This window comes from Gorilla gorilla, chromosome 9 (genome assembly GCF_029281585.2).
Source record: "Gorilla gorilla gorilla isolate KB3781 chromosome 9, NHGRI_mGorGor1-v2.1_pri, whole genome shotgun sequence".
Lineage (NCBI taxonomy): Eukaryota > Metazoa > Chordata > Mammalia > Primates > Hominidae > Gorilla > Gorilla gorilla.
Genome location: NC_073233.2, coordinates 44,956,244 through 45,100,422, shown reverse-complemented (window position 1 = coordinate 45,100,422; position 144,179 = coordinate 44,956,244). Strand labels below are relative to the sequence as shown.

At 35.2% G+C, this 144,179-nt stretch overlaps 2 long non-coding RNA genes across 3 annotated transcripts; one reads left to right on the top strand and one right to left on the bottom strand.

Annotated features, from left to right (window-relative positions):
• Positions 1-36,575: 36,575 nt before the first annotated feature.
• LOC134759286 (uncharacterized) lies at positions 36,576-77,972 on the bottom strand. 2 transcript variants are annotated; one of them, XR_010135381.1, is made up of 7 exons: positions 77,854-77,972; positions 75,514-75,679; positions 48,119-48,342; positions 45,754-45,984; positions 42,726-42,871; positions 39,627-39,706; positions 36,576-38,265 (listed from the first exon to the last, which is right to left on the bottom strand). It is a non-coding gene; the product is annotated as an uncharacterized lncRNA (long non-coding RNA). The 2 variants fall into 2 exon arrangements; XR_010135380.1 differs by having other exon boundaries at positions 42,687-42,871; positions 75,608-75,679.
• Positions 77,973-78,091: 119 nt separating this feature from the next.
• On the top strand, positions 78,092-105,963 carry LOC109028844 (uncharacterized). The gene is made up of 5 exons (XR_002007816.4): positions 78,092-78,125; positions 89,253-89,377; positions 90,542-90,603; positions 104,422-104,588; positions 105,875-105,963. It is a non-coding gene; the product is annotated as an uncharacterized lncRNA (long non-coding RNA).
• Positions 105,964-144,179: the final 38,216 nt, after the last annotated feature.

Genomic DNA, 144,179 nt, shown 5'->3' with positions numbered 1-144,179 from the left:
TTCTTCGTAGATGTATTTATAGAATGAATTATATTAACGGATGTTCTTCTTGATTCATACTTGCATTCTTGAAAGGAACCCCACTGGTTGACAATGTATTTATTTATTCTCTGTTATATATTCTATTTGCAAACTCACATTAAACATTTTTATTGATATTTATAACTGAGATTGAGTTACATCTTTATTTCTTAATGTTTATTAGGTTTCATAATGATGTAGTCATTTTATAAAAGGAATTTTGAAAATTTCTCCTTTTCATGCTGTGTAAGTTTTAGAATCACTGTGACTAGTTGATTTTGGAACACCTGAAAGAATCCTTCTGTGAAAAAAGTCTTGGCCAGGATATTATTATCATCATTATTATTTGTAGAGACAGGGTTTTGATACATTAGTAGTCCAGGCTGGTCTTGAACTCCTGGCCTCAAGTAATCCTCTCATCTTGATCCCGCAGAGAGCTTGGATTACAGGCATGAGCCACCATGTCTGGTGAGGACATAATTTTTCAGTTTGTTTGTTTTTTTATGTGGATAGAAAGTTCATTCACATATTTCTTTAATTGTCCCTTTAAATTGCTCTACTTAGATTTTTCCCTCTTATTTGAGGTTTTGAATTTTCTTGTTAACAAGAATTTTGCGCTCTGTTCTCCCACACAGCTATCTGAATCTTCTGTTTCTCTTGACCCCACTCTTCTTGCTATGCTCAATTTGGTTTCTAATTTCAGTATATTTCATCATGAGTAGTCTCTGTCATTTCAAAATAGCATCTGATGAATACTTCTGAGAGTCATAAGAACTTAAACCAACACAATTTTGTGTATTATTCTATATATTCTTCTATATCCATGCATGTAGTTCTTTTGTACTCACCAGAAACTTAAAATCTGTAGATTTTCTTAGTCTTACTGATTGATTTTTAAGTCCCTCACCCAGGTTTGTATGCATGATGGAGTCCTTTATTTAGGGATGTATCGGTTGGCATTATTTTAGTTTATAGAATTCGTCTAGAACTTTCTTCCACTTTTCCCTCATTCCCCAATACACGGCCCTTGATCTCAGGATGACCATGTGGCCCATGTTCAGAAGTTCATCAGGATTTCTTCCTTACAAGTTTTATTGAGGATACCGTCTTCATGTTGTGTGTTTCTTTTTTTCCCTTTCCCGATTGGTTTATTTCATTTTCTGGGAAATTTTGTGAAAATTCAAAAACTATGCTTTGTCTTTCATTATTCTTCTGGAAGACTCATGTATTTTTTAAAGGTAAGAAAAATAAGAAGAGTGCCATTGTGATTATTTTGGGGGAAAGTAAGAAACCTGAGAAGACAGTGGAAGCATATCAGTCATCTCAATGCACCTAAGAGTGAGAGGGCAAAGATGGGCACAAGGATACACTGGTCACAGAGAATAAAGAAGAAAAAAATGCCTAAGTAACTGAGAGCTACAGAAATAATAAAAAAAAAAATGGTAAGACTAGAGTGATCCTCTTGAGATTATGAAGTTTCCCCATGGATGCACCTCTTAGCAGTGTCCATTCCCCAACAATCACGGACATTAAAATGAACATTGGTAGAGTTATTTTTGAAACATGATCTGAGTCACATGATCCGACTTAGCACCATACTCATCAATTATCATTGAAATCATACATTGACTTTATCACAGATTTATTCTTTTTTGTCTAATTTCATTAAGGTCTCTGGGCCCACATTATTGCATTCGTTTGAAAACACTGCCTTGATCTCACTAGGATTTTTTGCATTTAATGATTTTGTTTGGAGATGCCTTGGAACTTCTGTCAAATAACCAGTTTACTGATTGAGAGGGAGAGCTAATTTTTTCGTAGGGTTGGCTTAGATGTTGGTTTTGTTTAGCAGCCTTTGCTACCTTGTCTATTTTTTATCTTTATTTTCTACTACTCACTTAGTGAAACTTTTTTCTATAAGCATAATAGATTATGTATATATATGTTTTGCTACGCTTTGTAAGACTACACAGAGAAAATTTCTGTGTAATAGATTCTCTCTCTTCCTTTTTGTTTGTAATAGATTATTTTCTATTTCTCTTTTGTGAGGGAAAACTGGCAAAGCTTTTCCTTTGCCAGGAAATTGTGGAGAAGAGAGAAAAAAATGGCAGAATTAGTAACTTCTCTCACTATAACATATGCCTTCAGGACATCCTCTTGCCAAAGAGCTTGGAACCAAGTTAGCTATTATTACTGTACTCCAGGGACCTCAAAATTTCTAATCATGATGCTAGTAGCTAATGTTACATTATCTGATATCCCACACAGAAAAGCTCTGATCAAAGGCAGAGCAACACAAACGACAAAAGAAAAAAATCAGAAATAAAATTCAAATGTTATTTCTGGCAGGTAAAATAAATTCTCACACAAAACCACAAAATGAGCCCAGTGCACAAATTGGATGGCTAAACTTTCTTTGAGCTTGGTGGCTATGATCCAAATGATTTCCAAAATTTAAAGGAAATCACTGCCAGATCCCTTGAATTTTCTCAAGCATTCCAATTTCAATCATGAGCTAGTTTAGCTAGAAGTCAGATTCTTCCCAAGTTCACTTGAAGACTTCTTGGCTACAAGTTCAGACGTTCTGGCCAAAACTAAAACTGAATAGGAAAGTTTACATTTTTTCTATGTTTCAATTATAGTCTTTGCCACTTACTTCTACTTGAAATGGATGATGAAAATGGTATGACTGTTAATAAATTTGAGGTAATTTTCTATTCATTTTATTATGTACTTTTAAAAATAATTTGTTTCAAGTGACTTCTATCATAACTAAATAGAGTTCATGAGACAATCTTAATTCTGATTAATCTCAGTTTAGGTACTTACTGATTTTATTTCAATAAAATTGTCAAGAGATTCTTTATCAAAGGGGAGTATGCCATTTATGGTGAATGAAAATGCCATGCCCATAGACACAAATTCTCTCAAGCCTTCCAATTTCATCATTAACTAGTTTAGCTGGAAGTCAGTTTCTTCTCAAGTAAGAATGTATTCCCACATATGTATCATAACTTTTTCTTCTCATATATTCCCCCAAATTGCATGTATTCTTAAGAAAAAAAGTATATATATATTTGAGGAGAAATTTTAAAATTATCATTTAAATTTTAATTATTACAAGTGGAAAAATATTATTTAAAATGATTGCATATTTTTTGTATTTTTCATATTTTTATATTCATCATATTTTTTTATATTCATCAATCTAGAAAATCAGTCTAAATTGTACATTTTTTGGAATTCCAAAGTTAGTGCCATACACATCAATTATCATTGAAATCATACATTAAGAATTTTAAGTATTAAGTTTGAAATGCTTACCCATTTCTTATGCAACAGCATTGAATATTCCAAACTGCTAAACTAAATAAGTAGCTCAGTGTTTTGTTTTGTTTTTTATAAACTGGGGTTCAGACCCTTGCTATTCAGCTGCTGAGGTTATCATTGTGCTGAATCCAGTGATTCCAAAACCTGAGTAGATTTCAGGAGATTTAATATAGATTTTGTGCTGCTGTACCTTAGCCACTAAAAGGGCCAAGCCAGATATTTAATACTAATGCTTAAAATATTAAGGAATATAAAAAGTTCTAAATGATAATAATGAGTATCATTTCATTTCTCTTAACAAAAGTGGAAAAGCAGTTGTTTTTGTTTTTACTTTTCTTGGTAGACTAAATTACATTTTAACTCTCTTCTAAGGGCAACAGTATTGCTGAAAAGCATTACTGAACTTGCAGCCAGTTAGAACATTTCAATTTAATTCCAGGTTGCATGGCATTGAATAGTTGAGTTAAGCTCTTTGAGTCTTTGGTTTATTTCACATATGAAATCCTACAAAGCACAGCCCCTATTATTAACAAAAATATTTTAATGCATGCCTGACAGCATTAATATTTTATAAGCCACATCTAAGTGCTAATTGCCCATGTGTCCTATTAGCAAAACTTTTATTATTATTGATACCAAAACCATTAGTGAAACATTAATTCCTTTTTTCGAATGTCTGGAGTTTTATATCAGAATTTTTTCTGGAGATAATATTTCTTATGCCTATGATAAAATTTATGTACTGAACATTTCCCAATGTTTAGTAAACTGGAAGAAGGGTCCACTTTTAGAGTTATTGCGGAAATAGGTTAGACAAACAGAAATAAAAACATTTCTATATCATGGCTGTTGAGCTAGGAGGTAGGCAAATATTAGTTTAAAATTGCTTTTACAAAAAGGAACAAGTTTAAAAAAATCCTTTACACTCCCCTATCTTATAGTCTAATTTAAATTATACCTAGTGTGGAATCAGAAGAAGAAATTTCAAAACTGGTTTTTACTGTATTTTCAGAAATCATACTTAAATTTTGTAAGCCCCTTATTTTCTGTCTACTTATGTGTAAGTTATTACGTTGTGGACATGTTAGAAACTGTAGATGAAACAAAATTTTTATATTGGCTTTGAAAAAGATAAATGACCACAAAGGTAGGATTTTATTATTACATATTCATAATAAACTTTAAAACACTTAACAACTTGTATTTTTACAAAAAAATCAGGAAAATACTTTTTCATAGAAAAAGACAATATGTTTTAATGCATAGAATGTGGCTTGCATACCCTTATTCCTCTTATCAAAAATGTATTGGGGAAAAATTAACACAAATGGGAAGAAAGCAAGCAAGTAAGCAAGCAAAACTCAGTGGGGCAGCATTGTTAGCTAAACTTGTGATTTTTTTTATTGCTGACAATGGTGATGACAGCTCACCTGAAAAAAGTGTCAAGAGAAATAAAACCTTAATGAGAAATTACTTAGTAATTTCATTGTGATTCCACAAGCATTGCATGTTGTAAAGAAAACTGTAAGAAACACAATAGCAAATTTAAGAGAGTTGTACCAATCAGAGGTTTTAAACTAAAGGAAAATCATTTAAATGAGATTTAAAGATGGACAAGAAATCAGTTAAGGGAACAATGAACAGATCTTAAAACGTTTTCTTTCAGAAAGAGAATGTTCTGATTACTGCCTTTGTGAGGTTAAGAAATGCAAAATTACGATAAGATGGCCTTTCACAACCTGTCAATAAAAGTACATAGATATATCTTGGTAGCATCACCGATAGGTACAGTATTTTGTAGTCTCAGAGATATGAAGTATGCTGTATTTTTCATTTCAATGCCAAGGTTTAGTACAAAGGCTGGCACAAACAACCACCTCCCTAAATGACTAATGAATAAATAAATTGGGCATTATTTAATCATATTGAAGCTAGTATTGCCACAGATCCTTGGCTAGTGGAACGTGGCTCCACTCTGCCCTAAAAATCATGAGTGTTCTCCTAGCAGACTTGCTTCTAAGTGGTAAGACTTCCAAGGCAAGGTAGACATTCCATGACTCAGCAGGTCAGCAGAGGGGAGCAGGGCTTCCTACATAAGGCTGTACAGAACCATGCCTCAGCCGGTCTGCTACTGTTCACTACCCTGAACACTTGTGCTCCCTGAGGAGACAATCAGCATTTACTTTGCACATGGGGGAAAAAGTGATTTATCTAGTGGTCCTAAAATTCTCCTTGAGAAAACTCTAGGTTTGGTAAGTTTCTTATATGAAAGATCACCCAGCAGGGACTCCTAAAGAAAGTAAAGTGGGACTACCTGAAAAGCGAAGAAGGTGGGGCCTTACTAGATAGTAATTTTAGGTGGTTTTCATGCAAATATGATGTATTTGTACCCATATGGTGTTAGAAAGTTACATTTTATTCCACAGATGACCAACTTCTTGGTAAATTAAATTTGGCCTGAGGCAGGCTGCATACTTTGAGTCCCTGTGTAGTGAATTGCAACCTAACTTACTATGTAAACAAACTGAAAGCCTAAGAGTATGTCCTTGAAACAAACAATGGGGTTTTAGCCAATCACAAGCAGCTGGGTTTCAGTCTTTCACAGGCAGTCAATTCATCACACCATGTCCAAAAAAGGCAGATGCCTAGCTATAGCCAATCAAGTAATTTTTCTACTTTGCCTCTGTGTCTGGCCTATATAAGCTTGCTGCTTGCACTGCTGGGTAGAACTCTTTGAACCTCTACTGGTTCAGGACGCTGGCTGACTTATGAATCATTCTTTGCTCAGTTAAGCTCTTTTAAAGCTAATCTGTCTAAAGTGTTCGTTTGTTTGCTTTGGTTGGTTTTGTTTCTTGCCATTCCCTTTTGTAAAGTAAATAAACAACTGATTAGTAAAGCTAAAAACAAACAAACAAACAAACAGGACTTTGGGTTTTTATTTGGTAAAAAAAAATAATTGTTTACATTAATAAGTCAGTGATAGAGGAAATCAATGGCTATTTATTTCTCAATATGGTAGGGTCACAAAACGAAATGGAAATGTAATGCTATGCCCAAACAAAACGACAATTTTTCGTGGTTTCATATATTGGTGTTCACTATGTTATAGATAATTAAAGAAGATTCACAATATTGGCCATTGTAAGTAGCTACTTGTCTATGTTTCATCTCAGATGCCCTGTCATTTAATCATGAAAATACTCTGGGAAAATATTAAACCTATTTCATTTTATAAATTAGGAAACTGAGTCCCAAGCAGTATATGTAGCTTTAACTATAATGTTTGTAAATATAAATCATGTTTCCTCTTGCATCAATTATCCCCAGCACATGTTATTTTCTTTAGTTCCTGGAAGGTACTTAGAAGATAATTGTTAAATGGGTGGATAAGAGAACAAACTTTCTGGATGACTAGCTTGTTATGTTAGATTCAAATAAATCTCTAACTTCACAGTCCACATTTCTAACAGAAGGAAAGCAACAGATTCTTTTGGTTTTATAGGCAATTCTATTTAAATTAAAACTCAATTAAAAAATAATAACAGTTTCTCAAGAAAGAATATTTCCTTATCATGAAGGATTGGAGGCAGACAACTAAGGTTGAGAGACCTGTCTACATACTTACTTCTATTCATATAATCCTTTTCTTGGCTATTTTTATTCAGTTATTCAATTATTCATCAGGCATTTATTGAGGGCTTCCTATGTGCCAGATCTCTTACAGGGACTCAGGATGCAGTGGTGAAAAAAAAAGAGTCCCTGTCCTCAAATTACTCATATTCTTCAATTCATGTACTCTGACCTAAACATTTAATTCAATATAAATTCATGAATGTTGCTTATCTCTTGTGAATCTCATTTTCCCCATTTGTAAAATGGAGAGAATAAAACTTCCTCACAAAGCTTCTGTGCATATAGTATATAAAAGATGTAGGAAACTATAAAACTTGAAGAAACAATGGCCATTGAATTGTAAGCTGTACAGCAGGCTGCCACAGATATTATCTTGTTAAATTCTAATTTAATGTACTAATAGGATTATGATAATATTCGGATTATAAAGCAATATGGTCAGGAAGACCACAATTAAAGTCCCTGAACTGATATTATTGGCTATTTGACCTTGAAAAATATATTACCCTTTTTGACATAAATTTCTTCTCCTGCAGAGTGAAAGTTTCATTCTACTTTGTAAGATTGTTATGAGGATAATTGATAATCTATGCAAATTGCTTACTCACTGAACAGTAACTATTATAAGTTCTCAAAGTTGATAGATATGAGAAATTACAATTCTATGGAACAATCAGAAATCTCTTAGCCTACTAGTAAGAGCATAGTTTAGTACATCTATTCTGGAAATGTTTTGGGAACATCTTCTAAAACTGATTATATGCATGTCACATGGCATGTAAATTGCACTGCATGCAAGTTCACTAGAAGATATGTTCTAGGATGATTATATCAGCACTATTCATAGTGGATCAAACCCAGAAACTACCTTAGTGCCCATCATTGGTTGAATAACTGTTCACACAAGAAAATGCTGTGCAAAAATATGAATGAATGATTTACGACACAATAAAATAAATGAATCTCAGAAACAACATTTAGTGAAAGCAGGAGATATAACCCCCGCTATGTCAAAGATATTCTCCCTATACCAGGAAGAAAGTAATATTCTCATTGTCAGGAATAGGAAGTGAAAACCTAGAGAAGTTTCTGCAAACAAATCCTGTTAAACTAATTTTTATCTCCCTAGTAGCTCAATTAGCTATCCTAACCTTACTTAACTGACTACCCTGGCCTCTGCATCTTTGCCTTTTCAAGCTTTTACAATTCATTACACTTTATAGTGTAAAATTGTAAAATGTGGATATACTATAACAGCATTTGACTCTAATTGCTTCTTTTTGTCTTCATTTGCTTAGGAGGGCTCCTGTATCACATAAAATTTATATTAAATAAATTTGCGTGATTTTACGCTGTTACCATGTTTCATATCAGTTTAATTCTCAGGCCCAGTGGAAAGTCCTAAGAAGGTAAATGTAATATTTTTCTTCACCTACAATGTCATTACTGCAAACTACAAAGCCAGGGTAAATGAATTAATGTTTTTAGAAATTGAAGCAGTGGTTACCTTTAATGGGGCTGGGGCATGGTGATTGGAAGGAAATGAAGAGGGCTTTTGGGGTTTTGGATATTTTGTCTCCTTATTTGGGTGCTAGTTACAGAAGTATGTTCATGTTTATGAAAATTTGGAGTTACCCACGTGGGCATTTCTCTACAGGTACATTTTACTTTAATAAAAAGTCAGAAATTATGCACGTTTACCAATGTCAGTTTTCATTTTTAATTTTAAGAATATAGAACATTTATATAGAGTCTATAGTTCTTAGAAATATTTAAATTGATTGATTTATTTTTCACTATAGCTAAAATGCAGATCTGGGAGACACGTGTCTCATACCTGAAGTCTTCTTCGGTCTGGTTTTCAAGGCAAATTTCTAATAAGTTTCTTCCACATTCCAAAAGGCTATGTCAAAGATCTTTCAAAACAAGAATGCCATTACTTGACATGGACATGAATACCAAGTGGACTTATAACAACTGGGCTTTTAAAAAAGTACATGGGAGAATCTGTCATGAACAAAGCAGTAGCTGTTTTTTTTTAAGTTTCTTCTCTTGCCAATTTTGCAGAAGAGCAAACAAAAATCACTCATCACACACTGCAATTGCTACATTTGTAACATTTATTTATGGCCATTGGTATTTACAGTTCCTATTGGAGGATAATGTGCATAACAGCACTGTGTAATTTTCTGTACTGTATTTTAGGATGCTCAATTCTATCATTCCTAATTTGAGTCCAAACCACATAAATGAAAGTCTTTGCTGTTATGGGGAATAGAAGGAAGGAAGGAAAAAAAAAAATGATGGAAGAAGAGCCAATCACTGTGAGGTTTTGAAGTAGGTCATATTAAATGACATTCCAAATATTTTCAAATTTTTCAACTTTGAAAAACAGGATAATCCCTCACTATCAAATTCAGAGGGATATTATGATGAATACATTATATAGTATGTTGAAAATATTCTGCAATTTAACATATGTTATTCCTACTATATGTCTGACACTCTGGAATAAAAACATGAGTGAGGAATAGTTACTGACCTAACTCCCAGTCTAATGCAAGAGGTTGAGATATATAAATACAATTTCAATATATTTACATGTCTAAGGAAAATCTAGAGGTTCTAAAAGGGAAGTACTGTAGGTGAAATATTCTCACCCAAGCATGATGGTAGTTGTATAACAACAATTAACCAAAAGGAAGTAGAAATATGATAGCATTTGATACTTTATCTAGGCACCAGCCTCACCCACACAAAAATCTATGAGATGGGTATTACTTTCTACCTGTTTGTTAATAATAAAACTAAGGCTTAGAGAGATTAAATGCACACCCCCAATGTGTCACAATTTGTCAGTCAAACTCAGGCTGATGTGTTTCTAATTCTATGCAATGATTCCAGCCAAAAATAATTTACAACCTTAGAGGAAAATAAATAGAGATATAACAGGAGACTAATTTAAAGAGAGCAGATGAATGCACGAACACAGGTAATTTTGTATAAAACAAATGTGTTTAAAACTGTACAGATTATAGAAGAAACACCTAGGTCTGCTTGGGTGTCTCAATAATTTTCAATATAAAAGTAAAACATATTTATATATACTAGAAGTCAGAATTTGTGGAACTCACAATCAAGTGTGAAGAGCTTGTTCCGGCTGCCATATCAAAATACCATGGACTGGTGGCTTACGCAACAGACATGTATTTTCTCATCACTCTGGAGTCTATAGGTCTGAGAGCAAGGTGTTCAGAGAGTGGATTTCTTCAGCGATCTGTTTCTTTGTTTTGTAGATCGCTGGTATCTTCTTGTATCTTTACGTGATCTTCCCTCTGTAAAGATATGTGTTCTAATAGCATAGTCTTATAAGGACACCAGTCATTTTGTATTAGGGCTAATCTTAATGACTTCATTTTAACTTAATTGCTCTTTAAATACCCTATCTCCAAATACAGTCATATTCTGAGGTACTGTTGTTCAGGATTTCAACATATGAATTTTGGGAGTACACAATTCAACTTGTGTAATGTTAGGATAAAAGGGGTGTTCCAGAAGGAAGAAGTTTTATCACTAAAGTCAAAGCAACATGAGAAAGACAGATGCATTCTGAAAACTGTGAATTCATGGTGATTGTGTATTGTGAAAAGGGGCTGTAGAGGTGAGTAGAGACCTACAATTTTTTTTTTTTTTTCTTGAGACAGAGTCTCGCACTGTCACCCAGGCTGAAGTATAATGGCGTGATCTCGGCTCACTGCAACCTCCGCCTCCTAGGTTCAAGTGATTCTCCTGCTTCAGCCTCCAGAGTAGCTGGGATTACAGGTGCATGCCACCACGCCTGGCTAATTTTTTATATCTTTAGTAGAGATGGGGATTCACTATGTTGGACAGGCTGGTCTCGAACTCCTGACCTTATGATCTGCCCGCCTCGGCCTTCCAAAGTGCTGGGATTATAGGTGTGAGCCTAATATTAATGAGTTTTTTAGGATATTACAATGAGTTTGGATTTTTTTTCTTACCTTTTTTTTTTTGGAGGAAAGCTATGAAGACCATTGATGAGATAAGTGGTGGAATAATGCTTGCATGCAAGAGTTTATCCTGGTGGCAGTGCAGGTGATGTATTGGGAAAAAGGGAAAAATAAGAAAATAGTAGCTGAAAAGAGAACATTGCATTATGGTACAAGAGAAAAAAATGAGGCCCTCAATTAAATCAATAGCAATGGAAAGAGATGAAAAAAATAAAAGACTAAGATGTATCTATAGGACATGATAATTGATTGGACTCAAGCAGTGAGAATTAAGGAGTGAAGTACTTATGTTTCTATGATTTCATTTCTCTTGTCTATTCTTCCATAATAATTTCATCTTTTAACTATGTTCTTTTGAATGGTACACATTGAAAACTGTCAGCTACATAAGGCAGGGTTTAGGACATAAGAAAAGCATTTGCTAAATAACCTGCAGGGTCAACAAACTAGCTATGGCAGAATTAGGAATAAAATAGAAAAATTTATATTTTATCATGTTCCATTTCTTCAAAGAAAGTTGATTATCAAAGTTGATTTTTGATTCCTTCTTCTGTATGCTCATTATAGCTCTCCCAATTATGTCCCTCTAGGGTTGCCAGATCAGATGCAGGATAGCCAGTTAAATTTAATTGCACCTAAGCCACAAAATTATTTTAAATGTATCTCAAATATTGCATCAGACATACTTATACTAAAATATTATTCATTCTTTGTTTGAAAGTGAAATTTAACTGAGTGTTCTGTATTTTTATTTGCTAAATCTGGCAATATTACCTCCCTCTTCTGTCACCTCCATAGCCAAAGTTAATTGTAGAAGTATTTCTACAACTAATATTGGCAGAATAGCTAATTTGGACGTGACTCTTTTACTGGTAATGACTAGAAACCTTGGACAAAATATTAAATAAAATGTGCTTGACTGTATCAGAGTTCACAAGGTAATAAATATTAACTGAGCCAGTGTCTCTATATCAGAGGCCTAGGGAGGCTACTTTACTCTGGGAACACTTGCTAATTTTCAGAAGGATGTTCTGAGAGGCTGACCACCACTTTTAAAACCTCAAAGAGCTGAGAGAACTCCTGCTGTGGTCCAGTACCTGCAGGAGGGTGGGCTTTAATAAAGTTCCTTTGGGATTGGAAAGCTAAAAGACTTTGGCAGAAGCAAATATAAATCCACACTGGAGGATGATAGCTCCATCTTGAGCATCAAATACATTTTCTTTTTTTAAATTTTACTTTAACTTCTGGTATAATGTGCAGAATATGCATGTTAGTTACATAGGTATACATGTGCCATGGTGGTTTGCTGCACCTATCAACCTGTCATCTATGTTTTAAGCCTTATAAGTATTAAGTATTTGTTTCTATAAGCAGCTTTTAAAATAATTCTCAGTACACACAAAAAAGGAGAGAAATGAGAGAAAATGAGAAAGGAAAAATAAAAAGACACAGAGACCCACAGGTAATCTAGTTATTAGAAACATCAGCCACAGATGTTAAAATAATTATGTTTCTTGTGTTCAAGGTAAAAGAAAGAAATTTTTTTAAATATGGAAAAAATATGAGCCTATGAAACCTAAGAACATTCAACAAAGCCTACAATGAAACACTGCTGAGTGTGATTATATAAACAATATATTAATTTATTGTATCATTACATTATCATTTTATTATTGAATTTTATTACTTAAAACAAAATGCTATTTTATTATTCTGTATTTTCTGACTCATCTTAAAATCTTATATAATTTTACCACCTGGAGTTTTTTCATTTAAGAAGAATTTGGAGCAATATACCATAAATAAAAATAAAACACAAACCTAACATTTTTGGAAAATGTAGTAGTTCCTGTGGATATAAACATAAATTAGTGGACTTGATGAAAGAAGGAGAAAAAAGTCCACATGAGAATTTGTTGCATATGATAAAAAATATTGAACAATACACATAAAAATGTTTAATAAGTGATGATGAAATTTGTAGATGAGTATTTGAAGAAAAACATCCTTATAAACAAGAACTTAAATTTAAAAACAAGTAAACATAAGTGAATATTTCTATTAAGTTGGCTAAGGTAAAGGGTTTCTAAACATATTATAAAAATTCTTAAATATTAAAAAATAAATTAAATTTGACTGAATATAAGTTTAAAATATGTCTACAGGATAGAATAGTGTATTTTAAATAAGGAAGAAAAATACATGCAAAGCAGAATTAGTCATCTTACTGAAACCTTCTAATTTAATAAGAATAAAGACAGTAACTTAGTAGAAGATAAAGCAAAACTTACAAGTAACATTCACAATGAAATAGTCAAATTTTCCAATTAAACCACGAAAAAATATTCATTTTCATTAAGTCAAAGGCATAAAGATAACAGCAAAGTATTAAGCTTCTCATGTGGTATTGGCAAATACTAAAAATTGACAATATTTAGTACTAGTAAGAAAGCACATTTATAAAAGTTTACTAGACTCTCACTATTAGATTTTAAGTATGTACCACTTTTCTCAGAAATTCCACTTTACTGTAAAGATAGCATTACAAAAATGAAATGCATATTCATGGGCAAGGAAATTTATCAAAATATTATCATTTATAGAAAAAATGGGAACATGATAAACATCTATTGATATGGGATTTCAAATAAGTTATTGTACGTACATATGAGCTATGCAAGATTACAAGAGCTGATTTCAATAGTTATGACAATGTTAGAGGAGAAAGTAAGAAACCCGTCACAGTTAGGGTGGGTCCTTGGTAAAACTCCTTCAAAGAACATCCTGAAAATCAAACTGCTGGCCCCTGATAAGAAAGAGCCCACGTCCTTGAATGGAAATGCTTACTTTGTGAACCTAGAAGAAAAAATTCCACTCTCTTTTTGGAGACATTTATCTTTCCTTGACATGCTTAAGTATCTTACTTTTCATCTATTGGCCTCTTACTTTTCACCGTTTGACATACGCCTACCTTTCTGTAATTGTCCGTGGGCTAAGTCTTCATTTAAACAAGGCGAATCGTCACTGCAGCCCCTGATTGATCCTGGGCCAGGGTCCTGGGCTAAGCTTTTATTTCAGCCCCTAATTGGTCCCAGGTCAAGCCTTCACCGCTGCCTCCAATTGGTTCTTTACCAACTTTCGCTCCAACTTCACCCTTTCTGTCCACGCTCCTTAAGTTTCTTGGTCATGAGAAAAATAACTCCAGGTAATACCTCAAACAAGGAGAGTCTGCTACACTGTAGTGCATTGGCGAGACCTTAACAACAGTATTGCCTTAAGCACGGTTAAGGTTACTGTCTTTTTAAAACTGATGAAACTACATACAATCAAATATGCAGTTGAGGAATATGGTCCCCAGATAGCTGTCATGTTCCTCAAACACACATACTCCTTTATCAAAACTGAAATCCATTTCCATTCCTACTCAATCCCTGAGGGATGAAGATGATGAACTTCTTACTTTATTTACCTAGTGGGGGAAGTGTATTCTGCTTCTGGATAATAAATACATCATCTGTTGCCTGTGTACATTTTTAAAAATATACAATCTGCAGCACATTAAAAAACACTTTTTTAAACATGAGAACTTAGAGAAAGAAATAAGCAGATCAAAGATGATTCAAAGTCAGTAAAGAATCTAAAATAACTGGGAAAATAAACTTACCTTTGTTGAAGCAACAATAAAACTGACAACCTAAAGTCTCAAAAGTATAACAGAAGCAATAGAATGACATTTTTAAAGACTAAAAATAAAAGACTGTCAATGTACAATTCTACTTTCAGTAAAAATATGCTACAAGAATAAATGAGAAATTATTCTTGAGAATGGCTAGTTGCTTCTATTGAGCTGTTAACCTTTAGAAACATAACAATTATGAAAGCTTGGAAAAGTTAGAAATTTAAAAAATAATATTTGAGGCCCTAGAGAACAATGAAACTAGGCAGATGCTGGCAAATAGACTTGGTTGAAAGGAAAGAAACTAGGAGTCTCAATATTGAACGGTTTTTCTTTGAAGACACTTCCCAGTTTGCAAGGGGCACATGAGAGAGAAAGGCTTAATGAGAAAGTGAAAGTCTTATGGAACTTAAAATGTAGACGTTGTGATGCCAGAGAAGCTGGAAGTTAGGGAGAAATCCCAGACAGGAAACATAACACAGGAAAAAACACAGGAACTATGTACAGTTTACCCTCAAATCTTGACTGACTCTTACATTATACATGCATAGGATGTACAAAGGCCCCAAAAGAAAGCTCAGATGGAAGATGAAGATTTCTGCAGCTGCTTGATGCTAGATATATTTGTAGTTTAGCTGCTACTATGTTAAGTTAGAAGGGCTTGGAAAAACCGTTGGGCTCGTCATTGACTCAGCAGTGCCAGAATTTTCCAATAACTCCAGGACAAAGGAGTATAACTGAAATAAACCTATTACATTAAAGGCAACAACCATTACTTCAAAGAATGAGATAATTTACCAGTACTTTAACTTCCTTCTGGAATAAAAACCAGCATCTTATGTAAGAATTCAGAATAGTTCAACACTATCCCATAGGCAATTAAAATATGGAAAAATAATACATAGGAGCAGAAACATTCAATAGGAGTAGCTCCACTGTTGCTCCGTATGTTGTGAATACCATACAGGGATTTCAAAAGAGCTATTATCAATATTTTAGATGATTCATGAGGAAAAATAAAGGTGGAAAAATATATTCAACCATGAAGTGGTTGAATATATGGGGAATTGCAGCAGAGAAGTGGACACACTTCTATCAAAACTTCCTTTGTTTTGAGAGCCCATTATGTAAACTTAGCAAAAATCTATAATCATGAGTAAACAAATATCGTCTTATATTTACTTTTTAAAAATACCGTAATTAATTTGATCAAAAACAGTCAAGAGATTTATATAGTTGTTGTGACTGGTTTATGATAGAGTATGACCTTTTAACCTAGTAATTATCAAAGACAAAAAGCTAGTCTCTGTCAGAGTGATGTTGGTACAGACCTTGTATGGTGTGAGAAATATGAATACATAAATTTAGAAACATATCAGTTATTCCGGAGGACCCAAAACTGACACAGGGGCTTTCATAATATGGTAATAATTTCTATCTCCTCAATTAGCTAGGCTGAATTAACTAAAAATCCCATAGTTAGGTATTTTTTGCAATGTATTTTTGGAAGTAGGTCACAAGAAGAACTCGAATACCATAAATTCTATCAACTTATTAAGGACTAGACCTGCACCACAATTGGATAGATCATGAGCTCGTCAATAGCTGTTGAGTGGTTTCAGACAAATATAAAATACTTACAGTAGCCAGAATGTACTGGTTATCTTTTCAATAAAACACAAATCATATTTTAAGCTATTTTTCCAGGGTTTCTGAAACTTGTTTGGGATTGCAACTTTTATCGTTATTGAGCTATATTTTTTATTTTGTAAGTTGTAGAAAGCTGAAAATAATGCAAAGTATTCTTGTTTGTATAAATGCAAACAAAATGTGTTTGGTGGAATGCAATTGATCACTGTTCAATGGGTATTGGATAGTTTTACATTTCTTTGTAAATTCATTTCAGCACTCCCTATAGCCTGTATATATTTGGTTCTTTAATTTCTCCTTTGAATCCATTGTAGCATCTTACTGGATTTCACTTTAATTAAAGAATTAATTAAATATATTAAATCATTCATACACAGCCATTTTATATTTATATGAGAATCATAATTGTACCTTCTTTAAACAAATTATACTTTAATTGTCTGGATTCCTGTGTAGCCACTGTTTGTGTTAATCCATGGCCTAATTAATTAATATTCCCAAATTCCTTATCTACAAAGTAGATTTAAAATACATCCCTTACAGTGTTGATATGCAATTTAAATGAGGTAACTATGTAAAGAGATTTTCATAGTGTCTGGTAGCTGCATAGCCACTAAAAGTTAGTTTTCTTTTCTTCTTTGTATACCAAAAAAACCATATTTTCAGATATATTAAATATGTTCAGTATATATTTATTTTAGTTGCCAATGAAGAGAAATTGGGAAAGCTGAGGTTTTTAAACAAATTAATAAATGTAGGTAAAAGGTAGAGTGAGTGGTTTATATAGATTTTACACAACCTATTAAGTATTTTAGAAGACAAGGCCACTGATAATGATTAAGCCTTTTCTATTTCCCTCCCCAGCCTTGGCTGACTAACACAAGCACATAGTTTATTGCTTATTCAAAATAAAAATGAACTAGAAAGTATGATTCATAATTTCATTTATTTCATTGCAATGAGTGAATGCTACACATTTAGATATTATTACTTTCAATATCTCAACTTTTGATTTTTTTAGTTTTTAAAACTATAATTAAATTGAATAATGCAAAATAATACAAACAATGAGATACGAAGCGTAAGTCGGCATACAAATGGAAGGGCTGGAGAACAATGGAAACACTTTTGGAACACAAATGCAAAGAAAAATGTGCCCCAAAGGTTGATGACAAAGTGTCAACATTTCAAAAAGTTACAAATGCCAGAGGTAGAAAAAGTTTTCCTGAGGTGCTATTTGAGCCCTGGTTGTGAATTGTTGCTTCGAATTTTACCTAATTCTTTATTCGGACATTAATCTACTGTGTTAAAATTATCTAGTCATTTATCTGGAAAATATATGGTAATATATTTATGGTAAAAGAAAAATATATATATATATGTATATTTGAGAGTTTAGATTTCTGTTAGGAACACATTTGGTCTAGGTATATACAGATACATACACCCATGCTTTAGCTTGAGATGCTGTCAGTCTTCTCCACAAGGCAGAGATAGAAACACGTAATCGTAACATAATATGATGCCAATAACCATGAAATACCAGGTATAAAGAGTGCAGAGAGAATAAATAGTTGATTTTCTAAGGACAGGAAGTGCTTTGAGGAAGAGTTCATCTAGAATTAGAGCGTAGAATAATTTTAAAAACTTTTTTTCAGAAATCTTTTATATGTTTTCTAATCAAAAAGTAAATATAGTCCAACTCTGGTACATCGTTTCAGATTGAAAAAATTTAAATTCAGCAAATTTTCTTCTCTGATCTCTTGGGAATCATTTATTGTGAGATAAGCAAACAGTAAAGTAAGAATGTTATAAAAAATTTTCAAAGCCATTCCTATTCTGAAACAAAGTCATTAAAAATACAAAAAAAAGACAAAATAAAGCATCATTCTTTAATATTTGACAATTTTCTTTTTATTTAATAAACTTTATTTTTTAGAATAGTTTTAGGTTTGCAGCAAAATTGAATGGAAAGTGGAAAGTTTTCAGTTTTCCTCAGTGTGGATTTACACAACAGAATAATACATTTGTTAACAGTCTATGAATCTACAATGACACATCACTGTCACTCAAAGTCCGAAGTTTACATTAAGTTTACCACTTGTGTTCTACATTTTATGTTTTATGGGTTTTGGCAAAGGTATGTACCATGTATTTACCACCTACAGAATAGATTCACTGTCCTAAAAACTTTTATGTGTTGCCTGATTCATCCCTCCCTCACTTCTAACCCCTGTCAGTCACTGATCTTTTTGATGGTTCCATAGTTTTGCCTTATCCAGAAAGTTATATAGTTGGAATCATATAGTCAGTAGCCTTTTCAGATTTCCTTCTTTCACTTAGTAGTATGCATTTAAGTTTTCTCCATTTTTTTATTGTTTGATAGCTCATTTCTCATTAGTACTGAATAATATTCCATTGTTTAAATGTACCACCGTTTACCCACTTACCTATTGAAGCACGTCTTTGTTGCTTCCAAGTTATGGCAATTGCCCATGTGCAGGTTTGTGTGTGGAGAGAAGTTTTCACTGCATATGGGTAAATACCAAAAAGTGAGATTCCTGGATCTTGTGGTAAGAGTATGTTTAGTTTTGTAAGAAACTGTCAAACTGTCTTCCAAGTGGCTGTACCGTTTTGCCTTTCTACCAACAATAAATGATAATTTCTCTGCTTTACACCCTCATTGTTTGGTGTTGTCATTGTTTTGGATTTGGGCCATTCTAATAGGAATGTAGTTGTATCTAATAGTTGTTTTAATTTGCAGTTCCCTAATGACATATGATGTTGAACATCTTTTCATATGCTTTCTTGCCATCTGTATATCTTTGTTACAGGTGTCTGTTCAGATCTATTGTTCATTTTTAAATCAGGTTGTTCATTGTCTTTTCATTGAGTTTTAAGTGTTCTTTGTGTATTTTGGTTAATGGTCCTTTATAAGTCATGTCTTTTGCAACTGTTTTCTCCCAGTCTGTGGCTTGTATTCTCATTTTCTTGGCATTGTTTTTCTTTTGCAAAGCATAAATTTTAAATTTCAGTGAAGTCCAGCTCAATTGTTTCCTTCATGGATTGAACCATTTTTGATTTAACTAAAACATTATCACCATGCTGAAGATCACCTAGGTTTTATCCTATATTATTTTCTAGAATTTTTATAGTTTTGTGTTTTATAATTAGGTCTATTATTCATTTTGTGAAGGTTATAAGGCACGTGGCTGAATTTATTTTTTTGAATTTGGATGTTTAATTTTTACAGCATGGTCTTTCAAAATGACTACCTTTGTTTCATTGTTTTGCCTTCTTTTTTAATCAAAAGTCAGTTAAGTGTATTCATTTCAGTATTGTTCTGGGTAATAGTTATATGTGTGTGTGTGTATGTGTGTGTGTGTCTGCATAAGATCTTGAACTTTGATACTTTGCTTGTACTCTTATAATAATGTATGAAATAGTTGCCTAGTAGTAACTGAATTTTGATAAAACTAAAATTTCTTCAGTAGATACAATGTTAGTAAGCAAGTTATTTTATGATTTATGTAACATTTTATTGTCTTTACTATTTGATTTCAATACCATTAAAAACTAAGAGAATTTCCCAATTATTTCAACTTCAAAGATTTTAAAATTCAATAATCTATGTCATTTATGAACTGAAATCTTAATAATGCTGAAGATTTAGTAAATATAAATACAGTATACCTAGTTGAATTTTAATTTCTGATAAACTATAGTTTGTCAGAAATTAAACTATAAATTAAACTTAAACTATATAGTATAAGATATTCCAAAATTTCATGAAACATACTTACAAAAGAAAATCATTTTGTATCTGAATTCAAATTTAACTGGGCATTCTGCATTTTATCTGTCAATCCTTAGACACTTTACCAAACAAAAATATTTTATCTTACTATTCATATTTCAGTTCAATATTTTAAATTTTTCACATAAATGAAAACACCAAATGGTAATGTGAAATGACAGAATAGAAATAAATCAAGTTATAAAGATTTATCTTCAAAATTATTGCACTAGCTTTGCTTGTTTAAAATCTCCTGTTTAAATATAAAGGTATGTAGAAGCATGGGGTTCAAAACATAAAACTATGTGAAAAGTGAGCTTGAAAGACTTAACAGCTGTGATCATGTTCTCAAAAGAAATGGGTCTGGTTGAGCCTTTGTTTGTTAAAGGGCCAACTGTATAACTGAGAGTTATCTAAAGTAACTTGTTACGTAGAATTCAATTTTGCTAGTTAATTAATAAAAAGTGTCCTAGTGTGTACTTTACATTGGAACTGGTTTGTTGGTTTATTGCAGTAAAAATGGCCACTTGAAAACAATTTTGAGTATGTGACAATTTCCTGTTAAGAAATCCCATTTGAAATTTGCGATTCTCTGTTTTGTGTAACTGAAACAGTCTCTTCTTTACATATTCCACTAACATGTTAGTACTTTTTAATTTTACTGTCATAGCTTTTCCTCTAAGAGAATTTACATTTTAATCATCTGGAGTTGAAAATTTGCTTTTACGTTGATATAAATTCTTTCCCAGAGGTCACCATTTCTAAAATTTCATAGAAATGTAGTGCTGAGAACATTTTGAATATTACAGACTTGCTTGTGTGGAAATAAATGAAGATCACCCTAATTAAAACAAACAAATGCCATTTATTCATAGGTTTCTCTACCAGGGGAGTCAGCCACCATCCCTTACATTTGGCAGAGACTCAAAGGCAAACAGAGGAGTGTCTCAGTCTGTTTGGGCTGCTATAACAAAATACATCACACTGGGCAATTTATAAACAGCAGAAATTTATTGTTCACAATTCTGGAGGCTGGGAAGTCCAAGATCAAGGCTCCAGTAGATTTGATGTCTGATGAGGATTTGCTCTTTGCTTCAAAGATGGTGTCTTCTCACATGGTGAAATAAACAAATGGGACTAGATAACTCCTAAAGCCTTTTTTACAAAGACTCTAATTTCATTCATGAGGGTGTAGCCATCATTACCACATCAGTTCCCAAAGGCACCATATCTCAATATGATCACATTGGGAATTAAGTTTCAACACATGAATCTTTGGAACACTCAAACATTCAGACCATAGCAGGTAGTATAAAAGTTTTCAAGTGGAGAAAAAGGAAGATTTTAGATATTCTCATTGGAAGTCGTTGCCATGCAAAAGCCAGAGGTGAGCTGATTAGAAGCAAGGCATCCTGTGTAATTGGTTATGGGAATATATTTAGGTTTCTATTGTTTTTTAGTTGGGACGTCAGGCACACATTAGGAGAGCTGGCAGTTGATTATGTCCTGACAAGCTGACTAAATTCTGACCTGATCTGACTACTACATGGACTGTGGTTTGATCTTCTGTACTGCTTGCTACGCATTGTGGGTGGGAATCCTATTTTTAAATACGCTCTCGCCATTGTCCATTTGTATATTTAAACTCTCACTTTTCTTTGCCTTTCTTCACAGATGAAGAAACTGAGGCTCTCAAAAGAAATATTATTTAAGATTTACATAGATCCTTAATTCCATTTTGTGTTTGTTTTATTTATTCATGTAAGAATTGTTATCCAGTTACAAAGGCTAAACGCATATATAGGCTGAACAAGAGCAACAAGTTTCCTACTGTCATAAATCTAACATTCTTTTCACAGAAATAAATACATAATATAATATAATGTCAGGTTCAGTTATTCCAACCACATCACACTGTATCACATGCTTCAGATGCATTCATTGTTCTCTACACTTTTTTGCTATTTTTTTCTCAGAAAGAGACTGCACTAATCATATTTTGTTGACAGGATCTTAATTGTACAATATTAAAAGCAGCTGTGTGTCTACTCAATTAGGGCCTCATATTTGTCATCATTTTTCCCCAGAAGTGAATTAAACATTAACATTAGCTACTGAGGAAATGTGCTCACATAGGCACTTCTGCTCTTTACCTCTGTCGCTTTTTAAGTGTATCAAATGGATACACTCAGGGAAATGAATTTGTTTCATTGCCAGATCTTTTGGCATATAACACTCATGAGATGCTGAAATAAAAATGTCTTTAGATCTTTTTTTTAATCCTTGAGATTTTTATGTGCATATATATGATGCAGCCACCTTGTCTTTATAAAATGAAGGTGAAAGTGGTGTCAAAGATGTTTTTTGTAGAGAAGCCACTTCTTATTCCCTTAAATCTTGAGAGATCACAGTATGGGTTATGTGAGTGGCTACGAATGTTTTAAAGAAGTTGGACAAAATGAGGAAAAAGTCATGAAAGGCCAGAAGCTCATGATGGGTTAGGACATTGATTTGCTAAATGGAGTAGTGGTTATCAAACACTAATGCAAGTCAGAATCGTGTTCTGACTCAGTAGGACCAGAGAGAAGCTCTAAAATTTGCATTTCTGACAATTCAACATAGGTTCCTGCTGCTGCTGCTGCTCTGGGCACCACATTTTGAAAACCACAGGACTAGAAGACTCATTGTGCAATATAAATCCCTCTGCTTTGGAAATCCAAGCATTCACAATAGTTGCAGTAACTGAAAACAGTTTGGGATTGGACCAAGTAAGGTTCAGGTACTAAGGATGAGATCAATTTTAGTTTTGGCTTGACATTGTGAAAGAAACATAATTTTGCCTTTTAGGGATAATTACATTTTTCAAAGTTAATATTTGGAACAAACGGGCTTTTAAGGAGAGAACCAAGACTGCTTTCTTACTAGTAAGAGATCTAACATCATATTTATACAGGTGACATTAGTACATATAAAGCTATTGAAGTTTTAAATATTAATTTCCATAAGCCAAATGGGTTCATTTTACGGCTTGATTGAGTATAATCAAATTCTCATTACATTTAAACAAATAAAACTTTCTGGACTAAATATAAGGTAACAATTTCAATTTCTAAAATAAATGTTCTTTACATATTTTGTGGGTAAAAGAAGATTGAAACAAAAAAGCTTTTTAGAGTTTAAATGGTAATCTTAATAAACTGTTTCCTTCATCAGATAGGTTCATTTATTATTTAAGAAATATTGAAACAATTGTAAATATAATTACAAAGTGGGAGTATGAATTTAAACTCAAGTAAAAAACTTTGCCCAATCTAATTAATAATGTTTATTTCTTGAACCGCAGAGGTCACTGGAATATAAATATTACATAATTGTCTCACCTATATTTTAGTAGTATAAATTTCCAAGTTCTTTCTTCAGTAAGATAATTCATTGTAAACCTGAAGTCCCTTGTACTTATAATTTCTCTTTTCTTTTAAATTCACCTAAAGATAAATAGAATAACTTGCAGACTTTAACTTTTTACTTGCAAGTATATGACAAATGTAAACAGCAAGATTGAATTTAACGTCTCCCTTTAGACTGTTCTGCTTTTTTGGTTGCATTTATCAGACTATACTTATTAAGGAAGACTTCTGAAGCTCAAATTTTCAACAACCTCAGGATCATCTATGTGTAAAATCCCGTGGATTATACAGTCTTATGGAAAATTTAATTCTACTGAAAATAGAAATGTATTTCACAATTCACAATTCACAAATGTACCAGTCACATTCCTAAATACTTGGAATCCCATGAAAATTGACTCTGTATACTCACTATACAGAATTCTGAGAAATTCAACCTTACGTTATATGCAGCCATTACACTTAACTACAGTGCCACAAACATTTGGAGAGCTTTCATGCTGTCTGAGCAGAAACAAAATAAGAAGCTAGAGATATCTGAACATTATGTTTCCAGCTGGATACTCACTTGACCAAGTACCCCAAATCAGCCTTCTATATCCCTGTGGTCAAATGACAACCCAGGCTTCCTTTCTGTGGCTCCAAGGAACATGCCTCCTGTTTAGATTCTGTGTCAAAGTACCTCCACATCAGAAGTCTGTAGCCTCAGGTGCAGCTTTATGGACATAGGTTACAGTTTATTGTTAATTGCTGATAGTTCCCCCAACACAATGATTTCTTCTATAACTCTCAAGGAGAAACTCCCTGCATACTGGGGCAACTGTAGTTTGCCCACTTAGCAAACAACAAATGTACACTTTAAGTGGTTTCATTCTGACTCTAAGCATGTTAATATTCCTAAACAATGAACTCTGAGAATCTTTCTTGCCTTCTGGTTAGGTGTGTTGATGGCAAATGGAGGCAGACATTAAACAAGGGAAAGTAAAATCATTTTCCCCATTCATCAATACCAGATGAAAATAAATACATAATAATAAATCAGTAAATGATCCCTTGCCACTGTGGTGTGTGTATGTGTGTGTGTGTGTGTGTGTGTGTGTGTGTGTGTGTGTGTATGTATGTACTACAGCCTAATGGAAAAGGGGATGCAAGGAATAGAGGAAAGGAGAAAGAAGGGAAGAAAGAAAAACAAAAAGGAAGGAAGAAAGGAGAAAAAAAGAACTAGATATATAGATTAATAAAATTATTCTATTCAGGGTCTCCTATCTCCCTCTCCTAAAATAAAAGTAGTTTCCTCTGTCAAATAACTCTGGATGAAGGACTTTTCTGTTTGAAGTGATCTGAGTAAGATGTTCACTAATTGGACAGTATTTCCACAATAATTCATAGCTGGGGTCCTTTATTCTTACCTTGAATTTTTCTGTCCTTTTTTAACAAATACAAATAAGTCTTCAGAAGTGGGACACCTCAGGATTCTCTGTCAGAAGACAAGTGTTCCTTCATCTCGATACCATGTGTTCACATAGTTCGCAGTAACAACATGACTTTTTCCAACCTTATTTTGGTAATGGCTGAAGAGATGAAAGAAAAATATGCTTACCCTGTGATTTTGTGTTTTTAAATGACTCTTATGTTTCTTTTATTTTTCTTAAGGTAGAAAATGCTAGGATATATTCTTGGTCAGTGAAAATAAGGACATAAACCCAAATAGATTACACATTTAAATTCCCTACTATGTGTATATCTCAATATGGCTAATGTAAATTTAACAAACCAGTGTCTAAAACTTACATGATCTTTGTGTAGAAGCCTGAGAATCAGAAGCTTGGTGGTATTTAATTGTGTTTAAAATTTTTATCATCTAAGAATTTCTGCTTTTGTTGTTGTTGTTTATCTGTTTTTGTTTTTTATTGAGCACAGTATTTGGCACATTTTAAAAATGAACATAATATTTTATGAATAAAAAATTGAATAAATTATCTTGTGTTCAGCTGAACTGAGCAATCTTCTACATTTCAAACCTATCCCTTCATTTCTTCTTTGTAACTAGATAGCAAACTATTATTATTTTAAATAGTTTGTTCTATGTGTGTCTTCTCTGATTGACTATGATTTCACAAGGACATCGCCTGAATCCACCTTCTTCACTGTGTTGTCATCAGAGCCCAAGAGATAGCTTATGTTCAATAATGATTGAATGAATTTTTGTCCCTTTCAGTGGTGAGATGAAGAAGTGAATGAAGAATGAACAAAGACCAAAATCAGAGGGGAAGATTCTGATTTTGGGTTATCCTGAAATATCTTTTTAAAAATTTATCTCACTTTACTTCATTTTGCCATTGCAGATACTTTCTCTTCTTCTAGGCCCATCTCACTCTTTTATTCCCAGTGTGGTTAACCTAGTCAACTATGGGGTTTGCCTGATGGAGACTTTTCTAGCACTTACTATCATATATATATGCATGTATATATATGTATGTGTGTGTGTATATATATATATATGTGTGTGTATATATATATATATGGTACTTCTTTTTTGGGAGAAGTCTTGGGCGTATCCTTGTATCTTCTCCTTTGTCCACGCTTCATCTCTTCAACCATATTATCAGTTTCTTAGATTTAGTTTGTCTGTTAGAACTTCTAAAGATGTTGATATGGTTTCACTGTGTTCCCATCCAAATATCATCTTGAATTGTATTTCCCACAATTCCCACCTGTTATGGGAGGGACTTAAGGAGGTAATTGAATCAAGGGGGCCAGTCTTTCCTGTGCTATTCTCATGATAGTGAATAAGTCTCACAAGATTTGATGGGTTTATCAGGGGTTTCTGCTTCTGCTGCTTCCTCATTTTTCTCTTGCCACTGCAATGTAAGAAGTGCCTTGTACCTCCCACCATAATTTTGAGGCCTTCCCAGCCATGTGAAACTGTAAGTCCAATTAAAGCTCTTTTTGTTTCCAATTTGGGGTATGTGTTTATCAGCAGTGTGAAAACGAACTAATACAGTAAATTGGGACCAGTAGAGTGGGGCATTGCTGAAAAGATACCCAAAAATGTGGAAGCGACTTTGGAGCTGGGTAACAGACAGAGGTTGGAACAGTTTGGAGGGTTCAGAAGACAGGAAAATGTGGGAAAGTTTGGAACTTCCTAGAGACTTGTTGAATGGCTTTGACAAAATTGCTGATAGTGATATGACCAATAAAGTCCAAGATGAAGTGGTCTCAGATGGAGATGAGGGACTTGTCGGGAACTGGAGCAAAGATGACTCTTGTTATGTTTCAGCAAAGAGACTGGTGGCATTTTGTCCCTGCCCTAGAGATCTGTGGAACTTTGAACTTGAGAAAGATTATTTAGGGTATCTGGAGGAATAAATTTAAAAGCAGCAAAGCATTCAAAAGTTGACTTGAGTGCTGTTAAAAGCATTCCATTTTTAAAGGAAAGCAGAGGGTAAAGGCTCAGAAAATTAGCAGCATGATGATGAAGTAGAAAAGAAAAATCTGGCCCGGGTGCGGTGGATTATGCTTGTAATCCCAGCACTTTGAGAGGCCAAGGCTGGGGGGGTGGGGGGTGGATCACGAGGTCAGGAATTGGAGACCAGCCTGGCCAACACAGTGAAACCCCGTCTCTACTAAAAAATACAAAAATTAACTGGGCATGGTGGCAGGTGCCTATAATCCCAGCTACTTGGGAGGCTGAGACAGGAGAATCGCTTGAACCCAGGAGGCAGAGGTTGCGGTCAGCTGAGATTGCACCACTGCACTCCATCGTGGGCAACAGAGCTAGACTCCGAAAAAAAAAAAAGAAAAAAAAAAAAGAAGAACCCATTTTTTGAGGACAAATTTAAACCGGCTGCAGAAATTTGCATAAGTAGCAAGGATCCTAATGTTAATCCCCAAGACTATGGGGAAAATGTCTCCAGGCCATGCCAGAGGCCTTCATGGCAACCCCTCCCATCACAGGCCCTGGAGGCCCAGGAGGAAAAGTGATTTCATGGGCAGGCCCAGGGTCCCTGTGCTGTGTGCACCCTAGGGTTTTGGTGCCCTGTGTCCTAGCCCTCCAGCTGTGGCTGAAAGGGGCCAACATAGAGCTCAGGCTGTGGCTTCAGAAGGTGGAAGCCCCAAGCGTTGGCAGTTTCCATGTGGTGTTGAGCCTGTGGGTCCACAGAAGTCGAGAATTGAAGTTTGGGAACCTCTGCCTAAATTTTAGAAGATGTATGGAAATGCCTGGATGTCCCGGCAAAGGTTTCCTGCAAGGGTGGGACCCTCATGGAGAACCTCTGCTAGAGCAGGTCAGAAAGGAAATGTGGGGTCAGAGCCCCCACACAGAATCCCTACTGGGGCACTGCCTAGTGGAGCTGTGAGAAGACAGCCACTGTCTTTCAGACCCCAGAATTGTAGATCTACCGACAGCTTGCACTGTGAGCCTGGAAAAGCTGCAGACACTCAACGCCAGCCCATGAAAGCAGCCAGGAGGGAGTCTGTACCCTGCAAAGCCACAGATACGGAGATGCTGAAGACCATGGGAACCCACCTCTTGCATCAGTGTAACCTGGATATGAGACCTGGAGTCAAAGGAGATCATTTTGGAGCTTTAACATTTGACTGCCCTGCTCTATTTCAGACTTGCATGGGGCCTGTAATCCCTTTGTTTTGGCCAATTTATCCCATTTGGAATGGCTGTATTTACCCAATACCTGTACTCCCCACTATATCTAGGAAGTAAGTAGCTTGTTTTTGATTTTACAGGTTCATAGGTAGAAGGGACTTGCATTGTCTCAGATGAGACTTTGGACTGTGGACTTCCAAGTTAATATTGAAATGAGTTAAGACTTTGGGGTATTGTTGGGAAAGCAGATTGGTTTTGAAATGTGAGGACGTGAGATTTGAAGGGGCCAGGGGTGGAATAACATGGTTTGGCTGTGTCCCCATCCAAATCTCAACTTGAGTTGTATCTCCCAGAATTCCCACGTATTTTAGGAAGGACCCTGGGGGAGGTAACTGAATCTTGGGAGCCGATCTTTCCAGTGCTATTCTCGTGATAGTGAATAAATCTCACGAGATCTGATGGGTTTATTAGGGATTTCTGCTTTTGCTTCTTCCTCATTTTTCTCTTGCCACTGTCATGTAAGAAGTGGCTTTCACCTCCCACCACAATTCTGAGGCCTCCCCAGACATGTGGAACTATAAGTCCAATTCAACCTCTTTTTGTTCCTAGTTTCGGGTATGTCCTTATCAGCAGCGTGAAAACGGACTAATACAGATGTCCATCAATAAATAGGCCACCTCTTCTCCAAGTGGATCTGAACACGTAGTGAAATTGAAATACAATAGAAAGTAAACATAGAGGCCACTATATAATGTTGACTACCAATAGAGTCTAATTTGGCAAGCATAAATTTAGATTTGTTAAATGAATGGAGTTGTCAATATTTATCAACAGAATTTGACAAATTTGCCAGTGACGGGGAGTCTTCTCCAGAAAATGATTTTAAAATGAAGAAGCAGGAAAAAATCATTTTCTGTGTTGATAGCAAAACTCTCAAGAGAATATAGGTGCTGGAGTTGAATTGAATATGTCCAATCTTTCCAAATTCATAATTCTGATGTATCATTTCACATTTCTCTGAGAAGCAATGATCAAAGGATGGAGAGAATCCAGGAGCATACTTAGATAAATTCTTTATATATCAGAGGTAAACAGAAGTGTTTGTTTTAGCAGCTTCTAAGTCTGTGTCTCCACACAGGGCTTAGCTATACTTCTTTTAGTTCCTCTCAGCTGAAGAAATGCCATTTATTTGAATATAAACTCCATACTTACCGTTTAGTCTTGGTATGTCCCTTCAGTTTCAGTCTTATATAGCTTTACTCAAAATCTCAACTTGGATGTGTACTGGACATCTGAAATTCAAAGAATTCTCAATTTCTACTCACTGCTCAATTTCCTCTCATTGTCTTTCTCACCTCTTTAAAGAGTAAAGCTGCAGTATCTTCCCTTTCAAGCAAAGCCCATACATATACTGAGAGATACACATAAACGCTCTTATTCTTTCAACCCTCATATTTTATTAGTACTGAATTCTTATGGGTCTACTTCTAAATTATACTAAAATTGTATTATATATGCCTTTTATTCCCATTTCTGCTAGTCACTGGCCTCCAAAAATATATCTTTACAGTATCACTTTATTTATTTTATTCATATTGCAATCTAATCACAACCTGAATTCTGCTATGTGTTTATTGTTTCACTCTTTTTTGATTTCCCCTAAGAGAATTTTAGTTCCATATTGGAACTGTCTTCCCTGACATTTACAATGCTCTATCCCTAGTACCTAGATCGGTGCCTGAAGTCTAGAAAATGTTCTCTATATATTTGGCATATGAATTAATGCATAACTAAATAGTGCCCTGTGAATAAAGCTACATCTTTTAAAAAAAAAAAAAACCTTTGTTTTAAGTTCAGTTGTACATGTGCAGGTTTGTTGTACAAGTAAACTATGCCATGGGGTTTGTTGTACACATTATTTCATCACCCAGGCAGTAATCCAAGTACCCATTAGTTATTTTTTCTTCTCCTAACTATCCTCTCATCCTCCACCCTTTGATAGGCTCCAGTGTAAAATATTCCCCACTTTGTGTTCACGTATTCTCATGATTTAGCTCCCACTTATAAGTGATAACACGTGGTGTTTGGTTTTCTGTTCCTGTGTTAGTTTGCTAAGGGCAATGGCCTCCAGCTCCATCCTTGTTCCTGCAGAGGACATACTTTCATTCTTTTTTATGGCTGCATAGTATTCCATGGGGTATATTTTCTTTATCCAGTCTACCACAGTTGGGCATTTAATTTGAATCCATGTCTTTGCTATTTTGAATAGTGCTGCAATGAACATATGAGTGCCTGTGTCTTTATAATGGAACAATTTTCATCCCTTTGGGTATAGACCCAGTAATGGGATTACTGAGTCAAATGGTAGTTCTGTTTTTGCCTGCACAGGTGGTAGCTTAGGGCAGGGGAGGGTCCACCGTTTTATGCCCGCACAGGTGGTAGCTTAGGGCAGGGGAGGGTCCACCGTTTTCTGCCCTAGTTTTACTCCCATGGCAGTTTTGGTGCAGAGGCCAGCGCTGGTGGGGGTGGGGCTGGCTGGCTCTGTGTTTGCCAAGGTTCTGACTGCAATGGCAGTATGACAGGCCGAGAGAGGGCGGAGTGGCTCCCCCTTCAGCAGTGACTGGGCATGGTGAACACATACACATGCATTGGCTGTGCAAGGAAGGCAAAACCTGCCTGGCCCACAAATCAGCAAAGTGATATCTGGAGTGGCCATTGTCCCTGGGGAAGTTGCAGTAACAGGAGGGAGCTAGTGGGCTGGTGCATGGCCAGGGGGTTCACCCTACTGGAGCTCTCCACCAGTCACGCACAGTCCACCAGTACTGGAACTACGATGCGGGCCCCAAGGGCAGCTGAGGCTGCCCTGCAAGCAGGTGCAGCCAGGCTGGAACCCTGTGAGAAGCCAGCAGACCAAGCAGTACTCAGGTCAGAACAGCCCCATCTGGTCAAGGGCAAGATCACCTTGCAGAGTTCAGGTCCGACAGTTCCCCTAGGGCCAGTTTCCTATGGAAGAAGTCGAGCTTAGGAGGATAAATGTCACTGGCTGTGCCCCGCTATAGAAGTTCCTGTACCAAATCTTCTGAGCTCACGTCAGCTGGCTTGCTGCTCCTACCACTTCTCTAAACAGTGCTTCCTGCTAACTCTACTGTCTGTGGTGGTCAAGGGGTCACCTCCTGCCTGGATTCCAGAGGCTCATGGCAAGAGCGGGTTGCTCCTTGCTACTTCAACTCACCAGTTATCCTGGAGTCATAGGGGACCAGGAATGAGTCCCAGTGCAAGGTAGCCCTATACAGAGTTTACAGCTTTCTTCCCTTCAGCCCAGTTTCTGCGTCTTTCCTCTGAAGAGGAGTGCACCAGTCTTCTCGGTCCCCCGGTGGCAGCTGTTCCACCTGGCTGCTTCTAGTCAGCCATCTTGTCCAGCCCTGAAAAAATCTATTTCATATTAAATAAACAAATATAGATATATATTTTTTTGAGACAGAATCTCTCTCTGTCGCCCAGGCTGGAGGGTAGTGATGTGATCTTGGCTCACTGCAACCTCTGCCTCCCAGGTTCAAGTGATTCTCCTGCCTCAGCCTCCCAAGTAGCTGGGATCACAGGCGCCCACCACCACAACCAGCTAATTTTTTGTATTTTTAGTAGAGACAGTGTTTCACCATGTTGGCCAGTCTAGTCTCGAACTCCAGACCTCAGATGATCCCCCTTCCTCAGCCTCCCAAAATGCTGAGATTACAGGTGTAAGCCACTGCGCCTGGCCTTAAATTAATATATTGTTCCATAGGCCAGGGAACTAAAAATATTACATAACAAAAATATCTACTTAAATAATAATAAGTTAGTAAATATTTTAACCATACTTTAAAAAACATTATGTTTTCTGGTATTTATCCAATATATTTTACTGACCATTAAAAAGATTGCAAGTGCATCTTCCTGAAACAAATTAAAAATAAAACAAAAATTAAAATTCTTTACACTTTGGAAGATATTTTCCTCAATTTATGGTTAATTTCTTACTGTATAAATGGCTGTGTAGAATGTGTATACTAATTTAAACCAGAAAAAAAAAATAGATGTGAGAGTAACTGATTTGCTAGATCTATGCGAACACAAATTATCCTTTTTTTGCTTATATATATTTTTAAGTTTTGCTAATCCCTTTTTATTGTCTCACTAATCTAATATCCTTACACACCAAGGAGAATATCATTCCATGTGCCTAATGTCAAAAAATATTTCTAACTCACTTCCCTCCAGTATGGGGCACTTCTACACTTACCTCTCCTGCCAAAAAAACAAAACAAACAAACAAACAAAAAAACAATCCTAAGTTTAACATCCTCAAGGTTCAGGACTGGTATTACCACTTTTTGAAATCTCTCTCAATTCCACTAGGCTTTTTTTTTTCTTCTCCCACTACACAATAGCACTTTGCTATTCTATCTCTGAACTATATTAAACTAGTTTACATTTTTTCTTTACTATCATTATTATATTATAATAAAGCGACAACGCTTGGAACTGATAAAGAGTAGGAAAATTGTAGTTAAATGTACCTAGTTTGAAAGACATTGATTTTGAAATTCTCTAGCTGTATTACTTTGGTTAAATTATGTAAGGCTTTCAAGATTAAAAGCCCAATTAGAATAACCTGTATAACTATATATATATATATGTTAATATAATAAGAATATTTACCAATTAATAGTTGTAAATCTTAATTAAAAGAATATTTCAATTAATATATAATTTGCAACTTAAATCTTCACAGATTCTCAATAAATATTAAATATCATTATCATTGCTTTATTATTTATATGAGAGTAATTGGTATGTACGCCTGTTTTCTGTGGATTCCTTCATGACAGAGACAAATTATAATTTATTCTTTGACCACCTCTGTTTGGCTTACAACATTTCCAGAATATAGCAAATTAGGACATAATGTCTGGACACAAACAACATCTCTGTGTTAGTGTGGAATGCTTTCAAACTAGAAACAACTAGAAAAATGGATAAATATGTAGACATACAACTACAGTTGGAATCCTAAGTTTTGGTTGTAACAAATGTGTCAAGTTAAAATAAGAATGATTATTCATTAAACTATCTCAAAACTATGTTCCTAAAAGAAAAAAATAGAAATAAATTTTAGACATCTGAATGGCATTTCATGTATGTGCAAAGTGCCACATCATGATTAACTACATTTTAGGGAACTCTGTCTTTGATACAATATTTATTTTCACTTTGAACTACTTTCTAGTCAAAAAGAAATGCTCATGAAAAGGAACTTGCATGGTATTAAAGGTTTAAAGCTCTACATGGTTGTATTAGTCAGGGTTCTCTGAAGGGACAAAACTAATAGGATATATGCATGTATAAAGGGGAATTTATTAGGAGAACTGAATCACACAGTCACAAGGTGAAGTCCAACAATAGGCCGTCTGCAAACTGAGGAGCAAGGAAGCCAATCTGAGTCCCAAACCCTCAAAAGTAGGGAAGCTAACAGTTCAGCCTTCAGTCTGTGGCTGGAGGTCTGAGAGCCCCTGGCAAATCACTGATGTAAGTCCAAGAGTCCAAAAGCTGAAGAACTTGGAGTCTGATGTTCAAGGGCAAGAAGCATCCAGCACAGGAGAAAGATGAAGACCAGAAGACTCAGCAAGTCTCCTCATTCCACTTTCTTCTGCCTGCTTCTGCCACTCTAGCCACACTGGCAGCTGATTCGATGGTACCCACCCTAGATTGAAGGTGGGTCTGCCTCTGCCAGTCCACTGACTCAGATGTTAATCTCCTTTGGCAGCACTCTCACAGACACACCCAGGAACAATACTTTGCATCCTCCAATCCAATCAACTTGACACTCAGTATTAACCATTACAATGGTATTATGAGTTCATCAATAAATAGCTTTTACAGTAGACCAAAATGATGATTTCTATTTGTCATTTGCCCTTACCTGTATCTCATTTTCTTTAGTGGCATTCAAGCAAAACAAAACAAAACAAAACAAAAAACCCAAATATCCATTATTGGCTCTAGCTACATACTAGTTCTCTCATACACAACAACATTTATATAATGCTTAATTTGATCAACTAGGCTAGTAAGCAGCAGTAAAAGAAGAAAAATAGTGTTAATAATATTTATTGGATCTTTCAAGTATATTTACATGCATTATTTTATGTATTCTTTCCAATAATCCAGTGAGTTAGCACTAATATTATCCTATTTGTATAGATAAGAAATTTGATGAATAGAGAACATACATATTTAAATTACATAAATTCATATTTATAAAATTACCATCTAATCACTTCCATTTTTTACAAATTTTATTTAAAAATGTTTAATTAAGTTAACTTACCAGTTAAAGCATTGCTTAAATCTTCATCTATCTGTGAATACAAATATCTTTGTGCATAGTATATTTAACACAACAGTGCAAGTCTATTAATATTTTTTAGAATGCGTTTTGTTTTTCACCCTTACATAATCAATGAGGTGAAACACTAACATATTTATCTTCTAGTTTAGCCAATTATTTCAAATAATTTAATGTATTAAGGATCGAAAAATACAATCAGTTAATTCTTTTTGATATAAAATGTAACAGTATGGAGTCTCAATTTGAAATATAGCTTCTACCCTTTCTAACTCTGTTACTTAGCCAGTCAGTAAATTTCTCTGAGGCTAATTTTCCTTATCTCTGAAATATACCATGAAATTTCCTCCCTGTTTCACAAAGCTATTAGGTTGAAAAGTTAAAATAGTTGATATTTTATAAATCAGAAAAAATTATTATTAGGTGTTTAAAACATTCAATAAAGGTAAAAGTTTTTAATTTTAGAACAATCACACATTCATTTGTATTCTTTTTTTTATTGGTGAATATTCAACTCAGATAATTGATTGTGATGAATCATCATTAAGGAATTTTCTATCAAGCCTCTGTTTTTAGTTAGCTTCCAGCTCTGTGTCACAGAAACCTACATGTCAGTGAATGTAACTAAAATTAAAAGCAATATTATCTTGTGTCAAAAACCCATCACTCTGATGCACTTGTAGCTTTCTTTCAAAGGGGTATTTTTCATGAAGATTTAATGTTGGTTTAACACAAGTTTGTTTTTGTTTTTGTTTTTGTTTTTGTTTTTTTACCTTGAGTGCTTTAAAGTGGGAACTTGTTCTTATTCCCAAATCATCTATACATTCCATTTTGAAAGTCAAATTACTTTTAAAATTAATTGTAAGTTCTCTTCAGAGTTAAGAAAGAAGATTGAGGAGAGAGAATTGAAGGACTCTAGGAATTTTGTTCATGTTTTAGACAATAACACACCACTAGAATACAGAGTGAAAATTATTAACATGCAAAAAAAACTATGATTAAAAACTATCAGAGAAGTGTTAAGGTTTGTAAAGGCAAATAAATAGAATATTACTAAAAAGGGAAAAATAAAGTCAATAACAATTATGAAAAATATTTCAAAAATAATAAAAAATAAAAAGAGAGGGAGACAATGATAAGAAATTACCTACTCTCATGTCAATTACTGGAGAACAGCTGACATCCTAATAAAAGTTCTATAAATGCTATATATCATTAAATCTTTCTTAATATAATATCAGATATCTAAGAATAATATGCACTTGTGCTTTTGTCTCTAAACTATAAAGCCATATATAACCACGTTTTGAAATTACATTAACTATTTGTGGAAGAAAAATACATTTTTATTTTTAATTGCAAAATAAAATAGTTATTATATAATAATCAGGTAATAAAACACTTATGGAGTAAAACACAAAAATTTCATTTTGTGTTCTATCTCTGGACTATTTTGCTTTCTATATATACCCTTCCAAATGTAAGCAACGCTATTAGTTTGCTATATTTATACTTCACTCCTCTTTCTGTGCCTTCCTATTCATATGATTTTTTACATATTTAGAATCATATTTTGCATATATGAAAAACTGAAATTATATGCATTTATTTATATAAATTAAATGACTTGTTGTTTACTTAGTATATCTGCAAAAGTTTTCCATTTTAGTGCATATAGATCAATCCAATTATCTCAATGAATTTTCTAATTGTCTTTATTATTAATATACTAGCATTTATGCTTTTTATTCATAAGGCTCATTTAATTATTTACCAAATATGGCTTTATAAACTTTATGTGTATATGTATAGTATTGTTAATATACATGTTGTTTTATAGAAACTCCAAATTCTTTATTTTTAATTGCCAATGTTTCAGAATTAATTGGGTGCCCTAATACCTACCATTGGCATTACATCGTGTTGCTTATTTTTTTGAGGCTTTCTCTGTTTCTCAGTTATAGAGTAAAATTATTAACATACGTTTGTATGTTCTACATATATTGAATAATATATATTGTAAATTACTACTGTATGCTGCTGAAATCCCCATATAAGTCTTTCTCCCAGGCCTACCACTACTCTATATTATCCTAATGCTATCAGTCTTCAGATATTACCACCACTTTTAGCTTCAACAGGATATTTATGTTCCTGAAATAACATCTACCTATAGGATCTTTTGCGAATTATTGTAGTAAAAAGTTTAAAGTTGATACTAATTTTCCAAAGAAAGCCAATAACAAAAGGATATAGATGAAGCCTAGGTAAGACCAACATGTGGTTGAAACAGGAAAACAATATTTTATCATACCTCTTATGTACTCATCAAACTACAGATTTTGGTAGCATAAATTGTTAAAATCATCTTTGAACTGTTGGATACTTCCATACTCACTGTTCTCTGTGTTCATCTAAGAAAAAGGCACTGATTACGAAAAGAAAATGACACTTACTTCAATCATGGAAGTCTAGAGAGGTTAGAATACATTCAGCAATGGCATTTATTGTTAGCAGAATCCAGTGTAAATCAGAGATAAAGCTGACATATTTCACAGGTTGCTCACAGTGGGACTATCAGGTGTCACAGTATGTGATGGATTAAATGGGAGGGGGGATTAAAGTTGTGCAAATTATTTTTGTGCAGGGATTCTAATGTCAGACACAGAAAATGATTAGGGGTGTCTGGTGAAGAATAATAATAAAGCTGACACTGATCTACGGATTGGTTATCACTTAGTTTCAGGGGCTGACGGGCTTTAACCTTTAAACCAGTCAGTCTTTAGTGAGAGAGAATGAAGCTGAATTGATAAACGCAGGAAAGTCTATTCTCTAGTGGGATTTTGACCAGGATTTAATTTCTATTAATTGGCACTTATAAATCTACATTTGCAACACAAAGATAATTAGTCTTCATTATGGGAGGCAGAAGATGGTAAGAGGAATAAATTTAGCATTTGAAATCCAGCTTAGCCTCATACTAAATGGGTGACATTTGGTAAGACATCTTACTGCACATACCTTGATTGTTTGCATCAGTAAAATAAGAATAATAATAAAACCACTGTCTATTTAAAAAGGTTTTATTTAGTCAGGCTCAAAATCAAAATTATAGAGTAAGCTAAAAAACCATTACTTAGGAATTATTCAGACATGGGCTTTCTGAAACTAGTACAAGAGGTAAAAACATCCCTGAAAGCAGATGCTGTATATTGTTAGTGTGCTTAAGGGTATCAAGCATGCTAACATGGATCTGAATAAATCTCTGTAACTTCCATTAGTGAGTTCTAAGTTAAGCATGTTCCTTAGTATACTTACACATCTTCAGAAGTGCAAGATATTACTGGAACTCACTGCTGGTGTTCATAATACATTAAGGTAAACACTTTTTATGTTGTGGCGGTGTTGTAGTTGTTTTATTCTTATGAAATAATGGAGTATTTAAATCCAGTTTTTAATAAAGAGAGCAATTAACTCTTTAAAATATTTACTTGACGACATTAGTATCCATCATTTATGTGAGTCCATCTGAGTATGTTCTCAGGATTTTTGTTTTAAAGTGATGACCTCACTTTCGCCTGAATCTTACTAAAATGGAACTTTAATAAAGCTGTCAAAACCTGTGAATTGTTCCTAAACAAATTACATATAGCAAGCTATTCATGTAGGATTCTTTTTCTTTTCATGCCTCCGGCTGTTTTGTTCTCTCAGTTTTTACAGTAACTCTCCTGTTCACCTGTGTCAAAAATGTAGAGAAATTTATATTAATACATTTCTTAAGAGATGTAAGTTTCAGTCACTGATAATTTACAATCAGTTTTTTTTATTTTAAAGAATAAAATGTCTCCTTAATAACAATTTTGAATTTAAAAAATCCCTGTTTTACCAAAATCTAGCTCTCTAAAATAAAGCTAATTTTAGTTTCATGTTACCTTTTAAAATGTCAACTGTACACGGACTATTTTACTAACAATATCATCTCATCTTCATTTTCACTTAACAATATCATATATATATCACAATATATAAATAATTAAATATATAATACATTGCAAAGATAAATTTGGAAAATAATTAAATGAATTTGTCCTATATCTAACTGTTTTTCAATTGATGAAAGATAGAATTCCAGTTTTTAAATGTGGAAAGGATGATTACAATTAGAACATTCCTATTGTGCATTATAAAATGTACAGATTAGTCAACAATCATCAGTGGATGAAACCAACAACAGAAGGAATGAGGCTGTCACCATCTGATCTAAATCAATGCCCCTACGTATTGGGGGTCTCCTGATGGAAAGCATATGAAACGCATAGAAACAACTAAAGTAGTCTAGTCAAAATCAGAGTCTAGATCTAATCAGTCTTTAAATAACTTTCATTCACAGGGAATATTAAGCATAGAAGAACAAGTTAACTAAAAGCACAATGAAGCAAACATTGCCATATTCAAAAGGCAAAACACTGACAATGAGATTCTGACCTATTTCTGCCATTCTCAGTGGCATAAAGAATGTGTTTGAAATTTAGCAAGAGTTAGAAAACATAACTTTATATTAAATGGATTTTGTTATTGGATCAAAAATCCGGTAAATTTTGTAAAAGTAATTCTTGCAATTTGGAAAACACTTTTATGCATTTATGTGAATAATGTAGTATTATTTGATACCCAAGAATTTGTATTAAATTTTCTGTGGATAATTACAGTTTATTATTTTTATAAAAATCCATATTTTTAGAGATGACAAAACAACAGATTGTAGGAGTAAGGTGGCATGATCAAGTAGAAATCCTTCCATGCTTTTATATTGACTGCCTTAAAAATGCAGGAAATCATGCAGAAGTTTTAAACCTTCAGGTCCGAAGGTGGCTTAGGTTACTTCTACCTCCTATTCATTGGTGAGGACACAGTTACATTGTCCTCAAACACTTTGAGAAGGAAGATTGAAAATGCAGTCTTTCTGGATGCCAAAGAAAACTAGTAAAATGGTAAACACGTATCTACCACTGCCTTTTTCATTGTTTTTCTTAAGTAAAATATTTTTCTCAATTCAATAGAACATTACTATACATATTAAAATGTTAGCGAACTTACGTTAAGAGTTTATGACAGGTCCGGCACCCAGTTAAATCCCTTTACATGAATCAGCTCATTTAATTCCATTCCCAAAGCACCTATTTTAAGATGAGAATAATTAGCCTAAAAATGTCTTGCAGGTAGGAACTAAACTAGGTTGTGAAATCACACAGTCTGACTTCATGATGTCTCCCTAATAAGGTTGTTAGGATAATATATAAAAATATTGCAATATATTTCTTATTAAAAGAACTATATTTTTAAACCTAACCATCAAAACTGATGTTACATAATGTGATTAAAATTTTCAACAGAATTGCTGAATTTTGTTTTTTTACTTAATGAAAATCAAGTATAATTTCCTTATAATAGCTATTGTTTAGAGGTAGTTTCAAAGAAAATTGCTCAAACCTCAAAGGTAGACAAACCTAGGTCTGAAATTGTGCTCTAATACCTATTATCAAGTGGCTTAATTTCTTCAATCTTTTCTTTTTAATCAAGAAATAGATATAATTTTAAAAACCTTATAGGGTTGATTTAACAAGTATAACATGAGCCAAGAAATTAAAAGATGCCAGGATAAATGATAAACATATTAGTTATAATAAGGCCAACTTACATTTGATTTCAGCTATTCAATTTTAAATGTGCATGGTCTTATCTGTTCCTTATGAAAATCTCTATGAAATAAGTAGAGCAAATATTATGACCTCCATAAGCTAGATGAGAAAACTAAGACTAGGGGCATAAATTACTTCTTTATGATTACACAGCTACAAAAGTCAGGCATGGCGGCCAATTTGTTTTAAGTTGTATCGTTGCAACTTTTATTTTCCACAGTATATCAGTGTGCAGTTCTTTCTTGCACATCTCCTTAGGAGAAGTAAAATCTCTAGCTTTTCCTAGTACCTGAAATAGTATATGAAGAAGTTGAATGAACTGAAAAGTTCTGTAGAGTCTTTTATTAGCAACAAAAGCAGTACTTGAAAGAACATGGTCAATAGCTATTTAAGCTACATAATAAAAGGAGAAACTGAAAACATAATTGCGGATCCTCCACCAGAGCCTTTCAGAGTTAATACATGTCAAACCGCAAAGAACATTACAAACTGAAATCAATCAGTATTCAGATAAATCCAGGCCAGTATTTGAATTCAGATATCAAATGCATCTGACAATATCTGTAAGCTATTCCTGGGACAGATTTAGTTATTTGAATGAAACTAATGAAAATAAAAACTTTTATCAGAGTCTGTATATATAAATTATTGTTTTTCTGAAAACTACCAGGCTAATTACATTTGCTTCTAATAAATAATAATATTTATACCTTTTTTTTTTTTGAGATGGAGTCTCGCTCTGTCACCCAGGCTGGAGTGCAGTGGCGCGAACTCGGCTCACTGCAAGCTCCTCCTCCCAGGTTCACTCCATTCTCCTGCCTCAGCCTCCCAAGTAGCTGGGACGACAGGCGCCCGCCACCACGCCCAGCTAATTACTTTGAATTTTTATTAGAGACAGGGTTTCACCGTGTTAGCCAGGATGATCTCCTGACCTCGTGATCCACCCGCCTCAGCCTCCCAAAGTGCTGGGATTGCAGGTGTGAGCCACTGCACCCGGCCAATATTTATACTTTTATTGAGGGTGTCCTATGTGAAAAATACTTTTCAGTTGATAATTTAATTTTCAAAATACCCTATAGGGACTACTTTTTGCATTTCACAGATGAACTAATTTATAGAATAGTCAAGTGACTTCAAGGCACATGGCTAGTAAGTAATAAATGCAAGACTTAAGCCATTCCTGAAGTTAAAGACCTAAGTCTCCATCACCAAACTATATGTCCTTGTTTATAAAGGTGATCTCTGTGGGGAATAGGAGTAGGTTAAAGAATGATGTTATTAAAAATAGTAAGTAAAAAAATTATACATTTATGACTAGGTATAAAAATTACATAGTTATTTTGGGCAAGGCAACTTAAATGGATCTGAGTGTCTTACGAGTTTGGGATGGTACTAGACAGATGTATTCACAATTGCTAAATTCCAACAGTAGAAAGTTACAAGTTTTTTTGTTTTTTGTTTTCAGTATGGCAAAACAGTTTGGAACTTCTCCAAGGTAACATATTATGAGTTTAACAACATTATACTCAGAATTATGATAAATATTTAGAGTAATTAGGAAATATGTCCACATGTTTTAAGCCACTCTCTAAATTTCTACTCTTTTGAGAATTGCAAAATCTGATTTTGGGTGACCTTTTTGAACTGATGGCATTACAAACAGTGCTGCTGATATGAATTTGGAAATTTCATTCTTTATCTGGAGAATTCACCTTTAAGCCAGATACCTTGACTAGCTTCTATCATTTTATAATTTATAGTTGGTTTTGTTTTGCCTTTAATGCTCCACAGAAAAATTCACTACTTGTTGTAAATATCAACCCAGTTGCTCAGCCTGCCATTTCACAGGTCGTTATGAATCTGACTTTACAAAATAGAATAATACCTGTCAATCTCATTTTTTTTCCCTGTTGGTAAATAATTTATTTGTTCTTATCAATCCATCCACTTGGAATGCTCTTGTTTTGCCCCCCATTGTTTCCACAAATACCTTATGATTCAGTTCTACTGTACTTTATACTTCTCAGACTTAAAAACTGATTGTGAAACCTCTGAAGTTTTATGTATAAACTTTTTTTTTTGTATGAGTGAATTCTTCAGTTATTTCATATGGTCTTAACATGTCTTTAAAACTTAAGTGGGAGCAAGAACCATGTCTAAATACTCACTGGAATTACTAATTCCAGATCTTTTCATGTCGATTAACACAATTTAGACACTTATTGCAAGAAAGGTTTGCATGATTGTGTGAGAAAGCTAGGGAAATGAATCCATCTTTTATCTTTATTTTAAAAGTTCTAAGTAAAAATTAACTCGAATGTTTAAAAAGTACTAATGATAGCATATGATCTCGACATAACAACATAAAATCTAAACAAGCTACTTAAAAATAATTGGTAGGCTAAGATCCTAAAACATAGATTTCAATTCTAAGTAATAAAATAAAATATTTTAATACCTTCTCTATTGCAAATTCTAAAATGGAGTTGGAGTATACCTAATTCTAATTGTTCTGATCTTCATAATATTTTGCAAGAAAGACACTGCTGACTTTCAATTGTTTTATGTCTTTTTTCAGAGAAAGTGTTTCCATTCATGATGATGCTCACTCTACTTCGATATTCCCAATGTCCAGCACAGTGCCTGATACAAAAGAGACAATAAATCAGTAGTTCTCAGCTTTTTTGGATACCTAAAAGAATCATCTGGATTACTGGGTAAGAAAGAGATTCCCAGAAAGTCAGTGGTTTTTGTGAGGCACTTATATTTGCATTGTGAAACAGGTGGTACCGGTAACTCTGATGCTCGTGGTCCATGGACCATACTTTCAGAAACGGTTTAATAAATTAGCAAATGCCTGGTTGTAATAGAGTTTATCAAATGGCCAATGAAAGCTCAGGAAATAATTCCTATGTTTTGCGGAAGACATCAAAGTTTCAAGTAAGACAACCTGAGGACAAAATGCAATGATTATTTAAAGGAAAAAGGAGAAAGCACTGAGAGAAAATTGGAAGAATGCCGTTGAGCAGAAGTATATTGATGGTATTATATCATCATTATTTATTCTACTACAGTAATTGTCAGCATTTTCTTTTATAGTATTTTTTCCTGTTAGAAGGAAGTTCTCAGCATTAGTCACAGCCAAAGAGCAATGGGTGTTGTCCTGGGGAGTAAGGTGCCTGAGAGCATTAGTGTCAGTTAAGAATGATGCCCCCGCAGTTCCTGAAAAAGGTCAAAGAGAGAAAGGTGACACTGATTCAGGTTGAGAATAGGAGGATGTATTCTGTCATGCTCCAAACAGCCTTGTCCCTGAGGAGACAGGTAATGAGAAAGCATCATTCACAGTGTGTTACCAAGCCCCCAATGGGGATTAGTTTCATCTATGAGAAACACCTGAGAAGATTAAAGATATTGAAGCATTTCCTACTGAAGAGTATTTAAGACGTTTTCTTAAATATAAATTATGTCCAAATTTTTGTCTTTTCCTCTCAGAAAAAAACAATTCTGAGGTTGCTGTCTCTATTCTTTAACATATCTTCCTGTTATTTTTTCTGTATTCTCATGTTTTCCTGGCAAGCCATGATTTTTTAAGACTTGAGGTAGCCTCTTCCAACATGAAGTGGCAGAATTCTAGCAAGGCCTTTCTAATATTTTTAAACAGTCTAAAAACTGTGAGATGACTCCAGTTTTTGCTCGAATATCAAAATGGCCCCAAGCAATGTTGGAAAATTTGTGATGTTTGCTTTAAACATTCCTTTTTTGTGTGTGTGACCTTGGTAGAAAACCTCTGAATGCCTGCTGAGTCAACTAGAGCCCAATATCTCCTGATATTTCCAAAACATTTTCTATCCCCTATTTGGTTCAGTTAAATTAGATAAGCATTAATTTAACATTGACTGCAAGCCAGGAATTAGCTACAAAATCAGTACTCAAAGAAACAAAGCTATACAAAACAAATGAGACTGAGACTCTGGCTTCAAGAAATGCAGTTCAGAGAGTGATACACGTATCCAAATATATAATAAATGACATCTTAAATCCTGTAATAGCAGAAAAATGGTAGGAAAACTAAGCCTAAATTGACCTAAGAAAAGGGAAATTTATTAATTACAGAAAATTTGAAGAGTGAGTTTAGTTTTAGGCATGTTGTGTGAGAAGGTCATGTGATATACTAGGGCAAATAATTCTCTTTTTAATGTGGTTTGAGGTTACCTATGTTGCCTCTGATTTTAAAATGGATTGGCTTCTGGTATTTCTAGAGCTATTTCCTTTCAGCTTCAAATCATTCAATAAAATGAAAGTATGTTAATCTCAGAATAGTTAGAGTCTTCAGATTCATGTTGTTTAGAATTATTTAGTCAGGTACCCAGATTTGAATTAATCACTGGGGATATGTTACATTGATTAAGTTTGGTGTGGATAATTTGTTCCAATCATTGAGCTGGGATAGGTCCACAGATAGATCTTGTAGAATGAAAAGATGTTGCCGTATATCCCCAGGCCAAAAGTATAAATGTTAGCATTTAAAAGGAGGAATGCATTCTAAAAAGATCATAGGACAGGTTCCTAACTCTGCCTCTGACAGGGAAAGAGAGAGATAATTTTTGAAACCTTTTGAGGTGCATAAAACAAAGGAAAGGATTTACTATTCTGCAACAAAAAAACTACTCCTGCATCTTAATGGCATAAAAAGATGTTTATTTCTTGCTTACACAACATCTGCCATGGGTCTGGTAAATTCTCCAGAGCAGTGGTATATCATGTGGTTGTTCAGATTCCAGGCTGCATTGATCTTGTTGAACCTCCATTTTAACATACACATTCTCAAGAAAGCTGGATGTATGGGGTTGTCAATTAAAAATGCCATTTCATCGCTACTCAATTATGTCATTTCTGTTCATAATGCATTGAATAGAACTAAACATGTTATACAGAGATGTATAACCCCCTCTTGTCACTTAAATGTCCAGAACTGAACTATGACCCATTGACCAGAACTAGTTGCATGGCTCCATCCCACCATATGAGAATGTAGCAACATCAAATCTTCCTCTGTGTCCAGAAGAAAAGAAAACTAAACATGAGTGATTATTTTAAACCTCTACAAGTTCTAGAACTGTCCAGGTGAGGGAATAGGAAGAGCAGGGCCAAGAAGGTGTAAAATAGTATACTGAGTTCTTGGAGCAACATGGAGTCTAGCATTTTTGAAATGTCAAACACAGAGTGGAAATATGGAAGAGTCTAGAGAGTTGCATATGAGCCAGGTTACACAGCAATTTACAAAGCAGATGGTGATTTCATCATGAAGTCTATCTTGATTTACTCTAAATTTAATCAGAACATTAACTTTTAGAACTTTTTAAAACATATTCTACTTGTCTGTCTAAAATATTGCCCAATAAGATTAAAAGTTATCTAGGGGTATACGCATACCTTGCTCTTGGGAATTCCTCTACTGCCAGCAAGAAGAAATTTTAATTATGGCTAAACTGGATAACTACGATATGCTACCATATGATTTGTACCTTGTGGAAACACTCAGACATCATGTAGTAGTCACAGCTGAATGACTTTGGAGAGTATTGGCAGCCTGGATCTGGAGTCCTTATCAGTCTCTACCATAGGTTTTATCGTGGCATTGGGTTTATTACTTCATTGGCTGAGGAACTTAATTCCCAGTGCTGTCAGTCAGATACATAAAACAGGATCACAATTCATTGTAACATATTTAAAAAGTGAGACTTCAGAGATAAGTGCTGAAAATGAAAGGACATATTTGATTATATTTTGAACTTGCTTAAAGTTTTGTTGATAAATTGAAATGTAAACAGTACAAACTTTTCGAAGGTTCATTAATCCTAGAAAGAAGAACCAGGATGTTTAGCTTTCTAGAAAAATGAAAGAGGCTAACAGGAAAAATAGCTATAGGAGAGAAGTAGAGAAGTTTTATATAAAAATTTTGCTAAAAGTAAAAAGACTTCCATAAAGACTCTCTGATTTATGACTATGTCAAGACATTGACCATTAAATATGTACAAATAATTTACTTCTTTATATCTGAGTTTTTACATTTACACATTGAAGTATAGGAATAGACCATATCTAATGTAAGGATTTATAAAGGCATATATCTTGTTTTCTAACTTTAACAATTATTGAGCACTAACATTAATTTTATTTGATTTGGTTTGGAGATTACCTAGATAACATTTCTGGTAGTGGTTTTGTTTAGAAGAAATTTTTATCAAACCTCTGAATGGCCCTTCCTTGCTGACTGAGTAATGGTCAGTATTTGAATATCTTTAGAAGGGGTGTTTGTATAACTTGAAAACACTAGAACTGCACTGGACCTGGTCCTTCATGGAATCATTTTAAAAATACACATTACAGTAAACAAAAATAATAATAAGGCACTTATTATTTAGATCTTTAAGAGCCTTTAAAGAGGTTCAAGTAATGAGGTTCAAGACAAGTGCTGCCAAAATACGCCACCTTGGCATCTGAGAAAATAGCAGAAGCAGGAAGATCTCTCTGAGACCCCTTCTCCCTGAAGTGTGTCATAAGTCCTAGCTGACCTTCCCTTTGGAAGTTGCTCATAAAACTCATTCCAGAGCATTCCTCCCTATGCCCAGAGGAAAGGAGTGTCCTCATCTGTGAAGACACAGAGACATCAATAAGAATCTGACCAAAAGACCTTGCTAAATTCCCACCCATTTATTATCATTACATCCTACCCTTTTGTCTTCCAATCTGAATGTCCATAAAAATACCCATTTTTCTATGTTTCTTTGGGTCTTTCTTTCTGAAGGATCCCGTATTATGTAAAATATATATTAAAACAATTTGTGTGTTGTTTTCTTATTCATTTGTCGTTTGACATAGAGGTTGCAGCCATAAACTTCGTGATGGATGAGGAAAAAGATATTACCTTTCTCCTCTACAACAGTAAACCAGAGCAACAATTCTAACTTATTTATTTATTTATTTATTTATTTATTTATTTAGAGACAGAGTCGCGCTCTGTCACCATGGCTGGAGTGCAGTGGCACAATCTTGGCACACTGCAACCTCTACCTCCCAGGCTCAAGTGATTCTCCTGCCTCAGCCTCCGGAGTAGTTGGGATTATAGATGTCTGCCACTACACCTGTCTAATTTTTGTTAAAATCAAAGACACTGACCTCAAATGATCCTCCCTCCTTGGCCTCCCAAAGTGTTGGTATTACAGGCATAAGTCACTGCACCCAGACTCAATTCTTAAAATCTTATTTCTCAATCCCTGGTCTGCCATAGTCCATGGTTGCTCCAGAGATTCTCTCACAACAAAATGCATCTAGTGTAACCTGCCTGACTTTCCTCTTTCTTTGTCCCCCTATGACGTGCTGCAGCTGGCTGTGTCCCTAATAGGATTGTCTACAAGTATTCCCACCCCTGCCTAAGGATACTGCCTGGCTTCTCCAGGATGACCCTCTACTTCCTGGTCTTCCTGTGTTCCTCATGGACAGTTGTGCACACAACCTCGTGAGAAGGAACTTTTTCTACTTATCTGACTCATCGGTTTCTATACTGCATGGCAAATCCTCTCCTGTTTATTTCTTTGTACTACTGGAATAAGACTAATTTCCTTTAAGCAGTTCTTGGAGTATTGTCAAGCTCAGGTTTGCTGTATCTATCAGATAACGCTCTTGTAAACTTGGGAAAGGGAGAAAGGAGACATGTCAGTGAGAGTTTAATCCCTTCTCACTTGACAGCCAGTGAATAAAGCAACTGAAAAAACAAAAACAAGATGGTATCCTAGAACAGTCATTTTTTAATTAGTGATCACTTCCATGAGATTATCTTACATTCCCCAATTTCTGGGAAGTTCAGGTAGATTATCAAATTTGCCCTACATTTGCTATTTCTTTAATGTGTCAGAAAATGGTCAGCTGAGAATTCACAGTACTCTTACTACTTCCCCTGTGTACATACTTGAAGCAGATTATACATCTGAATATTGGATAAAATTCCATCTGCAAAATTGGAGAACCATTTATACTTCCAACTGGGACCTCACTTTGGAAATGTAACTTCAAAAGTATTTGAGATATACTCCTCTTCTATCTTCCTCTGAAACCTGGCCCAATGACGTAGATGTGAAATTAATCATTCATAATCTTCATTGCCTGATATTCTGTCTTTGTTCAGATAAGTTCACAAATAACTGTAATTCACATTTCCCTCCAATGTTATCCTTCTCTTTAAAAAAATACATGATTGTATAGCAAATCTTGCTACAGAAGTTCTGCATGGACTTAACCTCTTTCTCATTCATCAAGCTTTCCTCTTTCTCACCCTCTAAAAATATTGCCATAAAATTTTCTTGATCTGAACTGGACAGAAAAACAACTTTTCTTTTCTTTTCCTGAACAACTACAAAGTAAAAACATAAATGGGAGACAAGGAAAAAAGTCCTCATAAAAATGGAAATTATATTAATCCATTCTCACACTGATAGAAGGACATACCTGAGACTGGGTAGCTTATAAAGAAAAGAGGTTTAATTGACTCACAGCTCCACATGGGTGGAGGGGCCTCAGGAAACTTATAATCATGGCAGAAGGCATCTCTTCACAGGGTGGCAGGAGAGAGAGAATGAGTGTCGAGCAAAGGGGGAGAAGCCCCTTATAAAACCATCAGATCTCATGAGAACTCACTGTGACAAGAACAGCATGGGGGTAACCACTCCCGTGATTCAATTACCTCCCACTGGGTCCCTCCCATGATGTGTGGGAATTATAGGAACTACAATTCAAGAAGAGACTTGGGTGGGGACACAGCCAAACTATATCAGAAATCATTATATCATTATGATTTTGAGTCCATGGATGATTTTTGTAGGTGTCTCTTTAGATACCATGCTATAAATTTTTAATGATGAATGATGCTAGTAGCAAAATTTAACATAATTCAAAATCTTATTTTCCTCAACTTGGGCATGTTATTTTCTTCAAATTCCTCTAGGACCTACCCTAAGAAAACTTTCTGAACCATTATTGTGAAGGGATTAGTATATGCCAAAACATTGCTCCCTTCAGCCCTCAGAAAGAGCTGGGAAACTCTGAGGTAGCTCTTAGCTATAGGCAGCCTTGTTGCCTCAGGCCGAAGCCACTTTGCCCATATACTCTAATGGACTGTATAAAAATTATTATTTCCTATTTGACCCATGGTTTAAGAAAAAATGCGATGTACTGATTCACATTTCCAAAATTCTGTAATCACAATTTCTATTGTAATATCCAATTTTCTAGTGGAGTTAGTCTTTGCAAAAGGGTAGAGTGGACTTGAACTAATCTGAGTAAATTTGTTATTTTTTTCCTCATGCCATCCAAAAAGAACATGACTTGTTAAGAAACTGTGTGTTTGCATGAAAGAGTTCATCACTTTACAACTTCTCATGATCATTTAATTTTTTTCTTAAAAAATAAAAAAACTAAAAAATACCTTAATTAAATTAACTTGCTTAATTTTTACTTTTCACATTTACCATCTAGTTGCAAAATACACATTTTAAACAGTATTCCAATTTTTACCTAGAAATTGCCTCTTCGATAATTTTTGAGTTTGAGATTTTACTTCAAGAATGATGACTCATGTAAAATTGGTTATTTATATTCTAATTGCAGTAATATAGCAGCCTTGTTAGAATGAGTCGGCAAGGTACTAGAACTTACGCATTCAGTTTTTAACAGACAATAAAATATAAATTAAATAAATGACAAGCCAAATTCCTGCTCCTGTCTTGGCTCAGTCCTTTTGTGTAGTCCCAGAGCAAGAAACAGAGTCCAAAACCAAAAGTAATTTAAAAGTAGTTAGCGATTTCCAATGTAGGCTGAGGCTCAAACATCACTAAATTTAACCAATTTCCAACTCAGAGAAGTATTTCTCTTTTTTTCAGAATCTTCTTTGCTCCCTTCTGGGATTCCTAAAATTCATGATTACTCACAAGATTTCTTCCAATCTCACACATTAAAAAAACCCTAAAAATAAAAACAAATAAACAAATAAAATTAAAATTCTCTGTGTTCTCTACTTAAATGACTTTTCCTTTTTAACTTTTCCTTTTCTCAATGTTAATACTTCCTCCTGCCATACATGGCAATAGATTTTCTGCTGCTACAATTGGCCATGCCCTGTTGTTCTGGGTATTTGAAGGGTCTAGGAGGTCTATGCTTCTTCATATTCATTTATCTTAATTTATGAAAAAGAAAGAGAGGAAGGGAGGGATGGAGGAAGGAAGGAAAGAAAAGGAAGGGAGGAAGGAAAAGACAAGACAGGGAGAGAGGAAAGTTGAGAAGGAGAGAAGGTGGGATGGAGGGAGGGAGAGAGAGAAAGACAAGAGAGAAGGAGAGAAAGAAAAAACATTCACATAGTCCATTCGGAAGTCCTGCACTTTTGCTCAGTATGCTTTTTTGAAACAAAATTCCTTCTTAGACTTTGTGGTCAATCAAATTATTCACCTAGTTACAGTTTATATACTAAGAAAAATAGGGATCCAAGAATGTATGCCATTATTGGCAAATTGGAAATTGGAGTCTAAGTAAAAGAAAAAGGTAAAAGAGTGAGATAAGGAATGGGTGTCTATTATATGCATTACACTTTGAAACTTCAGAAAACCATCATGAAATTCAAAAGAAACTACCTAATATTGGAAATTGATAAAGCTGATTAGAAAATCACTACTTAAGAATTACTCCATAACACTATAACAGATGATATATTTTATCTCATTCCTAGTAACAGTTTCACAGAATAGATGATAAGTCTGGATTTTACAGTGATGACTGATTCTCAAAGACTGATTGAAGTCACACTATTAGTAACTGGCTGAGCCAGGATGACAGGAGCTTTCTTCAAGTAACGTATCTATTTAATCATTTCCACAAATCTATAAGATATTTTTCACTTTCATTTTACCAATCGTAAAACTCCAGCCAGAGATTTTAAGCCTTCTAAAACCATCAAAGCAGCACATTATTTGCATTGAAACTTTTGGATCACCCTGGTAATATAGGTATTGACAAAGAGTCTCTCATTAACCAAACTTTAGTCAGGCTTTTCTGAACTTTAGGCTCTGACTTTGAGGTTTCTGGGTTCATCTCTGTTTATGTAACCACCCAATGGCTACTCCTTGCCTGCTGTCTAGACAGAGCCAACTTATCAAGACAGAGAAATTGCAATAGAGAGAGTTTGATTCACACAGAATTGGCTGTACAGGAGATTGGAATTTTACTTTTACTGAAATCAGTCTCCCTGAAAACTCAAGGACTGGGGTTTTTAAGGGTAATTGCTGGGTAGGGGGGTCAGAAAGTGGGGAGTCCTGATTGTTTGGGCCAGAGATAAAATCACAGAGAGTGGAAGCTGTCCTCTTGAGCTAAGTCAGCTCCTGGGTGGGGGCCAGTTCTACTCACCCAGGAACTGACTCAGTGCAAGAGGACAGCTTTATCATTCTGGGTGGTGTCAGGTAATCTGTTGAGGACAGGGTCTACAAAATATCTCAAGCACTGATCTTAGGTTTTGCAATAGTGATGTTATCCCTAGGAGCAATTTAGGGAGGTTCAGAATCTTTTAGCCTCCAGCTGCATGACTCCTAAATCATAATTTCTAATCTTATAGTTAACTTGTTAGTCCTGCAAAGACAGTCTAGTCCCCGTGTAGGAAGGGGTTCTGCTTTGGGAAAGGGCTGTTACCATCTTGGTTTCAAAGTTAACCTATTAAAGTAAGGGCCTTCCACAGTTAGTTCAGCCCATGCCCAGGAATGAACTAGGACAGCTTGGAGGTTAGAAGAAAGATGGAATCAGTTAGGTCAGATCACTTTAACTATCGTAATTTTCTGTTATAATTTTTGCAAAGGTGGTTTTATTTATCAAATTTTAATAAGAATCATGCTAAGTCAGGTTAGCCAGAATCCCATACCCTCAATATACAATCACCCTTGATATACGATCAGGTTCCTCATGTTCCACCATTCCCTTGGTGATGTTTGATCACTCTGGCCTGCTTTCAGCAAGAGTCTAGTTAGGTCATTTTAGCCCAGAATCTCGTCTTGTCCCTGAATTTTCCTGTTAGTAATTTTCAATCCATTGACCCTCACCCTACTCTTTGGCTGTAAACTGCTAATTTTCCTTGCTGTATTCAGAATTGAGCCTCATCTCTCTCTCTCCTACTAAAAAACTCCATTGCAGTAGACCCTCCCCTTTACCATTCTTGAATCATGATAAGTATTCTTAATAGTGTCAAATATATATATGTAAATTTGTGTATTTATGTATATGTAATTTATGTATGGATTTATATACATGTATATGGAAACAAATTTACATATAAAATGTTTATATAACCATACATGCAGATTCATGCACATATATACACAAAAATATATAAATATAACATACACATATATGTATGAATAACATACATAGAAATAATTGCAAAAATATAATCATATTATTATGCTCTATTTTCATTTCATCAATAAATATTTAAAAACCTTGTGTGTTTTTATGTATGAGCATAAGCTGTATGTGTATATATTTTTTTCATACACTCACACACACAAATATGAACTTATTTCTAAGTCATCAACTAGGGATAAATTCATACGAAGTCATGTATTCAATCACCTATTTTTGGACATTTAGGGTACCCCATTTGAAAATTATTATTGTTGTATTTTAATATTTTTCCACATACATGGAATATTAAAATAAACATTCCTTTGGTAAAATAATAATACACTAAATGCAGTGAAATAACTGAGTAACATTTAAAAAATTTAGATATAGATTATAAAATGTTATATAATAAGATCAAACCAGTTATAGTTTACGAAAGTGTTCCTTTCTTCTACTCTGTAAATCTTTTGCTAATATTTTCAAATATGATGATATCCCAGATGACTCAGTGAAAAGTTGATATCAATATTTTGGTAATTTATATTATGATTTTTACCTGTATCCAATACTTCCTCTTATTTATTCGTCATTTGCAAGTCCAGTACCTCTCCAATCTCAAGTACTTCGCTCATCTTTTGTTTTTTTTCTTGCTATTTTTCTGGCTTAGAAAACCTCAAAGCTCATTTAATTGAACCCTACCTTCTCTAGGTCTCCAGGTGAACATAGGTGAAAAAAGAAAATACCGTCTCACTTTTGAAGTGTGACCGCTAAGTACTGCCATTCTTTAGTATAGCCTGGCAATCCCACTATAGTTCCAAGTTCACTCATGCTTTTTCTGTCCTGGATGACTCTTTCACAGCTTCTCTCTTCTCAACTCTCCAAAACTTTTACCATTTGCTGTTTCCCTAAACTCAGCTCCATCACACGGGCATCCTCTTATTGTCCTTGAAACTTACTAAACACATTTAATGTTGTGTTTTTGTCTTCTGTCTGGAAAATGCTTTGTCCACATGATTCATGGCCTTATTTCATTCACATATATTTCTCTGAGCATCCCATGTTAACGAGCAGCTCTGAAACTGCAAACCATATGGCCTAATTCTCTTACTCCACTTTATTATTCAGCATTACATTTATCCCATAATGGACTTGGTTATTTATTTTATTTCCTACTACTAGAATTTCATACACTTGAAACACATAGATTCTTTTATGTTCATTAGTTTATTGCTATATTTGGAACCTAAACCATACAAAGTAATGCATTACGTATACTAAAAAAATTAACTTGCCTTTTTTTGGTCAGTTGTCTATTCAACTATTTGCCTTTTCTTTCTTTTTGATTTATTTTTTGATCCATTAAACTTTTCTAATAAATTTATCTGGAGTTTTTATGCATTGAAATTATAAACCTTGCCTTAAATGTGTTCAATTTCCCAGGGTGCTGGTAGTCTTTATTATTTCTGATATAGAATGACAGATATTTTGGATTTGTATTTATATAAGTTTGTAAACTGTCTACTTCTCTCTGTGATTCTCTCTGTGATTCCATTTTTAGAAGGCCTTTTTCTTTTTCCAAATGAGAGCACTATTTCTATTTATTATTTATTACATTGTATATGTTTTACTTCACATTTATGTTGAATATTCATGAATTTTATTTTGGTTTATGGTATAGAGTAAAAACTAAGTTTCTTATGCCACCTTTGCCACATTCCATATTCCTATATACTTTTGAGTCTGTTACAGACATTCCTGGTATATTCTTTTTGATGATCTTTTTATTCCTGCAGCTGAGCCTAACTTTTCAATATTCTAAACGTATAAAGTTTTATTAACTTAGGATGAATACATTCCCTCTTGTCATCCTCCTTTCTCAAATTTACTTTAAACATCCTTGTTCAATACTTCTAGATAAAATTTAAAATAATTAAATGCTCCCCAGCTTATCCCCAGAAAAATCTAGGAATATTGATGTTTTCATTTCTTAATTACTCTGATGCAAGTCAACATCTTTTAAGCATTACTTTTTGTTTGTTTGTTTGTACAGCAATATGACATGCTTTTGTATTTTAAGGTGACGTTTTGTCCTTTAAATTTAAATTTAACATAAAATGTTTACTTGTATATACAAGGTTATGATTATGGAAACAGAAAATAAGCAGCAAAATCTTAGAAAAAAGTAAAACTTAGTGTAATATACAATGATTTTCTTTACTCTTAATAAGTCATGGAAAGTCCTACCCACTTCTCAGAAGTAAACGTGTAACATTTTGTAGTGTAGTATTTTTAACTTTTCTGCATGTTTAAGTAAATATAGGTACATAGCTGTAGAGTAAATATCAAAGCATTTTGGAACTTGCTTTTACATTTGAAATAGATTTTTAAGGATAATAGGTGTGACTGTAAACCATTGCTTACAGTTTTGTGTCATATGCCAAATATTCAATTGCATATATCAGTGGTTCTCACCAAGGCCTAGACCCTGATTAGGCCACCTGTAAGTTTCTGATGATTTTGGTGAGTGGTGCACCCAGCACTGGTATTCTTACAAACATTTTAGGTAATTCGAATGTGTACCTAGGACTGGTAACTGCCACTTAATGTGAACCGTGATTTCTTAACCAATTATTTATTGATGAATGTTTGGATCCCACTAAGCTAGATTTTGCTGCACTAACAAACAACCCCAACACCTCCCTGGATTAACACTAAAGAATATTATTTCTTCTTATGCTATATGTCTAATACAAGGAGATGGGCTTGAGGCTGTGACTGGCATTAGGGCTTTTCATAGATATTTGGTGTTATCTCTTTGTCCAAGCAGATGGAGAATAATTAAAACATGGAGCAGAGTCCTTAGAGAGCCCATGAGTATTTTGCATGAGTGAGAAATAATCCTTTATTGGATTAAGCCATGGATGGTCTCATCTGGAAGGTTTTAATTACTACAGCAAAATGTAACCTATCCCGACTTAAAAGGGATGTCTGCTCATTGGAGTTACCCAGCAGCCCAGGCTAAAAAACACTTCATCTCAACCTGACTGTCAATAATCATACAACAGTAGAAAGGGATGGAGTGAGTGAAATGGGGTCTATTTTTTTTTTAAAGCTTTAGAACTAGAAATGGCGTTTATCACTTAATGTCATATGGCCAAAAGCAACCTAACCCCCAAAGACTTTGAATTCATTATATGATTGGAATATGAAGAGCCGGATATATTTGGTAAGCAGCTCCAGTGGCAATCACAACGACAATACTCTTCCTATGTATAAAGAATAGCAAAGGAAAGAGTCACATATTTAGATCTACATGCTTTATATCTTTACATTAAAATAATCAGAAATTTATTTAGGGATATAAATTATCACAGCACCTGATGATCTATTGGTGAAAAAATAAATAAATAAATGTCATTAGGTGTTATTCCTTTTTGACATACTATTGATACAGGAGGGGGCAGGGAAGTGCTGGGTAGAAGAGAGTTGGGTTCCTGGCCAGGGCTCCAACCTCAGGCCCTGTGCCCATGGACCTAAGTGAGAACATGCACTCCTGTTTTCGTGCCCGAATGTTGCATTTTCTCAGACATCTCTGGCCCACCACGCCCTCCACCTTGTGCCCATATAAACCCCAGACCTTAGCAGACAAACACACAAGCAGCTGAGCATCGAGACCAGCAGACCAACAGACCAGCAATGGTGGAAAAAAGCGGCAGAGAGAGAAGTGGAGGGACGTTTGGACACTGAGGGGAATTCAGCCGGGGGCAGTTGGAGAAGAGTCTGGCTGCTGGGAGACCCGACTCCAGGGGAAGACGACCTTATCCCCCCATCACTCCTTCCAGCTCCCCACCCACCTCGCTGACAGCCACCTCCACCCCTCAATACAAATTTGCACTCATCCTTTAAGCCAGTGTGTGATCCGATTCTTTCAGGATACTGGGCAAAAGCTCAGGATACAGAAGGCTGTCACACTGACCCTCTGCCCTTGAGATAAGGCAGAGGGTCAATTGAGCTGATTAACACACAAGCCATCTGCAGATGGCATATCTGAAAGAGCTTTGTAACACATGCCCACTCGTGCTTCGGGAGTCGCAGACACACAGCCCTAGATGCTGCCATGAGGCTGGAGCCCAAAAGCGCTCGTGCCGACCCGGCCTCTGCATCTGCCCATCTGTATGCTCCCCATAGGGGTTTGAGCTAAAGGGTGACCAAGCAGGCAAGCCACACCTCTGTCGCATGCCCTGGGATGGGAATCAGGGAACTTTCCTGTTTCGGTATCTAATAATTATCAATGATAAGTTTGTTGTAAGTTAAATGTATTGCATATGTATGGATTATTTTAAGGTGAAAACATAGTAAAAGAAGTAAAAAAAAAAAAAAAAAGAATGGATTATAGCGTCCCCAAAATCTATGTTCAAATCCCAGGTTAACCTGTTAACCACACTGGGCCAAGATTTAATTCCTCTAAGCCTGTTTATCCACCAGTAATACATACCATGATGTTGCGTATCTCTTAACAATTATGTGAGATAATGTATATAATGCACCAAGTACATTGGCAAGTTCATAGTAAGGACTCAAGAAATAGTGTATTACTCTGAACCCCCATCTTTCTTCCATGCCTCATGACCCTAATAAATTTTATATCCATAAATATAAATGTAATTTTCATGTCAGAATTAAGAGAAATATAATACTTAGTTGCAGATTTCAAAAAGAAAGAGAAAATAAATGATATCACAAGCAAAGTCAATTACCTTGGCAAGAAAAGGTCAGGCTACCCAGCAATAAACATCCCTGCCAGATAGAGTTCTTTCTTCACCTTTTTAATTGCATCAGTTTATTTGCAGACATAAAGAATCAAAAAGAAAAAAGAAAATGCAGGTCGATGTGTGTGAGAGCGAAAGATAAGATCAAATGAAAGTTCTGTGGCAGCCATTTTGACATGTCCTGGGTCTTGTTAAAGCGGCAGGGCATCTGAGAAGTTTTGATTCTGTTATGCCACAAGGCATTGAGCAGCATATTTAGTGGAAATGAAAGAGGACACCTATTGCTCCTCGAGTGCTTTCTCCCAAAACAGGCAAGGACACAGAATTCAGAGAAGCTTTTTTTCTTTTTTTTCTTTCCCCCCAATGAAAATTGCATTCTTTTACCTTTGCCTTTGTTTGTGACAAGGCCTTTTACTCGTTACCTCAAGAATAATTTCAAAAAAAAAATAGATAAAACCCAGCAGAGACTTTAAAAACTAAAAGTGTTGAACTTGAATTTTACATACTTACTCTTTGACCCCACATTTATGAGGAATATTTTCCTTACAAATACAACACATTTTTACAATTACTTCTGAAAATGATTTTTAAAAAACAAGCTTATGCATACTTTTAAGGGTAAAACAGCATAAGAGTTTCATCTAAACACTGAATCAGGAAAAATATCAAAACAAAACAAAAATAATTATTTGTCTGGCTGTGGTGGCTCACGCCTGTAATCCTAGCAGGCCAAGGTGGGTGGATCACCTGAGGTCAGGAGTTTGAGACCAGCATGACCAGTATGGTGAAATCCCATCTCTACTAAAAATACAAAAATTAGCCGGGCGTGGTGGTGTGCACCTGTAGTCCCAGCTAGTCAGGAGGCTGAGACAGGAGAATTGCTTGAACCCCAGAGGCAGAGGCTGCAGTGAGCTGAGATCGCACCATTGCACTCCAGTCTGGGCAACAGAGCAAGAGTCAGTCTCAAATAATAATAATAATAATAATAATAATAATAATAATAATTTTTATAACCTATAACACACAGCAGATATTCCCGTTATTAAATGGCAGATAATGATAGTTAATAATTAGTCAAGGTAATTTGACTGCTTTAGGTTTCTGCTTTTGGTATCACCAATAATGTTTACAAATTTTTGGTTTTTCTTAATATATAGATGTCTCATTTATTAAATTTCATATAGCATAGGACTTAAAAGGACAATCAGTGTAATAGGTTGCATGAATAAATTCATGTTCTGTACCTCCACCTGCTGGGATTGAGGACCAGAACAAATACTATAAATTAAAATAAGAATAAATACAAAGATAGCCAATCAAGGAATTTCAGAGCATATATATATATGTGTGTGTGTGTGTATATATATATATATATACACATATATATAAAAAACCATGTAGAAAGACTTTCTTTTTTAAGAGTTGAAGTAATAAAAAAGGGAAAGTAAACCGCAATTCTAGACATAATGCAAAAAAAAAAAAAAGTTCAGTGTTGTGAGGTCAGTCGGGGAAAATTCTGTGGCAAGACAGCAAAGATAAGTGAAAGTGCTGCTCAATGTAAAAAAAAGTCCTAAGTAGCTGTCTAAAGGGTGTTTGGTAAATTTTGAAGTAGAAGAATGATGTTCAAAAAAATAATATGCAATTTAACTGTTATCATTTTGTGCAACAGAGTGTCCATATTCAAAAAGATCTGTGTCACAATTTTGTGAAAACATTGATAACCTGAACTGTATTTCAGAGGACAATAACCAGGATGAAGTGATTTGGCACAATTGTACATTATATGTGAAAAAGCTAATGAAATTTATACTAAGCAAGTATACTTTTTCTAAAAAAATGATTCTTGCATTCAAAAAGTGTTAGGGCTGCCATTTTGAATAGAAACTATGTTTTCTGTGTAACATCTTACTACTGAAAATAGTAGAAATTGTAAAAAGTAAGTCTTGTCAAAAATATAAGAGAAATAAATGTCTTTAATGAAGCATTAGCTAATCACTATTGAGAATTTGCATTGTTTCCGGCACCATTGTATAAGCTTCCAATATATTTATCCATTTAAATGACATATCAGCTTGTTATTTAGAAACTATTATTTATGCCATGACGCATGTGACAAAACTGAAATTAAACAGAAGTATTTTCTTTTAAAAGACAGAAACTTGTTTTATATAACAATATACATTAGAGCCAGAATTTGAACTAAAGCCCTCTGGTCAAAGAGCTGGTGATCTTAACTACCTCCTCATTATAAAACTTGATGCAAGGTGGTTGACCGTTTTAGCCCCTTAATGATTACAGAATTGAATCCAATGAGTGAAGTGCCATATTCAAGGCATACAGATTGGAAAAAGACAGCAACAAGAACTCCAGAGTCTTGACTCTCAGAACAACAGTTTGTTTTTCTCCCGTCATTAGTTTGACTCATATTATTGGCCTTCCATTGTTTTCCTCAAATTATCTACATGGCAGTGTTTACAAAATTAAGGTTCCTATGATTACTGAAGAGCAAATGGGTGCTTAGGAAGAAACCAAGGGGACTGTTCAGTGACATTGTTCATTATAAGACTGAGAAATCAGAAGAAGCTCAGCAAAATACAGTCGTATTACTGACTCTTTGAGCTAATAATTGCTAGACTGTGAGAGTCTTTAGAATGTAGAAAGAAAACTGCAGTTTTTTTATGATTCTGATATTTTAAATGGTATTCAAGGCAAGACTATACCTTGACAGTGAAATCAAAGAAGACAAGGCAAGAAATGCGTATCTAAGGCAAAAGAGAGCATAAGAATCATAAGGTTAAATTGCAGGCTAAAAAATACAGAACATCTAGATTTCACCTCCTTCAGTTCTTACCCAGGAAACCTCTTCTTCCTCACTTCTTTTATTATTTCCTTCAACAAATATTTGATAAATGCAGAGGTAAATGTGCAGAGTTCCTGACTAAATGACTTATTTACCTTACTGTAGAGCGGCTGTGGAAAAAGACAAAATGCAAATTAACAATACAAGCATGCATGTTATGTACAAAGTGTTTCCCTTTCTGCATGTTGAAACTGATAGTACATAACATGATGATTTCAGCAAACATGTTAGAGCATCAGATTGTGAGTACCGACATAGCTCCTGCTCAGGTTTTAATAAAGTATTCCTTTTCATTCATGAATACCCACATAAACGAGTTTCTGAATTTTGTGACTTGTAATTGTCTGACTGCCGAATCCTTAAGAAAGGCATTTGATTTTTTAACAGTAATGATAAACTTGTGCCATAACACTATACCTTCTTAGTACAAACTTCCCTCTTCTCAACTTGTCAACATAAAGGTCTCTATGTGTTGGACTAAAACTGTTCAATGTCAGCTTGATATTTATATTATATATCTAGAAATTAATATTTGTCCTGAATAATGGTACCATCAAAGATAACTGTTAACCATACTTTTTGGTGATATACGATACATGAATACTCCACTTATATAGTGGTAAAACATAAGAGAACTTGATTCACATGGAATTCAGCTAGAAATTGAAAGAGAGCATTAGAATTTTATAAATAAATTCCTGATTCTATTTTGCAATTTGGCCGACATGATTTTCTGCAATAAGTAAAGATTATCTAGGGAGTAGGAAGAACATGCAAATAGCATTTATAGTTTCCAATGGATTATGGGTTTCAAAGAGGCCTGTTAGATGACAACACAGCACCAAGTCAAAATGTATTGTGTGGGAAAGGAGTTTACAAAACTAGGAAACTGAGTTTTAGGAGACATTGTCATAACACAGTTACAGGCATAGAAATATTAAGATGAAGTTACTAGGCTAAGATATAAACAAAACATGTATTGTAATATATGACCATATATATTACATAAATTTAGGGCAGAAGGAGAGTTAATCTGATGCTGAATTTCTGAATAGTTAAAAAGAGCTTCTAACGTGCTTTCTTTCTAAGGCCAGAAATGGCCCTAGAGATTAATGTCTACTGATATCTGCAATAGTGGGTGGTGCGGAAGTTATGTCTTATTTATTTGTGTATCTAAGAAGCCAGGAAAGAACTTAACGCATAGTAAATGCTCAATATGAATACTAAGCAAACTTTGATAAATATAATAATCAGCTTTATTTAATTCTGAGGACTCTGAGCCTTCAGAAAATCTAAATAAATAAAACAATAAGTCCAAGGTACATCTCTGAATAGTAATTACTACAATAATATTATGAAACAAAATAAAACAAATCAGTCAGAAATAAAAGGAGAGAAATCATGCATATGGCACAATCAAGTTAAAAAGATGATGATAACTAAATTACTGAATAATGTTCTAAGCACATTATATAAATTATACCGTTTAACCAAACAAAAATTAAAAGTTTTATTAAAAAGCAGGTAATATTTTTATTTGCATGTTAGAAAATTGAGGTTTTGAGATTAGGTTACAGGGTCATGGTCACAAAGCTAGAAAGTTGTTGACTCAGAGATTTAATTCAGATCTGTCTCATTCCATACCAGGTCAGAGTTTAGTAATCTGGAAAAGGAGATCTGCGGTTTCAATCCAAGTTGGGGAGTGCCATTTGGCATATGTGGACTATGTAACTCACTGGGAAACTGTGTCTCCTGCTGCTAAATGCTAGTTGTGTGTAATATATGAATTCTGTGTTATCGAAGTGCTTTGTTCCAGAAGGAGTCAGCTTCTCATCAGCAACCCAGGCAGCAAGCTGAATGTATTATAACTCAAAACCAAAATAGGATCCTACTTTCACAAAGGTAAATAGAATCTTATTTTCACATAGGTAAATAGAAGCTTACCAAAATAGAAACTTACTTTCACATAGGTAAATAGAATCTTACTTTCACATAGGTAAATAGAATCTTACTTTCACATAGGTAAATAGAATCTTACCAAAATAGAATCTTACTTTCATTTGAGCAATGCAGGAGAATATTAGAAGGTCTGAATTACATATGGCTGAGGGTATCAATAAGATAAAGACTGATCAAACACAGAATTAAAATAAAATTTGTTAAATTACTATTTCTGAGGCCCTCATGCATAAATAGAAATAAAGTGTAGAAATATATAAAATGTAACAATTTTAGAAAAATATATTCCCTTCTTTGGTATATATTTATACACACACATATAAATATATACACATGTATACATATGTATTTTATATATATGAAATATTTTGTGAGGTGGGGTCTTGCTATGTTGCCCAGGAGACTGGAGTGAAGTGGCTGTTCACAGGCACAATCATCGTGGGCTGCAGCCTTGAACTTTTGGTGTCAAGCAATCCACCCACCTCAGCCTCCTAAGCAGCTGGGACTGCAGGTGAATGCCATTGGATGTGGCTCTCATCTTCAGTTTATGATGGAATGGAGGCTGGAGTAGGTGAGCTAATGGTATGGGATTGGTAATATTTTAATAATGAGAGACACAACAATAATAATGTAATAATGTGAAGGAAGTTGTATGCAGACTTCCAGGATGGCTGCCAAAGGTATTTTCCATTTGGTATTAATGCCCTTATAGAATCTGTTCATTTGAGTGTGGGCTGGACATAGTGACTTGATGCTACCAATAAAAGACAACAATAGTGCTGAGATTTAATTTGTATGGCTAAATTACAAAAGACTGCAACTTCTTTCTGAATGGCACATTCTCTCTTTATTGCCATTTTTGCTAGCATGCTTTGAAAAAGCAAGCTACCACAAGAGAAGTCCACACGTCAAAAAACTGGGGGTGGTTTCCAGCCAAAATCCATCAAGAACTGAGGCCCTTTGTCCAACAGCCCTTTAGGAATTCAATTCTGTCGATTAAGTTTGGAACTCTATGTTTCTACAGCTGAGCCTTCAGCTGGGACTGTAGACCCTGAGCTGACACATTGATTCATTACAGACTTCTGAAAGAATATGAATCAGAGAATCCAAATAAGCCATGCTCAGGTTCCTAACTCATACAAACATGGAGATAATAAATTAGTGTTGTGTTAAGCCACTGAATTTGGGGTAATTTGTTATGCAGCGATAGATAACGAATACAGAAGAATTGGCTGATAACTCATATTTTTTGCATTGATTTTATATCCCTTCCAATCTCAGCCATCCCTACAACCTGATGTGGACTCAATAGCTGTTGTAAACCACTGTCAACTCTTTTTACATGCATTTTAGAAACATAATATTTCTTTTTGTTCATTTCCATTTTGCAGTCTAACTTGGAGAAAGCCCAGAGAACCTTTGCAAAGGAAGCAGATTGAAAACTCAAATAAAATGTGAAAGCATGAATTCAAAGAAAGAATATCCAGTGTTATGGCCTGTAGTGGTAGAAACACTAACCCCAGTACTTGGAGCTTTTTCAAATATAATTTTATCATAAATTATAAATAGAGTTTATTATAAAATAAAATTTTGAGTCAAATTACATTACTAATTTTGGAACACATTCTTTTTGTAGAGTTAATTGAAAAATTACTTTTAAACAATAGACAATTATGTTAAATCTTATTGTGTTAGTGCATAATTGAGGAAGTGCATGACAAAAGACATTTGCTTTGTCATAGAAAAATCGAAGTAAGTTAAATATTTGATTATATGAATATTTTTTCTCTCTTTTGCAGTAGATCGGTTTTTTATTTTAAAAACTTATTATAGAGAACTATATAAACAGTCAATGAGATTTTATATTTTATGGGGTTATCTAATCCAATTTCACATCCCCAACACTATTTCTTTGCCATTTCCCTTACCAATCTAACTTGCCACAATAGGCATTTTAACAAAAGCGTCAATAGATTGTTTGTTTCACTTTGGAATTCCACATAGCCTTAAATATCTTAATTTTTATTGTGACTACTTAACATTAATGTATTTTTATGCAGATTCTCCACATTAACCCTCTCAGCAACCGTCTAAAGTAAGCATCATCATTCATATCCATTTATGTGTAAATTTGGCATATATAAGAATACAGAGGGTAGATAATTTTCCAAGGCTAAATAGCCAAGGCTAAATTCTTACACAGACAATCTGGTCTCATAGCCCACACATCTCAGCTTCATGTCATACTCTATAGTATTTACGCATTGAACACTGATTTTTAAAAATATTTGTATTGTGAATTCTCCCTCTCTGCCTCCCTCTGTTGTCTATAAACTTTGTAAACATGTCATATTTTACCTCTTTTTCCCGATTATTTCATATTCTGTGTTAAGGACAGTACTGAACAAATGTGACTTTACAAAGGGTTATACCTTCTGCACAATTTATGCTATTTATTTTGAATTATATCATTAATTGGAATTTTAAAATATTTTAACTACGAACAGATCCCAGGCTGAGTTAATGTGGACAATATCGGTTTGGTGTTTCCCCAAACTGGCAAAGATTATTAGAAGTTACAGACTCTGTCATCCCCTTTTTATGTATTTGTGCCTCACCTCCATTCCAAAGTTAAAGTCCAGTAATCTTTTGTTAGTATTCTTTTCTTTCAAGTATTTGAGCTGGAAGTCCCAGAGTGTAAAGTCTATATGGGAGGACTGTCCAGTTTTAAAGTGGATTTGGCCTGGTGTTCCCGTTGGCCAATGCAATGGTACTGGGCAGGCAGGGAGAATAAGAGCATAAAGCCAGACAGCTTGGCTTGAATCACAGCATGTCTTATGCTAGCTAGACCAACTTGGGCAAGCTACGTAACCTTTCTGTGCTGTATTTACATTTATAAAGTGAAGATAATGGTCTCTGCTTCATAGTTTTATTATGAGGATTGAATAGGGACTAAAAGCAAGTGTTACATAAGTGTTTGCAAAATGAAAATATAAAAATGTACATAATGAGAAAGTAGAGGATAACAAGGAGAAATGGCATGAAATAGAATATTCAGTAATGAAAGATGGGTAAGTATATATAGATCCCAATGCTTTGGCTCCTGAATCCAGATGTAGTTCCTGAGAAATGTCCTTTGTACCTCTAAAATAAATTCTCCTTTTTTATTTAAACTATTATAAATGAACTTGCGTTTCTTAAAACTAAATAAGACTTACTTGACTAGAAAACTAATATAGAGAGGATTAAAATTGGTTACATAGATAAAATGCTTAGCACAATATATAGCATATAGAAAATGTTTAATAAATCGTAGCTAAAATTGTTCCTCTAACTCCATCTTTATTTAGTTTTTCTAACATTTAGCTATAATTTTGTCATTTTTATGTTCAGATATACCAATCGTTCAGTATTGCCTAGTGAAAAACACTTAGTCTTATTTAAACTTTAAATATCGATGTTCCTATCACTAATCTATCTAAATAAAGTTAGATATTTTATTTCCTTAAAAAGACTCAGTCATGATGCACCCATCCTGATCTGTCAAACATTCTGCTTCTTTGCCTATTCTTAATTTTTCTGGCTTCTGAATAAGAAACATGTTTTCTTTGTTATACCCCTCTTATTTGCCTCATATTCCTGGCACAACATGTACAGCTTAGGTATACTGGAAAATCAGTTATATTGTTTTGAGACAAACAACCAAAATACCTTGCCTAATCAAACCCAAACCTCAGGTTGTTATTTTCTTATCATAAGACCTCAAAAAAAGATCTATTTCTGTATCATACAATCAAATGGTTTTACAAAGAGCCAATCATTTATTTGAAGAGTTGCTCCTGGAATCTTCTTAGATGGTGTTGACTTCTTTTCTTGTGTCTTCCTACCATGGGTGTTAGGTTATCAGAAGGTTTTAGAACCCTCATGTATTGTAAACTATAGTTCTCTCTCGTGACTATACTCTTGGGCATAATAAGTTGGTATTATGAGTGCTTGTAATCAAGATGTTGGCTCCTGAGGGCATTTCAAATTCTTGAGCAGCTGCTTTATTTAACTGTTCACAGAATGTCATGCTAGCAGTAACATTTTTACCCATTTATAAGCAAGATATTTTGTATTGAAATAACTATTGCATTTGATTCACTTATTTATTTATCTTATATAGTGACTTACTATTTGAAAAGATTTAATTTTTTATCAAAGATATTTATGGAAATGTATCGATAGGTAATATTACACTTGTCAAAACTAAAAAAAAATGCATAAAAATGGCTTTTTGGGAAAAAAGAAGCTATGCAAGATGCATTTCCCATTTTGATTTTATTTCCTAATGAAAACAACAATCCTAAGGGTTGGTGAAATAGTTCTGCTTCTTAGCTCTGCTTCACTTTATTTTTGTGTGACAAATACAATATTCTCAGAAGTTGAAAATATTTTCAAATCTTGTAAATCTAGTGAAAATATATAAAATACAGGTGCTAAGGATTGTAAAGCCCTAACTGAGTAATTCAACAAACACTGTTGAAATGAGAACAACTTTTCAAAGCACTTGGTCAGAATGGTCTAAAATTGGGATGACAAATCCATTCAGAAATAGCTCTTTCCTTCAGATGTAGCTCCCTTCCCATCTATACAATTTGTGGTTCATTCAGTAAATGTCAATGCAAATATAAAGGACAACTATTCTTACTGATTTTACAAAATTTTGCCATTGCAAAGGAGTAATGTTGACATTTATCATTCAACAATAACATTCTTAAGAAACTAAACCATTGTAGATGTTTTTAGAACATTGACTAAGTTGCCTTTATCCTTCTTATACTTTCCATATCATTATGCATACCATCAAATCCCAAATATGCAGCATAGAATTATTTTTGGAAACTTTATTTAGGGTCCTATTAAGCTATCATCACATTTTCAAATATACATTCCATATTAGCTATTAGATACCAGAATATATCAATCAAAATGATCAGAAATATTGATAAGTAGTAAGTGTGCTGGCCTAGAAACAGCATGACTTTGTGGGGATGCAGACCTGGTTTCTAATTTCAGCTCTGGCTTCTACTACCTGGGAAAGTTGTATCATGTCTCTGACTATTGACTGAGTATACGTAACTTGAGCTAATTATTTATTTGTATTGTTATTACCTCTCAGAAATGAAAATAAAATGTCCTCACAGGCAAATAGAACCAACCATGCTTTTTTATAGGACCATCATGAAAACTAAATAAGTTAATTAATATAAAGTTTTCTGTGTGGTTCTTGGAACAAAGTAATTGTTGAATAAATTTTAGCTTATATTTCATTTTATCTACCCAAGTATAGCTTACACCTTTTGAAATTTTCCCCTTTAAAATTAATGTCAGTACTTATTTTATTGTTATGAAAAATATCATTTTGCAAATCTAAAACATAATATAAATTTCCAAAGAGGAATTTCACTGCTGGAAGTCTTGGATTGCTTAGCCCATCTATTTTTACCATCCCCTTGTAGTTTGTCAGTAAACAATCTGAAACTCATAGTGAAATGTTCATAAGGTAATTAATGTGAGCAGTTTTCTAAGACAAATATATACCGCCCCCAACACCACCAACCATTTTTCTGAAATTCCACAATGTGAATCCTACTCTAGAGTGTAGAGAGTATTTGCTGCAGAAATGACATTTGGCAACATCCCATTTGCCTGATGTATATTGAGAAAGCAAAAAGTAGACTGTTCTGCTCCTTTTACATATATCTAGTGCAACTTTTTCAGACATGTGAAAGATTAAGTACTAGAACTGAATTGAAAATTTCAAGACTCGGAATAATAACAAACTTGTATTATACAAAGAAGAGTGTCATGTGTTTTTCAGTTTTTGCAATGCTACCAGTATTGTATTTATTAATACATTGTTCCCTTTTCATATATCTATTTTTCTACTTTTCCCATACAAGTTGTCTGTATGCACTTACTTTGAAATATACTTGCATACAATTTGAAAGAATATGATTGAGGTAACATAGTATTTTTTGGATAAAATAAATTCAAATAGTTGACAAGCCAGTGCTAAGTTTTATTTTTATTCTACATTTCAGTAGGTGGTTTTTCCAAATGGATACATTACTTTTAGATATGATAGAAAATCTTTATCAACTGTATTGTATATCTTCTGAATGGTTCCATATTTTGAAAAATATTTAAGTGGGAAGATATTTATGTTACTTAAATCTATAATTCCTCGAAATCCTTTTTAAATAGAATTTGGTGAGCTGGTGGCTAATGAAACAGTGTGGTATAGGTGGATGTATTTGGCTCTGCAATATTCTATATTTCATTTAATCAACTGTATCTTCTTCTCTAAGGGCAAAAAAATTCCCTGTTTAAAGAAAGGCAATTTTGGGGAAGGTAGCAATGAAATCGGAAAATACAAATTATATCTTTGGTTTTAAAGGAACTTGAATTCAAATTTTAACATCACAAATGCTAATGTGTATCACCTTGAACCAATTGCTTATTCTCCCTGACCTTTAGTTTTATTAACTGTACAGAAGGACAGTGGTATGGGAGGCTAATTATCTTCACATTGGAAGGCCATAGTAGAATTCAGTGACATTATTTACACAGTCCCTTGCATAATCCCCTGTTTTTTAAAAAAAAGGTCCCATAAATGCTATTACCTCACCCATTTTCTGGATGATTTTATGCTAACAGAATAGAAACGGTGTTTTTAATGTATTGCTTTGTAATGCAAAACAAAGCAAAGCAACAAGAATAAGAACAATATACTCCCTTTCAAACATAAAAATTTAAACTAGTACAGAGCAAAAACCTTGCATTAAAAAAGAGATTATGTAAAATTTGTCAGTACTCCCAACTACCCCTTCATAACTTTTAAAAATTTCAATAAGATTAATGTTTTAAGAAATAAAATCCAAAATAATAAGACCACCTTTCTTGCAAACTCTTGGATTTAATTAACCAGTAAAATGAATTTTCAGCCAACCTATTTAATGACTGTATCCCAAAGCATTGCCAAAACACAGTGCACGTAATATAATCCTCCCATAGTAACATCTTGCTTCAGATAATATTTTTTTCAGCTCCATAAGGAATATTCATGGAAGATTTTCTCTGAATTATATTTATTTGTACTGAAGCATGTCAGTATTAAAATGATTGTGCCATTGGTTGAGTTTATGAATAGTGCCATTGCATATTTATGCCCTGTGGAATAGGAGGTAAACCTGAAATCAATATATAGGTATTAAAAATAACTGTACACACAGATACACAAGAATTCATCTTACATGTGGGAACTGCATATTTCAGCCTTATTACCTTTGAGTTTAGAAAGGGTGGAAATAAATGCTGTCAGTATTAATGCTGGGAATTTCAGTTCTGGCAATTAAACTCAACATTTTGTTTTCATGGAGTATCCTAAAAAATCAGCTTGTACTTTTTTAGCTGATATAGCATCAATTACTGATTGTTTTAATTCTGCCATCAAAGAAATCCACCAACATTCTCCTGTATACTTATTTATATTATCACTTTGGAATTCATATATTCCCAGAGATACAATAATTGAATTTAGAGGGCTGGGAAAGAAGGTTAAATGCCAAATGAGTGTAGGGTTTGAGGAGAAAATATCTACATATTATTACATCTTATCTTTTGAAGAACCCTTGTATTAGCTAGATATCATCATTCATCACTCTATATATAGATAAAAGAAAACAGATTCAGAGGAATTAAGTAAAGGACCCAAGGTCATATAGACAGTAAGAAGTAGAGAAGATTAAAATGCGCATTTTTCAAGCGACTTCATATCACTTGTTATGTGATATCACTTTATATCACTTAAGGCTTTACCTGGCCTTGATCTTAAGAACAAGAGAAATAGGTCGAAGACATGTTACGTAGAAAGAAAATAAGAAAGTAAATTAATACTCTTCCATCTGGCTTTTTACTACTGATTAATTTGTTGCAATGATTCCTTGAATAAGCTGACTAGGGATGTGTAACCTAGCGAACAAATTGAAACATGCCAAAGATTGGCTGTGGCCTGTCATAGACAAGAAATAAGAGGTAGTGAAGAGAGCCAGGATATTGAGTTAAACAAACATGAACTCATGCCACTAATGCATTACGTGTCCTTGGGCAAGTGAGTTAATTTCATTCTGTTTTTCTTTTCTAATATTTAAAATGGAAGGACAACATCAATAAGAATGTCAATAAGAATTATTGATAAATGTCTCCCGGGGAGTTTGAGAAGTAAGAGACATTTACCATGCCTTACACAATTCGTGGCACAGTGTAGGTGTTTAAATTATAATATTTCTTTTATTCACTCTTAATATTTTGTCAAGTTTTTCCTTTCTTTTGGATTCTAGGAATGTGATTTTTTTCTCTTGGCAGGCGAAACAACAGATTACACCTTCATATGACTAATATGCTTATGTGTCATCCAAACACTTTTACTTCCAATGGCAATGCTAATTAGAGGGGCATGATTAGCAAAATACTAGCCATTTGGAATAATATACCCATATATTATAGAAACACGTTTTGTTTCCAAGTGTTTGATATGTATGTTTAATGTATAAAAAGGTAAGAAATATATATATATATACATGTGTATATATATGTGTGTGTGCTTAACAGCTAAGTTATGCAAGGGAGAAAAATGCCACTAGAACTAAATGCCTTACAGGTGTTGCATTCTCATTCTGTGAAAAAGATACGGACAAAAGAAGAAACAGAAAGTTAAAAAAAAAAAAAAGAAGAAGAAGAAGAGAGAATAGATTAGCATAAGTGGCTAGAATTTCCAAAATTCTATTGGTAAAATAAAAAGTACATTTCTATAGTTAAACTAAAAATACAATATACATGTTTCAAATGAAGTATAGACATAACATTTTATATTCTTGTTGGTGTTATTCAAGAACAATTGTTGAAAATGTTTAGTTGGAAATTGAGGATTGAATAAATTCACAAGTATGGAGACAAATCATTGGAAGTGGAGAGAGTAAAGAAAAAAAGGAGATCAGCAAAGTTGAATAGACTAGGTGGGCAAAGACTCCCTGAGATCTGTGTGAGAATGTCCTTCCGAAACTCTGATCTTCGATCTTCTTCTTAAGACATCTATCATCAGATCTCCTAATGCATTTTATCAATAATTTTGAATATTAACCTTAGGGCTAGTTAGATATTAAACAAATAGGGAAGTTCTGTATCAAAAAAAATTTTAAAAATTGTATAATGTTAAAAGGATTTCTTTATAGCATAATTACTAAGGGCCTTAACTATACTATTATCCGTTATTAAATCCAAAATAGATATCTGGTATATGGGTTTCTTAGTTTATTCAGAACAGAATTCCTTCACTACAGTGTTCCTTATGAAGGTAACATAAAAGAATACATGGTGGAACATGTGTATTAGACCTTTTATTTACAAACATTATGTGTAATTATTATATGCTGGATCCTGTGGTTCTCAATTAAGGGATGATCTGGCTCATGTTCCCACACATACTTAGGGGCATCTGGAAATGTGAGTGGGAATTTTGTGGTTGGCACAAGGACTTGTGGAGGGTGGTGGGCAAGGATATATATAGTGTTCCAAGACACAGATGCTAAATGTTTTGCAGTTCCACACGTTAAAGAACTACTGCCTCTCCTTCCCCATGCCAGTAGTGATCTTATTTAAAAATAGCTAAACACATTTTGGGGGACTTTTTTAAGGAAAGTTCCACTCAAAACACATTGATAGTTGTTGGATTCTGTTAGTTCTTTTCCATGCCTGTTAAGCAATGATTATTTATATCACATGAACAAAGATATATATTTGGTGCTGAGTGGTAAGAAAAAAACTACAAAAAGCAGAAAAGAATATTCAGTATACATCAATTGGAGGGCATCACAGAAGCAATTGGTTTCTTAAAATCTCTGTCTGATAATTTAATTTACTTCCCTGAATTTATCACTGAATCCTTAGGACTTATAAAACAAAGTGCAAATTCCTTAAACTGATATTCAAGGTTTTCCTAATCTGCACTTGAATATTTATTGTCTATTAACATCCTCCCAGCATTTTCTTATCAATCCATTCATCACTTCTTCTACATTTCTTTTATTTCTTTGCCTCTGCATTTACCCACAGTGTACATTCTGCCTGGAATTCCCTTTCCCAGTCCACTCTATATGTCCAGATCCAAACTATTTTATTCTAGGCTCTGCTAAAAATGCCAAGACCTTTACGAATACTTCCCTCAATTCCATTTCCTGAAAACAGAATATAATCTCTCGCTTGTTGAAACTCACTACTAATTGTTTCCTGTGATTCCTCATGATATTTGGTATTCTAGATATTGCATTATATTTATTTTTGTAGGTATCTTAATTCTGTCTCTAAATTATAAACACTTAAAGAATTGATTTATAGCTTACTAATCTTTACAACTTCACAGCTCCTTAGAACTTCCACCCACATAGTTGCTACTCAATGAATAATTGCTAAGTTCATTACTAGTCCTTCAAATGGAGTCCTAGGGACTGGAGGTAAGTGAAATGATTGGTAGATAAGGAAAGGGGTTAATACTGGATAGTCACCACACTTCTAAGCATAATTAGCACGTTTTCAACGACTTCTGAGTACAGTTGAGTTGACTTTAATAGTACTCCTGTTATCAATCCCAAGATGACCCAATTATTATGCTAGGACATACTAACTTGTCTAGGACTGACAAATACTTTTTGAAGTTAGCTTGTAAGTTTTCTCTAAAGTAGATTTGAAAGTTATTCATGTTCTATAGTGACCTTTCCATCTCTGATCTCTGATTCCTGACCTTGTGTAATACTCAAATAACTGTCAAAGCTGAATCAATCTAATAAATAGTTCCCTAAAAATTTTCCCTTTTTTCTATGATTAAACAATTAGTTGTTACTATTATTTCCTTTCCTCATAATTGTTAGATTTTTCATGGTTCTTCCTTTAGTAATTCTCCTCCAACTAGAAAATATCAGAAGTATCATTTTTACTTCTTCAAATAAATAAACAGTCCTTTCATAACTTTGCTTATACAGATCTACTTTTCAAATATTTCAATAATATACCATGCTCCTATAAGCAAGTATGCCTTCCATTATTTTGAACTTCAGGTTCTTAACCAGATGAGATATTGAGTAATCCAGACTATACCTAGATTCTGAAAGCAAGTGGTCAGAAGCCAATAAATTGAGAGATTGTCTGAGTCACAAAGTATGCCAAAATAAATATGTTCCAGTAAACCTCTGAAGTCACCATGGAAATTGACTTCAAACATTTTTTTAGCATTCAATATATTTCTCTTTTCTGCCATTCATCTTATTTTTCAGGTATACTTGTCATGTTCCTTTTTAACTGGAAATATGGCTGGCATACGCTCCTTTTAATAACTGTTAGTTCTGCATGTCTGAACCTAAATATCAAACATGATTGGAAAGAGATAAGGTGATGATATTGGAAAAACCTATCTAAAAGGTATGAGTCATGTTTCCAAAATAAGGCAGCAAATTGACTCTTCCTGTTAGTTTATTATTTCATCCAGTAGAATATGTACCTTTTGTTTGTTAATTGCAAGGCTTGATGCCCTGCAAGGACCTCTTTGCATTTTGTAGGTAATGCCGAAAACAAAACAAAACAAAACAAACAATTCCTACAGTTAGCATCCAGTATAGTTTATTGCTGTCTGCATTCTGACATCTAACAATGATCTCACTCTCACCAGCAGTAGGTAATTGAAGTAAAATACATACTAAACCCAACCAAGATGTTATTTTTCTCCTTTAATGCAGCTCCTTTAAGTACTTGTCTCTTTGGCATTTTAATCTCTTGCAGGAAAAGAATTATTTTATGATACAAATTAACCCTTATAAATACGTTGATTTCTATTTGTCTTTCTATAATTCACGATATATTAATATTCATTTTTTGTCATTATTAGCAAAAAAATTTGAAATGTATCTACTGGGTTGAACAGTGCTCCCTAAAACATATGTCCAAGTCCTCATTTACGGTAGCTGTGAATGTGATCTTATTTGGAAACATGGTCTTTGCATGTGTAATTAAGCTAAAGAATTTGAGATGAAATCATCTTAGATTTAGAGTAGGCCCTAAATAATAATAATAATAATTCTTCTTCTTCGTCTTCTTCTTCTTCCTCTTCTTCTTCTTTTTCCTCCTCCTCCTCCTCCCCTTCTTCTTCTTCTTCTTCTTCTTCTTTTGAGATGGAGTCTCCTTCTCTCGCCAGGCTGGAGTGCAGTGGTGTGACCTCAGCTCACTGCAACCTCTGCCTCCCGGGTTCAAGTGATTCTCCTGCTTCAGCCTCCCAAGTAGCTGGGACTACATGTGGCATGTGCCACCACACCCAGCTAATTTTTGTATTTTTAGTAAAGACGGGGTTTCACCATGTTGGCCAGGATGGTCTCGATCTCCTGACTTTGTGATTTGCCTGTCTCGGCCTCCCAAGGTGCTGAGATTACAGGCATGAGCCACCATGCCTGGCCTTCTTCCTATTATTAAAAACATATTCTCAGAACTTCTCAATGTCTCATTGAAACTCAGTGCATAACATGCACGCGAAATTTATTTTTCTTTCTTTTAAACTCTTCTTAATTTGAGAACAATAATTACCAAGTCAATCACTTATCTCAAAGTGAGGCTTCAGTTGAGGTCTTTTCTTATAGTAAGACAATTATGCAGATAAAGATTTTTCTTAGAGCCACTATTTCTCCCATCTGATTTTGATTATGCTTGAGAGATGATATAATTATAAAGATTAATTAGTAGTCAGCAGAATAAAGTCATATTTCCTCACATTAGCAATATGTCAGTACTAAAATGCTGAAGATTTCAGAGAAATGTGATAAAAAATGTTCAGTGCTTGTTAGGTCAGGCAACTCAATGAAACTGTATTTTTGTGTGCATGCTGATTTGCAAAAATGCAACAGAGATAGTCAGATGAAGGGAATGAAGATTCATTAAGTTTGTAAAAACTCTTTAATTGCTAATTAGATGGGAGCACATCACATTCAAATTGGAAACATTTAGCTCTTTTTCTCCTTACCAATTAATAATAAGAGAGAGAAGATATTTAAAGAAACAAATAATATTTAGGAGGTCTCTTTTGGGCAGACCTGGGCATCATGTATTTCTTTCCATAAAAGTAATTTAACAACATCAGCAGTAACAATATCAATATCAATATCAATATCAATAGATAGGATGTTTACCCCTGAAAGGCATTAATTCATCTGTCTTGCCAGCACTAATGAAGGATATGTACTTTCTATGTAGTCCAACACTGCATGTTGACCTGTGCTTTACCTCTTTGCCTCCTCCTAAGCTGAGATTCTTGAGAGCATGGGCTGTGAGCACTGTGCTGAGTCACACTGGAGCCTGACACAAAAAGAGTAAATCAGTCATACTAACTTTCTATTTATGTAATATTTTACATTTACGTTTATATTTTGTAAAAATACTGCATTTAACTATTAATTATATTGAGTACGATTTTATTTTGTTGGTGCTTCCTTACTGCTACGTTCTAGAAGAGGACTTACCTGTCTCTTCTTAATCCTGGTCCTTGTGATTCTCATTTATGTGGCCCAGTGCCTGGCACAAGGTCTCCCACATAACTGGTGCTTAAGGAAACAGCTTATGATTCAACAAGTCCTTTATAAGAATTGTGATGCAGCTCTTTCAAACAGAACTTAAAATGCCCAATGAGGACTTAAAACAATCCTATGAACTAGAAACTGGGAGTTGTTAGCAAATGAGAACAGGCTCAGCAAGTTAAAGCAAATTACCTTTCGGGCTAACATACAGTCAGATGCCCTCTATGCTATTTATTTTCAAACATATCATGTTAAAAACAAAATGCTTCCTGAAGCAGGTATTGATTTTTTGCCTTTATTATTTGTTAGAATACAATATATTTAACACTTCCTATGAGTAGCTAATAACATCAATATTAGAGCATTGTATATTCTAAAGGCTAAATTTGGATAAATTTCAGTGTAAATATTATAAAATAACCATGAGCGGCAAGATAGAAAAAATCTTGAATTTCTTTATTTAATTTTATATTTAAATCAAAATTCAACAACATTTGAAATGCTTTATGCCAGTTTGGGGTCCCCTATTATTTGCTATATACATTTTGTTCATATGAAAACTTGTTGACTACGACAATCAATAAATTTGCTTTAAATTGAATCAGAGGATCTTAATCAATGGGAGTCCAAAATTATGTTTGGCCTAGAGAAAAGATGGGCACTGTATAAGACAGTAGAGTATCATATGCCTGTTGAAAAATTAGTCTGTCCAACAGACTAATTGTAAGTGTCCAACACTTACTCATTCTAATCTAACTTAGCTATGGTAAGTTTCTTAAAAGTTTTCTCTGTCCATGCAATGAAAAAAAGCAAACTTACCGGAAAAATATGATTTGAGATTTGCATTTCTATGGTGCACTACAGATGGCACATTACATTAAAATATATATTGAATACTAAAAATGGTAAATCCCACGTCAGCTACTGCTGATGTCTTTCAGACCATCATACCTAACGTCTTTTCTCCAAATTCAGTTCTCAGTTCTAGGCTCTTTATTGGCCTCATATAGGTCAGAAAAACTAAAGATGAAAAAAGTGAAATCATGTAATCTGTAAGTACTTGATATTAATGAATTTACTCAGTCAAAAATTTTGGGAAAACTCTCTCTGCTAGTATAGACCTCCCCAAAATGGATATAACATAGTTATAAGCAAACTTTCTGAATATAAAGTGGTGAAGAGAGGGAAAGGGAGAGTGATTATAGTATTATATAAAAAGTAACAATCAGTTGTTTTTCTTGAATAAAGGAGTATCTTCTAAATGATTCTTGCCTTAGAATCTCATCTCTTAATCTCAGAAGTCGAGTTTGTTATATAAACTTTCAATCAGAGAGAAACCCGAACTCAAAATAAATTAAAAATTCTAAGCAATGGCTGCAAGTGATTTTCCAAAATGCATGTGGAGAAGGGTTTGCTTTTCTTGAATAAGTTCTGCATGAATCTGTCCAGGTAACAAAAGAGATAAAAATAGCTATGAATACAATAATATAAATGTAGTTGTCCTTTAAACTCTGAACTTTGTCCAGCTCTAAGAGACTGAGGACTTTTTATAATTTTCATGCTGATTCTGGGTCTAGAAAGTGCAGGCCAAACTAGGCTGTGGATTAATACAGTAGGAAGCAGAACAGTACTCTTCGGATAAAAGAATGGGGTCCAGACACAAAGATGTGAAGTTTACCTGAGGGCTTTACTGATGGACTAATGAGCAGGGATTGTAGCTTAAGAAACCTTTACAGATACTGACCATTTTTCTTTTATATTGCTGCATTATAAGCCATATCAAAATTTAAACACCTAAAACAGCTATCTGATTATCTCTTATTTTTCCATGAAATGATTGGGCTCAGTTTTTTTCTCTCCACGTGATACTTGCTGGGCCATTGTTGAATGGCTGTAAATGTCAGGCTATTGGGCCAATCTAAAATTGGCCTGGAATGTCCGACTTGGCTCACTCACATGGTTGGCATTTGATGCTTGCACTTGGCAGGGAGATCATATGGGATTGACAGAGGCAAGTTAGTTATCCATGTGGTCTCCCCATGTGGCTTGGGCTTCTCATATTATGACTACTCATTAAAGAACAGAAAGTGGATGCTGTCTATTATCTTAAAGCCTGGGGTTCTAGGATGTCACTTTTGCCTCATCTTATTGGTTACATCCGAGGACAGCCCACAATCAAGGGGAGGGTAGATATGTTCTACCTCTTGACATGTAGTACGGACATAAAGGTATGAGAAAAATTTTTAGACACTGTCATTGGAAACCAGCTACCGCATTACTTTATATATGCCTATCTTTAGGTTAACAGTTTAATAATCTGGATGTAATCCACTGCATACCATAGATGCATATTTTTTTACTTGTCAAATTATTTTTGTTTTCATTAGAAAATCCAAAATTAAAATAATTCCATTGATTTTAAAGATAGATACATATTTCATATAAAGTCAGTTAACAAATCTGGTATGTTATAATGGACAAACCAAGTACCTATACAATGATATGGCATGTACTATTCACAGCAGTGTTTAAATCCAGTCTTTTTTCATGGGATTGGGGGCTATGGGCTTGAGGTTATGCAAAACATCAAAGTGGAGGTAGCTTCATTCTGGGCAATAATTGTTAAGTAAATTAATTTTTTGAACCTGGCTTTTTTCATTTATTAAATGTAGATTATAATATTCTAGTGGACATTTCTTATCTACTAATATATCAGCTATTTTATAATTCTCCTCAACTAATAGTACCTGAATTTTGTTTAGGTAACAACCCATTCTTCAAACCGCCTAATCTAAGCCCTTATTGACTTAACCAATTATCATATTCCATTCTTTTGGGTAAAATGATGGTGTTAGGGTTGGGACCCCATCAAACCAATTCAAATAGAATAAATGTAAAAACAATTGGAATGTTGGAAAAAATTTCTTTCTCTGTACACAAACAAAGTATGTAGCACTAGGAGTTGTTATCAAAGTTATTGAGTAGAGAAGAATTGTTTTATCATGAGATTGACAATATGGCATTTAGAGAAGAAAGATGAATTTACTGCTTCAAACTGGAGCTTCATTTTCTTCTCAGAAGTCTACATTTGAGAGCTAATAGTGAACCTTTTTGCTATAAATCTCTTTATGTTAGAATTTTTGATTGTAGCAAAATTAAGATACTTAAAATAAGTATACATCACAGAATTGTTTTGAAAATTAAATTTGATAATTATTATAAAACATCCTGTACCATGTCTGGCATATAAACACTTTTTTAAAATTTTACTCATTATTTGAAGTATGGCAATATTCCTAGACTATCAAATAATTTTATTTTTTCTTAAGAAACAGATTTTAAATATTTTTTTGTTTAGTTACAGAACAAAAAAATCATAGAACCTTGAGTCTATTTGATTTTAATTTCAATACATAAGGTAGAGCTGCCTGCAATTACAAGCTTACCTAACAGAGAAATATGGTGTAAATGAAAAACACAATAAAAATGTAATTATGGAAGCTGGTTGATTTTTTTCCTTGAAAGAAGTTTATGTTGGATAAGAAAGAGCTGATTTCTATTATTTGTTATGATTACAGTATTCTATTTATATTCTCAGCACTGAATTAATTTCTTTTTTAATGCTAACCTTGCTGAGGATCCTTTTAAAATACTTTAATGAGTTGAGTACATAAATCATCTCAGTGAACACAAACACTTGTATGTAAAAACTCTGGAGGGAGCTTTCTAAAGATTTTAGAGTAGAAAATGAGTCACTTGAAGGCTTTGTGCCCCCTCTTTTCACTTACCAAAATGAAAATAAATAACAATTATTATTTTTCATAGACTTAGCAATGGTAAAATCTTTAATAAAAAATTGTTCAAAAGAAAACATACAGCATTGCATATAGAGAGCTTTACAATACATTGCATACAAAGACTACCAAGTACAGGTGTACAGGCTTAGCATTTGTTCTCAGGTTTGTGAATTTTGAGCTGGAATGAATATTGCATTATAATGGAGATCATATGCATATAGGCAAATGCCTACAGTAAAAAGGAGAGTTTTTGAAAGCTATACAGTAATAAATACAGATTAAAATTAGAGAATTAACAGCTAAATATTAAAACTAGAATAGAGAATACTTCATTTATATCTTCCATTAGCTGGAAATATTTATATGTATACAAACAAACTCTAATTTAAAAATAGATAAAGTGCTATAGTTATGTAATTTGTCATAATTAAATACTTAAAATTATTAGATGTTCTCACACATATATAACATCAGGTTTACAATTCAGGTAGCGATAATTTGTCAATCTATGGCGAGTCATTGAGTTTTGAGTAAACATTGCTTAATTGTCTGGTTTGTAAAACTTCATTTTCATATATTAAATTTTCTTAGAGTAGATCTCATCAATATTCTCACTCAGCAGAAGCATCCCAAACCTTTACCTACATAGAGATGCCAAACGTTGTTTTCTAAATAAGATTCATTAGAAGGAAACTAAAGACTCATCTATGATGGAGTTGAGAATATATTAGGAATAAATTAAAAATATAATGGAATACTGGGATAATTTTCCAGTTCTTTAAAACCATCCTACATAGACGTAGTCTTGCATGTCTATTGCATAGTTGTTGAGAAACCGAGGAAAGCATATTTCTATAATTTGCTTTATTCTCACCATTTATAATAGAGATATAAGCTTTAGAAAACAAAGATTCCATCAATACAGAAGGAAGTCAGAGACCAATACTATGTAGTAAAACAGAAATCAAACCAAAACCCATGATTCTGATATAAGATCTATAACAATAATTTGTTTTTTGTAGAATTTAATTTCTATATGTCTCAGTGTTTTAATTTTGTGAAAAAAAAGGTAACAATAATTTTTTAAGCCCTCAAGGGATGAAACTGTTTAGCTGAAGGACATAGTGAACCATTAAGTCTGAGGTGAACTACCCAACAGAATAGCTCCTTAGGAATAAATCAGAAAGTGGCATATTTAAAAGCTACTTGCAAGTTCTGTCTGTATATCTTAACTCCCCCAGAGAATGCCTTGCTCTTACTCTATAAAACATTCTTTTTCCTTAATAACTGACATTATTAGGAAAATGGGGAGGTGGAGCAATATGGCCAAATAGAAACCTCCACCAATAGTTCTCCTACAGGAATACCAAATTGAAAAACTGTTTATACAAAAAACACCTTCATAAGAACAAAAAATCAGGTGAACAATCACAGTACCTGGTTTTAACTTCATATTACTGAAGGAGGCACCAAGAGGGTAGGAAAGACCATCTTTAATGTCAACACCACCCCTCCCCAATCTCCTGGCAGTGGCACCACAAGGCAGAGAGAGAATCTGTGCACTTGGTGGAAGGAGAACAAAGCAAATGTGGTGCTTTGCGTTGGAACTCAGTGCTGCTGTATCAATGTGGAAAGGAACACCAGGCAGAACTCCGTTGACATCCACAGAGGGAGCATTTAGACCAGCCCTAGCCAGAAGGGATTTGTCGACCCCAGGAATTGGAACTTGAGGTCTGGCAAGCCTCGCTACTGTGGGCTAAACAACTCTGTGATCTAAAACAAGCTTCAAAGGCAATCTAGGTCACAAGGACTGCACTTCCTGGGAAAGCCATGATGCTTGGAGCCAGTGGACTTGGGGGACAAGCAACCTAGTGAGACACCAGCTAGGGTGTTCAAGTGAGTATTTGCGCCACCCCTTCCCCAGTGCCAGGCAGCACAGCTCACAGCTCTGGGAGAGACACTTTCCCTCTGTTTAAGGAGACGAGAAGGGGGAGTAAGAAAGACTCTGTCTTACAACATGGATACCAGCTCAGCCACAATAGGACTGGGCATGAAACAAAGTTGCAAGGCCCACATTCCGGGCCGTAGCTCCTGGATGATATTTCTAGACACACCCTGGGCCAGAGGAAACCTACTCTCTGAAAGGAAGAATAAGGCAGGATTCATCACCTGCTGACTAGAGAGCCCTTGGGACCTGAATAATCAGTAGAAATACCCAGGCAGTACTTCCTGTGGGTTTTAGGTGACACTCTGAGACATGCTGGCTCCAGATGTGATCTAGCACATTCCTAGCTGTGGTGACTATGGGGAGTGATTCCTTCTGCTTGAGAAAAGGAGAGAGAAGAATAAAGAGGACTTTGCCTTGAAGCTTAGGTACCAGCTTGGCCACAGTGGGGTAGAGCACTAAGCAGGTTCTTGGGGTCCCCAGTTGCAGGCCTTGGCTCTTGGAAGGCATTTCTGAACCTGCTCTGGGTAGTGGGAGGCCCATTGCCCTGAAGGGAGGGGTCCTAGGCATGGCAGCACTTACCACGAGCTTAAAAATGAACGGTTGGGCTTTGAGTGAGCATCAGCAGTTGCTGGTCAATACTTGCCATAGGCCTGGGCCTGTGGTGGCCATCAAGAAAGACTCCTTTGCTTGTGGAAAAGGGAGGAAAGAGTGGAAAGGATATTGTCTTGTGGCTTAGGTGCCAGCTCAGCTGCAGAACAATAGAGTATCAGGGGGATTCTTAAGGTTTCTCATTGAAGACTTTGACTTCCTGACGGCATCTCTAGACATGCCTGGGTTCAGACAAACTCACTACCCTGAAGGGAAAGACACAAGACTGGCTGGCTTTGTCCCCTGCTGATTGTAGAGTGCTAGTTCCTTGAGTGAACATAGATGGCAGCCAGGCAGTGGTTACAGCAGGCCTTGGGTAAAACCCAGTACCATGCTGGCTTCAGGTCTGATTCAGCACAGTCCCAGTGGTAGTGGCCACAAGGGTACTTGTGTCAACCCTCCCTCAGCTCCAGGCAGCTTAGAACAGAGAGAGATACTTCATTTGTTTGGGAAAAAACTAATGGAAGGAAGGGGCCGGGGGCGGTGGCTCACACCTGTAATCCCAGCACTTTGGGAGGCCAAGGCAGGTGGATCACGAGGTCAGGAGAGATCGAGACCATCCTGGCTAACATGGTGAAACCCTGTCTGTACTAAAAATGCAAAAAATTAGCTGGGTGTGGTGGCAGGTGCCTGTAGTCCCAGCTACTTGGGAGGCTGAGGCAGGAGAATGGCGTGAACCTGGGAGGCAGAGCTTGCAGTGAGCCGAGATTGTGCCACTGCCCTCCAGCCTGGGTGACAGAGTGAGACTCCGTCTCAAAAAAAAAAAAAAAAAAAAAAAAAAGTAATGGAAGGGAAAAGCAGTTTCTGCCTGGTAATCTAGAGAATTCCTCCACATCTTATCCAAGACCACCAAGACCACCTCTACAAGTCTGTAAAGCCACGGATTACTGAAGTTGGGGTGCCTCCTAATGCAGATACAACTACAGTGATGAAATATGTAGATTACAAAACCAAAGTTCCTTAGAATACTCAGAAAGCCTTCCCAAGAAGAATCAGCACAAACAAACTCAAACTGTGAAGAAAAAAATACCTTACACCTCAGTGCCCAATAAACATCCACAGCCATCAAAACCATTTAGGAAACATGACCTCATCATGAACTAAATAAGGCACAGAACAGAGATATGTGCACTTCCAGACAGAGAATTCAAAATAGCTGTGTTGAGGAAGCTCAGTGAAATTAAAGATAACACAGAAAAGGAATTCAGAATTCTATTGAATAAATTTAACAAAAAAATTGAAATAAATGAAAAGAACTAAGCAGAAACTCTGGAGTTGAAAAATGCATTTGACATACTAAAGGATGCATTGGAGTCTCTTACCAGCAGAATTGATCAAGCAAAAGAAAGTATTAGTGAGCTTAAAGACAGGCTCTTTGAAAATACACAGTCAGAGGACATTTTTAAAAAGAATAAAAATGAATGAAGCATGCCTACAATAACTAAAAAACAGCCTGAAAGGGGCAATTCTAAGAGTTACTGGCCTTAGAGAGGAGATAGAGAGAGAAAGATTGAGGTAGAAAGTTTATTCAAAGGGATAATAACAGAAAACTTCCCAAACATAGAGAAAGATATCAATACTCAAGTATTAATAAAAGAAGGTTACAGAACACCAAGCAGATTGAACTCAAGTAAGTGTACCTCAAGACATTTAATAATCAAACTCCTAAAGTCAAGGATAAAGAAATGATTCCAAAAGTAGCATGAAAAAAAGAAACAAATAACATATAATGGAGCTCCAGTAGATCTGGCAGCAGACTTCTCAATGGAAACATTACATGTCAAGAGGAAGTGGTATATTCAAAGTGCTAAAATAAAGCAAACAAACTTTTCTTCTAGAACAGTATGCCTAGTAAAAATATCCTTTAAAAATGGAGAAATAAAGATTCTTTCAGACAAACAAAAGCTGAGGGATTTTATCAACACTAGACTTGTCTTACAAGAGATGCTAAAAGGAGTTCTTTGATCTGAAAGAAAAGGTTGTTAATGAGCAACAAAATATTTGGAGGTGCAAAACTCATGCAATAATAGTAAGTACACAGAAGAACACAAAATATTATAATATTGTAATTGTATTTGTACAATTGTTTTGTAAATTATTCATATCTTGAGAAGAGGAAATGATAAGTTGATCAAAATAATAACTTCAACAACTTTTCAATAATAGACAGTACAATAAGATATAAACAGAAACAACAAAAAGTTAAAAAGCAGAATGATAAAGTTCAAATGTAGAGATTGTACTCATTTTATCTTTATTTATTTATTAGTTTGTTAGTTTATGCAACCAGTTTAAGTTGTCATCAGTTGAAAATAATTGGTTATAAAATATTATTTGCATGCTAAATATTATTTGCATGCTACATGGTAACCTCAAGTCATAAAACATGTATCAAATACACAAAAAATAAAAAGCAAGAAATTAAAACATGCCACCAGATAAAGTTATCTTAATTAAAAGGAAGTCATAAAGGAAGGAAAGAAGGAAGAGAAGACCAAAACAGTTGGAAAACAGATAGCAAAATGATAGCAGTAAGTCCTTAGTTATCAATAATAACCTTGAATGTAAATGGACTGCACCCTCCTATCAAAAGAGATGGAGTGGCTGAATGGATAAAAAGAAAAAAAATAAGATCTAAAAATCTGATAACCATAAGAAACACACTTCACCTATAAAGACACAAAAATATGCAAAATATAGGGATAGAAAAAAGATATTCTTATGCAAATGGAAATCAAAAAAGAGGAAGAGTAGCTATACTTATATCAGGCAAAATATATTTTAACACAAAAATCATAAAAAGAGACAAAGAAGGTTATTATATAATGATAAAGTTGTTAATTCAGCAAGTAGTTATAATAATAGTAAACATATATGCACTCAGCACTGGAGCACCCAAATATATAAAGCAAATATTATTAGTACTAAAGAGAGAGATAGAATCCAATACAATAATAGCTGGAGAATTTAACACTTCACTTTCATCATTAGACAGATCATCCAGACAGGAAAAGAACAAAGAAACATCAGACTTTATCTGCACTATGGACCAAATGAACATAATACACATTTACAGAACATTTCACCCATCAGCTGTGGAATAAAAGTTATTTTCCTCAGCACATAAATTATTCTCAAGGTGAGAGACCATATGTTAGGCCACAAATCAGTTCAAAAACCTGAAATTATGTCAAGTATCATCTCTAAACATTGTGGATTAAAACTAGAAACCAATAACAAGATGGATTTTGGCAACTATACAAGCACATGAAAATTAAACAATATGCTCCTGAATGACCAGTGGGTCAACAAAGAAATTAAGAAGGAAATTAAAAATTTCTTGAAACAAGTAAAAATGGTAACAAACTTAGCAAACTTATGAGATGTAGTAAAAGAAGTACTAAGAGAAGATTTACAGCTGTAAGTTCCTATATTTAAAAAGTAGAAAAACTTCAACTAAACAACATAATGATACATCTTAACTAGAAAAGCAAAAGCAAATAAAACCTCAAACTAGTAGAATAAAAGAATAATAAAGATCAGAGCAGAAATAAATAAAATTGAAACAAAAAAATAGAAAAGATAAGTGAAACCAAAAGTAGATTTTGAAAAGACAAACAAAATTGATGAACCTTACTTTAAGTAAGAAAAAAGAAGACTCAAATAAATAAATTCAGAAATGAAAAAGAAGACATTGCAACCAATACCACAGAAATCCAAAGGATCACTAGACTACTGAGCCTCTACATGCCAATGAATTGGAAAACTTAGAATAAATGGATAAATTCCTTGACAAATATGACCTACCAAGATTGAACCATGAAGAAATTCAAAACCTAAGCAGAAGAATTACAAGTAATGAGATTGAAGCCATAATAAAATGTCTTATAGCAAAGCAAAGCCTGGGACTTGATGTCTTCACTACTCAATTTTTCCAAACATTTAAAGAAGAATGAATATCAATTCTACTCAAACTGTTTCAAAAAATAGAGATGGAGAGAATACTTCCAAATTTATTGTAAGAGGCCAGTATCACACCAATACTAAAGCTAGACAGGAAAGGAAAGGAGAGGAGAGGAGAGGGGAGGGGAGAGGAGGGGACGGGAAGGGAGGAGAGGGGAGAGGGAAGAAGAAAGGAAAGAAGGAAGGAAGGAAGGAAAGAAAGAAAAAAAAAGAAAGAAAGAAGAAAAAGAAGAAAGAAAGAAGAAAAAGAAAAAAAGAAAGAAAGAATGAAACTGCAGGCAAATATCCATGATAAACATTGATGCAACAATCCTCTACTAAATACTAGCAAACCAAATCAATAACACATTAAAAAGATCATTTGTCATGATGAAGTTGGATTTACTCTAGGGATGCAAAGATGGTTCAACATATGCAAATCAATCAATATAATACATCATATCAACAGAATGAAGGAAAAAAATCATTTAAATTGATGCTGAAAACGCATTTTATGAAATCCAACATCCTTTCATGACAAATGTCCTGATAAATGAAATTCATGATAAATAAATGAAAGTAAACAATCAACAAAGTAAAGAGAAAACACACAGAATGGGAGAAAATATGTGCAAACTATTCATCTGACAAGGGATTAATAACCGGAAAAAACTGGATACAGAAGGAACATACCTTAACATAATAAAAGTTATATATGACAGACTCACAGCTAGTATACTGCATGGGGAACAATTGAAAACCTTTTCTCTAATATCTGTAAGATGACAAGGATGCTCACTTTCACCACTGTTATTCAACATAGTACTGAAAGTCCTGGCTACAACAATCAGACAAAAGAAAGAAATAAAGGGCATTCAAATTGGAGTGGAAGAAGTCAAATTATTCTTGTTTATAGGCGATACGATCTTCTATTTTGAAAATCTTGAAGACCCCATCAAAAAACCTATTAGAACTGATAAATAAACAGAGTAAAGTTGCAGGATACAAAAATCAACATACAAAAATTAGTAGCATTTCTATATACCAACAGTGAACAATCTGAAAAAGAAATCCAGAAAGTAATCCCATTATAATACTACAAATAAAATAAATTCATAGGAATAAGCTTCACCAATGAAATAAAATATCTCTATAATGAAAACTATTTTAAAAATAATGAAAGAAATTGAAGTGGTAACACAAACCTGGAAAGATATTCCATATTCATCAATTAGAAGAATCAATATTATTAAAATGTTCTTACTACCTAAAGCAATCTAGAGATTCAATGCAATATCTATCAAAATACCAATGACAGTCTTCACAGAAGTAGAAAAAACAATGCTAAAATTTATATGGAACCACAAAAAACCAGAATAGCCAAAGTTATCCTAGCAAAAATAACTAAACTGGAGGAATTATATTACCTGACTTTAAATTATATTACAAAGCTTTAGTAACCAAAATAACATGGTCCTGGCACAAAAACAGATGCATAGACCAAGGGAACAGAATAGAGAATCCAGAAACAAATCCATACATCTACAGTGACCTAATTTTCAACAAAGGTGCCAAGAACATACATTGGGAAAAGGACAGTCTCTTCAATAAATGATGCTGGCAACACTGGATATCCACATGCAGAAGAATGAACCTAGACCCTTATGTCTCACAGTTAAAAAAATCAAATCAAAATGGATTAAAGCCTTAAATCTAATACCTGTAAATGTGAAACTAGTAAAAGGAAACACTGGGTAAAATTTTCCAGGACATAGGACTGGGCAAAATTCCCTGAGTAATACCCCACCAGCACAGGCAATCAAAGCACAAATAAACAAATAGGTTCACATCAAGTTAAAAAGCTTCCGTACAGGAAAGTAAACAATCAACAAAGTAAAGAAAAGACAAACAGAATGGGAGAAAATATGTTCAAACTATTCATCTGACAAGGGATTAATAACCAGAATATATAAGGAGCCCAAACAACTCAGGAAATAAATCTAACAATTTGATTTAGTAATGGGCAAATGATCTGAACAGACATTTCTAAAAGGAGCCATACAAATGGCAAACAGGTATGTGATCAGGTGCTTAACATCACTGATCATCAGAGAAATGCAAACCAAAACCACAGTGAGATAGCATCCCACCCCAGTTAAAATGGCTTTTATACAAAAGACAGACAGTAACAAATGCTGGTGAGGATGTGGAGAAAAGACAACGTTGGTACACTGTTGGTGGGAATGTAAATTAGCACAACCATTATAGAAAACAGTTGGGAGTTTCCTCAAAAAAACAAAGAGTGGAACCAACATAAGATCCAGCAATCCAACTACTAGGTATATACCCAAAAGAAAGCAAATCAATACATTGAGAAGATATCCTTACTCCCATGTTTATTGCAGCACTATTCACAACAGTCAAAATTTGGAACCAGCCTAATTGTCATCAACAGATGAATGGATAAAGAAAATGTGGTACATATACACGATGGAGCAGTATTCAGCTATAAAGAATGAGACCCCTCATTTGCAACAACAAGGATGGAATTGGAAGTCATTATGTTAAGCAATATAAGCCAGGCAAAGGAAGATAGCTGATTTTGGAAGCTAAAATTAAAATAATTGAACTCATAGAGATAGAGAGTAGAATAATGGTTACCACAGGCTGAGAAGGGTAGTTGCAGGGAGAGACGGGATAGTTATTGGGTACGAAAATAGTTAAACAGAATAAATAAGATCTAGTATTTGACTATAACAGGGTGACTACAGTCAAAAATAATTTATTCTATATTTAGAAATAACAAAAAGTATATAATTTGATTTTTCATAACACAAAGGATACATGCTTGAAGTGATGAATATCCCATTTACCCTGATGTGATTATTACACAGTTTGCCTGTGTCAAAATATCTCATGTACCCCATAAATATATACACCTACTATGTACTCACCAAGTGAAAAATTAATTATAAAAAAAAATTGACCCAGACTTTTGGCTTCTTTTCAATCTATAATAGCACAGTTGATTCCTGAGCTGTGATGACTTTCCACTGACCATACTACTGCAATGATGTTATTCTGGGCCAAACTTCGGAATCAATTATTGTCTGCTGCCTGATTCATTTATTTATCATGCACCCTGGTCAGTCCATAAATGTGATCTTTGAATGTCTATGAACATAAATATTTTGCTATAACTATCATAGTTTAAATTTGATGGTTAGCAACAAGATAGAGTATTTGGGAAGTTTATTGAGGTTTTGAGAGATAGTTTTCACTGTACCCATACATTTGATTTTTAATTTCTCACTCATATAAACATCTGGAAATTACTATTTTTGCATAAATTACTTTGTATACAAGAACCCAGCATGTTACAATTTGCACCTTTATTAGTCTGGAGGTTTGAAATGGGTTTTATTACTCATGCCCTTGGTTCTATTAAGGAGGCTCACTCTTTGGAAGGATGAAGGAGTACAATTGTATTAATAAAGCATTATTTTTCGTCCGGGCACGGTGGCTCACGCCTGTAATCCCAGCACTTTGGGAGGCCGAGGCGGGCGGATCACGAGGTCAGGAGATCGAGACCATCCTGGCTAACACGGTGAAACCCCGTCTCTACTAAAAATACAAAAAATTAGCCGGGCGAGGTGTCTGGCGCCTGTAGTTCCAGCTATGCGGGAGGCTGAGGCAGGAGAATGGCGTGAACCCGGGAGGCGGAGCTTGCAGTGAGCCGAGATGGCGCCACTGCACTCCGGCCTGGGCGACAGCGAGACTCCATCTCAAAAAAAAAAAACAGAATTGTTTTTCATGTTCAAATAAAGCGGAAGTTATAGAAAACATTATCATATAAAAATATTTCTTTTTAGAAAATCATAAGTATCAATGAACTATATATTATAAACATTAAAATAGCCAAATCATATTTAAGTTTTCTTAACACAATGGAAACTGTCTAAACAAGTCATCTAGTCTTTACCCATTATAACCTTAGATTTAAAAAAATTAGATTGACTTTGAAACAATCCCAAAATAGGTGGAATAATTAACAGAGCTGTAATCATTGTTATAAACCTCCTGAGAAGTCACTCTAATAAAACTGATATATTAAAATCTCCAAAATAATCAGGTGCAACTAAACATGATTAATGATGAACCAACTAAATTCACGTGCAAAGCATATTAAGCACTTGTGGACTTTGACTTGTATCAAACTTCCTCTTTAATCTGATTCTTTTATAAGAGCAAATATACTAGCAGTTTTACTTTGCTCACATATTTTAACCCCATGCTATTTTTATTGCAGTGGATTTTCACTTGCTAAAGTAGAAAGAAGATCCCAACATTTGATGAGAAAATATACAGAAGGTGATTTCTACAAAATGTTAAATGTTTTTATTCAATGCTCTATCCTGATTTTTTAAAAAAGTCCTGGCTCACGCCTGTAATCCCAACACTTTGGGAGGCCGAGGCGGGTGGATCACAAAGTCAGGAGTTCGAGACCAGCCTGGCCAACATAGTGAAACCCATCTCTACTAAAAATACAAAAAATTAGACAGGCATGGTGGCATGCACCTGTAATCCCAGCTACTCGAGAGGCTGAGGCAGGAGAATCACTTGAACCTGGGAGGCAGAGGTTGCAGTGAGCCGAGATCACACCACTGCACTCCAGCCCTGGCAATAGTGTGAGACTTTTTCACCAATGTAATGAAACTATTTTTGACACCAGTGATGTTCCCTTTGAGGAAGTTCCCGCTTTTACAATAACAATAACTAGGACCATAATAATAGACAGACTGGACGTTATTTATTTGGTCTGGGAAAGCACTGCTTAACATAACTCCTCTGTATATGCCTGAAATGTAACCATGAAACATACAGTTGCTTTTTACGTCAAGGATCAAACTCCCGAAATTTTTTCCTTATGCTCTTTGTCACTAGAGACTTTCCATTGTCTTTCCTTTGGCTGTTCTTACTTTTCTTAGCCTCAACAGTTACCTTCCATTTAGCCTACCACCACGAGGGAAAAAAAGAAAAAATAAAAAACTGACTAATATTTTCTAAACCTGTGTTTCTAGATGTGGATCTCTCTTTTGGGCAGATGAAAGTATATTGAGTTTACACATGGTGACTGTACAGATTTGTTTTTAATTACGAAAGAACATGGCTACTGCCTTTGAATTCTCAACATTCAATGTGGTCAGCAGTAGTAAACCTGGCACTTTGAGGGCAACCCAAGTAATAGCAGCAACAGCAACAACAGACCTTAATCAAGCAATTAATATGTGCCATGTCTCTTGCTAGACATTTTAACAAGAGTTATTTTACCTATGTCACACACTTGTAATTAACTGCATAGTAAATAAAGGCTTTTAGGGCATAGGTCACATGTCTGACTCACAGCTGCGATGTGGTGGATCCAAATCTCTCTGAGACCAAATACTGCCCAGCTCGAATGAATGCTATGCTCCATGCCTGAAACAACTGCTCCAGCCCTCAGAAAAGAGTCTCCCATTCAACTGAAGTCTGCATATCAGATTCCCGTGGGATAATTCATAAAGGCTCCTTGAAGTTAATTCTGGGTATATCCTGAAATAGAGGGTCTCCTCTGTTTTTTCTTCTTTTTTTCCACAACCGAGGAGGCACTAGTGCCTACTTATCTGAATAATGGGATTTCTCTTTGATGCAATTGCAGTTTTTACTAGGCCTTTCAATAAATATGTTGAATATTTTTCCCTGTTGTACGTGTCTGTGTTCTGCAGTGCCCTTTCTACTTTCATATCAGCTTATTTCCTTTTAGCTTTTGCCACATTTATCAAATATCACAGCTGATGTTGAGGAAGATGATGATGATGATGTATAGGTTTCTGTATTATTTTAATTAAAACCAATCTTTTATTAAACAGCAGATAGAATTAAGAAAATTAATCTATCTATAAGAATCCGAACTACAAAATTACAGTTGCCAAAGAGTCAAAACATCCATAATATAGAGATGTGCTGAGGACATCCTTGGTGAGTGGAAGTCCATGTTGCTGAGCCCATGCGTAACCTCCATCCCTGCCACCGTGGCCACTTTGTTCATGGGCCCATTGGGCGATGACAGGTGTGGATGGAAAAAGAGGCTGAGTGGTGTCCACAGAACAGGTCATCCTATCCACTTGATTATTAAAATCCTCCTCCGCTGAGGTCACCTATTGGTAAGCACTCACGTAGGATACAAATATCTTCACAGTTTTAGACCACTCAGAGAGGTCCATCCACATAACTCATCCCCAAATTTATTTGTCACCAATTTTCCAATCATGCTTCTTCCAAGTTCCTGACCATGCAGCCAAACCATTGGCTACAGCCCATGAATCAGTATATAATCACACATCTGGCCATTTCTCCTTCCATGCAAAGTGCACAACCAGGTGCATTGCTCGAAGGCCTGCCCAATGGGAAGATTTCCCTTAACCACTGTCCTTCAGGGATGTCCTAGGAAGGGGCTGTGGTGCTGCATCTGTCCACTTTGGGGTGCTGCCTGCCTATCATGCAGAACCATCTGTGAACCAGGCCCTTGTCTTCTTTTTCTCTCTCAACTGATCATAGGAACTTCCCCATGAGGCCACTGGTGCAGGCTGGGAAAGAAGGCAGAATGGCAGGAGTGGAGACCATGGGCATTTGAGTTACTTCCTCATGTAACATCAGTGCAGGCTGGGAGAGAGAAGCAGGGTGGCAGCCAAGAGACCATGGTTATTTTAGCCACTTCCTTATGTAACTTACTTGTGCTTTCAGGACCTGCTCGAGCCTGATCACATATATACCACTTCCATTTGATGATGGAATGCGGCTGGGCATGCCCAACTGTATGGCTAGATGGGTCAGAAAGCACCCAGTTCATGATAGGCAGTTCAGGTCACATGGTGATTTGATGACCCATGGTCAAATGTTCAGTTTCCACCAAAGCCCAGTAACAGGCCAAGAAATGTCTCTCAAAAGGAGAGTAGTTGTCTGCAGAAGATGGCAGGGCCTTGCTTCATAATCCTGGAGGCCTCCACTGAGACTCACGTATCACGACCTGCCAAAGGCTTCAAACAGCATCTGTATCTGTCACTGATACCTCCAGCACCATTGGATCTGCTGGGTCATATGGCCCAAGTGTCAGAAAAACTTGCACAGCAGCCTGGGCCTGTTACAGAGCCTTCTCCTGTTCTGGACCCCTCTCAAAACTGGCAGCCTTTTGGTTCACTTGATAAATAGGCCGGAGTAACACACCCAAATGAGGAATGTGTTGCCTCCAAAATCCAAATAGGCCCACTAGACGTTGTAACTCTTTCTTGGTTGTAGGAGGGGCCAAATGCAGCAACTTATCCTTCACCTTAGACAGAATATCTCGACAGGCCCCACACCACTGGACCCCTAGAAATTTTACTGAGATAGAGGGTTCCTGAATTTTAGTCGGATTTATTTCCCATCCTCTGTCATGCAAATATCTCACCATTAAGCCCAGTTTGTTTTCTGCTTCTTGCTCACTGGATCCAATCAGCATTATGCCATCAATGTAACGGACCAGTGTGATGTCTTGTGGAAGCGAAAAGCAATCAAATATCTCGGAATGAGATTATGACACAAAGCTGGAGAGTTGATATATCCCTGAGGTAGGACAGTAAAGGTATATTGCTGGCCTTGTCAGCTGAAGGCAAATTGTTTCTGGTGGGCTTTATGGACAGGAATGGAGAAAAAGGCATTTCCCAGTCAATGGCTGTATACCAGTTACCAGGAAATGTGTTAATTTGCTCAAGCGATGAAACCACATCTGGTACAGCAGCTGCAATTGGAATCACCACTTGGTTAAGCTTACAATAATCCACTATCGTTCTCTGATCCATCTGTCTTCTGCACAGGCCAGATAGGAGAATTGAATGGAGATGTGGTGGGAATCACCACCTCTGCATCTTTCAAGTTCTTAACGGTGAAAGTAATCTCCACAATCTATCCAGGGATGGGATATTATTATTGATTTACTATTTTTCTAGGTAGAATCTGCTCCCATGGCTTCCATTTGGCCTTTCCAACAATAATAGCCTTCACCTTGCCAGTCAGAGAGACAATGTGGGGGTTCTGCCAGCTGCTAATTAGATCTATGCCAATTATGCATGCTGGCACTGGGGAAATGACCACAGGGAGTGTCTAGGGAACCATTGGACTCACTGTGAATTGAACCTGAGCTAAAAGTCCATTAATTACCTGACCTCCATAAGTTCCTACTTTAACTGGAGGACCACAATGACATTTTGAGTCCCCTGGAATCAACAGCTCAGAGCCAGTGTCTAGTAGTCCCTGAAATCTCTGATCATTTCCCTTTTCCCAGTGCACAGTTACCTTGTTAAAAGGCCAGAGGTCTCCCTGGAGAAGGTTGGGAGAAAAATTAACAGCATATAAATTATGGATAGCGTAGTGGGGTCCTTCCTCAACAGGACTCGGCCTTCCCTGCATTAAAGGGGCTCTGGGTGTGTAAACTGGCTCAAGTCTGGAAATTGATTGAGAGGCCATAATTCTCTTTTTTAATAATTCAAATTAGTCTTTTGTCTATTCGACCTGGAAGTTTTCTGCTCATGTAAATTAAGTAGAAACGCAGTAGGCTTTGTATCAATTTCACTTCTAGGAAGACTGTGATTAATCAGCCGATGCCAAAGCTCTACACGAGTAAGACTATTCTGATTGCTGCTTTGGCTCTGCTGTTCATTACAGTAGCAACACTAACTTTGCCTTGGTTGATTGAGTGCCACTACTTTGCCCCTGCCACCTTGGGATCCAATTATTCCCCAATTATTTCCATTGAATTTAAATTTTGTAGTTGAGTGACTGAGGTTCCCACTATTAGATCTGACATACAGAGAAGAGCAATTACAGGGCTCTTCAAAGATGCAGGTGCTGCCCTCACAAATCTGTTTCACAAGGCATTGGTCAAGGGACGCTACCAGCTGGGATGAGTAGGTCTAAAGTGACTAATCCACTCCACTATCCCAATATCCCTAAGCCTTTGGATCCCTTCCTTTACATTAAACCAAGAGAGATCGGGTGTTTCCAGCTTGCTCACAGTGGGCCATCCTTTAATCCATATTTCAGCTAACCAAACCAATAAACTATTAGAACCTTTTTTAATTCTCCAAGCTGCAACATTAAAAGCAGAGTCCCTATTTAATAAAGAAATTCAGCCTTATCCAAGTCTATGTTCCTTCCACCATTATCCCATACCCTTAATATCCATTCTCATGCCTGCTCTCCAGATTTCTGTTTATGTAAATTAGAGAACTCAAACAGTTCTTTTTGAGTGTAGCACACCTCCTCATGGGTCACACTTTCAATCTCACCTCTAGGGGTCCACCAGGACTTTAATCTAGATATAGGTCTAGAAGCAAACAGAGGTGTTGGGGGTGGCTCCTGAGAAGAATCAACATTATTTTGCCTGGCAACTGCCTCAGGGGAGGCCATTACTGTTGCCTCAGGCAGTGCGGGGTTTATCTCTTCAGACAAAGGTAGAAAGGCTGATGGCAGCATGGGTTGGGGAGGGGATGTTGCCACTACTGGAGATAGGGAAGCTGTTTCTTCTGGCAAAAAAGGTTCATCAGAGTTTACAAGCTCAGTGTCCCCAGCTTCATCAGAATACACCCACATGTCCCCATTCCAAGTTGCAGGATCCCATTCTTTTCCAATCAATGCCCTCACTTTAACAGTAGGCACCTAGTGAAGCTGTGCATGCATCTTTCATTGCAGATCAGCCACTCACACGATAAGAGCTTGTGTCTGCTTTTCTACAATTTCGGCTCTCAGCTCTTTCTCTACAGGAGATAAGACTCTCACTCGGGGCAATCTTAGCAGATTTGAGGCTCAGTATCTGCTTCTGAAGGCAGGAGTTAGAATCCCTGAGTTCATCATTTTCTTTTGTCACTTTGTCCAATGAACTTAGGAGCAACCAACAAGCTTCATATGTTCCTTGGTTCTCCACATACAGTCAAAGGTATTATGTATAGAGTCACTAAATTTCTTGCCTCTCATGAGCGGTGAATCATGAATGTCAAATGCATTTATTTTGCATAACTCTCCACACAGGTCACACCAAGGGCTATCAGTGTTCTCCATACTATTAGAAGTACAGTCCTTAGCATTTTTGGGTCTAATCATATTAAGCAGCCAACTCCAGAAAACCCCAAAACAAAAAAAGAACTCCATCCTTAATTTTCCGTTCCTCTAGAACCACTCCTGGTACCAAAATTTGTATTAGGATTCTGTAGAGGAATAGAACTAACAGGATATATATATATATATAAAATAAGTAATAGGGTATATATATTTTCATATATATTATTTAAGTGATTTTAATAACATATATATAAGTAAATAAAGGAAAGTTTATTAAGTAGTGTTAACTCACACGATCACGAGGTGCCACAATAGTCCATCTGCAAGCTGAGGAGCAAGGAAACCAGTCTGAGTTCCAAAGCTGAAGAACTTAGAGTCCGATGTTTGAGGGCAGGAAGCATCCAGCATGGGAGAAAGATGTAGGCTGGGAAGGTAAGCCAGTCTAGCCTTTTCACATTTTCCTGCCTGCTTTATACTCTGGCCACACTGGCAGCTGATTAGATGGTGCCCACCCAGATTAAGGGTGGGTCTTCCCTTCCCAGTCCACTGACTCAAATGTTAATCTCCTTTGGCAACACCCTCACAGACACACCCAGGATCAATACTTTGCATCCTTCAATCCAATCCAGTTAATACTCAGTAGTAACCATCACAAAGGTGAAATCTAGAGCTTCTTTCTTTAACACAATCTATTTCTGTACTCTTTTCACGAGACTAAAGTTTAAAAATTGAGAAGTTCATATCACATTTCTCATTTCCAGGTAATGTTTATATTCTTTTTTCTTAGTATAAAACAAAAATGTTGGATTTAGTTATTATAACTGTGGTAACTTACAGATGACTACAAATAGCATGAAAAAGTGAGTTTTATGTCCTCTCCCCTTAAGTCTGGATTGGCCTCTGACTGCTTTGACAAATACAGTGTGGAAGAAATGATGCCATACAAGTTTTGGGCTTAGAATTCAAAGGGACCTATAGTTTCTTCCTTGGTCTAAGTGGAGCCCTGAGCTAAAATATAAGTTTGACTATCTTGCTGGAGATTTCATGGAAAGGCACTAAGATTACAGGGAAAGGATAAAGGGCCAACCCAGCCCTGCCTGCTAGCTCTCTCCTCCAAGATGCCACACATTTGTGTAAAGTCATCTTGGACATTCCAGACCAGAAAAATTATTAGCTGAACTTCTCCAAATCACCCCAGTTAATCCCAAGTGAGCAATTGAATTGTCCAAGTAAGCACAACTTGAATTCTTCACCCACTTAATTGGGAGATAAAAGGAACATGTATTTATGTCACTAAACTTTGAATGAGTGCATTATGCAGCATTCATATCTGGAACAATAGATATTAAAGCTTCTTTTAAGCAAAGAGGAAGACAACCATGTCTGTGATATTATTTTAGAATGTAGGGAAAAAGCCATGCTTTATCACCCTACCACAAAACTGTAATGAAAACAAAATAATTATCTCTTTATCAGTTTAATCCAAATAGAAGCTTCTTTAACTCTGAAGTAAAAGGGATTGATGCTTGTCACATGAAAGGGTAATTGTCAAGTAGTACATTTAGCACATGCAAAAACTTAAAACTATCTCAATATATTATTGTTTTTAAAATAGTAAAAGTTTAGGAAAATTTATAATAGTATATTATATAGACTTCCTAATAATGATATTCAAATGTATGCCCAATATAAGAAATTGTTTTAACAAATATTTATTGACTTCTATTATATAAAAAGCTATATGTCTGACCTTCCACTACATGACAAGCACTGGAACTCATATCTTACTGAATATAATGAATATAACTAAATATATAGGTAGCTAGATGCTTCATATCTGTCCAGAACATTAACAGCCCCAAATATGTATCATTGTATTTAAGTGACTTTAGTAAGATAATTTGAAAAGAACACATCTGTACAAATTTAGAAAGCTGTGTAACAGAAAAGAGTGCATTAAAGAGTAAAATTGTACATAATGATTCTATTTTAATCATAATAAATTGTAGTGGAATTACTCAGGTTATCACAAGGGCAGAAAATGGCTTGGAAAGCAGTGGTTAAAAAAAGGACATTACTCATATTTTTATGATTTTTTCTTAGACCTACTCCAGATATGCAGGAAAGCATTTTAATCTACAGTTAAAATACCCTCATCAGCCTGGGAAAGGTGGTGTGCTTGAAAAAGATGTGAAAATTTAATTTAATGGACTACCCTAAAATAGTGTCTCAGTGCAACTATCTACATTCACAATATTAATATTCATATATTATTTGAAAGAACACTATTAGTATAACCAGGTCACTCATGCAAATAAGGAGACTCCCATCTTATAATAACAACTTCCCACCACAATTTGATCAGGCTCAGTGACCTAAAGGTAATAAATGCCTAAGCCAACAAACCAAACAGCAGATACATAAATCAGCTGCCAATAACAGTCTTTCAAGCCATCCAACCCTCTGGGATTGATGTGTTTAATTAAGAAAAATACATTGTGTGGTGTTGAATCACTAATGATGTTGTAAAGCAAATAGTATTTAAATGATTTACCTTGCAATATCTGTGTACTAATTATATTATCAATACTCTATTAACAGGTGATATAAAGAAAATAGAAATAAGATTTATCATGTTTTGAGTTTGAAAATCATGAGCAATCAGCTACTTCTTTGAATCAAAACACAAAAATGACAATCATCATGAAGCGTAAAAATTGCATTTGTTGAAGGTACAGTTGTGGGTTATGCTTTTATTTTCCAATGAGCCTCCAAGGTCCTAACTTTTGATGATCCTAGTAGATATATTCTATTCTCTTGAAGAATACACTGTGATAATATTAAGATAATGAGTTCCACCTGCCAAACACATAAACAAACAGAATAGAACAGGTAAAGGTAACAGGACACAGAATAAAATAAAAATCGTAAACAATAAGATGTCTGCTGGTTCTTGTGCCTTAACTGGTTGGAGGTTCAGGGAAGATTTGAGGCAATAAATTAATGTCTTACAGGAATCCTTCTCTATGTTTTCCTCTGATCCTTACATTAGGACTACAAGTCCATATGATGACACATCCCATATTGAGTACACTTAGTAATTGAGACTAGAATCAACTACTACATTTGAGTCACTATGCAGCCTTGACTTTCTTATAACTGCCTTAGTTTCCTTATCTGGGCCCCAGGATCCTTATCCAAAAGGGAGTGGAATAATAGCATCTACCTCACATAATTATAAAAATTTAGTTAGTAACAAATACAAAGTTCTCAATGTCTGACATAATGTAAGTTCCATAGAAGAATAAAATATGATTCTCAATTGTTATCATGATCCTGACAATGACTAATGACTTGGGACTTCACATCTTCCTACAATACCTTCTAGCAGATAAGACTGCAGTTTTCTTCTCATAAATGGCAGAAACTTAACTTTAAATTTAAATTAACATTAAATTGTAAAATGTACTCTTTATTGTGCTAAACAAATCTTTGTAACGATCCCTAACTAACTACTGTAAGTATAAACATTTGAATCACTGACTAGGATGAAAAAATGTATCACAGCCCATTCCTAGAGTTGTAAGTGGGGTCAATCCTAACTGAACCAAAACATGTTCACATCGAATTTCAAAAATTTTTTTTTTTTTTTTTTTTTTTTTGAGACCGAGTCTCGTTCTGTGCCCAGGCTGGAGTGCAGTGGTGCGATCTGGGCTCACTGGAAGCTCTGCCTCCCGGGTTCACGCCATTCTCCTGCCTCAGCCTCCCGAGTAGCTGGGACTACAGGCACCCGCCACCACACCTGGCTAATTTTTTGTATTTTTAGTAGAAACGGGGTTTCACCATGTTAGCCAGGATGGTCTCGATTTCCTGACCTCGTGATACACCAGCCTCGGCCTCCCAAAGTGCTAGGATTGCAGGTGTGAGCCATGGTGCCTAGCCTCAAATATGTTTATGTATGCATTAGCACACTCCAATATTTGAATCAGTATCTGAGGGCTTACTATATATACAATACATGTGTGGTGTGCTGAATGTAGTGTTATGTTCCACTAGATAGTCTAACATTTATTAACCTATTAGATACATATAGATAAATATGTGTGTAAGTGTGTGTTTGGGTATACATACTTACAGCCAAAATGGGTGTATGTGGGAAGAGAAGGCAATTTTTTTAATTTGAAGTTTTTATATAGTAGGGAAAATTGAAACAACAGGATTTCAGTAGGTAAGAAATGGGATAATTTAAATTAAAGAATATTAAGCAGCATGGAACTTTGCAGTTTGGTGCAATAAACTGACAAAAAAGTTTATATGGGAATAGTGAGAACATAACAAAACTACAATTTGTAACATGCTTTAAAAGTAGTAGATAATGAAATTGAAGGAAAGATGGGCGTCACAGTTAAGAGAAGAAAACTGGACTTGATTCCAAGAGGGGAGCCAAATAAATCCTTGAGTCCTCTACTGATATGATACAATCAGAATTTTATAAGGATTGGTCTGGCTTAAATGGACAGAGACTGCAGAAGTTAAAGGAATTGGTTGCCAGATGGTTATAGTAATTTAGGGTTGGGGTGATAGAGCTGTGGGCTGAGGTAGTGCAGTGGTACAAGCAGAAACAATCAAGGACAGGCTTTCATGGGAAACTGAATTTAGAAGATGGAGGGAAAATATCTAGACAATCATTTTTCTGAGATTTTTAGTTTGGTATGTAAAAATTTATGGTAGTACTAATATAGACGGGTGCAGGGAGAGAAAAGCTAATATTATAGAGTGAATGCCAATTTTAATTGCTGAACTTGTGATTCTTGAAAGAAGAAGTTTAAAATGGAGAAATTTCAGCAAAAGCTGAGATTTATGTACATAGGAGATTATGTATATAGGAGTGAGGCCCATGTGAGAGGTCAAACCTAGAGCATCTCAATGAAATCCCCCGTATTTCATATATTTCAATGCCAAACCTGAAAATTACACTAGACTTCTGAATTTCAAATCAAGGAATGCTCATTTAAAATATCTCCTTTAGTTAGGTCTCCTTTTATCAATTCTGCCACTTTCATTAATTCTACCAATTCTGCTGAAAAGAATAAAAATGCATTGTCACAGAGTGATTCCAATGACTGGAATCCAACTTATTATTTATATATAATTGTGTTGTCTTTATTTAGATTAAATTTGTTGTTTTGTATAAATCAATGGTACCTAAGAATTTAAGCTATCCAAAATCTCTGTTTTGTAAATTGTCTTTAGTTATTAAGGAAATAAAGCTTGTAGTCTAATTTGTGGAATCAGGAAGTTTGCTTTGACTAAAATAAAAGAAGAATGAAGTTATAATCAATTTAATGTCTTCTGCTCTCAGTAAAAAGCAAGAGGCACATCTTACCTTATAAGCTAAATGCAAAACAGATGTTGTTCAGTGAGTTTGACTCTGGACCATTTTAATTTTTTACTTTTAAGACAACATTTAAAGATGCCAGATTGTTCTAATCACAAGTGTCAACCATTCATTAGCTTAAAGGAAAAAGGTAACAGATTATGTATATAATAGTCACCCGGGGAGAAGACATAATAATCTTCCACAGGAGAGAGACAGGTAAACAATTACTCTAATGGAAAGCAACAAAATGTGATTAACATTAAATGCTACCCAAAGACAGATATTTGTGGTGAGAATGACATAGAGGACAACTATATAACTTGGCCTTATATTTTGGGCAACATAGGTAAGGAAAACAGCTGTGGTGAGATGCCTCAGGTGAAGAACTGTTGTAGATTTGCTTTTTATTTTTGAAGGAATCCAAAATATATTTTTCCTGGCATGGTATTTTCCTGGCATGGTAAATTGAGTTCCTAAAGTGGATTCCAAAAAATAACTCAATTCTCTGTGAATATGGTGAGCTATAACTCCCATGATTGTATTAGTTTTTATGTCGCAGTTGATGTTAAGATAGAGAGATTATCTTCCTGGTCTTTTGTATATAATTACATGAGCCCTTAAAAGCAGAGAACTTTCTTCATCTGATGGCAGAAGTCAGAGAGATTTAAGGCATGAGAAGGACTAGATGTACAGCTGATGAACTGATGATTCAATGGGCCACGTGAAAAGAAATTTGGTGGCTTTAGGAACTGAGAAGGATCACTGGCTAAAAGCCAGCAAGCAAAGGAGAACCTCAGCCATACCCTGCAACGAACTAAATTATGCCAATAATGGAATGAACTTGAACAATTCTCCCGTGAGAATCCATGTGACGAACGATTTGAGTTTGAACTTGTAAGACCCTGAACATAGAACTTAGGCAAGCCCACCTCTATACTTTAGACTTATGGAAATCTGACTTTGAAAAAATAACGTTAGAGAAAAAATTATTGGTTTTATTAAAGCTCAAAAATCAAACACTTGCCATGTGTTAAATGCCTACATTATGGACTTTTAAATATCATTTTAAATATAAAATAAGAATAGCTGTGAATAAGCAAAATGAAGATGTGCCATGATTCAAAGTTAATTTAAAAGAGAGATGCTTAGGAAGAGTGCAATAATATAGCCAAAATGCATCTTTGGTCAACGACAGGCCATAATGATGGTGGTTCCATAAAATTATAATGGAGCTCAAAGATTCCTATCACCTAGTGACACTTAGCTGTTGTGAGTTCGTGGCACAATACATTACTCACTTTTTTCTAATGTAAACACCCTGCTGCTCTGCCGGTCGTAGAAATGTCTAGCACATATGATTATGTGCAGCATATAATACTTGATAATTACAATAAACGACTATGTTACTGGTTTAGGTATTTACTATGCTCTACCTTTTATCATTATTTTAGTGTGTACCCCTTCTACTTATAAACAAAAGAACATAAGTGTAAAACAACCTTAGGCAGGACTTTCAGCACATATTGCAGAAGGCATTGTTATCATAAGAGATGACAGCTCCATGTGGAATATTGTCCCTGAAGACTTTCCAGTGAAGCAAAATGTGGAGGTGGAAGACAGTGATTTGAATGATCCTAACCCTGTATGTGTTTGTGTCTTCGTTCTTAAAAAAATATTTAAAAAGATATATATGTACACATATATATGAATTTTAAATAGGAAAACGCTTATAGAATAAGGACATAAATAAAATATTTTGTACAGCTGTACAATGTGTTTGTGCTTTGGGCTCTTATTACAAAAGAGTAAATAAGTTAAATAAATCAAGTTTATAAAGTTAGACATTTACAGTAAGCTAAGGTTAATACATTATTGAAAAAGAAACTTTTTTTATACATCTACTGTATAGTAGTGCACAGTAATGTCCTAGATCTTCACGTTCACTCAACACTCACTCACTGACTCACCCAGAGCAGCTAGCAGTTCTGCAAGCTCCACTCACGGGGTCTATACGGTATAGCTTTTTAAAAAATATATTTTATATTGTATTTTTACTGTACCTTTTCTACATTTAGATATGTTTAGATACACAAATACTTACCTTTATAATTGCCAACAGTATGCAGGACAGTAACATGCTGTATAGCTTTACAGCATAGGAGCAACTGGTTGTACCATGTAGCCTAGGTGTGTAGTGGGCTGTACCATCGAGGTTCATGTAAGTACACTTGGTGATGTTTGCACCAAGACAAAAATCACCTTATGGTACGTTTTTTAGACTGTATCCTTGGCATTAAGTAACACATGACTACACATATATCTGTATTTTGCATATTAAGTATTAAACTGAGAGAGTATTTCAAAAAAATATATTTGACTTATGTAGTCAGGCTTATCAATATATGACGAAATGCAACATGTGGCTAAATATAAATTCTGAGTTTATATTTTCTTTGAATTACCATCATATTATTTATTAAGTGTCTAATTTATTTGCACTTACATATGAGAAAAAGAATGGTACTTTTGATCTACAGTTGCCTCATGCTAAGATATCTCTTAATAAGGACTTAAATATTTAAGAAATTTCCTCTTTATAAGGAAATAAATAAAAATAAAGGTCATTTTATTGCAAAAGTGATTAAAAGAAATAACAAATATTCATCTCTATTTTTAAGGGAGGCTGATCCCAGGTGCACTGTGGCAGGTGGCAGTATAGATTTTTGTGAAGCAGCAGTGTGCTGTGATATGAGTAGCAGATGAAGAAGGAAGGAAATGAAGTCACTTAATTCTTATATGGCATAATTACTCTTATATTTGGAATCAACATGTGGAATTTCTAGATGTGAGTAACTCATTGTGCTGTGCCCTCCTGCTCGTTTCTTTTCTATAGCTACAATGTCACTAGGTGATAGGAATCTTTTAGCTCCATTATAATTTTATGGAACCACCATCATTGTGGCCTGTCATTGCCCAAAATTCCATTGTGGCATTTTGGCTATATTATTGCACTCTTCCTAAGCATCTCTCTTTTAAATTAACTTTGAATCATGGCACATCTCCATTTTGCTTATTCATGGCTATTCATGAATATTCACGTTGCATTTCCCATGTATTTTTGTCTCTCTCTTGTGACTATTTTGCCACTCATTTCTAGTCAAATGTGTCTGTCTCCCAAATTTGTGGAAAATAATAATTCCTTGATTTTCCTATCTCATTATTTTACTGTTTTTTTTTACATTTTTTTCTCCCAGTTTTATGAAGCTTTTTGAATCTGTTGGGCATATATTTTTTTCTATATGATCACACTGAAGAATACAAAATATCAACTCTGCCTATTTATATTAGGGTTACTCATTTTGATGGCTTTAATATTAAGTGATCATCATTTTAAATCATGATTCAAGAGTGATAAATGTGACTTGATCTCTACTTGATTGTACAAATGAACCATGAAAATGATCCAGCATGATTTGCAGATGGCCAGATTAGAAAACACTTTGAATCATTAGAGTTGAAGCTTCTGAAAAAAACAGATAAGTTATTTTTCACTCACTCTCTTCACTATCTTCATTTTTCTTTGTCTTCCTTCCATGATATTACAGTTAAGCAATTTTCAGTAAGATCACAAATCTGTTTCTAAATGCAAAATACTCTTAAAATTCCTTATCACATAACCTATCAACATCTGATAATATTGGCCATTCCCACCTTAAATCACCCTTACCTCTGAATATCTTAGCTTGTGTTTTTCCTACTCTCTCCATCATTTCTTACCCATATTCCTATTTGTTCCCATCCTCTTCTTCCCAGTCATGAAATGTTGGAGTCCTCAAAGTTCGCTCATAGGTCTAATTTCTTATTCTGTATTTTCCCTGTAGACGATCTCAACTACCAATTATAAGCAGATGACTACTCCTTATTTTGCATAACGAATATAGACTTCTCTCAAATTATCTAACTGCCAATTTACAATTTCCTCTTAGATGCCTGACAGCAGCTGAAACTTAATATGCCAGAAGCCAAGGTTTAAGACTTTATTCATTTGTTAGTTATCTATCGCTATGCAACAAATTACCACCAAACTGGGTGGATTAGTAAAAATCTTTACGTATTTATTTTCTCTCACAGTTTCTCTAGTTAAGAAATTTGAAAATGGCCTGACTAGATTATTTTGGCTTGAGGACTCTCAGGAGATTCACTTCAGATTTTGTTCATTACTGCAACCATTTGAGGGCTTTACTGCAGATAGAGAATACTCTTCCAAAGTGCCTTAATTACATGATGGACTAATCGGTGCTGTCAGTTATCAGAAGTCCTCAGATACTCTCCACAAGTACGTTTCTTGAGGGTTAAGTATCCTCATAACAACGGATGACTTCTTCCAGAGTGAGAAATCCAAGAGACAAAGCTGGATGCTGCAAAATTATCTACACAGAATTCTATTGGTTACCCAGGTCAGTCATGATGCAGAAGGAGAAGGCAGGTCTCCAGAATGTGAGGATAATTGGCAGGGCACAAGAAGTCACGGCACAAAAATAGTGAGGATTATTGGAACCATCTTGAAACCTCACTTCCATACTGCATATGCTTATATTTTTCTATACTTTTCGTGACAATAGTTTGGCAAGCTAATAATCTAAGAGTCATTCTTGAAAGCTCCCTCCCCTTTAATATTTCAAATTCACTTTATTGCTTATCCCTGTATTTTTTGCCTCTTCAATTATTTTTACTTTTATTTTATTTCTCTTTTTATTTTTCTAGAGACAGGGTCTCATTCTGATGCTCAGGCTGGAGTGCAGTTGTGCGATCATCATTCACTGCAGCTTCAAAATCCTGGGCGCAAACTATCCTCCCACGTCAGCCTCCAGAGTAGTTAGGACTGCAGGCACATGCTAACATCCTGGCTAATTTTTTTTTTTTTAGAGATGGAGTCCCAATATGTTTCCCAGGCTGGTCTGGAACTCCTGGCTTCAAACAATCTTCCTGCCTCAACCTCCCAAAATGCTGGAATAACAGGAGTTGAGCCATCATTCCTAGACTCAGATGTTTCAAATCTACTAATTTATGGATGTTACTGATACCACCTTAGCCCAGATATTTCCAATTGCAGGTGTTTTTATTTGCCTGAAGTCATTTACTTGCACTGCAGTTAAAGTAAACTTTTTAAAACACAAAATACATTGTGCCATATGCCAACTGAAAATATACATGCGTACCTCAGTTTTGGGGCCTCACTTTATTGTACTTCACAGATGTTGTTTTTTTTTTGCAAATTGAAAGTTTTTGGCAATTCTGCATTGAATAAATCTATCAGAGCCATTTTTCCAACAACATATGCTCACTTCATGTCTGTGTCACATTTTGGTAATTCTTACAATATTTTAAACTTTATCATTATTATTAAATTTATTATGGTGATCTGTGATCAGTGATCTTTGATGTTAACACTGTAATTGTTCGGGGGCACCAGGAACTCTGTGTATATATAACGGCAAACTTAATCGACACATGTTGTGTATGTTCTGACCGTTCCACCGACCAGACTCTGCCCTGTCTCTCCCTATCCTAAGGCCTCCTTATTCCCTGAGACACAAAAGTATTGAAATGAGGCCAATTAAAAACTCTACAATGTCCTCTACGTGTTCAAGTAAAAAGGAAGAGTCACAAATCTCTTACTTTAAATCAACAGCTAGAAATGATTAAGCTCAGTGAGATGGCATGTCAAAAGCATGAACAAGCGGAAAGCTAGGCCTCTGTGCCAGTTACTTACCCAAGTTGTGAGTGCAAAGGAAAAGTTATTGAAGGAAATTAAAAGTGCCACTTCAGTGAACACGCAGATGGTAAGAAAGTGAAACAGCTGACCGGGTGCGGTGCCTCATGCTTGTAATCCCAGGGCTTTGAGAGGCTGAGGTGGGCGGATCACGAGGTCAGGAGTTGAAGACCAGCCTGGCCAACATGGTGAAACCCTGTCTCTACTAAAAATGAAAAAAAAAAAAAAAATTAGCTGGGCATGGTGGCAGGCAACTGTAATCCCAGCTACTTGGGAGGCTGAGGCAGGAGAATCACTTGAACCTGAGAGGCAGAAGTTGCAGTGATCCCATATTGCACCACTGCATTCCAGCCCAGGTGACAAAGTGAGACTCCTTCCCCTCCCCCCCCACCCCCCACCCCAACCCCAATAAAAAAGAAAAATGAAAGTGAAACAGCCCTATTGCTGATATGGAGAAAGTCTTGAAGATCTGGATAGAAGATCAAACCAGCCACAGTATTATTTTAAGCTAAAGCCTAACCCAGAGCAAGGCCCTAACTCTATTCAATTGTATGATGGCTGAGAAAGACAAGGAAGCTGCAGAAGAAAAGTCTGAAGCTAGCAGTTTTGTTCATGAGGTTTAAGGAAAGAAGCCATCTCCATGACATAAAAATACAAGGTGAAGCAGCAAGTGCTGATGAAGAAGCTGCGGCAAGTTATCCAGAAGACCTAGCTAAGATCATTGATGGAGGTGGGTACATTAAACAAAAGATTTTCAATGTAGATGAAATAGCCTTTTATTGGAAGAAGATCCCATCTAGGACTTTTATAGCTAGGGAGGAGAAGTCAAGCCTAGCTTCAAAGGACAGGCTGACTGTCTTGTCGGGGACTAACGCAGCTGGTGACTTTCAGTTGAAGCCAATGCTTATTTGCCATTCTGAAAATCCTAGGGTCCTAATAAATTATGCTAAATTTATTCTGCCTGTGCTCTATAAGGAGAACAATAAAGGCTGGATGATAGCATATCTTGTTACAGTGCAGTTTACTGAATATTTCAAGCTCATTATTGAGACCTACTGTTCAGAAACAAATGATTTGTTTCAAAATATTATCTCTCATTGACAATGCTCCTAGTCACCCAAGAGTTCTGGTAAAGGTGTACAAGGAGATTAATGTTGGTTTCATGCCTGCTAATACAATATTCAAACTGCAGCCCTTGGATTAAGAAGTAGTTTCAAATGTTAAGTCTTATTATTTAAGAAATGCATTCCATAAGGCTGTAGCTGCCATAGATGGGGATTCTGCTTATGGATCTGGGCAAAGGAAATTGAAAACTTTCTGGAAGTAATTCCCTTTTCTAGATGTCATTAAAAACATTTGTAGTTCATGGGAAGAGGTCAAAATAACATGAAGAGGAGTTTTGGTTTTGAAGAAGTCCATTTCTACCCTCATGAATGACTTTGAGGGGTTTCTCCATGATGGTGGAGAAAATATCTGTAGATGTGGTGGAAATAGCAAGGAAATTAGAAGTGGATTCTAAATATGTGACTTAATTGCTGCAATCCTATTATCAAACTTAAACAGATAAGAAATTGCTTCTCATGGATGAGGAAAGGAAGTGGTTTTTTGAGATGGAACCTACTCCTGGTGAGGATGCTGTGAACATTGTTGAAATAACAACAAATAATTTAGAATATTACCTAAACTTAGTTGATAAAGCAAAGGCAGGGTTAGAGAGGATTTATTCCAATTTCGAAAGAAGTTCTACTGTGGATAAAACACTATCAAACATCATTGCATGCTACAGAGAAACCTTCCTTGAAAGTAAGTCAATTGATGTGATAAACTTTATCATTGTTTTATTTTAAGAAATTGCTACAGCCACTTTAACCTTCAACAATCGTCACCCTGATCAGTCACCGGCCATCAACAGCAAGTCAAGACCTTTCTCCAGCAAAAAGATTGTGACTTGCTGAAGGCTGAGATGATCATTCACAATTTTTAGTAATAAAGTATTTTTAATAAAAGTGTATACTTTTTTTTAGATATAATGATATTGCACACAATAAACTACAGTATAGTGTGAACATAACTTTTATATACACTGGGGAACCCACAGATTTGTTACTCACTTTGCTGGGGAACCCAAAAGTTTTTTTTTACTCACTTTACTGCAATGTTTGCTTTATTATAGGTTTGGCATTTTCCTACTTCACCAGCTACAACTCTTGTGATATTCCCCTGTCTATGTTTTCAGACATACACAGAACCATTTAGGTTTTTTGGTTTGCCATAATCTTGTGCACATGGAGATTTAGCTATCCTTCTAACCATATTACTAATTTATTTCATGTTTTCTCAGTTAACTAACATCATATCTCTTTTTTATATCTTACTTCCTCAAGAAAAATTCACATTTCCTCTGACTAGGATAAATTTTGTATAATATGTTACCAGTGCAAGATTCTTGCACTCCTATTTCTTACAGGGTTATAATTTTACTTTTGTGGGGGCTTCCCTTTGTGTATCCTATCTGTTTAGCTGCATTAGTGTTCACCACGTTTTATGCATCTTTGTCTTTGTGATCTTCCATTAAACCAAAAACCAAGAATAGGGAGGTAGGAATATTGTAAGGTTTTTGCTTATTTGTTTTGCTTTTGTTCATCATCATAAAGCTGACTATCAATGTACTGTTAAATACTTACTGAAGAGAAGTCCCTAACTGCTGCTGTGGTGTATACAAAAAAAATGAGTTATGGTATCCAATTGGGTTTGAAAAAGTCAACATAATCATGGTAACATCATGTTTAGGTAAAGGATTCAGTAACATGTGCTAAGGTTAAGGAAAATTGTGTTTTGAGAGAGAGGAACTAGTTCATCTCCATTGTGTTGTATTCCTAACATTTGCAAACTCATAGTACTTAATTCAACTTTCTTTATCCTTTGGCCACATTTGTACAATACTATACCAATACTCGGCCTATTTGATAACAACCATTGAAAAAACAAAGTACATGGCCTACAAACCCACAGCCAAAATAAATCTCATAAGTATATGAATATTTGATCTGGTGAGCTAATTAATCAGTTAATTCATGGCTACACAATAATCCTAGGAAGACATGCAACTCAAACACTTAAGCACCTGGCATATGTAAAATATTATACCATGTGTTTATTTACATAAAAGACCATACGATATGTTCATTTAAGTTGCTTAATGTTTATTCAGTAAGATAACTTTGACATAGCTATTTATAATTTAAGTTAAATTGTAAAAAGTGTCCTAACATGGCATAAAGTGTCTTCCTTATGCTCTAGAACAGTTTTTCTTGACGGTTGGGAATTTTCAGGCTTATCATTCATCTTCTGCCATTTCAGTAATCCACCAATACTACTACTGCCATTGTACAAAAGCAAAAGAAAATGCATGTCTCAAATGAATTAAATGAATCAAATGTTGACTTTTATTAAAACACCAGAGAAACTATTCTGATAAGAAAGTCACTGAGTAATACCTAATCCTGTGCCTCTCAGCCCCAAATTTTTAGAAACAAGTTAAATACTTTGCTTGGAGCCTACTATTGTGTAAATTTTCACAGGCAACCTGTTAACCAATAGCTCCAGGTCAAAAACCATCTCCAGCCCGGTAGCATATCTTCATGAACTCAATTATTATCATGAAACTTACATTTTAGCTATTTTGTTTTCTATCCCAGTTAGAGAAAATTGCTAGAATTTTAGAAAAATAAAGCTAATTCACTAGTTTTAAACAATGAGAGCTTTTGTGTGGGTGTTTGTGTGTGTGAGCTTTTAGCAAAAAGAAAAGATGCTAGCTGCCTTGTTCAAACATTTAGGAGAGCTTCTTGACAAACATAAGTTTTATCACAAATGCTGACAAAGCATAGTGGAGAAAGAAAGTGGCAAATCAGAAGCTTAATTGAGGTACAAAATGAAGTGACTGATAGGGTGATTTCAAGTGGATTTGGAAAGGCTGCCTGGAAGAAATAGTATGGAAATATTAAAAATAGGTTGTTCTGTGGAACACAGCATATACAGAAGAAAGAGCTCCAGGCAAGAAAAAACATGATGAACAAAGCATTGCATTTGAAAACTGCCAACTACGTTTGGTAAATAATGAGTCTCGAATGGTGATACTAAATATTCAATGTATGGCAGCATGGAGTAAGCACTGTGAATGTAAATTATTTGCAGGTCATACTATGAGAGAAGAGTTGGATTATATTCTGCAGACAACATATTTACAGCTTTTCATTAGGAACACATAGCCTTAGAATTTATATATTTGTGAATCCAAATGCCTAACGTGCACAAATTTGGTAGTTGACATTAATTTCCAAGAAATTTAAAAATGTATAATTAGGTCTTTTAATTATTATTTTTAAAATTTAACTTAAGTTAATCTTCATGAGAAATCAATTTATATTTGTGCTAAATATACACTGTTATTCTCCTTGTTCTTATGGTAGGGGAAGAAATAGGGTGAGGAATAATGAAAACATATCAAAACCTCTTCTTCAGTTCATGAATCCCTCTTCAGCATGTAATAATATACCTGTTTTTCCACAACTCAGAACTTTTCAGAAGTGTGTAATCACATGATATCAAACTCTAGAAGGTTTATAAGATTTCATTCTAATATTAATCTTTTTTTTTTTGCTATCCTAAACATTATTTCTCTAAGCAAAAGGGATTTTTTTATCTTGATTGAAACAGGTTTAAGTCAAATGCAGAATGCTAAGAAAAGGTTTGCATTGCTTTGCTGACATCTCACAAAGTCTACAAAAGCCACTCTGAACACTCAATAACATCAAATGTTAGCCATTATATTTTGGTTCATCTTTAGATATTTTTCTATTTTTTTTTTTTTTTTTGCCTTTGCGGGACACTGTATGAGTCTCAGGTAATTAGAAGCTGATTAATCAAATTTGTAGCACCTCATTTGGTTGCTTATATTTTTTCACTGCTGCAATGAATTCTGCCTTTAGCTAATGGATGATGGTGCTGATAACAGGACATTTTAATCATGGTGCACTGATGATAGATGGTCATTCTAGTTAATCAAATGTCATTTGACAGAGTATTGTCTTTGGAGTTTGCACAGGTAGTGATTCAAAGGTGGGAGGCATGTGGTGGAGTAGAAGAAACATTGTAAGTTTGCTTTAAATAATGTTGTTTGACCATGACATGAAAAATGAGAGACTGAATCCTGCAAGAATTTTTAAACCAACATTTACAATAGTTACTAAAATAAACTGTGATAAAAAACTTATAAGAAAAATTATATTAGTTAAACATTACATACTGAACTGTTTTGCAAATCAACTGTATTTTTACATTTTACTTAATTTAACTACAAACATATGCTAAGAGAATGGCCAATATACTGTGAATTTATCTATTGTCATCGAAATCATTTTTGGAAGGATAGATGCCTGGCATATGAACCTTTGTTTTAAAAACTACAGATTTTAAAAATGCACAAAATATACAATTTGTTGAATAGATTTCGCTTAAAATTTGAGAAAGCTTCATAATATTTTTATGATTTTTTACATGAAGAGACAGATACTATCACTATAAACATAATTGTGGGACTTCTTGTTTAGCATGGTAGAGGGTAGGGTAAAACCACAGTTCAAAATTTTCAAAAAATAAAAATAGAAAAGTAACAACAATATTAAGCCTGTAGCTAATGGAAGAGTGATGTCATACAAAAAAATAATCTTTACGGGTTTGGCTTGATGCAGCCAAGTAAAATATGTAGGAGCATTGCCTAAGCTAATATTCTTTTATAGAAAATAAATCCCCAGGAACTCATGTTAAACCAGAAGGGCAAAATCTATGGCCATAAAGGAAGAGGATTTGTCTTTATAAAAATTATCTCCTGTGACAATAATGTTGTATAAATATGCATCTCAAAACTCAGACATAAAGGAACTAATTATTTATTTTGCTAATGATTCTGCAATTAAAAGACTTAGAATAAAAAAGGGATAATAGTACTTTTTATGTGGAGAACCCTTCTGTGGCTTTAACCACGTAATAAACTTTAACATTACCAGTTATAAATCATGTTGATATGTACCCTTCCAACATGATGCTGCGAAAGTTACTCTTTGTCTCTGTGTTATTCTTCTTACCTTTAGTTGAATCATGAGAACACATCTGATATATCCAAAAAAGTGACATTCTTTAAAATAACTGACCAGTAGTCTTTGAGATTCTCAAGTTTATTAAAAACAAGAAAAGATTGAGAAATGGTTACAGATTAGACGGAACAAAGGAGACACGGGGACAAAATGCAATCTGATATTGTGAACTATATCATGGAACAGAAAAAATAAACATTTGTGTAAAACCGGTAGAAATCTGATTAAAGTCTGCAGTTTAGTTAATGTTACAAATGTTAATTTCTTAGTTGTGATAAGTGCCCCATGATTATGGAAGACAGGAGAAGCTGGGTGTAGCTCTAGCAATATATAGGATTAACAGACTTAACATATCAAAGAGAATTAGTGAAGGAAGGTTCCAAACTGAAATTCAAAAATAAAACATAAAAAGTATTTTTAAAGAGTGTTTAGGAGATATGTGGGATGGAATAAAATCTTCTAAAATAACTGAAATTTGAATTTCAGAAATAATGTAGAGAGAGAATCGGGATGATATAATATTTAAAGTTATATTTTTGAGAGTTTCCAAAAACTGATGAAAAACATTACTCTGTAGAGCCAAATACCTTGTGGATTCTAAGCAGAATAAATATAATGGAAGCCATTCATAGGCACCCCAGAGGCAGTCTGCTTAAAGCTAAATTGAAAAGAAAATATTCAAAACAGTGTGGGGCAGGGTAGAGCATCATAACAACATAAAAAACACAGCAAAAGACTCAACAGAAGTGACAGAAGTCAAGGAAAGGGAAGGATACCTTTAAACTTTAGATGAGAAAAGAAAAGACGGAAAAAAAAGCTGTCAAGCTAAAATTCTATACCCAGTGAAAACATTCTTCAGAACTAAAGGCAAATTTTAGTTGTCCTGTGAGTGCAGCAAGAAAAACAAATATCAGAAAGGATAATTGTATGAGTACAGAAAGCAATGTTAATTATATCTCATGACGTTAAAAATTATGTAAAATCAAAATGCATGATAACAGTAATGTAAAATGCCACAAGGATGTAAATGGAGGAAAAGTATTCTAAGATTCTAGCAGTATCAGAAGTTGCATTTAGAATGTTATAAGAACTACATATTTTTATCTCAGGTAAGAACTTAGAGGGGAAAAAGTCTTCTATGAAGGTAATTAAAAAATATATATATATATGCACCAATAAAAAGGGGACTAACGGTGGAAAAAAGAATGTATAGAAATTGGGTCAAATAAAAAAATAGATGTTGACATAAGCACAACCATATTGTTAGTTATGATAAATGTATATGAACTATACTATACATTACAGAATAAAAGTATAAAAAATTTGTAAAACTAAACTACATATGCCATTTATAAGAGGCATATTAAGTATAAGGAAACATTAGTTGAAAGTAAAAGAAGGAAAATGATATGCCATACCACAGCACTCCTAGAAGAGTTGGCCTTTCTATACCAATATCATCCAAAGAGGAGTTTAAGGCAAGATGCAGTATTAATGTCAAAGTTGAAAGTTTGAAATAATAAAGGAGCCAATTCACTCTATATAACACTTTTAAATACACATGCATCCCAAAATATATATTTGAAATGTAAAGATAAAATTTGAAATAACTGAAAGGAAAAATTAATACTCTATTGTATTGACACAATTTAAGGCATATCTGTTATTGTTAACAATATAACAACATAATAATAATATTAACAATATGATGTTTGATATGGTTTGGATGTTTATCTCTTCCAAATCTCATGTTGAAATGTGATCCTCAGTGATGGAGGTGGGGCCTAGTGGGGGGTGTTTGGGTCATCGGGGTGGATCCCTCATAAATGGGTTGGTGCCCTCCCCACTGTAATGAGTGAGTTCTTACTCACTTAGTTCACAAAAGAGGTGGTTGTTCAAAAGAGCCTGACATCTCTTCTGTTCTCTCTCTTGCTATGTCACATGCCTGTTCCCCCTCCACCTTCTGCCATGAGTAAAAACTTCCTGATGCCTCACCAGAATCAAAGCAGAATCCAGTACAGCCTGCAGAACCATGAGCCAAATAATCCCCTTTTCTTTATAAATTATCCAGTCTCAGGTATTCCTTTATAGTAACACACAATGGACTAATACCATGGTTCATAAAGCACTTTTCAAGACGTTTTAAAACACCAAAATCATCCAGAGAATCTTCACTGATGACAGTGAAATGAAGCTAAAAGTAAACTCAGGAAAGATAAACAGAAAACTTCCCTCCTATTTTAAAATTAAGCCACATACTTCTAAATAAGCCATAGGATAAAGGAAACCCTATGGAAAACACGGAACTTATTTAACTGAATAATGGAGATATGATATACGAAAATTTGGTGGATGAATATACATCAATGATTGGATGGAAATTTGTAGCCTCCAGTTGATATGTCAGAAATGAAAAAACTCTAAAAACAATCTATCTATCACAGGAAGTTCCAAAAAGAAGAGAAAATCAAACCCTCAACAAAATTAATGAGAAATAATTAAGTATAAGTATAAATTATTGAAATGGAATATGGGATCATAAGGAAAATAAATAATGCCAATATCTGATTCTGAGTATACCAATGTTAAATTTACATGAGCTAGATTCAGTCATTTCAAAATGCACATAAACTTCAAAAGATCATGTTGTATACCATAAATACATAAAATAATATCTATTAATTTTAAATAATAATACTAATATAAGATCAAGAAAAACATTTAGAAAATATTAATTATCCAGAGAAAAAATAAAAAAACAACAGATTACTATAAGTCATGCAGATATTTAAAAATAAGTAAAGAATACTAAGAACAATATTTAACAAACTGGGCAACTTTTTAAGAAACAGGACATCAAAACTAACCCATAAAAAAATAGAAAATCTGGGCATTACTAAATTTACTTTAAACAATTCAATTCATTAGTTAAAACAGGGGTCCCCAACTCCCCCGGGCTGCAGACAGGTACTTGTTTGTGGCCTATTAAGAACTGGATCACACAGCAGGAGATGAGCAGCCAGCAAAGGAGCATTAGCACCTGAGCTCCACCTCCTGTCAGATCCGTGGCAGTGGCATTAGATTCTCATAGGAGTGCAAACCCTATTATAAACTGCGCATGTGAGGAACCCAGGTTGCACACTCCTTATGAGAATCTAATTAATGCTTGATAATCGGAGGGAGAATAGTTTCATCATGAAACCATCCACCAAACCTGTCCGTGGAAAATATTTTGTCTTTCACAAAATAAGTCCTTGGTGCCAGAAAGGTTGGGGACCACTTGAGTTAAAATATTTACATTCAAGAATTGCAGAATTCATTCTTTGGCGGTAAATTCTACCCAGTATTTATGAAAGTGACAGCATAAGTCTTACAAAAACAAGTTCTGCCAGTAGGCCAAGGTAGTGTTACCGGCAGGTCTTTGTTCTTAGAGCTCACATAGAGCTCCCAGGATGGTGGTGGCAGCTCCCAAGATGGCAGCAAGCCTTTTGTTCTCTGACCTGAGGCTCTTGGCCTCACAGATTCCAAAGAATGGAACCTTGGGCCATGCCGTGAGTGTTATAGGTCTATCAGAAGGCGTGGGTCGTGGAAAAAAACCATGGAACCCAGCGACTAGTGTTCAGCTCGATTAGGATGAACCCGGATACTTGGCCACACAGGAACAAAGGTGAGCCTCTAGCCTGAATGGCAGCAGCAATGGGCACCTCCCTGGATCAGAAATGCAGTGGACACCCTGCTGGATCCAAAGTGGTGGAAGTCAGTGGTGGGTCTGCAACGGCAGCGAACAGCAGTGGTGGAAGGTGAGCGAAAGCTCAGCTCGAGCTGGAACAAACATGGACCAGAAGAGTGTTCAGTTGCAAGATCTAATAGAGTGAAAACAGAGCTCCCATACAATGGGAGGGGACCCAAAAGGGGTTGCCCACTTCCGGCTCGAATGCCTGAGGTATATGTCCCAATCATTGTCCCTCCCCTTGTGCTCTCAGGTGATATATGATTTGACTATTTCTTTATCTCCTGCTTTTGGCCTAATTTGTATTTCAGTGAGCCCTCTTTACTACCTGATTGGTCAGGTGTGAGCTGAGTTACAAGCTCCGTGTTTAAAGGTGGGTGAGGTCACCTTCCCCAGCTAGACTTAGGAATTCTTAGTCGGCCTAGGAAATCCAGCTAGTCCTGTCTCTTAGTACGCCCTCTCAACAGGAAAACCCAAGTGCTATTGAGGAGGTTGGCCAATGACAGTTCTTAACTGCTTCCTGCTGAACTGGGGCGTAGTAGGGGTCATGCAGTTGAAATTTCCTCAGGAAGGGTGCCTTTGATGTCATTAACTGGCTAGTTGGCCAGTCCAGGGGTCGGCGGGAGATCTTAGTCGTGGACTGCATCTGGGGCTCCATTTGAAGAACAATTTGTAGTTTTACAGCTTTGATTCTGGAAGAGACAAACTTAACAAGGAGGTTAAAGATACAGGGATTGATATGTATGGCCTGAAGTGACGGCAAATGTTTCTTTGCCACATTTCACAGGCCCTGACTATCTACTTGATAGTTTTGAAAAGGCCTCGTCCAGTAAATAATGATTTGGCCATCTGATGGGTGCTATCAAATGCCTAAGTGAAAGGTGTGGTGAAGGATTTTAAGTAATTTCCATTGGTTAGCTGCAGACAAAAGTATTTTTCCTTCTTTGGTGGCTAGCCATCCTGAGGGGAGGAAACTATGTCCTCGTGAGGTTCCCCATTCTATTTCTTCTGCTGAGTACTGGGGCTTGGTTTCCTGGAGGGGATTACCCCATACTAGGGGTCCTTCTATAAGCATTTCTAATGGAGGGTCCCACCTTGTGGCTCTTTTGGCTTCAATATCCGCTTGGAGGTTCCCTTCTATTTAGCTTTCTTTTCCTTTCTGATGACCCCGGAAGTGTAAGACTGCCACTTCTTTAGTTTCTGTACACCCAATAATATTCTCCTAATGGCTTCCTGATGTTTGATAGGTGTTTCCTCAGAAGTTAGGAATTCCTTTTCTCTCCATATTGCTGTGTGGGCATGGAGGACTAAGTAAGCATACTTAGAGTCTCTATATATATTTACCCTTTTTTCCTTCTCCTAATTCTAGTGTATAATGGCCCCTGCTTTTGCTAGGATGTTTCTTCCTAACAAAGGAGTGGGGCTTTCAGGCATAATTAGAAAGTTATGTGAAAGGAGTAAAGTTCCCCAGTCACAACTTAGTGTCTGGGAGAAGTATCTAGTGACTGCCTGTCCTAGGACCCCTCGGATAGTGACAGATCTAGAGGACAGTTGTCCAGGACAGGGGAGTAAGACTGAGAAGGCCGTGCCAGTGTCCAGGAGACAGTTAACCCCCTAGCCCTCAATGGTCAAGCATACCTCTGTGAGGGTGATGGCATGGGCTGGCACTTGCCCCAGGCACCCTCAGTCCTGCTGCTGGATCATTCGGTTAGTGGCTTCTGACTCAGAAGTCCTTGGTCTCCTGGGGCAGTGGGCCTTCCATGATTCCCTTGACATAAGGGGCACGAACAAGGGGACAATCTTTTTTAAAGTGTCCTTGTAGACCGAGGTGGAAGCAAGCCCTATTAGGCACTTGATTTGCCTAGACTTTCCCTGTTCCAGAGCCTCAAAAGTCCTCTTGCCTGAGGGCCGTGACTAAAGTGGTGGTGCCCCCCTTTTTTTAAATCCCATTTGTCCCGTTCTGCCTGCTCCTCCTGATCTCTATTATAAAAAACCCAGATTGCCAATTTCCATAGGGTTTCTAAGTTTTACTCTGGGCCTAAGGTGGACTTTTAAAGTTTTTTCTAATGTCTGCAACTGACTGAGTGATAAACTTATCCTTTAAGATTAATTGGCCTTCGATGGAGTCAGGTGACAGAGAGGTATCCTTCCTCAATGCCTCCCTTAGTCTCTCCAGAGAGGCAGTAGGATTTTCTTCCTTTCCCTGTGTTATAGTGGACATCATTGAATAATTTATAGGCTTCTTCCTAGTTTTCCTTAGTCCTTTTAGCATGCAAGTTAGCAAATGTCGGCAGCACCAATCTCCATGTTCTGATTCTGCGTCCCAATGAGGGTCTACACTGGGAACTGCCTGCTGGCCTGTGAGGAATTGTTCTCTTTCCTCTGTTGTCATCCTATCACTGACCTGACTGAGATACCAGAGATTGCCAAACTCTCAGACTGCAGTTATGGCAGCACTTCTCTCATTTGGGGTTAGTGTCTGATCTAGCAGTAACATTATATCTCTCCATGTCAGATCAAAGGATTGTCCTAACCCTTGTAAAAACATCAAAATAGCCATCAGGATCATCTGAGAATTTACCTAGGTCTATTTTAATTTGCTTCAAGTCTAACAGGGAAAAAGGCACATATACTCTGACTGGGCCGAATTCTCCAGTCTTAGGGGCGTTTTTGCCTTGGGGGGAATGTTTCCCATCTGAAAAAAGAATATAGGGATGCCAGCACCTCTAGTCATTTTTGGACGAGCATTAATCCTAGAGCGTCCTCTATTGTCCTAATGTTTATTCCTTTCCAGGGTGCGTAACCACCCATGGACCTCTGCTTATCAGATTAATTACACTCACCAATGTAGCAGTCCTGCACCCCTTTTTCCGCCTTTCTTGACCACAAAGAAAGGGGTCCCAGCTGCTGGATTCTAGTGGTCCTTTACCAGCATGCTCAACATTGCCTTTGTGCTCAGGGGTGAGTCCTAGAGCTGGGCTGGGTTCCTGAGTATTTCATGACAACCCAGCTACCCCATCGAGATGCATTCCCATAAACAACAGTTCTTATGCAAATTCGTTTCAGAGAGGGTGTAGGTAACCTTTTGAGTCAGGATTGACATAGAGTTTTTTTGATTCTGTAAGTGCTTTAAGGCTTGGCTGAGTGCAAACAGCTCGCATGTTTGAGCAGACCAATTATTAGGCAATTCTCCTAACTCTGCTTCCACAAGAGTCTCCCTATCAATTACTGAATACCCATTGTGGTTTTTTCCCCTCAATCACCTGGAAGACACCATCTATCTCCTGTCCTGAAGGGAGTTCCTCCTAGGTCTGGTCAAAACTTTGTATGGTAATTAAGATCTAAATCCCTTGTTAGGAAACCTGCTGGGTTAAGGGAATTTTCAGTGGTTAACGTTAAATCACATTTTTCTAATGGAATAGCCCCATACTTTAAGATTTTTGAGTTAGTAAGTTACTTTTTTTTTTTTTTTGACTTAGGATTGTTCTGAACTGGTGAGGTGTGCTCACAATGAGGTTTCCTCTAAATGTTATTTTTCTACTTTCTTCTGTTAGCAAAGCAGTTGCTGCTACAGATTGAATGTATTTGGGCCATCCCTTTAATTTACTCAATTCGCTTTCATCCTGATGTATTATTTAGTTGCAGACCCAGTTCCAGTTGTTAAAGTACTGGGTCATCTGTTCTAAGGCCCTGGCCAATGAGCCAAGGCTTGGAGATTATACTGCAGAGGGGTAAGCTGGGTAGAAATTGGGGGAGGAGAGCATCTTACACAATGGGGGAGCAATCCTCCTAGCCATTTACAAACTTGGGGACATGGCTCATAATAGAACTTGGGCCCTGGCAAGGGTGGTGGGGAATGGGTCCCACATAACTGCCCATGTTGAGAAATATATACCTAAATTTGGAAGGACACCAGGACAAGACTCCCTGGGTTCATAGCCTAGGTGCCTAAGGACACAGCGTAGAACTTCCTTAGATCCCTTTGGAGATACAACCTGATCTAATACTTGGGAGAGGAAGCAAAAGTCTGAAGCATTAGTATCTAGGAGGCAGGGATCGGAGGAAGTAGATTCAGTGGTAAGGATAATTTTGGGGCTACACTTTCAAGAAAGTCATGGTCGGAACCCAGGAGGTATGGATCAGAAGGAGAGGTAAGGGCGCACACATGGGCGACTGTTGAGTAGAGACTTCTGGCTGTGCCATGATCTCGACCAGCCAATGCCGGAAGTTTGGGATGACAGCTTTCTGCCTCCAGTCAACCCTTGGCTTCCCCAGGAAAATTGTGAAAGCAGAAGCTGGTTCCAGGCAGACCAATTCTGCCAACCCAGAAGGGTTGGGCATTGTTAGAAAGCCTTTTCCCAGGAAGCCTCATACCTGAATCTTTAGTACAGCAGCCATGCTAATTGTTCTTAACTGGTCAACAGGTGCCCGATATTTTCCTCCAATTCTAAGGAAGGACAGGATAGAATAGCAAGCAAAAGTGGAGCGATATTACTCACTGCTTTGGAGAATCCCCTTACAGGCCACCAAATGTTACCAGCAGGTCTTTGTTCTTAGAGCTCCCAAGATGGTGGTTGCCACTCCCAAGATGGCAGCAAGCCTTTTGTTCTCTGACCTGAGGTTCTTGGCCTCACAGATTCCAAGGAATGAAACCCTGGGCCATGTGGTGAGTGTTATAGCTCTCTTAGAAGCTGTGGGTCATGGAAGAGAACCATGGAACCCAGCAACTGGTGTTCAGCTTTGTTAGGACAAACCCAGGCACTTAGCCACACAGTAACAATGTCTTCTAGTCTGAACAGGAGCAGCAATGTGTGCCTTCCCGGATCAGAAATGAAGTGGATACCCTGCTGGATCCAAAGGGGTGGAATGGCCGGTCTGTGACGGCAGTGAACAGCAGTAGTGGACAGTGAGTGAAAGCTCAGCTCGAGCCGGAACAAACATGGACCAGAAGAGCGTTCAGTTGCAAGATTTAATAGAGTGAAAACAGAGCTCCCATACAATGGGAGGGGACCCAAAGGGGGTTGCCCACTTCTGGCTCGAATGCCTGAGGTATATGTCCCAATCATTGTCCCTCCCCTTGTACTCCCAGGTGATATGTGATTTGACTATTTTTTTTTTACCTCCTGCTTTTAGCCTAATTTGTATTTTAGTGAGCCCTCTTTACTACCTGATTGGTCGGGTGCGAGCTGAGTTGCAAGCCCCATGTTTAAAGGTGGGTGAGGTCACCTTCCCCAGGTAGGCTTAGGAATTCTTAGTCGGCCTGGGAAATCCAGCTAGTCCTGTCTCTCAGTAGGAGGATTGTTTGAAGCCAGGAGTCTGAGACAAGCCTGGGCAACACACTGAGATGCAATCTGTAGAAAAAATTAAAAATTAGCCAGGTGTGGAGGTGTGTGCCTGTAGTTCCACTATTTGGGAGATTGAGGCGAGAGGATAGCTTGAGCCTAGGAGTTTGAGGCTGCAGTGAGCTGTGATTGTGCCACTGCACTCCAGCCAGCAGTGCAGGTGAAACATTCCTGTCAGCCTAGGGTCCAGGTGACACAGTGTGACCCTGTCTCTAAAGAAAAACATAAACAAAACAACACAAAGTTCTTCTGGAGTACAGAAATAGAGTAGATTTCTATATGAAGGTAAAACAAACAAACTTTCAGAAGAAATTCTAAAAGAACATCTTTATGACATTGAATAAGGTTAAACAAGTAAGTCACAAATAGTAGACACCTAATTGGTAGGAAATCATAAAAATTAACAACATTCATTTATCTAAATGCAATTAGATTATCTAATTTTTATTGTTGACATCAACAAAATCCTGTGAAAGAATTGAAAAGGACTGACAAATTCTACCTGAAATTATTCATGAGAGCCAGAAAAGAAATCAGAAAACAGTTTACATCTGAGTGGACCTTAAAAAACGAGCAAATATTTAGAAGTTAGGAAATAAGGCAAGGAACATTCCATGAGGATACAGACACATGAACAAAAGCTCATGGAGTGAAACTACATTCATATTTAGAGGACATATTTAACTAATTGACTAGAATGACTAATATGTAAAATAATTGTGTTTTTCTTCCAAAACTAGTCATAAAACTAGCTTTTTGTGAAACTCATTACATCATTTTTTTTCTGTATTATATAGATTAAAACACATCAAAATAAATTTTAAAATATATAGGACAAACCACTGTACAAAAACCATTTTTAGATAAACAAGGAAATTTTTAATAAAGACTGAATATTAGGTGATATTAAAAAATATTGTGATGTTCAAAAGCATTATATTATCATAATGGTTTATACTTTTTTCCAAATTTTACTTTACATAATGTTTTCTAAATACTCCCTGAACTATTTACGGGTAAAATGACATGACATCTGAGTTTTGTCTTAGAAATCTCCTGTTAAAAGAAAAGAAAGAAAGAATGAATGAACTGACAAACAAACAGATAAAGAGAAGAAAGGGGGTTGGTAATGATAAAAATTATGCTACAGATTTGATTGATGACAATCACAATGGGCTTTGCTATATCATCTCATTTTCTGTATATTTGGGATTTTTAATTATTACATATTAAACGCAAAACCTATCATGAAAAAAGGAATAAGGAAGAGAAATATTTAACTGTTGAAAACCTTCTGCTGTTCCATGAGTAACTGTTATTCAGAGTATTCCTAATAGTATGTCTTTCAATTCTTAACCTTATTATTCCAAAAATCTACTGTGTCTCATCGAGTTTATTTCTTAGAAAATAGAATGAAGGTTATATTCCGACTTTTTAAAGTAAACTGTGCCTACTTTCTCTGAGACAGAGCAGCAAGGCACACAATGTTTGTTGTGTGTGTGTGTTTATTGGTTGTTCTCAATAAATACTGGAGACATTCTACTATTTTGCAATTTTAATTGACAGAATTCCACCAGTTTATTAGTATAGTTGAGTGTATGCAAATATGTATTTCTTTGCTTGAGAGAAATATAATTCAGATATAAAATACACTATATACGAATATAAAGTTCAAATTTAGAAGTCCTGTAGTGTGTGTGTGTGTGTGTGTGGTGTGAAATTTTTCTTTGAATCCTTCAAAGATTGAATTGCCTTTCAAAACTACCTTGGGCAAAAAGTACAAATTTCAGTCAGACTTGAAACATAGAGGGTGGTCTTTAGTAATTTAAAGAACTATAAGGAAAAAAAATAAAAAGACCATAGGTGTTATTGAATATATCCTCAAAAACAAACTCATTGCTTAAAGCAACTTTGATAAAATTTTCTTCATTGTTCTAAATATACAGTCCAGTTGTTTTCTATCAGGTTGGTACTAGCTCCCTCCAATACCACCAATGCATATGGAATATGTGAGGGTGTTTGAATTATCTCAATGATTACAGCATGCTATTGTAGTCATGCTCAGAATGCAATACTGTGGCATGTAGAAATGCTGCTGCTTTATAGAATTGATCCAGTGTCTCTTACTGCACTTGGAACCAATACACAACACAAAATCAATTTAAAATTTCTCAATTAACTGCAGCTGGTTTTTCTGCTTTGCAATCTAACCACCAACAATAATTAATCATTTTGGAATATAAGGATGGCATGAAAGAGCTAATCTGAAACACACACAAACAAGAACGTTTTGGAAAAAGGGAATTTCTCAGGGCAATATGCATACTTGAAAATCTTGATCACAACGTTTGCACTTAAAGTGAGCTAAACTGTAAACACAGGATTTTACCTAAGAGATGTGATTATGTTTTCCCTTGTAGAGTTGAAATCAAAGAGGAATTGAGTAAGAATATGCACAATATCCAAACTTCTTATTTAATGTATTCAAAAGTCAAGCCAAAATGTCATGAAGCTTCTTGGTTAGTTCAGGAGTATTCAGGTCACTTCTTCATAGAGTTGAAAATAAACTCTGTGTAATAGCTTCCAAAACTTCTGAAAAAATATTTGACTTAGTCTAACAATAACTTTTATCACAGTAACTAAGTGGAAGGTTCAGTTGAAAGACTATTTCTATGTGTATCGTAATATAGTTCCACACAATGAAATCTAAAATTCACATCAACTGCCATTTCTTAAGCAGCCTGCATATGAACGTCTTAAAAATTGTACGGCATTCTTATATCTTAGCACAGTATCTCCTGGGCAAATGCATCTGAGAAAAGAACAGGACTCAAGGGTCAGTTTCTCATCTTTTTCCTGCCGAGCCCATTCAAGCACGAAGCTTCCTTTTGAAGACAGAGGGAGCTTTGTGCTTGAATTCGTTCCTCAGGGAAACAGTCAGAGAACTGAAGTCAATAGATGCAGTGTGTAGTTGTGATTGCAGGATGCTCCCCTTAACTGGTGTCACATTTGAATGAAATCTGCAAGCCCCCTTTTCTTTCAGGTGATTCTCAGAAGTGTTCTGTCCTCATTCTCTGTGGCTTCCACAACTTTTCTATACCTAGATGAAAAATCTCTATCTAGCTCAGGGCTAAAAATCCCAAAACTAGCTCCAAGTGAATTAAAGCTCAAGTTGATAGAAAGGGATTCATGATGGCTGTTGCAAACTTAGAATTTCTAACAGAGTATAGGCAAGTAATAATAACAATAACAATAATAATTATTATTTATTTATTTTTATGTGATTAAATGTTACTTTATACTTCAGTCAGTTAACAAACACATATTTTGCAAAGCAGCTATTCAAGTTAATATTTCTCTTACAGTCTGGAGATATTTCCCTTGTCTCCAGGTTTTCAAGCTAGATTTATAAGAAAAAAATGATTATACCTACTGCTATTTTTCTCTGACATTAGTAGTTAAAAAGTATATACAGTAATGCTTACTCTCTGCCAAGTACATTTTTAGAATCTTAAATTCTTTATTATGAGGATATATGAGCTAACTGAGAGACAGGGATAACTAAGTCACTTGCCAAAAGTCACATAATTTGTAAGCACTGGATTAAAAACCAGTCTGGCTCTAGAATTCATTCTTATACACATAACATCTCATAGCTAATACAGATAACATGTCATTTACATCCTTCTTAGATTTTGATTAATAAATTTACTAATGCAATGGAATTGTTTTATATAAGAAATGAATTCATAAGTAGAAAAGTCATTCAAGATGCTTTCATTACTAACTTTCATGCATTCACTTATTATCCAAATTTATTTCAATTGTTGTTCCAACCTCAGTGCAAGTCATTGAAGTTGCTGAGATAAAAGTAGAAAACGTCCCTGACTCTCGGATAGTAAAGCTGTTTACTTATTTGCCCCCAAACACTGCATAATTTTGTACCATTCACAAATCATCTGCAAGTGGCCAGTTTGTATAAATAAGAACAACGGGCTGACATGAGGTGCCTACAGCAATCTATTAACTCCTTTTAGAATATTAAGGGTTTCTTAGTGTTCCCCGCGGGGTGGTGCTGCCAGAGAATTTCAAGAGTAAATACAGTGCTCAGTACAGGTATAGTGGCCGAAAGACATCAGGAGGTTCTGCCAAAGGAACAGGCAGCTCCCCATAAACAGTAGCAGAGGACGAACCTGTGATGCACTAGGTCAGTGCAATTCATAAGGTAGTAGACACCAAGTCAGGGATGGAGCAAAAGCAGGTTACAAGAGAATACACCTTTTCAAAAACTTGATTCAAGAATATACTCAACCAATCTTAAGGAACTTAATATTACTAAAAAAAAATTACCAAACCGAAAAACTCAAATCATCTAGTCATACTTCCCCACATTTCCAAGGCAGGAAACTCCTATATATGTTAAACAATAGATTCTAGATTAGTTAGAAGTCAGAATGGACATAGACTAAAATGCCCATTGTGATACAAGCATCACCTAATAGATCACAGCTCGGCTGAGTTGGCGTGTCTGTGTTGGATCCCTGGTTCCATGACTTTTTAGCTATGGGGCAGTGACAATTTTTTTTTAATGTTTCTAAAGTTTACATTAAAATAGAGAGAGTGATATAAGCTGCTGCATTTTTGGTCAGGATTAAATAAATTAATGCAAAAGTACCTAAAATAGAGCCTAGTGTTGAATGAGATCTCAATCACACTTAACTATGTTCATCAGTGGTTTTATACAAAAGACAGGGGTATGTCTGTTGGAGCTATAGGATCAGGGCAATTCAATTGAACTCTCAAATGTAGATAAAAAGGAATCAGAGACTAAATCTTTTATTGTGGATGGGTAACTTTATCTACGTGCCATAAATACTACAAATTTTCTTTTCACTTTGACATCTTTCTTTTCTGTCACACAGAAATTTGCTTACAGTAATGGGCAATTCTTTTTCAATTTTCTTCTCCCCCCCAAAAAAGAAACCTCAACAAAGCAAAGTCCCACTCCTAAAAAATAACAGAGTTTATGATTTCTGCTTCTGGTTTTTGCCACCTATTTTTATAACTCAGTTATATTCTGTTTTCAATAGCATCTGTGTTGGTTTCCCAAAGTTGCCATAACAAACTGTCACAAACTGATTGGCTTGAAACAAGAGAAAAGTATTTTCTCTCACTTGTTTCTATGGCTAGAAGTCTGAAATCAAGGTGTTAGTGAGAGACAGGATGAGGTGGATTTCCTAGGCCGACCAAAAATCCCTAAGCCTAGCTGGGAAGGTGACCGCATCCATCTTTAAACACAGGGCTTGCAACTTAGTTCACACCCGACCAATCAGGTAGTTAAGAGAGCTCACTAAAATGCTAATTAGGCAAAAATGGGAGGTAAAGAAATAGGCAATCATCTATCACCTGAGAGCACAGGGGGAGGGAAAATGATCAGTATATAAACCCAGGCAATTGAGCTGGCAATGGCTACCTCCTTTGGGTTCCCTCCCTTTGTATGGGAGCTCTGTTTTCACTCTATTAAATCTTGCAACTGCACACTCTTCTGGTCCGTGTTTGTTACGGCTCGAGCTGAGCTTTTGCTCGCCATCCACCACTGCTATTTGCTGCCATTGCAGGCCCGCTGCTGACTTCCATCCCTCTGGATCCAGCAGGGTGTCTGCTGTGCTCCTGATCCAGTGAGGTGACCATTGCCGCTCCCAGTTGGGCTAAAGGCTTGCTATTGTTCCCACATGGCTAAGTGCCTGGGTTCATCCTAATCGAGCTGAACACTAGTTGCTGGGTTCCACGATTCTCTTCCATGACCCACAGCTTCTGATGGAGCTATAACACGCACTGCATGGCCCAAGATTCCATTCCTTGGAACCCCAGGTCAGAGAACAAGAGGCTTGCCACCATCTTGGAAGTGGCCCACCGCCATCTTGGAAAGTGGCCTGCCACCATCTTGGGAGCTCTGGGAGCAAGGACTCCCTGCTAACATTAGTAGGACAATGCTCTTTCTGGAGGCTCTACAAGTGGGGTTGATGCAGGATTTTGTACTCCTTAATTAGTCTAGATCCAGGTTCTCATCTCAAGACCAGGAAAAAAAACTAGGCATGTGGACATCAAACAGTGAGTGGATTATAATTTATTAAGTGAAAGGAAAGTTCTCAACAGAATGGGGTCCTGAAAGCAGGTTCCCAGCTGCCCCCTTCACAGTTGAATAAAAGTTTTTATGTAAAAGTGGATGGGGTTGGGTTCCCTATTTGTATAAGGCACAAATTCCCAGTGGCTCCACTCCCTCCCTGCAGTGTGCATGTTGGGCCCTTAGTCCGCTGCAGGCATGTTCAGGCAAGCCCCCTGTGCAAGTTCCCTTAACTTCACAAAACATCTGGTGTAAGCCCTTGTAGGAAAGGTCAGTGACTCTCTGGGTACCCTCCTTTATCTGCCTAGGAGAGTTCTCTGCCTCCTGCCTTTATCAGGTGGGGGTTGGGGGATGTTGTCTCTGCCATGCCTTCCCCTTACCTTCTGGTGTTGCCAGCCAATGGAGTTCCTTAGTTTGTAGATTCATCAGTAGATTCAATCTCTGCCTTCATTGTCACATGGTATTCTGTTTGTGTAGGTGTGTCTTCTGTTCTTCTGAGGACACCAGTTATCTTCAGTTAAGAGCTCATACTACTTCATTAGGACCTCCTCTTAGCAAATTATATCTACAATAAACCTATTTTTTAATTTTTATCTATTTATGTATTTATTTATTTTTCAGATGGAGTTCTGCTCTGTCACCAAGGCTAGGGTGCAGTGGTGTGATCTTGGCTCACTGCAACCTCTGCCTCACGGGTTTAAGCGATTCTCCTGCCTCAGCTTCCCCAGTAGCTGAGATTTCAGGCAAGTACCATAACATTTGGCTAATTTTTTGTATTTTTAGTTGGGACAGGGTTTCACCATGTTGCCCAGGCTGGTCTTGAACTCCTGACATCAAGTGCTCCAGCTGTCTTGGCCTCCCAAAGTGTTGGGATTACAGGCATGAGCCACTGTGCCCAGCCTACCTATTTTTAAATATGGTCACATTTTGAAGTTCTGCATGGGACATGAACATTGGGATATACCGTTTAACCCAGTAGGCCCTTTTAAAGTAGCTATGTTATGTGTTTGTTTTCATTAGGCTAAAATACTTTGTTTCTTAACATGAAGGACATCATCAGGAGTCTATTATCTATGACTCTAACAGCATTTACTAAAAGAAAAATTCCTTTATATTTCATTTAAGGAAAGTTATTAAATGAATAATTCTACTCACTTTTAGACACAACTAAGACATGATATTTTAACTTTCTTTACTGTATAGAAACTACTTTTTCTTACAAGTATGCCAGCAATATAGAAGTTGCTTTCTAAATTAATAAATATTGACATTATACTAGACAATAAGCAATTCTACAGTGTCTTTCATACATTCCAACTAAGCATTTAGAAAAGTGAGTCATATAAATTTGCATTTGACTATGGCAAAATTCAGCAGTTTTTAGATTATGTAACTGGAAACCTGAGCTGGATGCAGCAAGTCACCAAGAAGAGATCACTGGACTTACAGTAAAAAGACCTGAATTCTACTTTTGTCTAAATTAGCTAAACACTATAAGATACTGACTCATTGCTATTCACTGAATGTTTATGCCTGTCCAAATTCCTGTGTTGAAATCCTAACCTCCCTTGTGATGCTATTTGGAGGTAGAGCCTTTGGAAGGTAATCAGATCATGAGGGTAGAGCCTTCAGGAATAAGACTGGTACCCTTGTAAAGAAATTACAGAAAGTTCTCTTGCCCCTTTAACCTTGTGAGGACACAGCAAGAAGGGGCCATTTATGGAACAGGAAGTGGTCCTCACCAGACACCGAATCTGTCAGTGCCTCAACCTTGGTCTTCCCAGCCTACATAAATTTGAGAATAAATTCTGCTGTTGGTAAGCCACCAAATCTATGGTCTTCTGTTATAGGAGACCAAACAAACTAAGACGTTCATCATTTGAAGCTTATATCTAAAATAGTTAACAATATATCTGTCTTGTTTTTCAGGGTTATGTGAGATCAGATGAGGGTAATAGTTATAAAGGTCCTTTGCTAAAGATTAAATATGAATAAATATAAGAATGTAAAGCAGACCAAAATCACCAATTCTAAATTAAGCTGGAGGTGGCAGATGTTTTTCAATACTAAGCCTATCTGGGTCAATTTGCTGTTGTGTTTCAAAGTACTATTTGTGTAGGAATTCATGGCTATGTTCTGGCTCAGCAGCTAGTGTTGTTATGAATGTATGACCATCTACTTTAGGGATGAAATGTGAGTAGTGATAAGTAATTAAGTATTTGCCGTGTGAGAACATAGGCTTACTGCTGACAAACTGAGACCTGTGAAATATTAAAACATAGCATGCAAATTATTTATCTATTTTATGCACATGTATAACTTATGTTATTAGTATGCTTTTGAGTAGATATTATTTACATTTTATTTCTATTCACACATTTACTAAATGTTCACTGTGGTATACTGGCAAAGGGCATTAAGTTAGGAGCTGGATATACACTGGGGAACATAAAAGACTTGGCTGTTGCCCTCAAGAAGCTTGCATTCTAGCTGAATATGTGCTAAGCTAATAGAAGTTCTGCTCTGAAACACAAATATATATATAAGCATGAATATGCCATTATTACTTTAAAAGGTAAAACAGAAAAAGAAAGTCATGGCATTACAAGAGCACAAGTTTTGTGATGGTCTGTTGTTGAATTCCTAACTTTCGTATTTAATAGGTTTCTGATCTTAGACAAGTTACCATCTGTCAGACTCAGTTTCTTATTACATTAGGTTATTGTAAAGAATAAATAAGTTAATGCTATAAACTTCCTGATGTTAAGTAGGATTTTTACCAAATGTTAATATCCTTTGGCCATGATTACATAATAATTTGTCACAAATGGTTCTGCAAATTATATATCTTAATCAGTATTTTCACATATATCTGTAACCTACCTTTGAGCATCAAATTCCCTTTAAGTAAAAAAAGATACATTTATCTGAGAAATATATTGGTCTTAAACTTGCATCCACACAGACTTTAAAAAGTCTGCATCCAAAAATTCTTTATATTCATTAGTGTTACATAAAATTTTATCAAAATCAGTCAATATTGTAGAAAGCAATTGAGACAAAGCTTGTTTAGTTCAGACAATAAACATGAGTCACTGAGAATCATCAGCTTGAACTAATGATTTCAGAATTTTTTAAAAGAAAACATTCTCAGATGATGTTAGATTAATGGAGAATGATTTCTAAAGCAAATGACCTTCCTTCCTCTGTCATAGTTTTATTGGCCCAAATTGAAATGGCCTCCTTTGTGTTATTTTTCAAAAGACATGACTTTTTTTGTGAAGTCAGAGCATGAGAAAATTCTGGAGTATTTAGAAATTCCAGGTTATACAACATGCCATAAAATGCTGGAAGTTTTTAAAAATGAGATTTTGATATCATCAAAAAACCACAATAAAAATGAAAAACACAAACTGATCTTAATTCGAATTTCTGACCAATAATTTTGAATAAGTAATTATACACTGGGCTTAAAGTGAAACCTTTAGTCTCATGGATGTTTTCTGACATAAAATGAAAGCTCCAAACTAGATATTTTTAATGGAAATGCCCACTCAGCCATAACTATTTCACTGCTGTTTCAATGCACTAATAAATCATTGATAGACCTTCATTCACCAGCAATAGATCTATCTTCAGTGATTATCAACCCTCTTTGTTGAAGTAGGTAATCGAATCATTCAAGCACCTTGAGATTTATGTCTCCTGTAGAAGAAATGAAAAAGCTCATGTTCCACAACTTTACCTCATACATAAGCTGAAGACAAGTGCATCTCTCCAGCAGATGAAGCAGAACTTTATGTACTGGGTAGCTACTGAAATGAAGTTTCAAAAGGAAAGGGTTTCCAAAGGTTATCTTCCGGAAACAATGTTTTTGAAACAATTACTTAGCTGGTTGTATTTAATTTTGTCATCTAAGGGCAATTATGGAATCCTAGAATTCTCAGTAAAAAGAAGTATGTACTAATGAGGGCTACTTATAATGTTTTATTTTACGTAACTTCCAATACATAACTTCCTTTGGTGATAACATATATAATGGTTCCCTCAAATTAAATTTCAAAGTTTAAGATTTCTTAAACATAGTATTAATTCTGCCTTGAAAAATCATTTAAGAACCAAATATAATTATTTTACTTAGGGAAGCAAAATGTAAATACAGAGAGGTTAAAATGTGAAATTTCTTCTAATTGCATTCCTTCTCCTATAAATTTACCAAAAAATAATTTTGTATGTAACTATCCATATCTATCTATTTATCAGTCTATGTATTATTTGTCCATGTCTACATGTACTCAAAACCTAAATTGAATTATATTTTATCTGGAATATATATTTTTTACATAAAATTGATATGTTGGAGGTATTTCTATATTAGCATAGTTTTACTTCCATCTTTCTAAAGGCTTATAATGTTTCATAATATACATGTCATATATTTTATTTAGCAATTCACTGATTGATTCACTGTTATATGATTTAAAAATATTACATTACATTGCAAACACTGCTATGGTGAGCATTTTATACAAGCATCTTCATTCACACTTCTGTAGAATAAATTTTTAAAGATATAGTTCCGGATCAAATTTTGTATGTTTTAAATTTTGATAGCTATTTCTAGATTGTCATAAAGAAAATTATCATCTTTACACATCAGACTGTATTTGCCAGCATGTTTTATAACCAGGCCAGAAGTTTCACAAACAATACTAAATGAAACCTAAAATCTATGCTTGCCCCTTGTCCTTTGAAACTTCAGCTATGTATTTTTCTGCCCTTCTAAGTGTGACCAAATTTTGACTGGGTGATTAAGAAATTAACAAATCAGATTTTCTTTTCTTTTTTTTTCCTGATTTTGAGGTTTTGTTTAATCTTTATTTCTCTCCTTTTTAGAAAATAACAATTCAAAATATATAATCTAGAAAATAACATTATACGCAGTCTTATCCTTGAAAAATAATGGGTTCATAATTAGGTTGCATACAGAATTTTCTATTTTTTAATGTAATGTCTCATGTTTTTAAATTAATTGTTCCATCTTGAAAATATTTGGCTCCAGTTTTGAAACAATTGTCTCCCCTTTATTTGTAAGAAAACAGAGTTTAATGTTGGTTTTATTTTTGCCAATAGTGAGATGAGCTTTCTTTAAGAGTGATGTTGGTTGGCTTAACTGTCCATTTGAAAAAATACTTCAGCCATTATATTTGACTGAAACATGCATACATGTGCCATATTGGTGTGCTGCACCCATTAACTCATCATTTAACATTAGGTATATCTCCTAATGCTATCCCTCCCCCCTCCCCCAACCCCACAACAGGCCCCAGTGTGTGATGTTCCCCTTCCTGTGTCCATGTGTTCTCATTGTTCAATTCCCACCTATGAGTGAGAACATGTGGTGTTTGGTTTTTTGTCCTTGCAATAGTTTGCTGAGAATGATGGTTTCCAGCTTCATCCATGTCCCTACAAAGGACATGAACTCATCATTTTTTATGGCTGCATAGTATTCCATGGTGTATATGTGCCACATTTTCTTGATCCAGGAACCAACCCAAATGTCCAACAACAAATCAGATTTTCTAATTGGAAAGGGAGATTTTAATTACAATTTTTGTGATTCTTTACAGAGCAGAGGATCTGACACAAAGATGGTGAAAACCTCCATTACTCTTTTAGTCCTCCTGCTGTGTTTAGCAAGATTTTAGCAAGAACTAAAATTGAAACTGGATTGCATTTAAAAGAAAACAAATTACAGCATTTCCTGGAGCAAAATTCACCCACAATGTTATATTACTGACTCCTGAGTGGTTTAAACTGCTCTCAATTTTTAGCTGAATTTGTCAAGAATATTTCAAAACTCTATCTTTCTATATGAGTATTAGAAAGATATCTACCATTTTGCTTACTCGCACAAAAATTACATTTGTGATTCATTTTTAAGCCACATGAAAAGCAAACTTTGCATGTGAATTTGTTTAGAAACTGGTATTACTATGTGTAGACACTGTAATGGAATCCAGGAGATCTAAATGTTAATTCTTATCATGTCATTCACTAACCACAGCTCCTGACCAAGTAATTTAAATGTTCTGGAAATATGTTCTTTATCTAAACATAATTGGTTGGATCAGGTGCTATTCTAGGCACTTCCAGCTCCAAGGAAATTCTAAGTAATGAATATATAATTTTTCCTTCCTACAGCAATAAACTCTTCAAAGCAGGCATGCATCAAGACTTGCAAAAATCAATAAACGACTATGGGGAACCATTATATTTTCTTAAACAATGAAGTTCACCATGGTAGTTAAGAGCATGGACTTTTGAATTCTTGAGAATTAGCTTCAGTTTCCTGCTCTGTCACTTAATAGCATGTCCATTAAGCTAGTTAATTAACACTTACTTCTATCTGAAAAATAATGATAATAATGATATCATGTATCTTCTAAAGATTCTGGGAGTATAAAATGAATGTATTCATAAAGTGCAACATTCAATACATATCAGGTGCCCATTAGCACTATTGATTATAATTGTTATGATTAATTTGTGAAACATCATACAACTTTTAGTCTTTCTCATTCCCTACATTAACTTGTCCTAATTTGCCAAAAACAGTAAAAATAATAAAACCCTTGGATGCTTCACTTCCTTCAGTGAAGCAGGGCATTTGGTGAACAAGTCACATTAGAGCCCTAGGTTTCCAAACTAAAAATGTCCTCTCTAAAAGAAAGCAAAAGCAAAATCCTACCACTGCAAGTTCCTGGTTTAGTCTCAAGACAGAAAATTATTTATGAGGAAGGAACACATAAGTTAACAAAATCCTAAAGAGCAACATTTTCTATCTCAAGTCTGTCCAAGTGAACTTGAAACTGTCACCAAAGGCAAGAAAGATAACTTCAATAAACAGACTGTTGGCACCTTACTCTAGAGTTAGTGACATTTTTTCAAGGATTGTCTACTCAAAGGTGCTGAAAACTGTAACAAATAAGTGATCTGAAACATTTCTGAGATTTGTAAAGAAATAGAGGCAAAGTGTAATGTGATACAACTTGAAAACACTGAGTGTATTTTTTTTTAAGTTTTGAAGTTATGAAAGTTAGGGTTAGAAGGAATTTAGGAAAAATCAGAGCTTCAGTACTAGTTTCACATATCCTGTCAGTATCAGAAGATTTAGCTGATAGGTTGAGTTCATTCTGTTTCTTTCTTTCGTTCTTATCAAAGTCTATAACATCAGTTTAAATGGCTTATATTCAACACCTGCTCTGAAGGTAGATTCTTTTCTTGAGAATCCTTCTGAAATTTCTGATACCAGAATTTCTTATATCTTCTTATAAATTTGAAAAAAAAGTTAAATTAAGGTTTACGTAAAAAATATGAATTGGCATTATGAGATACAATCAGGATAAAATAAGAAAGAAGTAATTTCTGATGAGGACATTTTTTGAATTGGATAAATATAGTTTTTATCATGAAAAACATTTTTCTATTGAAATTTTGCTAGTATCTATTTTGCATCCTAGACTCAGAGACTTCATTAATAAAAAAGTTGACACTACAGTCTTTTCTGTCTATTAATTTACTCACAAACTTTGTAGTGCAACAAGAATTCACTGTGTGGGCCGGGCGCGGTGGCTCACGCCTGTAATCCCAGCACTTTGGCTGGTGGATCACGAGGTCAGGAGTTCAAGACCAGCCTGGCCAAGATGGTGAAATCCCGTCTCTACTAAAAATACAAAAAAATTAGCCGGGTGTGGTGGTGGGTGCCTGTAATCCCACCCACTTGGGAGACTGAGGCAGAGAATTGCTTGAGCCCAGGAGGCGGAGGTTGCAGTGAGCCGAGATCGAGCCACTGCACTCCACCCTGGGCAACAGAGCGAGACTCCTCTCAAAAAAAAAAAAAAAAAAAAAAAAAAAGAAAAAAGAATTCACTGTGTGGAACATAAAATGGTAGGAATTTGGGGAACATCATTTAGGACTTTGTAAAAAGAGTCTTTAAAATATTTATAAAATTCAATCAAGGGAGCTAAGTTCAGACATCCTTGCTAAGGAAATTATAAAATAGAATACCTACTTAAAAATTTATGAACAAATATGTTCACCTTTTCATGAATTTTGATAAATCATCTAAATATCAATTCATCAGAAGTTTTATAAAACATAAAAACTGTGAAATCTTCATCTACTCAATTAATTTTTGATATTTATTATAAATTCATCAAGTAATATGAAAAAATTTATGACACATGACAGAAAATAAGTAAAATGTAAGATACAGATGTGATATAATTTCCTCTCTCTATAAAAAAACTGTAATTCTCTACTAACTTTTTTCTGTAAAATACTACAGGTAACTTTACTTTCTTCATAGAGCTCAGTAGGTTCAAAATTTTCTATACATATAATTTATAAATTTATAAAATTGTTCTGAAGGAGAGTTTACAAAATCAAAGGTCTCTTAGAACAAAACGAAAACTTTAAAAATATTCCTTTGTAGTGGTAATTCACTATGTAAAATATGTTGTGATGTGTGGATGTGGGACATTATATTCCCTCATTAAAATTCAGACCTCCCTATTTACTTGAAATCCAGCATTTCTTTGTCCTACCCTCCTTCTCCCACCTTGCGCTCATATCTCCCACCTTCCATTCTGGACGTGTGACTCATCCTAGGTACCCAGAATGATGCTTTATGAGGTTCCTTTCACTGTATGACTTCTCATTTGTAAATATTTTATTTTTCTCTTTCTCTTGATATTTTCTAGTCTCTTTCTTAAATTTTCTTCATTTATTTTCAAGAGGATCGTTATTTCTGTTTGAGTTAGCCTAGATCAGACTTTGCCATCCTCCAGAGTTCATTTTAAATCAAGCAATACCTACCAATTGGTAATTAGTTTAAATCAAAATAAATGATTTTGACTCATTAGATTATGGCAGATCATAATTACACCATGATTCAGTAAACAGATAGGATCTTGATTTAAAATTACCACTTGGTCATATGCACACTACTGAAAGTCTGCCTATAAAACTCGTGGAGCCCAGTGCAGGTTTAAAAAAGTGATCTGCATACCATTGTCCAAATATTTAATTTATACATCAAGCAAATAAACTTAATAACAGGAAAAGTCAGTTCAGATTCTGAATTTTCAGATTTGTCAGGGTATCAAATGTGACAGTACAGGGAGAGGGATCTCCTGTCCTTTCCAGCTCTATTAGGCACCATACAGACACTATCCACCCACCACCACCCCACCGCTGAAAAATGCCTCCACTTGGCACCCTCATGGGCCTAGAATTTTCCCATATATACAATGAAATCTGCTCTACAGAGCAGGACCTCACAGACTTGGAAGTGTATTTGGAGCACGTGGCAGAATTGCAGACCTGGGTGATCAGAGCATAGTCTAGAAAGGCAGGCATGCACACTGAGTACCCATAACCCTGTGGTTCCTTGGACTCCTTGACCATGGTAGAAGACAACCAAAACAAAGCCAAAGTCTTGTCCCTGAAAGGGCAGGGACTCCTCGTTCAGGTGGTACTAAGCCTGTGTTCTAGTTAAGATTTTTTGTTTGTGTTTTTTTAACTTAAGAAAGTGTATGTATAGGTGAAATAAACATTCTAATTATACTGGAAATTTGAGAGTCACTATTTCCCACTGAGTTATCTCATAGAGCTTTATTGTTGCCTCCCAGTTTTCCTCTGTGTCCTGATTATCTGTCCACTGATCTGTGCTTGTTCTTGCTTCATGCTCATTGCCTGGGCAAGCTTTTTATGTTTACAGCTATGTGATCAGGGTTGTTAGGAATAGATGAGTTGATATAGATATCAGTCCTATAATTAAGGCTCAAAAGAATGATCATCTTAGCCATAGGAGAAACAAGATCTTGAGGAGACACCCTAACATTTCCAAGCCACAATTTAATCTTTATTAACAGTCAGATGATGGATTCTCCCAGGTAAAAGTGTCAACCCATTTTTTACTATTTTATATTCGCGATGAAATTTTACATTTAAAGGAAGCTAATTTACACCTAGATAGCTGGAGATGTGGTTAATAAGAAGAAACATATTTTGAATAATATTTGAAGGAAAATTAGAATTCTTCCTGATGTCTAATCATCTCTATTTAATCTTAGGAGGAAAATAATTGATTCTAATATTCAGGAGTCAGGACCATGGTTTAGCATGCTTTATGCTGAAAGATATGATTGAGAAATTATTGTCATTTTTCAATTAACAGCCATTTTGTTTGTTGGTATTTAAATTTTATTTGTAATAAAGCTTTTATGAGGCTTGTAAAGAATCAGAATAATAAGAAACCTGCATTTATTCCAAGGAAGAGAAGAACAGGGTCTAGGGAGAAGCATAAAGGGAAGGCAACTTGAATTTAGGTATTCATTGTAAAGATATTTTTGTGTATATGTATAGTAAGACAAGTCTAACACATCTGACATTGCACTTCTTATTGGTGGACATATATGCACTTATGTATGTATATATGTACATGTACAATTATGCTTATCCTAGTTCAAGACCAATAAAGTAGTCTGACCCATTTGCATATGGTTTATCTCTTGCTAACATATGGACTGAGACAAAGAAACCAAAAACAACAAAAATATTTTTGGTCTGGCTATGTTCAGCTCTCAGTTGCTGTTCTGTTTGTTCATGAGATTTCACTTTAATTGGCTGTGGTCAGTAGAGTTTTCCAAAGGGTTCTTATCCCACTGATACTCTCATTCTGTATGCTTCTGATGTCAGTCAAGGTTCTTGCTTGCAAGAAAAAGGAAAAATGAGCTATTTTAAGAATAAAAGCAGTTTTTTGCATCTCAAGAGCTCATGGAATCCAGCAGAGTCTAGACAACCTACTTGGAAAATGAACAGGAACGGAGGCAGTTCTAGGGCATGTCCAAAGCTTAGGTGGTATAATGATAGCTTTTCAAAAACAACCAGGTGATCAGGATGCTGCAGTACAAGGCATCTCTGTACACTCCTGTAGTTACAGAAATCAAATCTTCACTATTGTGTCACTAATTCAGTAATAAAAAATATTCCATAAATAAAATCTAATGTAGGACAATTCAAGTAATTCAATTTTGGCCAGGTGTCTCCAGAAGATAGACAATGGGAGGATCTTTCTACTTTACTTTTTGAATAGAGTTATGTTACTATGTCCCTTCACGATTTTATATGATGGGATATCCTCCAAATAAGAAAAGTAGATAAATGTTGAGTAAGCCCAAATGACAAATATTTACTACTTATTTGCTCTCATCACTTGTTTAGATGTAACTGCCCCATATATAATTCCATTTCCCCTCACCTTACTTCACCTTCAAAGTCAAGAGTCATACCTTGAATTCCCTGCAGGGTCAATTAGTTTGCTATTTTTTCAACAACTATTTTTGAGGGGCAACTATATACCAGCTCCTGACACTTGATTTTCAACATCTTCAAAAGTGAGTTCATCTTTTTCGCTCTCTTGCTGTTTATCATTTTTTTTCTGTATTTTATTGCTTTGTCTATGGCAAGACCATCACTTGAGATTCATCTTGGAGTTCTCCCTCTCTCTTCTCTAATTTATTGCTAAATCATTCTAATTGCACCTTCTTAGTATTTCAGAAATTTGTACCTCACCCTTTATTTCTGCTCTATTAGTACCTTTTACCCAACTATATATCACATAACTGTAGCACAAGCTAACACATTTTGTCAAGGTGAAGTGAGCATTATTTTACTTCAATCCCTGAATTTTGGTCATATTTCTGTGCAGTAAATTTACTATAATATAGCTGAAGAAAATGGATTTGCCTTGTGTTTGTTAAATGTTAGTTCAAATTTATTTAAGAAGTGAAAACTGTTTCATAATTGCAACCTATCAAAAATCCTCAATTTTTTTGTCCATTTATTTTGTCTTCACTTAAATGAGTCGCTATGAAGACTAAGAAAATATTCATGTGAAGCTTTAATGTCAGCACAATAGATGTGCTCTATACATGCTAAGTAAAGATAATTATGTTTTTATTGTTGATATGATTATTTATATTTTGTCTCCAACACCAAACGGGATGAATCTAGAGCAACTGAGTGTGACTCCGCACTTAGCCCAGCATCTGGAACAAAACCAGAATTTCAATTGTTATTAAACAAAAAGGACAAACAGTAGGGTTCTGGCCAATGAGCTCATTGCCTTCAATCAAGACAGAATAAACTGCCATTAGGTATTCTCATCTACATTTCTGTATAACAATGAATGACATCACTGACATAAAGGGAAATCTGTGCTGTTAGCCTTTCAGTAATTTGCAAGACATTCCACCTAGTTTCTTATTGCATAGCATCATCTTAGAAGTATTCTTCACTTTCATTAGCTCAGACATTGTTATTAAAGGAATCACTTTCACGATCTCCAAATTTCAAACCACATATGTTAGATTTTCTAGTTGAAGGCCTCTGTATGGCTGAAGAACCACTCTGACTGTCCCAGAAAGTACTCAGTGTCTGCCACCTCCATAGTGCAGAAATATACATAGCTCTAATATCATACTACTTTTTATTTAAACTTGTGTTTCTCTAAATGAAGATCATTCTAGTGAAACTATGGGTACTGTATACAATCCAGCCCCTGGGTGCATAAAATATAAACAGAGAGAGTAAATCCACTATAATGTGCTTAACAAACCTCTTATCATAAGGAAATTACAAACATATGGTTCTTCTTCACTATAGAAATTGACAGTATATGTTAGCTCCAGCCAATTGCAGGGATCCTGTTTATTAAATGTTGTCTCCACATCCTGAAAGGTATATCTGTCTATCAGAGGATAAGGACATTAATCCCCCACTGTAGGATTGGAGATGGAATTGAAGGGTGCTCTGGGGGAATTTGCCTTATTGGTTTAAAGCACAGATCTCATAAAGCCCTTTTGCTGCCAAGTAGGATTATTTTTTTGGATTACTTTCAAGGGAGATAGAGTAGATAAATGCTATTTTTCCCCACCACAAGAATTCATAGTTTCTGGGAGAACGTATTTTTCAGTGTCTAAAAACATTCAGTGTTCATATAAATTGTAAGTCCTTGTCTATGAGTAAGACCTTTGTAAACCTTGTAAAAAGTCATTTGCATCAGTTTTAAGGTTCTAGAGAGTTATTGAGGGGTGGTAACTACACATATTTATGTATTTAATACTTTCAGTGACAAATTAATTATAACTTTTAAAGGTATGTTATGAAGAATTTAGAGTTATGCTGTATCATAAAATGCAATAATGAGTAATCTGTATATTTTTTCCAAAATTTCACATGCCAAATAAGTAGTCTATAAATCCAAATTAAAATATCTTAAGTAATTTGTATTCTTTTATTATTTGCCTTATTTTCTATGCTTGAGTATAATGTTGTACCATAAGCTTTGACCACTGATTATCATGGTTAACTTTACATGAGGTTGAATTAGGTTTACCACAATCAGTGTCGCAAATGTTAACCAAGTCAGAAGCATTTTTAAGGTACAAATGTTTAATGTCATATGTGTGAGCTTTTTTGATATTGTTATTTCCCAATCTCTTTGACTATTATACAAATTGGATAATTTCTTGAAAAATACTCTAGGAATATTAGGAAAAATCAGTGACCTTCATGTTGGTTCTTTATTCCATTCCCTAAGTTTGAGTGGTTCTAAGGTAATTTCATACATTTTACTCTCTAACAATATCATCTTTTTAATTATCTAGTAACACTTTCTGGGGTAATGTATATACCTGTTAGTAGCATTATGAAATGTTTCATTGAATTTTATGCATTGAGCATAAGTACATGAGTAGATTTTTAAAATATATTATATGTAATTATATCCCAAGAACAGCCAGTTAGGTCAAGGATATTAGAAGATACTCTTGGCACTTTTATGACAGGAGATGTCCTGTTGGGCTAGAAATTAGTTAATTGATGTGAAATTGCAAGTAATTAGCACCAGTATTTTTCACAGATCCTCTGGAAAAAAAAAACAACTGTTGATTAATAGAAAGACATAGTTACTGCAAAATGTTTTAGATGCTATAAATAAAATTGCCAGAGTTCCATGGGTAGAGATGTGCTTAAGGGCATTTAAATGTGAAATTAGAGCAATAAAAGAAAAAGCTAAGTGGTGACCCTCTCCTGGCCTCACAGTACCTATTTGTGTCAACATCCATTGGCTGCCACTATTATTGGTTAGACATCACTGCTTATTACCTGTTCTAACTTCTCAACATTCTAGGTTTGGAATCACTGATGTGAGAGAAAGAATCTGCATCACCTTGAAATGGTAAGGAAGAATGGAATTAAAAACTTCATATGTTTTTTGCATTTAATATTTCCACTGACTTCCCAAACAACATCTCAGGTCCTTGGATTAACTATACATAAAATTGATATTTCAGCATTTATGTACTTTAAAGAATTATATATTTACCTTGAAGGACTAAGATGAATCTCAAACTGGCTGTTTTAATTGTTTTACATAGATTACATATTTGCAATCTCCTTAAGAAATATGAATTACACATACACTTATCTATACACATATTAAGTTAGAAAAAGGAATAAGATAGGATGTGGGAGTGAAAATATGTTCTGCTATCTGAAAGATAAATGGAAATCTGAATTAACTTTAATATTTTCATGGTAATTAAAATAAAGTGGTCACTAACAAGGACATATTTCCTAAAAGACAATGTTTCTCAAAGTCAACAGCAAATTTATCTTTCAGAAACATAAGGTTTTTCATGTAATCTTCCATACATGCAGTGTTATCTATATCCATGATATCAATAATAGTTGAAAATTATATCAATGAAAAATATATCAATGATATTTGAGCTTTGAAATATGATTGTGAGATTTGGGAAAACATACTTATAGGAGAATATTCAAATTCTTAAGGAATTTATTATTAAAGTATTTTTTAAGGATTTATTATTAAATAGTTTGCCAACTAAATATTACCTTCACATAATATTTTATTATTAGATAAAGTTTGAAAATGAGAAGTAATAAAGACACACGCACATGTATGTTTATTGCAGCACTATTTTCAATAGCAAAGACTTGGAACCAACCCAAATGCCCATCAATGACAGACTGGATAAAGAAAATGTGGCACATATATACCACAGAATACTATGAAGCCATAAAAAAGGATGAGTTCATGTCCTTTGCAGGGACATGGATGAACTGGAAACCATCATTCTCAGCAAACTAACACAGGAACAGAAAACGAAACACCGCACGTTCTCATTCATAAGTGGAAGTTGAACAATGGGAACACATGGA